The following is a 144,179-nucleotide window of genomic DNA, read 5'->3' as shown; positions in this document are numbered from 1 at the left end:
CTCCTGGTATTTCTGAATGCTTCACTTTCAGTTACATCCACTATGGAAGGTTTCCTCCACGAGAGCACATGAAACTGGTCCAGTTTAAATGCTGGTGAGGTCGACAGCACAAAGATTTGAAATTTATGAACTAACTTTTCCTTTCAGTCACCAAAGTAACCGAAATAGGGAAGGGAGTTACTCTGATCTCACCAACCTAACCATGAAGGGAGGGTAATATTTGGCTCTAGCTGAGAATGTTAAAACATTTTGATTGATCCTTGTGAGCTGTTAGGAAATGCCATCAGTACCTGCGTACTGACACAATTGTTGTTTTGGGTAAACTTCTGTTGTGTCCGGAACCAAGATTATACAAAACACAATAAGAAATGGAGAATGGGGCTCCAGCTTCCCATTCCTGTCCCACCACATGACACACATTTTTCCAAAGGGAATGTTTAAACATTCTCTGTCTAATGCTTAATCACAGATGTGCAGAAAAGGGGAAGGAAAAAAGAGAATTAATGATTGTATTACTAAAATTAGTTATAATCTCCTGCAAAATTATTCCCTTAATTTACAAAACTGAGAGCAGACATAGAGAAAGAGATGGGAACGATTCTTACTAGTTTTTGATAATTGTTAATAATAATCTCCATTATTATTGTTACAGTAAATCCCCTAAAACAGTGCTCATTTCATTAGTAATTCCTCCAGATTATCAGCAGAACACTGGATTTTATTTTTTTTATTTTTTTAGTTAGTGTAATACAAAGAACTTACAGTTTGTACGATTTTCACAATCCATAAACATCCTGCAAATGCCATCTACTCCACTGACTCTTTTCTAGTTCATTAGGAAATCTTCTCAGCCATTCAAACAGAATGTCTCTGGTTCATTTCCCATCACTTGGTATTACGAAAACCAGCCTGGCATTTAGTCAAACTAGGACAGCTTTACTGATAAAGCCACTGAGGGAAGCAAATAATTTGTCAAATCTCACTGCTCCTAAACATAAAGAGCACTGCAAATCAATACAAGGAAGTGTTCTCAGTTTGATTCTGACTGTAGAGAGGAAAGGGCAGCACCGTGTTCACTGTCTCCATGCTAACTGAGCAAGAGTGCATTCTCCAACATATCTACTTCTTACCAGAAAGGAAATGTGCAAGATACCATGTAAAAGTCAAGGGGCAGAAAGGAGAATTAAGAAAAGTTTTCTTGAACTGTACCTTTTTTAGGTGAACACCCCCATCCCTTCCTTATGTCAACATTGCTGACTGCATGTCATCTGACAGATTAAGAACTGAACAGCTTCTCACTTCAATGAATCTTGGTGAACTTAAATTTCATACCAAAATATAAATCTACTGTGAGATGCATTTGCCAGTATTCCATTTTATCAGATACAACTGTTGTTGATGTTTTGTAAAGAAATTCAAAGCATTCATGCAGTCCATTTGCCAAAATAACATTCCAGTCTCCAAACTGTTGCTTGTGTCATTCACCAAAATGTTTACATTTGTAAACAAATATTTGTATCTGTTACTATAGTATCTGAACTTTTGCCAACTCATACACTAATACTACAACCAAGAATGTTTACCAACCTCCTAAAGCAGAAGTAGTCTTTTCAAATATGCCTGAAGACCTTGCTGAGAGCTCTCCTGCTTCTGAAAGGACAGTGAAGGAGGTAAGTTTTGTGCCACTTAATCAGCAACGAATTGTCTCAACTTGTTTAGGTTTGTTGGCAGCTTGGTAGTTATGTCAAAGAGGTCAATTTGACATCTCCTATGAATACTAACTATGATAACATGATTGCAGTGTTGACAGTTCTATCTCCATCATCTAAAATTATGCAGTGAAGAAATCCAACTTTCCTGCACTTCTGCTTCCTTTTGATGTCTCAAGGCTGATACTTGCTATCAAAAAGGAATGCAAGTTCATTCATTCTTTTTTTGTGTGTGATGATAGCCTACAAAGAGTTCAACCAATTTATATGTTATGTTGGCTTCATGTTTTTCAGGAATACTCAAACCCACATACAGGGCATCTGAATGGCTAAAGATTAATTCCTCCTCTCTGTGTCTGCTAAACCTTTCTACCAAAGGCACATTTCTTAACAGCCTCTGTCCCCTTAAAGCCACTCAGTGCTACCCTACAGTCTGTTTTCAGATTGGGCTGATGGCCACCAGACTCTTGCTGGCCCAGTGTAGCTGAGGGCAGCATGTTCCATCTCCAGGACACCCCTGATCCAGCATGGGGGCTTCTACCATGATCTACTTTGGAAGGTAGCAACAGAATTAGGCCAGTTTGTGTTCCTTTGGCACAAGCTCACTGCCAGCAGCTGGTTCTGTGTGCAGGGTTATGAAACCAGCTGTGGGCAGCCTGCCTCAGCAAGACAGCTCTCATCCAGGAGGTGCAGGCTCCGTGCAATCTTTCAGCGCTGAGGATTAGCCAAATTAACATAAGCCCTTTAACTTTCCTGTTTGTGGGCTCTTCTGCTCCCCTAAAGCAGTATTAGATTTGTATGCTTTAGTAACGTTGACAACATTTACACAAGCTAAAAAACAATACGCATACGTAACAAACATTTCACTGGGTTGAGTGTTAAGAATACCATGCAAACCACCATTTATTTACCCCCAATCCTTGGTTGCAGCAGCATACAATATTTCAGAGCTCATTGTTTTTGACAAAATCTCCTAATGCCAGAACTCTCAGTTCACAACCAGCCAATTAATTCTAATTCTTCCATCAGAGCAAGTACTCCAGTTAACAACACACGAAGGAGCACATTCTTAAGGAAATTTTCCCCATCTGTCATGTTTATATTTGCATTGAGAGGAAAAATAGGAAAAAAAAACACTTTTTTTTTTTTTTTTTTGTAAAAGAGAGAGCGTGAAATGATTATGACAAGAATCAGATGTATGGTTTTGTTCTTAAACTGAACATTAGAAATGTGAACTAGAGTGATTCTTTAAGGAGTGTATGCTCTGCAGTAGCTGAATATCAGCTTCTGCCTAGGAGATGCAGAAGTACTGTAACATAGCACGATGACTGAGCTGTTAAGTCATCCATCCCTGTGCCCAAGGCAGCTGACTTTCAGTTTGTCTGAAGAACTGAGAAACAGCTGCCTGCAGGCTCCTAGGTATACTGTGAAAATTGAAGGCCTGTTCTGGATTTCACTTGTTTCTTATTGGTCATAACCAAGAACAAGGGGCAGCAGATGGGTCTCTCTGAGGCTAGCAACAACTCATCTAGGTGTAAAAGAGTTGAAAGTGGAGGTGGAAACACAGGTGGTTAAACCATTCACCCCAGCAGCAGTTCTGCTCCGTGCTCCTGTTCTCACTCCCAGTAACGTGTCCTAAGCACTACGTAGCAGCTTGACCCAGTGGTCGTGTTCACTTCCCTTCTGCTGGACCCAGGGCAAAATTCAAAAAGGCTTTTACTGAAACAGCACAGTAATGACTGCTGAGGTTAGAGTGCTTGCCTGCAAGGGAACAGTTCTGTGATCTGAACTCTGTTTCCAAGATTGCTGCTATATTTGGAACACAGTACATAGTGCTTTAAAAGGCAGAGAGCTAGTCCTGGGAGAAGGAAACCAAAGTCTTTCCTCCTAAATGACTCCCTGAGTCATGCTCGCTCTGTCCCCTCTATTTGGCCCAATAAAAATTATTTACTACAGAGTTCAGCAGGAGTTGGGAGGACTGCCTGTGCCCAAACTACTCTGCCGGTGTTGGCGTTCTCCTTCAAGGTGGGAACTGAGGATGTTAATACAACCAGACAGAGGAGGAAATTCTGTATATCTCACTTCCTGACAAATCCTTTAGGACATTGAATAGAAGATTGCAGAAAAACAATCTTTATTTGCTTATTTATTTTAAATAATACCAATCACTCTTTGCATTTCTGCAAAAAGCCTGATCCTATCTGTGCCTCAGAACACAAATTTTCCAGGTCACATTTCCCATTTAGGATGATATTTTCTTGAACCCAGTAATCATACTGGTAGTAGCATTGTAAATGATATTTTCTAGGACAGAAAAGGATTGTAAAAATCTTCTATCTGAAAATGATTTTTGGAACACAAAATCACTCAGTTCCCGCTTTGTGAGACTAACCTCCAAGACTGAATATTTTAAACCAAAATAGATGAATTGATAAAAAATGAAATACTGTATCACAGTATCAATTTAACCAATGTATAACATACTGCAATATGGCATCAAGGTATTTACATACCTTAGGCAAAACGTCTCCTTACTAAAGCCATAGATAATATAGCATTCCAAACAGAGACCTTACAAAGAAAAATGATGCCATTTACCTTGAGTCAGTGACATTATTCCCATGTTATATTTAGCTAACAGACAAAAGTTACAGGGCGTGAACAGTCTAGCAGGAACATCCTTTGGCAGCTGATTCACTGAGAGACGTTGGTTGTGGCCTTGGGAGGAGAAGGCTGCAAGATTAGCCTTTCCCTTCTGGCAGGAGGAATGCCCACTACCTTGTTGATTGCAACAGTCACAGTTAACAACGTTAGAAAAGGTTAGTGGAGGGGCATTAATATATGCTGGAAGGTTCATATTCATGTACTAGAAGCAAATTGGATAAGAGTAATAGATGGCTCATCATCTCTCTTCAGCACTATAAACTGTGTCCCTCCTCTTCAGCCACTTCTCTCAGACTTTGCATTCAAATACTAATGCACTTCCATGCCCAGTGTGCAAAATGTATGCAGAAAACAGCTTCTACAGCTTTGCTTTGGCAGCGCAATCCTCAGTGTGATTGTTAGCATAACCTGTGCCATGCACATCCATCTGGTCTGAGATATGCCAAGTAGAAAAAGGGAGGGGGGAAAGGTTAGATGTGAGATGTAAAGAAGTGTCAATGAATCAGCTGTCCTAATCACCTAACTGAAAGACACAATGTTTTCCTATGCAGTTGTAATAAAATAAAATAAATAAACAAACAAACAAAAAAAAACAGTATTGGTAGAGAAAAGATAGTTCAAGTTTGCTGTGTTTTTTTTTCCTGTTATTGTTTAAATAGAGAATTTAAAGGTCTTTCCAGTATCAGATTATTGCTGGATGAGCATAATCATATCCATTTGCATTCATCTCTGATAAAGTGAGATAATGTATCCACATCTCTATATTTCTTTTTCTGGAGTACTGTAATGCAGCCCTATATCTTAATCAATAGATCACAAAGACGTACAACAGTTCCAGAGTTACTGAAGAGTAACAGGTGATGTTTTCCATCTACAGTTTACGTATTCAAGAGAGAACTAAATGACGCACACAACAGGCAGACCGACTAGCTGCTGCATACACACAGATTGATGAGAGAACTGACTCATGGGCCTCTGCAGCACAGCCTTAAAGAACACTTGCCAAGCAGACAAATCCCTAAATGAAAAATAATCACTCGTGCAAACAGCATTTCATGAGTGCATGTGTGGCTGGATATATAAAGAGACATTGAATTAGGGAAATATAATTGTTGCTAAAAATAAAGGAATGTATCCATGCCTCTGCAAAGCTATGTTACAGTGGTAAAGTTCCACATCTGCAAGAAAACTCCCTTCCTGTCCTTTTGCAACCGGCTGACAGGGTTGGTTTGTTGCTCTTTCAGTTAGTGACAGTCATGGACAGAAGCACATAGAAGTCTTGGTGCTGTTGAAAAGAAAAGAATTTTGTTTGTTTTTTAATAACAAAAAGAAGCGTATATATTAATCTATCAAAAAAGGAGAAAAAACTCTATTCCCCGAGATCTCTGATCTCATGACATGTGCAGTTTCTCTCTTGGCTGTCAGGCTTAATGCTATAATGCAGAGCATTGCTACAAAACCAGATATTCATTCCCCCGGACAGGTATCTGAAGCCCTGAAAATGGCTGAGAGTTAAGTAAAAGAACTGGGCAACATCCCAGTATTCATGCCCAGCTTCCCAAGAGTGTTTGGTTTCCCATTGTTTCCTACTTGTATTACTTTTCATTTCCTTCCTCAGCATTTACATCTTTTGATATACCCAGTGGACTCTTCAGGATACCCAGTGAAGAATGCAGGAAGAATCGAACCATGGAGTGTTAGGAACTACAATGGTTTTGAGGTACACACCAGCTTAACATAGGCAGTGTTCAATCAAGATACTAAGTGTGTCCACTCTTGAGAACTCAAGCTGTAACTGCCTGAGAAGCGTCGCCAAGATGAGAAACCTTAAAGGAAGATTCTGGATGCAACTGCTGCAGGTTAACGAGCAGAGATGAACAGCTGGAAAAGGGCTCCTTCACCTCACATTAAGTTATCTTGGATTAACATAGAGCTAGCTGTTTCCTTGGCTGGTAGATATTTAGTTCTCAAGACAGAGATAAACAAAGTAGCTTAATATTTTCCCTTCTTCCAGTGCATCTGAGTAATTTATCAGAACACTAAGTTCTCTCAGAAAAGCCAGTAGCTTTAATAGGTAAATAATTTATAGCATTCTTTCTCATAAATACACGTAGGGTATGCCCTCCTTTCTACATTTATATCCAGCGGTAATATCTAGGAAATAATCTGAGATCTGAGTACACAGTCAAGAAAGGGAAGGATGAAGACAACTCTTAAAATGCTCTAAGAGATTCTGAAAAGGACAAATGACACCACCTGTTCTAGCCCTCAACGGTCTTTTGTACTTCTGCAAGCCTTCCCCAGGGAGGATATGGCTTCCCCTAGAAAACTGACAGAGAGAATTTGCAGCAGGAGCATGTGATAGCAGCTTCCATGGCCAGGAGAGCATATTCAGGGGTGACGGCCAGGACCTGGGCAGAGGAAGGAAGCACTGACAGCATAGCAGGTCTCCAAGAGTCTAGGAAGACTTAGAATCAGGGAAAGGTTTGGGCTGGAAAGGACACCTTAGAGATTATCTTGTTCCAGTCCTCACTGATCTTCACGATTCACCCAGGACAGGCAGTCAGGAAGTCAAATGCTACCTGCCTGTTGCTAAAGCTCTGAGTGCCCCAGATTTAGAAGTTACTCCAGCAGGGTTATGCATGCAGAAATGCACAGTGATCTGACTATACTGCCTACCAGCTCATGTTCAACACGTCTTATGTTGAATGAGCTGTAGAACAGAAAACCTTCATGAAGGAATAGATCTCTTAAAATTGACACCTGAAAATAGCACAGACTAAAGCACATAAAACAGTGTAACTCCACTGAGACAATGTGACAGTGGGCAAGCGCTATCTGTAGGGCAGGCTTTGGCAATAAGCCATTAACTGTTCTAATACTTGTAACAGAATGATCTGCAGTCTGATATTTCTACTGAGAGAAAACAGAAGGGGATCTTGGGGAGTGGTGAAGTAAAAACAATATATTATGATGAGAGAGCAAAAAATATAATGGAAATGCATGGCAAATAAAAATTAAATTACACAGTAATAAAGGAAATTGAATTAATTGTTTATAACCAGTTATAATTTATTTTTAGTGATTCAAAAGACAATGATATTTAATGGAACGTACAGTTCCATATATATCAATGTCCAAGTCCTTTTCACACCCTTTCCTATATTTATAATTAAGAAGGAAGTCTTCCGATGACGCGCCTCAGGAAGAATGAGAAATTACTTAGGTAAGTTAAATAGCAGTTTCAAGTCCTTCTGGAAAATAAATTATGACCAGAGGTCACATTCATCAGTAGGACTAAACAGAACGAGAGAAATTCTTTGGACATACAATTTGCTTATAAATAAGCCACTTCTATATTTGTCCAGTCTCCCCAAGTATGGCACAAATAAATATCTTCAAATGGTGAGCTTCCTATGAACTGCTTTTATGCAGATACCAAGAATTTGCTTTCAAAAATAATTTCAGGGCTGTTTCTTGGTGAGCAGAGATTCCACAGTAAAAATACAGTAGTACAAAATGGTGGCTTCAATTATGTTAGTGAAATAGGAGAGTCTTCAGGCATTGGATAGCATTTTCAAATATAAACCAAAAATTGGTACTCATCTGACACCTGACACTGGCCAGTGAAGTCAGCAAAATAGCTGGCTGAATGCTGTATGCAAGCAAAAAGCAAAACTCCTCCCGCCTAAGCACAACTACATTTACCTAGGAACATCCTCCAGCAGCTCACATCTCCTCATTAATAAGATCTGAATGTAAAGCGTGCACATAATGATCATGGCTGTGTACAAAGTGTAGGTAGGTAGAAGCCAAAGTTGCAAGTTAACTGAAACATTCTAAAGCAATTTAATGCTACCACAGTAGCATCCAAATTTCACTGTTTTTACTTCTGTTATAATGAGTCATTATAAACAAATACATTTGACTGTTTCCATCTCTGAACATCATAAAAATTCTTGCAGTGCAAACTCTTACAGTCTGTTTTCATTGTACTTATTGGATCCCGAATCTTATCTGGATAGAGAATTTTCTTTGATCCTCTTAATAGATTTTGTATTTGTAAATTTGTTAGTTTTGTAAACTTCCAAGGCCTCTCCTTTTCTGGATGAGAGCAAGCCTCTGAGGAAAGACTTTTTCAGCCTACAAGTATTTTAATTCTAAACTAATTTAAATTAGTCTCCTCTTGGAAAACCTGACAAAAGTAAATTGATGTTGAGAGTTCATTTTCCATAGCTTCTCTTTATCATCACTTCATTTTCTAACCTCCAAGATCTGCCTTCTTCCTCCAGTCACAAATTATATTTTGATACTATTTACCATTCTATATGGTATCCATATTATAAATTACAATTACTTTTACATATTATGCTGTATTTGTTCTATATTTGTCTAGAATTTTGTTTGTCTCACACTCAGCTTTAATATACCTATGAGATTACCATGTTCTTTACATAATGAGTCCTATAACTCTCACTATGATGAAAAACAAGTCAGTAATGTTTTTGACAAATCCAGAGAATGCAGGAGAGAACAAACTGCTTGTAACATGTTACTACAAACTTCTGATCTGCTGCCTTTTTTTTTTTTTTTTTTTTTTTTTTTGTTGCCTGCATTGTAAGGCAATTATAAGGTCCAACCTGAAATGGCCTGGGATTTATCCACCTGAGTTACTGTTTTTCATCTTTCAGCTTCTTGCCTCTGATTACAAATAAATAAATAAAAAGTAAAAAGTAAGGAATGGGTGTTCTTTGGGTGGATGCTGGAAATAGTTCTTTATCTTGGCCCACGCAACTGAATTTGTGGCCCTCACGGGCAAAATGGGAATAGAAAGGTCCAGAAAAAAAAAAATAATTTAATAGTCTTTAAGCTGTCATCGTTCACCCAGTCCAGCCCAGGCTTGATAATACCATTTCTCAAGATAAGTGCTAAGAGGAGAGGTTCATGCAGTAGGGCACTGGCATCTGGGAACAGTGCCCAGTACCTCTCCCAGGTCACTATGCTACTTGGGAGACTAGGACGGTAGGCATTAGAAAACAGAACGGCACCAAGGAGTTGCTGTTATTGTTCAAATGAATCCTGTATCTAAAGCCTGGAATAGCTTTGAACTTGTATGATTTTGAACAGGGGTATCTGGATGAGTAAAGCTTGCATAAACACTAAGGAAATCAGTTCTACTGGTGTCAGTGAGGCTGCAGCGTGCCTGGGTTTGCCCTTCTCAGAGCAACCTCTGGAGCCTCTGACGTGCCTAGATGTAATCTAGCTTGTTCTGGTGACGCATGCTCACAGGTCACATCTTGTGCGTAACACGAGGTGACAGATGTAAGGAAGTAGGGCACATCAGTTATCTTGAATCTGCAGATTTCATCTTTTAAAGTTTACAGTGAAAGTTTCCTTCAGAAATACCTCCTTTTCCCTATCACTATTTTTATTTGTTAATGAAAAAAAATGATGTGCCAGGGTCAGCAACGTACTTGGCACATGCCTTTCCCAAGGAAAGGGGCGACGCAGTGACACAGATGGCCCCACAGCACGGAAAGCTGCAGATCACAGCCTGGCTCTGGCATTTGTCTCTGTGGCCATATCCCTCTGTTTGCACTCTCCAGCCCTCCCGACACACAGCCCTGACCCCCCAGTTTTTTCTCTCCAACCCACCCATGTTTTGCCATTACCTCCTGTGCCCCTGGAGGAAGGCTGTCCTGTCACATCCCAACTTCCTGCAAAGCTCTCCACTGGCTCCATGCTGTCCCCTCTCCCAAGGGCATCTTACCCTGCACCAAGCAGGGAGTCTGTGCTGATCAGCTGCAGAGAGGCCTGTCCTGCACTGAGGGAATGCACCCCAGTGAGGGGGGGACACTGCCACACAGTGAGCTATGTCATGGGACATCTGCTGAGGGAACGCACTGTGCCCCTAAACCCAGCCCTTTCCTGCTCCATGCCAACTGCCCCTTTCCAGGTGGCTGCTGACCCCAGTGTATCTAGTGGGAAGGATACAATGCTGAACATCCCACCCCTCTGAGCACACCCCGCTCACTGGGCCTGCCTCATCCTTGCTCCTCCTTCTGTGTGGAGGCGCATGTCCAGCCTGGCCATGGCTGCCTCCTCTCATGCCTCTGCCATGTCTCAGTCCTAGTTCTGCAGCTCCTCAGATCCAGCCCTGCCGTAAGGGGAAAGTTTTACTTCACTTTCCCCACATAAGAAGGTTTAAAACATCCAGAAAAATCTCAATCTCCTTCTCCACATCCCCCTGCCCCTCCATCTCCTAAGAAACCCTATTACAGGAACAAACACCTTTTGAGGTTTTAAAATTGCTGGCTTAGGATAAATGTGATACTTTCTGTTCCTTCCTCTTAAAAGGAACAGAGAGAGGAAATTGCTGGGAAAACCCTGTAAGAACCTAATGACTTTGGTGGAAGGTACAGGAAAAATTACTGCCAGGCAATGCAGGAGTAGCAGAAGCCACTAGATGTCATCGTTGATGCATAAAAAGCAATGAACTATTAAAATTTGAGCTGAAAATGCCTTATGGCTTTCAGAAAAGTTACTACCTATACGTGACAACATTTTTAAAAACAGTTGGCATACCAAAGACATTTCTATATCCAAAAATCCCAAGCATACATGGGATGGTGGAGAGATTTTAACTTCTCTGCAACCCTTCCCAAGTTTTGGGAGTGAGGACAAAATGCTTTTGAGTAATTCTAGACAGTTTCAGCTACATGCATTCTGCCAAGACTGCAGCTGTCAAACTTCAGCTCGAGTTGGCCATCAGGTAAAAAAGAAATCTGCCTTCTTGGCAGGGCCCTCTGCTCCTTTTAAGACACTGATCTGCAATGCCTCCTAACCCTCTGTCTTGCAAACACCATTAATCTCTTTTAGTTTCTTTAAATGAGAGTAAGTTCATTTTCCCCAAGGATGCTGAGGCAGAGGACACTTGAAGAAGCAAGTTTTCAATGAGAGGCCAAAACTAAATGGACTACGTGCGTGAAGAGATGTCTGTTCCTCAAGCAGCAGAGTGAAAAAAATTGTATCAGGGATGAAATAGAGAGGTGGATACTGCTGCGCAGAAGAGGCAGGTAGAAGAGTGGAAGTAGACAAAGAAATATGTGCTAGTAGCCCCTCTGTTGTCTTGACATTGGAAGCAAGGATAAGGTGGTACTTTATGTACCTCATGATAACGAAATGAAGAAGTAAAAGAAGACTGACATCAAAAACCGTCTGTAAGATAAGAATTTACCATGTGGGAAAGAAACCTGCAAGAATTTTACATATGTATTCACACACGCATACACATATACATATATATATACATATCCATCCATCCATCCATCTATCTATATATCTCCATTTATACCAGTAAATCACATTACTGGGACTAAACTGATTTTAAAGAGAAAACTGCCCTTGCTTTTTTTTTTTCCCTCCCCTAAAGTTACCTAAATCATGAAAATCTCTAACTGTTCTGCTTCCTGATCTTCCCTGAAGAACCTTGTCTGCACATTAATTTGCTGAAAGCAAGTCTAGTAAAAACTAGAAATCTAGTAAAAATGTAAATTTTCCTCACTAACAGCTGGGAAACCAACATTAATTTCAGGAGCTTGCTGAGTAATGGAATTAGGGACTTAGGGTTGACAGATATGTCACACAGCTGAGTTGAAGGGCAGCACTAACACTTTTATTTAACTCCCTGATTCACGTACCCTTCAGACACAGCTCAGAAGGCATCACTTGGCATATCTCCTTAATCCGGAAGGATGTTTCTATGAAAAGATGATCACAGAAATATTGCTTTAAACTAAATTATGAGCTAAGACTGTAATACTTGCACATCAGCCACTTGCACAACTAACAAGTTCCCAGGAATAGGAAAACTTCACTGAGAGAAATAAGTTTTCTCACCAGCATCAGCTATTAACCCAGGAAGAAGTTAGTGAAACGTGTTTAAGGTCAATGCCAACATTTTTACCCAAATTCGTTTGGAACAAATTGGACAACCTGAATCATCATGAGTCATCATTTTATATATATATATATTAATTATTATGTATATATATATATATATTATATAATAATACACTACACACACACATATACATATATATATTCCTGGGGGTCCCTTTACAGATCTGACATCATCATCAATCCAGGCAGAAGTTAGTGGTCAGCTACACAATTACAGCATACTTCCATCCCTTTTCATTCTGGAAACTGCAACTCTAAAGTGAGGCTCCTCTCTAAGGCAAATGAATTGAGTGAAACAACTTTGATAGTCACCTTACAGCTAGCATTGAAGCATCCTGGTGCTGCTGACCTATCAAGCTCATGGTAAAGAAATACTGACTTTGCTACTCAGTAGTTCTCGGGCTGACCGATAACCTGGTTAAGGTTTTGTCCACAGTCATCCAGGGCAGTCAACACACAGAGGATGAGAATGCCTGCTGTCTAAAGACTGAATTGTCTACATCACTGACTAAAGAGCCATTTCTGAATAAAACAGACTCAAGTACTGCAGAGAGTAGATTATTGCAACTATCCAGTAGCAATGAAATCAATCATTCTGAAAGTAACAGAAGGCTGATATTTAAACGCGTGATTTCCAATTTGGAAAACTGCAAGCAGAGGCTCTTTCAAACATGTGGTCTAGAAAGTCAAGTATTTTTTTTTGATTCATCATATATTCCTTGTATGTGGTGTAATCCTTTCATTCAAAGGTCCTAAAGACTTTGCAATAAACTCAACAATACATCTCAGCTGTTTGATACATGAAGATACCTAACAAGCCTGGTGAGACCTCCAGGAGAGAGGATTGTGAAAGGAATCCAGAAATACTTCCAACTCGCATAGATACAAATGTGCTTTATGTTTCTCTATTAATATTTGACCTATTATTCATGAAGGCAAGAGAACATAGGATTAGAGCCCTGAAGAAGCCCTGAAACTACATTTTCTCCTCCTTTCTGAGGTTTCCCACTGCCCTTGGTGATGTCTCTGGCTCACAGATGGCCAGCTGAAGATCGACTTGAAGCATCAGCCACAAGCACAATTGAAATAAGAGCAGAAACACGTGCAGAACAAAGGCCTGGTCTTGGCTCACATGGGACAACTTAATGTCTTGAGAGTCTTTAAGGAAGTTTGTAGTTTTCAAGAATCATTCATTCTGGGTACTTCAGGCTTTGGCACCCAAGATATCCTGCCTCCAAATACCACTCCAGAAATCACATGTAAATTGTGCCTCCAGTAAAATGTGATAGTCTAGTTGGCAGACCTTGAGAAACAAGGAGGAAGGAGCTGATCTTTGTAATGGAATGAATTGGTTTAAACGCACAAAGAAACTCTGAAATACGATGACTTTAATTACTTTTATTCTTCTGGATTATAGTTCAAGGACAGACTTAGAAATTAGAAAATCTGATACTGAAAATTGGCTGATGAAAACATGGGTTTTTGGAGCAGATTTTGAGTTTGAACTGACTGCTTGATACAGCAGATTATTTACAACCAACATCCAAGAACTTCCTTTTGCGTTACCAATTAGCGTTGTTGATTAAATGCATACTGGGAAACATGCTCTTTGTGGATGAATGTGTTTATAGCTTATAAGAAATCCACCACTTTGCCAATGGACACTGGAACTGATGGGCAAAGCAGGGCATTTGATGTTGGCATGGTATTGCTCATTGAAATCCATAATGTTTATTTCCAATATACAGCTGGCAGGGATCCCAAGATCCCACTCTGTCAGCAGGTATAGTTTTCTGCTGGGTTAGACCTATGGGCCATCAACAGACTAAAACAAATCATCTTTCCTTGCAAATGAAAGGGAGGTAAGCAGTATCTTCAAACAAGGAGAAGAAATATTAAAAGATGTTGAACCTCCTCCTTACCTGCTGGCCAGCCTAGCTCTCTTGTGCTTCTTCTCAGAAATAAAGGCAAGGACAACAGTCAGTGATGGAAGTCACCTTACTGACACATCTGCATTTGAATTTCATGCAGGTCTTAACTGTATGTTACTTTCTCCCCTGCCACTTCTCTAATTCCTGCCTAAAGTACAGTTCTCCCCCTTCTGCAGAAGAAATCAATTTTTAAATCTTCTGAGCTCATCTTCTAGTGATAGTACACACCAGAGCAGTATGAGCTGCATGCTACTCAGAGTACTGCGCTCCACAGAGGCTCATTTTTCCCATAAAGATAACTTCAGACACAAAATACCTGAGGTTATTTAGCCAGGCACTGAGAGACTAGTCTGGAGTACTAACCATCTCCATGGTGAGTGCTACAAGGCAACACGAGGCAGAAAGCAATCAAGTTGGTATTTATGTAAGAAACTGCATGAAGTTCTATACAACCCACATATTCTTTCTAGAACAGACACGTATGACTCAACTGCATAGAGCTCCATGCTGCTGTGACTGCAAACTGCTCAGTTTGAAGCTGGCTCAGGATTAGATGCACATGTGGCAGTCACATTTTTGATTGCCATTTAAATCTAACTGAACTGTGTCTAACATAACATATGCCAAGTGTTTGAATTAGAAAAGTAATAGTCTATAAAGAAAAATTGAGTTCCCGCCCCCAAACACACACAAAACACTACCAACAGGAATTTGCTTTCACTGAAAGATGATGAACAGTTTATAAAGGAACTCCTGAAGATATTCACTGTCTCAGCCTCAGTTTATTCTACCCATTTCCAGTTTGGCTTCTTATGGCAACATTTTCACTCCTGCCACTATTTGTGGAAGAAGCATGCTGCATCAGCCTCCTGGATAAATGCCTCATGCTCTTCTTGGAGTTTGTCCTACTGTGGAGAATCCACCTGGCCAGTGTACCTGGCTTGGCCTCCCAAGGGAGAAAAACTAGGTTTTAAATGGAAAAAAAATAAAATAAATCAGGTGTTAATGTAATATAGAAAAACACAGAAAAGCACTTTAACCCTCCACTGAAAGCGAGGAACTTGGTGCAAAGCAAAATCCTAACTGAAAATCTCTGGCTTCAGTGAGAACATGGCTAAGCTTCTTTGAAGGTACTACAAAGTACCCCATAGAAGCATCAGAACAACCTCGCTGTGACAAAAGCTGCGATTCTTTCTCAGCCTCTGGGGTAATCAAAGAAACAGCAACGCACCACCAACCTGCACCAACATCTGAAACAGACAAATATTGTAGCAGACAGTAGGATTAATTACACAGATGAAACACTTCAGGGAAAAAACAAGGACAGAGTAGAAGCAAGCAATGAAGGCACAAGGAACACAAGTGTTAATGACTTTTGAAGGGGTAATGATGCACTCATATTACTTTCACAGTCGTAATACTGTGCTATTTATTTTTATGAATTTTTAAGTTTTTTTTTTTAATAGGCAAGAGCACAGTGTACAATCTGGGATATTTTCCCAGTCTAATCCAGTCCACCTCAGCATTTGTATTCTAAATGATTATTTTGGGATTGATGCATATATATGCAAAAATGTGTAGGTAGAAGCTTGCCACATAGGCTCTCAGACCAGGAGCTCTTAGAAAATATTTAAGAACAAGAATCTCTTGTCTCTGTACCTTATAAGAAAGTACAAGCACAAAAGTTGACAAATAAAAATGAAAATGAAGAAGCCTTTTCTTGGAATGTGTTTGTTTTTTTTTCCCTTCACAATAATGACTGAGCAAACAGAATGAAAGACTGGCAGCTCTGCATAGGGTACATGCACATCACCAATGAGCTATGCTCACTCTGGGCTCTGAACAAAGGTAGCTGATTTGCCAAATCAGGAAAACAAGCTTTGCCTACTGTATTGCTCTCCTCTTTCTTTCCCATACTTTTAGATATATACCCAGAAGTAAGCATCTAAGGAGGTAAAGGAGCAGCAAATTGGAACTCTTCAAGAGCATCTCAAGGCCTGTGAATAGCAAGGCAAGGAGGCAAAGCTGTGCTGCAGTTACTGAATATAACAGCTGACCTTACTCAGGCAAATGAAGTCGTTATTAAGCTGTCCCTCCTAAGGCCTGAATCTACCTCCTGCTCGTCAGTGCAGATTCTCCTGGAAGATACCTTTTAGCAAAGGGGCTTGTGAGAAGGTATGAAGTAGATTCCCTTCTCTGTAAATTCTCTTAGATTTGAATTAATGTGGAGGTGGAACTGCAGGAGACTTGCAGACCTTGTAAACAATGGATTTATGAGGCAAGTAGGTTGTAAATGAATGCTGTGTTTTGGTAAACATGAGCATTACATTCATTGTGATTTAAGCATACTTTAATATGCATATTTGAAATTTTTCCAAGAGGAAGTTGGATTTATATTTCTCCCTTTATGATCTTCTGTGCATCATTCACTCTAACAGCCACTGCTTGCCAAAATTTAATCTGCCTGGGATTTAAAAAAATAAATATTACATAAATAAGTAACTCAATAATCAGCGTGGTTGGCTAACATCCCAAGACATGATTAACCTGCCAAAGCCATGAAGCAGAGCTGAGCGCTGAGCTGCATTCTACATAGGCCTCATCTCTTTGGAGGTCGAAGGAAACCAAAAACCTTTCATAAAATATTTCAGTTATAACATAATTTATGTGGCTCTTTTTTAATGAGTTAGTATGATGTTTTTTGCCATCTAAACACAAAACTAAGCTTAACTGGCATCTCCTTGTATCTCAGGGGAGCATATATCCCAGCCCATCCTCACACTTAAACTGCACATTCAGGACAACTTCTCACTGGAAACAAGTGACCAGGCATGCACTTCTACAGTTCAGTTTCACCTGGTTCATGCATCCTTGAAGCACACTATGATCAGTAGATTTCAGGCTTGCAGAACTGGCTTCCATGTTTTGTTTTTGCTACTGATTCACTGGGACTCCATGCAAGTCATTTAATCTCTCTGGCATTCCATCTGACTCATCTAGACAGATCTGCATCTAGGATCAGGAGAGTCTTTAACCAGCTTTGCAGCATCTGGCCTAATCAACAAATTTTAGTTGAGAAGGGATCTGTAATCCTAATAAAAGGAAATGTCACAGTACACAAATATCCTTCCACTTGCTTCTAGGGAGGGGAAAAATGTCTTCCGAAGCTACTCTAAAATATTTTCACTCCAGCCTGATTTCAGAAGCCTTTCATATTGATTTGTCACAGTATTGCAGCAGTTGAACTCAATTCCGCTTTAGAAGTGATCTACAGCATATCGTAGCTCTTTTCACTTCCTTTTCTCATTTTTCAACGCTAACAATACCTGTAGGATTACTAGACAGATATTCCTTGCTAACTTGCTTCTGGTGTTAACATGCTGATTGAAGTCAAAAGCTATTCTCTGTGCCTGATTCTTCTGGGAGCTGTGGAAATGACTGCAGCATACCCCGACGTTCAGTGCTAAATGCAGCCACTCTAGAAGAAACCTCTACTCTCTGTGTGAAAATGTCAGATTGTCAAGCACAGTGCTCAGGGTTATCTCTATTTAGGGCAAGTGTTTGTCTAGGTTTCCCCTGGTCTCACAGTGGTCTTGTTGTCAGTGTGCATCACTGCAGCATAGTTTTGGTTTCCGTTGTGAGGAGTGAGTCCAAAAATATTTGAAACAATGTAATGCCCTTCTATGGGCCACACAGGTGATCATTTTCTGGCATGAATATAAGCATACGTACTGTTTGCACTGAAATGCTTGAAGGTTCGAGCCAGCCTGGGATGCAAGGAGGAAGGATAGCAGGTAATTCCTGCAGCAGGGCACCCCCAGGACTGCACAGAACCCATCTGTGAAAGAGCAGAATGGTTCATAGCACAGGCAGCATCCAAAAGATGACATGAGTGAACAGACAGGGACCTCAGAACAAACCAGAATTGCATTGACAATCCCCATTTTCCACACTGATAAGCCTCTGCTGCAGGTTACCACTCACTGTTTTTGTGCCACCTATATGTGAACAAATGAAGGTCAGAAACAAACAAGCAAAAATTCCCACATCCGTGGGCAAAAAAAAAAAAAAAAAAAAAAAAAGGTTGTGATGTAAGTATTAATTAGAGCACATTTCTACAGAGATTAAAAGATTTACTGACACCTCATGAAAAATCCTAGTGTGTGCTTGCCCTCACACTTCTTAGTTATCCTGCAAGGCTGCTGCTGCTGCACAGAGAGCTAAGTATTTCTTCTTGGCCATTCATCACAACCTTACACAGCAAATCAAAGAATTCTTCCCTACCAAGCAAGAATGCTGAGCAGAGCACTAGGTGGTAGCCGTGAGCCGCTGCAGAGAGCAGGGCTGGCTTCACACTGAGACCCACAGCACAGTGAAGAGAAAAATGTGAAATATGTGAAGTAATAACGTATCACTGATGTGCATAGACGTTTTGGTTTGGAACAGCCCTCTGGGTCAGGGAAGGTACGTCCCATAGGTAGGGGCAGGCAGCAGCCCAGGTCTCTGTGGCTGAGGGAGTCCCAGGCACAGCCACAGTGGTGGGCATCTCCCCAGGTACCTCAGGGCATTGCCCCAGCAATGGTGGTGATGGACTCAGGGAAGAGATCACCTTCACCAAATCATGGTTTGGAATCTACTAGACACAATGATGAAAGAAATACCAGTAGAGTCTACAGCTGAAAGGGGTGAAAACCATCCATCTCCTATAGCACCCTTACATAAACTGTGAATTCTTTTCCTAGAGGCCCTAGTTTAGGAGAGAATAAGCTTGGATTTTCATTGCTACTTGGAATGAAATAAATCCAAACTCTGCTTCTCTGTCAGGTAGAAAATGATTTTCCCATCTCTCTTTTTTTTTTTTTTTTTTTTTTTTTTTTTGCACTTGATCTGTGTTCTTTTCAAGACTGCCATACAAAACTTCAAACCTTCAAAGAAATACTTCACAGCAAATCTCTAAACTCCTTTCTCATCTTCCTATTTCTAGAATATATCTTGTATTAACATACATACATATATATATATATATATATATATATATAAATGGATACACCCCTTATTCATCTGAGCTATCAGTCCAAAATGAAAAAAATGAAGGTAGAAGTTGGAGCAATGTAGTGAGACTGCAGCATAAAGTTAAGTGGAAGAAAAGAAAAAAGCAATCTATTTGGCTTGATTTATGTTTCAGTACCACATTAAAGGCAACAATAAACTGAAGGTCAAGAGCTGATATGCATTGTTGACAGGCAACACATCCCCTGCCTGCTGTACACTGGCTGGGTTAGAACAGCAAGTTGATTGAGCTGCTGTACCAGCCTGCTTTGGTAACTGCATAATACCAGAACAGGAGATTCCAGCACTATTCTGAATCACCCACAGTTATTTATTCTCGCCCACTTCTTTTCTGGTAGTTTCCCCCCCACACTCCTTCACATAGCTGATGCATTGCCTTTCAGCCCTATTGATTGCGCTCTGCTCTACAGAAATGTACTCTTCCCAGCCACTTGACTACTGAAGCCAGCTGAGAAGCCAGCAGGAATCTAGATGTCTCAAAGCCCAACAAATATTTTCAGCAAAACAGTCTTCTGATCAACAGAATTCTGCAGCAGAGCTGCTTAGCAGCAGGAGTAGCAATGGGAGTAATAGGGTAGCACAGTGCTAACTGTGGCACATACTGACTGTGGCTCTACCTGACACTGATTGATTAAGAGACCGAAACTTTGACTGTGGCACAAGGCTGCTAAGAATAAAACAAACTTTCGCTTCTCATTTGCACACATCCATCATGAGCAGACAAGTGTTAGCTTCAGTAGCAACAACTGCAGGATTTTTGGTTTTACTTTTTGGGATACGTGTAAATGATATTACTGAATTTTCTTTGTTTCCTGAAGGTTTTTTTTTTTTTTTTTTTAATTCATCAATATTTTTTTCAAGGATCCTTAAAGAAGAAATGTAGGACTTGGTAACACAACTCAGCTATCAAGGACTCATCACCTAGTTGAGAACTTGGCTAGAGATCTGGAAGGGAGTGGCTGTCATTCCCTTGGGGATGCAGTAGTCAGTCCCCACCCCAGGACAGCTGTCAGCACTTACCGATGTGCCAGAGTCTTGTTTGCATCACGAGACCCTGAAGCCCTGCCCTAAATGGACCACATATATGAATTCTATGAAGGGCATTTCTATGGGATCAGCCTGTGTGTTTCAGGATGCTGCCAACTGTAGCCACTGCCCAGTGCATACACTTCCAACTGTGTTAGCTTTGAGATTCAGTGGTTGTAGCTATTGTAGCTTGGCTATTGAGCATGTTAGCAAGAAAAATCTGTATTTTAGACAATGACAGATTATAACAGAAAAAAAAAAAAACAACATAGGAGGTTCCACCTTACTTTGGCCTCTGCTTTTGTCATTGAACATAATGCAAGCACTTCATTCAGTGACTATGAGCAGTTGTGGAAACATGACTTAGAACTTCATCAAGACAGCAAACCACAAAAACTGAATCAATAAAAATCAAGCAAAGTTTCTACAGTGTAAGGATTATCTTCAGGAATAACCACAATGCTACAGATTTCTGAAGAGGTAATGGCTCTCAGCAGAGGCTCAGGAATTCAATATTAAAAAGCATTTAATACTACAATTTTAAAGCATCATCATAAGTAGAGACTGAGTATGAAAACAAGAACAACTCAGCTAAACATTTAAGCAAGTAAATTATTATCAGTTGAATTATATCCTATCCTACACGTGGCTCACTAAACCCAAGTGGCTTGCTAAACCCAAGCTCTCAGGACCACTGACATTACCATTTAAGTACCAGATCACAATTCCAGTGTAATCAGATCATGAAGAGAACCTGTGGGTTTTTGAGAATTGAACACTTTCCTCAGTTATATTTGGATCCAGTCTACTTTTCCTCCTCCTTTCCTAACCTTCATTCATCTTTGGAAACAATATGGATTCCCATTATGATCAAATTGAAGTCCACTCAGAAGCTTTCCATTTTGAGATATGGCCTATACCTTTCCAAAAACATCAAAAAACTTCTACAAAAGTTTCAGGAGAACTTCACCTACCCGGGATATTTCAGTTATTTGAAACATGGCACTCATCCAAAGTCTTCACCATTCTTACAGCGGTGCTGCAGCACCAGTGTAAGGAGATGGCTACTGGAAACTCTCAGACTTCATCCAACAGCAGCACCTCTTGCTTTGTTCACTGCTTCACCCTGCCCCGTTTCTCTTTCAACCTATCTCACCCACTTACTGTATCTTGTCATAATCCTGCTGCTTGGCAAACGGACAGCCTCTTTTATCACATCATTGTGCATCTTTCAACATTACGATGATCCAAAATGCTGCAGCTTTACACAGGAGCACATAATTTCCACTGCAAATGAGAAATGGAAGCTCCCAAAGGTTAAACATTGTTTTGTTTACACCTTTATTGACCTCAGACAAAATACTATGTGAATTTAGGTATCAGTTAACAGCATTTAAATAATAAATTTAATTGCCATTGTACTGATGAGCTACCCAAATAAGTAACAGCAGCTTTGATTATTTTCAGGGCTTGTGAATTGTTGCAGTTCCCTAGCAGCATAAACATAAAGTGTTACATTCTTGACTAAAAAGACCTCAAAAGTAAGACTAAAAGTCATCACTTGCTGGTGTCTGCGCTTCCAAGTTAAAATTAGCCTGCCGCAAGCATTCTCTTTGCAAAAAAAGGAGGAAAAAGAAAAAGCCTATATGTTCATGCAAGGGAAAAATACAAAAGAGTGCGAATGTAGCCAAAGCTAATCCATTCACGAAGTCGAGCAGCTATCTGCAGAATGCTTTTTTGGAGTACTCAATCAGCTCAGACAGCTAGGATGCTTTCCTCTTCAAAGCACGCCAGCCTTTCATCTACGATGGCTTTGTGCATAAGTAAAGTATTTTTAGCAATGCATTGACTGATTTGACATTGAGAGAACTGAAGACTTTGTCAAACTGGGAAAACTTGGATTGCTAGTACTTGCCCTGTACCAAAGACTTTCTGGGCCTGGTTTCTCCTCTGAGAGCAGCCTGGAAGCACTCATAGGCCCTATAATTATTTACATTTTTAGATCATGCATTAAAAGCAAACAACAGAAACCCAGAAAGAACAGGCTCTTTTATCCTTCCTTGCCCTGTTCTCCTAGAGAATGCTAAAGCAGTCGTGCGTGGATCTCTCTTCCTATTGCAAACTCAGGAGTTTGACAGAGAAAAGTCTAAAGATACTGCAACAGGAAAGCTGCCTGGTACTTGAGGTGATATAAAAAAACAAAAAGAGCAAAAATCTGTCTACCAATATAACCCAGCTGTCCAGTGAACACAGAACATTGGAGCAGATGCATCCTAGCAGCACTTGCAATAGCAAAGGTGGTTTTCACAGAAAATTTCTGATTTCTTGACTATTCCTACTGCAGAAAACAGCCCTTTGGAACCATAGCACTCAGACAGCTTGGCCAAGCCTGGGCAAGAAATTGCCTCAACCCAGCAGTCTTGTGATGTGTAATTCAGGAAAGTGGCTGGATGGTATCCTTCTCTCACTGTCCTTGCTAAGCATAACTTCCCTGTACCAGAGATACTTTATCAGTGCTTTGAACAAAGCTGATATAGCAAAGATACACTGCATACTGATATTGCACTCTACAAGAAATACCAGGATCAACATCCACAGTTACAAAGTGCTATTTTCATCTTCATAACCAAGGGAAGTAAGAGCTAGTCTTTAAGATATCATATTAGTATTCTGCAACTGCAAATCCTGAATTCAGTACCTAGCTAATTAGATGTTGAATATTATCTACATCACATAGAAAAGATCTGCACTTTTTTTGCTATTAAGAACTGTAGGTTTTCATCATGCAAAGTACTATTGAAAGCATGACATTCTTAATTTCTAGCTGAGAAATGAGAGCGCGCTAATCAATATGCACAGCCTTTAGTGAACCAGAAATCTTAAATTATGACTGTTATTAATTACATATAATTGAAACAAACTCCCTGAGATAAATCGTATGTCAGTTGTAAATCTTACAAACATATTTTCCTAACATTTATAAATAAGCTCTCATTCATAGGCATTTACAGATTAATGGAGAGCTATGGCTATAACTTCTTTGTAAGTAAACTATGTCAATGTCATGGTTATTCATAAATCTCTAGGCTGCACTTTTTTTTTTTAATCAAGAGGAGCAGGTTATGAATCAAGGCAATTTTTATTGTTTGTTGTATAGCTTTTAAGAATCAGAAACAGGCTCTGTAATCTCAATTTCCCAAAGATTACATAACAAAAGTGATAGAATTGCAGTTACTCCAGCAATGTTTTTGATTGCTACATTTTTCCTCCAGAAGAAAGTAATTTGAATTTAGATTCCGACCTTGTTATAACTTGCCTTATTAACTGTTGGATTAAGTTTCCTGACTCCTCTGTGTGAAAGTCTGCATGAAACAAAATACAGAAATTAAAAATGTAGGAAGAGCATAATCGTTTCACTGACCTTTACATTAGTTACGCATTTGAATTTTAATATATCTATGATGCATACTTCAATTAAAGTGTAAACCAGAACTCTGAATTCACATTCATGATCTGCATCTCACTGAAGCTTCGGTCTAAACCAATTCTGCCAACAGGCTCCTTTGTGGTAGGAACACCATGGCTGCACAGCCCATAGTAGAAAACAGCTTCTAAGTTAAAGGAGAGAACTTCCATTCAACTTTTCAATTAAAAATAAAACCTTAACATTTTCCTCTGCTCATTCAAGCAGAAAATCTAGCTGGCTTTGTAAATTGATACAGAATTCTCTTTTGCCTATACCTAATGTTTTTGTGGTATAGTTTCTCTGCAGTTCCCATCAAGTACAGGATAATACACACGTGCTCATCTTTTTGATGCAGAGATTTTATACAGTTCTTAGTGCTTGACTGAACTATATGGAGATCAGGGGTATTTTCCCAATTTCTTTGCTGCCACAAAAGACAAAGGCTATATTTCTCCAACCCTCAACATTTCATAGGAGGCTATTCAGTAAATTAAAAAAATCCCTCTGCACACGTTACTGTGGGGTACATAAGGCTCAGAAACCAGTCTAAATACTTTCTTCCATATAAAAATGGAAAGCAAAGAGTATAATTTTAACAAATAATCACTCTAAGGGATGTTAGAAATAAAGAGGCAATCTGAGGAATCTATTATTACCTTTCCTCCTAAGTCTTTAAGAACTGTATATTTATAGTGACTGAAATACATTCATCAAAATAACCATTACTGAAATGTTTCCAACATGTTCCTTTTTTTTTTTTTTCCCCTTCCACCTTTTCCTCTACTGCAAAGCTACTCAATTCCAAAAGATGCTAGAAATCACCTGTTTGAGGAGATTTCACTGTGGATTTCCATTGACTTTGATTAGATTACTCGTAAGAATAGATGAATTAAAGAACAAATTGGTTTCTTGGTTGCCCTGCACCTCTTGAGAGGCCAGACCACACTTGGAACTAAGCTTCTCCTGGAGAACATGATGCATGGCCTACACAGTCCTCAGGAATGAAGTAATCCAACTTGAAAAGCCTGCCTGTATCTGTATTTCATCAAAAAAGCATAATCATGACAGGAATCTCTGGTTTGCAATTTTCTGGAAGTTTGTTTAGTTCTGAACAAAAACCCTGAGGTAGAGTATTGATATTACACTTCTCTTAGGTGTAGTGGCAGTACCCATCACGTTTCTGATTATTTTGGCTGAGGAATGTGATGCACTACCTTGCTTTGGATTAGTGGATACTCCTCTTTTTAAAGAAGCCTTCATCCTCTGAAGACGAGCAAGAGTTCTGGCAACAATTTATCATGAATGACAAAAGATTTTAAAAATACTGTTCTCATTCTGGCATACCTATAATGCTTAGGTATTGTTTTCACTCAGAATGTTGTCTCAGAAGAGCTGAATTATTTGGCTTTAGTGATGTAAACACAACCATAGAAACCAAGCCTTGCAGCCTGACTGCTCACGCTTCAGGATCACCAGATCAGCACAGGGAAGCAAAGCTCCAGAAAGCAGAACTTTGAGAACGAGGGCCTACCTGTAACACCAGAGCTAGGCATTAGCTAGCAATCTGCATTGTCCATCACCTCTGAACGGTGTTCATTGCAATTTTTGCATATTCTATTTAAAATAAATAGTGTTGGCTCAGCACATCCCCTAACTTGCACTTTGCTCCACCTCAGCAGTTTCATGCCTTTTTTTTTTTTCTTCTTTTTTTTGCAGCCGGGCTACATTAGTTACATAAATTTATGTCATAACTGAAGGTAGTGGCCACCAGCCATAAATTTACTGGGACTTGTAAAAACAAAAACATTTGCACAGCTAGAAAGAATTATGGGGCCAGAAGGGGAAATGACAGCTGTAATATCACCTTTCTGCAATACTGTGCAGTACACAAGCATGTTGTGAGAACACAGAATCATAGAGTGGTTTGGGTTGGAAGGGACCTTTAAGATCATCTAGTTCCAACTCCCCTGCTATAGGCAGGGACACCTCGCTCCAGACCGGGTTACTCACAGCCCCATCCAGCCTCGCCTGGAACTCTTCCAGGGAAGGGGCATCCTTGTTGGACAACCCGTTCATGTCTCACCACCCTCACAATAAAGAATTTCTTCTTGATACCTCTTCTAGTTTAAAACCTTTTCCCCTCCTCCTGTTGTTACATACCATTATAGAAAACCCCTCTCCAGCTTTTCTGTAGGCTGTCCTTCAGGTATGGAAAGTCATTATAAGGTCCACCCCAGAGCCTTCTCTTCTCCAGGCTGAAGAGTGGTAGCTCTCTCAGCCTGTCCTTGTAGGGGAGGTGTTCCAGCCCTCTGGTCACCTTTGTAGCCATCCTCTGGACCCCCTCCCACAAGTCCATGTTCTTCTTGTGTAGGAGGCCCCAGAACTGGACACAGTACTCCAGGTGGGGTCTCACAAGAACAGAACAGAGGGGCAGAATCACCTTCCTCGACCTGCTGGTCACACTTTTCTTGATGCAACCTTCCTGGTTGCAAGCACACATTGCTGGCTCATGTTAAATCTTTCATCAAATGACACTCCCAAATCCTCCTGAGGGCTGCTCTCAAGCCATTATCTACCCAACTTGTATCTATGCTTGGAATTGCCCTGACCCACATGCAGGACCTTGCACATCACTAACTGCCCACTGAGAACAAAGAGTTCTACCTCAGATTTCAACACAGCACCAGTCAAATTTCTCAACCTGACGCACTGCCAATTTACACAAAGCAGACAGCTAATTAAGCAAGGTCATTGTGGATATAACTCTAAACACAGTGGATTCCATAGAATGACTTGGAATCAGTACAGGTTGTGCTAGCACATTCCAAGCCTGGCAACGTGACTGAGGCTGCAGCTGAGTGAGGTGGAGGGTGCAGGTGTGGGATGCAATTCCTGTGAAGGCACTGCAGTAAGAAAACTGCTAATTAATTCAGTACCAAAATACTTGCTAAGGTAAAAGGCTGCTTCTGTGATCTGTGCAGATTTAAACAGCCAAATTGCAGCTTCGACATTGCTCTGTTTGCATTATTTTTCTGAAAGACTCTAAGACTTTCATCTTTATGAAGAAATAACTGTAAATCATCTCAGTTCAGACATATGCGGTGGTACCCCCATGAAGCCCACACAGCAGAGTTCCCACTCCTGTCCTCAAAGCTCACATATATCTAGAAACTCTTCTACCACCCCTTTCCCTCTCATTCGTGAGAGCCCCTCCAGATCCACCATTTCAAGGAAATGGAGAGCAAAAACCAAGAATTTCCCTTTGTGTATCTGTGGGATAAGGAGCGTGTCCCTAACACTACTTGGTGGTAGGCACCCACTAAAATACAAAATGCAATTTATTCCATTTCAAACAGAAAGAGAGGAAACTACAGCACAGTAGCCTTTTGGGGTACCTTGCTGCAGGAACAAGGAGCAGTAGCCGGGGGCCAGATCAGAGTTAGTGCTTCAGGGGACCGGTGTGATGGGCCGAGAGTTACTACAGAATCAGCTTTAAGAGCTGCAGTCCAGAAAAAGCAAAGGACTTTTGTTGGTTTTCCACTTCACTATCTATTGTTTCACACAGCGATGGACGGTTGAGAAGTTAAGGGAAAAAAAAAAAATCCAATGAGCACCAAATTTTTCCTATGAAATTTCGAAGAAAGTCTGACTTAGAGGATCCTCAAGACTGTCCCTTCAATCAATTAGCCAAGATATGCATTTCTATTCCTTATTACTATTAATTTCTATTTATAGAAGTTGGATAAAATAAGATATGATTTGATTATGATCATACAGTTTTCTAGCTTAACGCACAGCACGTACACATATTTTCATGGCACTTGTATGAGACAGAAGAACATTGCATTTCACCACATACCTGAAAAAGCAAGGTCGATGGACCTCACAGGCAACAAATACTTTTCAGGCTGAATGCTTTGACTAATTTAGGGGAAAGAAGAAAAAGAAACAAACTTCTTGAAGATATTCTAAATCATAAGCTGGTTGTCTAAGGTTACATGGAAACATGGAATGTTTCCACAATAAACCCTGGTCTTCTAAACCTTGTGTGCACCTTATACCATATCTATCTGGCTCAACAATCTTCTATAGAAAGGGTAACTAAGTACACCTAGTGTATTAAGCTTCTGCCTCAACTATAGGACAACATTTAAAGAAGAAAAAGAATAAAATAAAAGAAAGGAACTTTGTTTTTTTTTTTCCCTGTACTTATTCCTTGAATGAAAAATGCAGCATATCATTCACAGTCTTCTCACCCATCTGTTCCGGTATCCCCCTGAAAGCTGCAAATGGTCCTTGACAGCAAGTGAGTTTGGTTTTTTTGTTTGTTTTAGCTTATGTCAGTCCATAGTTTACAGAACAAGATCAGTGGCTGCTCTAGCTTTGTATGGTTTGCATTTATTCTTTGTAGCAAGTTCTTTCTGAAGATGCTGTATGTTTCTTATAGAACACATTGAAGCAAAACTGGGGAGATGGTCATCTCCAAGATAATCTGCAGATTTCCTGCATTTCTCATGACCAGCACCTGGGGAGATCATTAGGATAAACACTGCATTCATTTGATGTGGGGAGAGGCAGCAAACAACCGTCCTGGAGCACCAGAAGTTATTCTGACCCACTCCTCTTCTAAATGAGACTCATGTTTTCCATCAGGAGGCTGGTAAAGGGAAACCTAAGCATTTTATTCACTGAACATATTAGGTTATTCTGCACTACAATACAGACGTGATAAAGTGCAGCCCCTAAACCAGTTCTGCCTACAGATGTGGTAAGACAAGATGAGAAAAGCATTAGGAGGAAGCCTGAGCAATGAACTTCTGCATGGCTAACAGTTACTTCAGCAAGCTTGACAGGACTCGTAGGAGTATTTTTCAAATTACATTTTTATTAAGATATTTAGGTTAATATTCAGCTGCAACTTCTGTTTTTTTCCTCCAGCTATTCAGCAACATTTCCGCATACAGTCTACATTAAAGGCATCTATTTTAGTTGGGGCTTGAATGTTTTTCAATTCCGCTTGAAATAAATCACTTGATCAGTTTCCATCACTTACTACCTTATCGCTGCCTGTCCTAATAAGTAACACATTGAATTTATCACCACCTTCTGCCACCATTTATCATAATGTCAACCGCTATCATACTTTAACAAACCTCACCTCAGCACTGAGGATACACAGGATTTTGCCCATGTGAACTTAATAAGAGACATAATTTCTGAAGCCCTTCTGTTATTAGTAACTCAGATGGCCTGTATTTTGGTTGGTTCCCTCCCACTTCTTTTTCCAGGGGAGTTAAGTGTGGCTTTACTGCCACAATAAGTAAATTTATACATATATTGGACTTTTTTTTAACTCCCGTCTGTTACTTAAAACCTAGTAACAAACAATGAAGTTATTACTCAGTACATAGGATACCCCTTAATCTAAATTAAGATCCAGTACAAATGACTGCTTATTGAAGCTTGTTAGGTGAATAAATATTCAGCAACAGAATCCAGGAGGGTAGCAAAATAAACTCTTCCTCTCACATCCTTTGCTTAACCTCCCCAAGGCATCCAGGAAAAAAACATATATGCCTTAAAGGTGAGTAAATGCAGACAATCTTATCAAGCATGGGAAAACAAGTCTACAAGTCAAAACCTACTAGTGTAATTTTGGTCACGGAGATCTTGGGATACAAGAGAGATAAGATTTGAAAGGGAAGAGATCGTATTTTTGTTGCACATAAGGATGCAGTGTTAAAAAGAGCAAGTTATGGGCTCAAGAATGCTTTTTCAGCTTGTATTTTTAAGCTTGTCTGGTGCTTTTTTTTTTTCCCCAGGTTCATCTCAAAAGTGATGCTATCTCTCCCTGCAGGCTTATAGTGCTCAAGATGTCAACTCTTCTTCAAGGTGTCTGCTTTGCACCTGCTGTCTGTTTGCACAGAAGAAGCTGCCTCCTGTCACTGCTTCTCATCCCTCCCACACTCCTGTAGATAATAGTTTCCAATTAATTGATTATTTTTACAAGAACATTAACCTCATTTCCGTACTCAAAACTAGTGGCAGAGACCACAGAGCATGCCACATGAAATCCTGTTTATAGGACCCAGCACTCTAAGTAGGCAGAAGAAAACTTGCCAGTAAGCTCAGTGCAATAAATGCACGATAAAATTAGTTAAAAATCCTGAAGAAAAATCTAGAAAAGGATTTAAGGGTAAGATTTGCGGTGTAGTAAAATTGGCTTCAGTTCTTCCCAAAATAAGTAAGACAGACTAAAGCAAGTTGGAAACATTCTAAACTTGTATTTCATGTGCTTAGATAGAATTTATTTTTGTTGTATCTGAGAAAAAAAGTCTGTCACATGTCCATGCAGTGCACGTTAATGGACTGCATGTATCCCATTCTAGAGGAAAGCAAGGTGAATGGAGCTTAGCAGATTTGCTCACTTACTGAACTCCGTAGCAGTGCAAGGAATTAAGGTCTGGTCTCTTCCTAAGGAGGTGCCCACAGCACAGCTGCTCTCTGTCCTTCGAAAAGATCATTCCCACAAACAGCCAAAGCCAAAACAGCTCTCTTGGGTGAAGTCTCACCATGGTTTTGCAGAGGGCGGAAGGGAGACCAGGCCTTTTGGCAAGCAAAGCCATACAACATGCCCAAGGCCCTTGGCCTCACCCTGCCAGTGTCAAGTGACCTGAATACAGATACAGATTTTACCCACTGAAATTCATTTACACACTGCTAAGATGCATGGTGACCTCAGCAGTAAAGAAAACGAAGCCCAAGAAATTAATTGCCATGTTCTGGGCTAGCCTCCATCTCAGCAGCATACAGGCAGTGCCATCTTCCAAGAGCAAGAGGACAAAGCCACAGATCAGGGCAATGATGCCTGCATCTCTAATGAAGATCACAATTTTCTCCCAGGCACAAATGGAAAAGATGCATTCTCTTGGCCACAGCTGCTACCTGAGGCAGCCCAATCTTTAACAACCCGCTCTCAATGTGCAGTCACATTACAAATGCCAGCCATGCTTGCGTATTCATCGCTAGCAAGAAATCCACCCACTCTTCTGGCTCCTTTCTTCAACATTATGTCAGTCTGCTATAAGCCAGTGAAGCCGGCTAGCTCTCTGCTCAAAGCCCTACACTCATATAATCTAAAATACTCCTTCCTTCTGTTCTTGCCAGCTTTCAGCAAGGGGGAAATCTTGCTTTATACCATTTTTTTTAAGCCAGCCACATGTCACACTGCAATGACTTCATCAAAGTCTACACACTAATCTTGCCAAAAAACCAGAACTGAAGTGCATCTGCTGAACCATGGTAAGCCTCAGCACTTACAATTTGATGGATTTGATTCCTTGCAGCAATGTCTCAAAATGGTGCTTTCCAATTCCTGATAGTGGAAAGTCTCCAAGAGCACATCTCGCCTAGCTTTCAGCATCCAGCACGCAGACCAAGGACACAGAGACGGGCCTCACTGTGCAGATCAGATGGTCATGGCAGAACAAATGGACTGGCCTGGAGGTGGGCTACTTCCCCAACTGCTACTCATTAAAAGTAGGTAATGAACCATACAGTTTATTGTTTTAGAGTCCTTAAAATGTTATAGCATTAAAGCTAGTTTAAAATGTTTATTGTGCCTGTTAGCTAATCATTAGCTGACAACATGACTAGGATATCTGCAACTGGTTCAGTCATGGCTTTTACCAATTGCACTTAGAAGAAAGACTTCATTTTGCAGAACTTTATTTTTTTTTTTTGTGGGTGATTCCCTATTTATTTTTCTTTTTAAGTAGTTCTTCCACTTATTCCCTCCCTCTGACCAACTGATTATAGGTTCTTGGCCTTTTCTTCTGAGTTGAGTAGTTTGTTGTTTGCTGGAACAAGAAGGGAGGACAGTAGGACTTTTCTTAGGGAGCTCAAAAATCCTCTTTTAATTTAGTCTAGCAAATAAAGATCAAATCAGAGCATCTCCAATATTTCTGGGAGTCTTTACACGTACTACACATCTTAAGATGACTAAATACTGTTCAAGCAAACTGAGGTGTCTACAAAAAAATGTAAATTTTGTTTAACGTAGGAAATCCTTTCATCTCAGCATTGAATTGAAATGTGAGAATTATTGAAGATATCAGCATTTCTGCAGTAACTGTGATTGTGAATCATCAGGGAAGAGGACTCAGAACTGCACATAGCCTATCCAACACCTTCAGACACAGGCTGTACTTCTGAGCCAACTGCCCCAGCCCAAGCTTCCTCTGGGAACCTCAAACCTCCAAGCATTGTGGTGAGCTCCTGGACCTCTGCCACAAAGCACAAAATATTCTTGGCAACAGCGATAAGGGCACTGGTTCCAAATAAGGAAAAATCTAGAAACTGGTTTGTCTCAGCACCCTTGGAGCCAAGCAAACCTAGTCAAAACTCATGGAGACGGACATGGGAAGGAAAAAAGAAAAAACAGAAAGGCCCATATGAAGCAATAGACTGAACTTATGACTGTCTGTCTAGCCAGTACCCACAGATCTCTTTAAGGAGCAACAATGATGAAAATCAGTGACACTAAGCACAAAAATTTGATGAAAGACCTTGAAATGTTTACGCTAATACAACGTTTCAGTTTCACATTCCACACAAAATTTTAAAATAATAGCAGTGCCAGAAAACAGAAGAATGATCTTAAAGTTTTGACTTGAAAGAAAAAATAATCCTGGCTGCCCAGTTTTCCAGTAAAGCCTGTTTTGCAGGACAGGTTTAAGAAGTGGTTCAACTTGTTTGCAAGACAAACCAGAGATGGAGCTACACACTTCATCAGGCTGCAGCATGGCCAAAACCTTGACTTAGAGTTTGGAGAAACAAGGTCCAGGGGAGCCCCTGGCAGCCAGCAGCAGAGCTGCACAGGTGGATGTGGCACAGCCTCATTTTACACCATGGAGAAACCACCCCACCACATTCACAGTTCCTACACAAGATTCACCAACAAGATACCGATGTGCAGAGAAAGAACAATTTAACATCTTGAAAACAAGAACTAAAAAAAAAAAAATACACACGGGGAGCTCACGTGCAGTTTCAACTCCAAACAATTATTACTGAATCTGACTCCCCCATTCTATTTCCTCTCTGCTTTGAACAACTAATGGTCCAAGAAAAGCAATCAGCAGAAGAAAAATATATTCTCTTTATCTTTGAACTGCTGTGACAAGTTTAAATGCATCATTTTTCTGTTCTCATAAAAACATATTTCTTCAGTGGCTAAGATAAGAAACAAGGAGATAAACAGTAGGAGAAGGTAGGGGGGAAACTATTATTTTATTAAGTAACTAGATCAATGTTAGAAGAAAGTGAGCCTGCCCACAAATCTTTACATTATTGATTTTGAAGAGAAAGCTGCAGTACAATTGGGATAATAAAATACCTTGATTTGCATTTGAAAATGGCAATCCCTGCCTGCAATATAGCAATTTACAAAATAATCCAGTTAGTGTAATGGCAAAAACCACTGACAAGTGGCAGGTTTAGGAAAACAGTGGCTTCAGGTAACAACTAGTCTTGGACTTTCTTTTCCTCAAAGTCTTCCAGTGACAACAGTAAAGAAAAGAAGGTAAAGAAAAGAAATTTTCCCGTCAACCCTTCACTTTCTATGACCAGTTCAATCATTACCATGCAATTACTTTCCCTGAAACATGTCTCCACTTCAGCTGTTCAAGTCTGTCAGCTATATCACCACTAAAACAAGAAGCAAAAATGAGAATAAAAATAACCAGGTCTATATCCACAACATGCCCCAAACCGAGCGAAGGGCCTGAACACCATACCAGACACTACCATGGCGATGCCCACTGCTCTTCCTCAAGTTAACTGATAGAAGAGGTGATGCTTAGGGACACAAGCTGAAGAATTCAAAACCATCAAAAACTTTTACATGGAAAACATATAAGAACAAGTATATAACATTAAACACCACATTTATCTTCCACAAATGCACTAAAAAAAAATTTTAAAAAAAAAGGGAAAATAAGTCATTATTTATTAATGATTTCCCAGGGCACTCATTCAACAACACGCTCTCTGGTAATTCCCAGCAGCATCCAGAACAGCTGCCTTCAAACCTGCCACATTGCAGAGTTTAAAACTATAGCGTAATTTAAATTACTGTTCTTCAGATTCTGGACTAGCAGATCAATAGCACTGCCGTGAAACTAGCAAGCTGCTAACAACGGTGCAGTCTCTAAGCAATCAACGAAGAAAAGGTTGATGGGTTTTTGAACGATTGTGGTTTTGAACTTTTTATAGGGACAGATAGAGGAAAAATGCCTCCTGCCAATAGGGGGAAAACAAGAAAACTATAGGATGCAACTGCAGAAGGGAAGAGAGGCTACAAGTGGAATTCATAAATGAAAGAGATGAAGATTGTTGCTGATTTAGAAGCACCAAATACAGTGTGGAAGTCCAGAGATCTCTACGAACAGGCAGATTGTGGGGCACTGCTAAATAGGGACTTCTGCAGTCCTGGGTGGGTAAGTTTCATTTGTGCAAAGCAACTCAAGCCTCTCTTCACTGCACACTGAAGACTTGGGCTCTGTTTAAGTGACATGCACATTTCCAGCACAACATACCTGCAGCAGAGATGGGGAACACTTTGTAGCTCCTTTTCTCTAAACACTTATAAATCAAAACCACTAAACAACAATAACAAATCCAAACCAGTAGCCCACACTCTTCATACAGAATAAAGGACTAATGGAAAGGTTGGACAAGTCTTGTACTGTGTAATTAATACTAGTTGTCAGTTTGTTTTTTTTTTTAAGCATCTTTCCACCTCTTCCCAACTTACAAGTCAAAAAAAAGTCTTTAAAAAGTCGTATGGAGTAACCATAATCAAATACAGTAATCACTACCGCATGTGTCAGAATCACTCAGATGTAATTCATGCAACACAACAGGCATCTGTCATATACGTACCTCCCTTCCTCTCCTCAGAGAGAAAATTAAGTTACGGTTAAAGCTGTGACTTCACTTAACTTTCATTTCAGTGGAGCTCTGCATCACCAGCTACTAAGACTATTGGTCATTATATACTTTTTTTTTTTTTTTTTTTAAATCAAGAACTTTTCTTATGATGTCCTCACTTTCAAGGTAACTGAATTTTTCCATTGTTGTTTTAAATTTATTAGTGCTACCCAAATTAGCAGAAGATGGCTAGTGGTACGTGGCACAGCGCACAAGAACTCTATGCTTGTGACCCCTTAGGACCCACTTGATCTCACTCCTTCCACCTCTGGCATCTGCTACGCAAGACTTTCTGATCACCAGGAAGGAGGAGTCAGCAGAATTTATGCCAGTCTCTAACCTTGAAATAGTATTTATGTGACCACAGTATACACAGCTGATACTACTCTTACAGAGTAAAGCAAGAGGATTTACTTTATAACTCTTGTATTGAATGCAAGAACTTCTGGAGGCTGTAACTAAGTGTAATAGATTTGCACCCAGTTACCCACAGAGCCCAGAACAGATTCTGGATTTTCTGAGTCCCAGTCAAGTACTCAAGCCTTTCCAGTTAAGGGGATCACTTGCATCAGTAACTGCTGATTTTGTATAAATAAGAATGCAGACTCTTGCATGTGCAAGTCCAGTGTGGAGAACCATCATCTAATATATGGGAAGATACAGGAGAATGTATGCTATAGAAAAACTCACTCTACAAATACAACTCCTCTTATAGACTCCCCTGAACTGCAAATTCAATCTAAGTGCTATGCTGATTTTGGAAATCCTTGAAGATCACGACTGAGTTCCACACTTGTGCCCTCCCAACTCCAGTGATACCAAGTATGAGTCACTACAGAATTACATTTTGCTCTCATCAATACTACAGCACGTTCACATTAATTTACATTAGGCAATACAATATATTGGTATAATACTGCATAGTTGGCCTAATTAGAAAAACGTCTGAAATGTAGAACATAGTTAGTGTGACACATAGCTGATGATTACACTGATGGCCACTCACAGCCCCTCTCCCTCCCCACAGTAGGTATTTGAGACAGTGTTGTATATTTACTCCAGAATTATACTCTTCTACATTAGACAGTCTGAAGCTGTACGAAATACTGCTGGTCAATGTGAAAGCTATTTCTCAAAGGTACACCTGAAAGATAATAAGATTAATTGTAACAGTTCTCTGCAGCAGCTAAGATTATCTGGGATTATTCTTGTATAAGCCTGTGAAGGACATCGGTAAGAAGAGAGTCAACTTCACATTCACTGCAGCAGCTCAACATTCTATCTTAACTGCAGGACACAGTTTCCTATGGCAGCAAAGGAAGGTATGTTTTCATCTACCCTGAAATGCATCTGGGAGTTGAGCTTTGCCATCCCAACCTAATGAGGGAACATCTTCGCTTTCAAGGTGCAGTGACCAGCATCTATTGGGTATTACAGCTACAGTCAGATGTGGCCTGTTCTGTATCATAGTTACAACAAGGACCTCTCACTTTTATGACCTTTATCCTTTGCTTAGAGAATTTACTTTGTTATTGCTAACAAAAGCAAACTTTTCATTATGATGCATTGCCTAGAAAGATGTGTGCTTGTCAACCCCATATCACTCTTTACATATTTATTCAAATTCCCAAAATGGCAGCACTCTACTTCAAGCATACTTCATTCTAAGATCATCAGCCTTTTTCCCAAGCTGAAAGCATTCCATGTACAACTCCTTGCCATCAATGCTGGGAAGAATCTGTCCTCTTCTAAGGAGTATGTGTCTGCAACCTGTAGTTCTGTAAACACAATGAGCCAAAACTCCTCTTTAGAGCATAGCTCATTGGTGCCCACAATAACCAAAATGGCATCTCTACTCTTCCATTCTCTCAGAGCCTTAATATTTCCATTTTGCACATCTTCTCCTTAACTTAAGTGGAATCAGTTGTTGTTAATGTTTTCCACAATTACTTTCTAAAAATGGTGACGCAGAGAGTTCACCACTTTGCGCGTTTTGCTATTATTCCAAAATAGAATGAGACTTCTAATTTATTGTGGGGAATTTTTGCAGTTAGCACAATTCTTGGCTACGTCTCAGAAGACTTGCTGATGCACAAAAGGATCTCCTCTCCTCCCTCCCTTCTCAGTACATAGGGCACCACACTGACATCCTTTCCTCTCCATTCACAGCTAAAAACAGAAAATCCATAACACATGCTAGAATTTATAACCCTACTCTATCAGGAGCTTTTGCTCATGGGAAGCTAGTGTTGCCACCTTTCCTGAGGAGCCTCCTGAGCCAGGTAGGCTGAAAGATACCATTCCTCCCACACACCTCCACACTGTGGGCAGCAATGAGCCCACAGAGCTCCGGGGCAAGGAGAGGCACCAACCCGCCATCTCTGGCAGTCTGTGTCAGGGTACATTGAACAAGAGCCCTTAAGGAACAAAAGCTGAAGGGCTCCTAAGCTCTGGAATGGTCCTACCCATAGATTACTATTTATAAAGCACAGACAAATGAGAAAAAAGAGTTTCAGAAGACAAAAAGCTCAAGTTTGTGACTTTCATTTCACATCATGGAAACTGGATATAATTAAATCCTAGCTTTCAATAGCCATTTCAAAATGAACATCTCTATCACGCAGAGAACCCTAAAAGTGGGAAGATATTTTTATTTAACCTCAGCATCTATTTTTACTCCAGCATCTTAATTCCCCCCAGCTGGAACTTTCTCTTCCTCATAACACCAGTGGGAATAATGGAAATATGAAAAATAGAAAACAAATATAAAGAATAGGGAAGGAGAAGCTGCAGCAGCTTCCCCTGTCCTGCAAACCAGATGAAAACAACTTCTTGCCCTTCAAAGGTCTAAAGGAAAAAAACTTACCTTCCTATAAAGGACATTGGTTTTAATCACATGCACAAGCCTTTACCTAGAACCACATAGAAATCCAGATTCATCACCATAAACGTCACCAAATAACCATAAAATCTTACTTTTTTCTTTCTTGCTCTTCTTTGCTTTCCGTCTCATTCAAGCAGCTTTCAGCACTCTCCTGTTTCTAGACACACTCTGAAAAGCAATACTTTTCAGAACACCACCGCCTCTGATACCATACAAGCAAATAATGGCACAAGCACACACAGACCCAGCAGCAAAGGGGAAATAGCCCTCGTCCAGTGCCCAGCTCCACCCAGAAGCTGATTGTAGGCAGGTGCTGGTACCAGCAAAGCACTACCAGCTGGGGACACAGAGGCAATTTGTTAGTTTCACAATGAGCCCAGGCTCCCAGTGCTGAAGCAGTCTACAGGTGATCAGTGGCCCAGGTAATACCCATTAAGAAGGAGCAGCTGTACTTTTTCCAGAGAACCGTGTGTGCAGTGGAGCTACGTCCTCCTTGAATGACTGCTTCTCACAGCAAAGGAATGAGGAGAAGGCTCAGGATTTCCCCTTCTCCCTGAAATACCCCCACCTTGTACTGCTAGTGTTTCAAATGGGACCTTTGCAGGAGAGCCCATCACGTGCCACAGTATTAAAACCATTATTGCTGTTTATCCTTTACTACAGTATCAAACTCAAAAGATGATTCAAAATATAAAATCTCTAAGTTTGGAATCTTTTTCTGTCCCAACTTGCAAGAATAAGAGATACAAAGATGTAAAGAAATAAAAGTGGATAAAGTTTTGTTCGTGTGATCTTGGAGCTAATAGCAGAATTTGAGTCCACTAAAACTTACAGCTTACTCTTCAGTGATGTGCAACCATACTCCTACCCATCAATATGAACAGAATGAGAAAGGCACAAGAAGAGCACTCTGATACCTGTTTTCTATATTAAACTCACAAAGGAATACTAACACCAACTCATCAGTACCTGGAGTAATCCATATGTGTGTCTTTTTACATACAAAGAGATAGGAAAATACTTCCTCACTGGTCCAAAAAGGAAGCCATTCAAAATTCTAGCTAAAAGCAGCTTTCTCACCCAGGTACTGCTACTTACAGCATTCCAAGTACATGTTAAGAAAATTCCAGTCAAAAACACCCCTCATGTTTCAAACTGTAATTGACCCGCTCAAGCCTCCAGCACACACACAGGTTTTCATTTCTTCTTCCTTAAGTCCTCAGGACTGCTGGATCTCCCAAGAAATACAATCACCAAATACAAAGAGGTCGTTTCATAGAGGCAGGGAGTAAATAATCTGAAAAATTATACAGAACACCCACTGTTCAAAAAAGTCACGTAAAGCTCATTTCCAATCTTCCATTCTACCACCAGCCTTTTCTTTGCTTGGACCAGTTGCAACAAGCAGCCATTTCTATATGTATCAAATGCCTGTTGTACACAGTGCTAATGATGACGTTTTAATAACACAGCATTTTTCTTATAATCGTATGCAAAGCCTTTCCTAAAACTTTCTTCATCAACTACCTGTCTATAAAATGAAAAGTCTGTGCTACAAACTGCCAGATCCTTAATATGATTGACTACAGTTGTTTTTAGTCAGCAGAAGGTCTCCGAGTAACAAATGCCTTGTCTATTTGTTCTCTGACAAGAAAGGCTGTTGGTGCATGAATATCATTTACGCACAATCACATACTAATGCTGATGGAAAATTCTGGGTTTCAGTGACTCCTATGTATCCCACTGGGGCATGGAGAAACATATCACCACTTAACATGTATGCAGCATAATGAATCTGGAAGGCTCTCCTACTCCTTCTTGCGGTTGCCTCTTCATCTTTCCAGGTCTGTAGCTGTAAGATATGGATTAATTGAAATGACAAATTGCATAAACGTGTTTCTCTGTTGGCATTTCTTTGCTAAAAGCTTATGAAACTGGTAGCTATGGAAAACAAAAGATAGATGGAAGATCGCTTTTACAAAATTACTTTTATAGACCAAAAAAAAAAAAAAAACCAACAAAAAAACAAAAACAAACCAAGAAACTTAATGTATGCAAGCTTTCAGATATCCCATATTTTACAACCGAGGAATAGCAATATTTCTTCTCTAGCAGTAAGTCTTTATGATGTGAAGCACAGAAAGATTTCTGCTTTATCATCAATAAGGGAGTCTGAATTAAAGAAGTAATTTACCCGGAGTGGTAGAAGTTGGCCTTGGGACATAATGAACACAGTACATCTCCCCTCTCACCCTGTTGGTGGTGGTTATAAGATTTTAAGATGTATTTCAAACAACTATTTTTACAATATAATAGAAGTATTGATTACGGCATAAAAAGCCATAAGATTTAATTTCTCTTTCTTTCTCTCTTTTTTAAAAAATTATAAGTACATACCGGTCAAAATAAGAATGACTGTAGAAAAGAACAGATTATCAAAATGTAGTGTAAAAAACATCAATACATCATAGCTATGTTTTTCCATCAAAACATTTTACGGAGTAATTATAGCCAGAACAAAGGAAGTTCAGTGAGTTTCAACACTGGAGCTTTCTCTTTTCCCTCAGAAAAAGAGACTCTCTGATGTTCATTTCTAAATTCTAACAAACACTTTGATTATACTAAGCTTTACCACATCTGGCCTTCAGCTCTGGACCTCTTCCAGTTTCCTGTAGAACTAGAGGAAATCCAACTCAAAACTTAAGTTGTGCTGTTTCTAAATGGCACAATACAAACCACCAATTTAACTAGCATTTTCCTCTGCGTCATTTGGTAATACAATTGAAGTAATTTTCCTGAAGAACAGAAGCAACTCCCCTTCTGTTTATTTAAAATTGCAAATGATTCCTCAGCAGAACACACAGGACTTAAAATAAAGGGCAGCAGTTGATTATTTCCACATTTCCTCTTTGACTTTCCTTTAAGAATTATAATACATCTAGTCTACACATATGGCTACCTAAATACAACGCCTTTGTGCAGAGAAGAATTCAAGAACCTATAGCAAACTATTAAAAATGTCAGTGCGAGCTTTTCCCCTGAAGCACAATATCCTCTAAAGGCCAAGGTCTTGCCAAAGTCTATCAAAGGAGCAGTCCTACTAAAGCAAGGCTCAGTCATAGGCTTGTTCACTGGTGGAGTTTTCTTTTATTTATATATATTTTAAGGCAACATATTATAAAAGATGGCAGGAGGAAAACAAACCTGTAATATGAGGTGAGTCAACTGTCAATGTATATGCACAGCCCTTGACACAGTATCTCAACAAAGAAAAACTTCAGCGGCCAAACCATAAGTTTGTGTAGTAAAGAGAAACTGCTCAAGCCTTTTTTCTCCTAATGCAAAAAGCAATGCTCCCAAGTGAACATCTCTCCTCTCTAGTGCAATACCTTGCAAATGAGACTAAACCTAGAAGTAATTTCTAAGAAAAGATTCCTGCATGTAACACAGTGTATGTACTGCCTTTCTAACCCTTCTTTTGCTCATTGTCAAATGATGATGTGAAGAATTACATAAGAAAGCAAAACAACAAAGAAAAAAATTAACTTAATTTACACAACCAATAAAAAAAGTTTAAAGCAATGACAGAAAAATAATATAAAGGCTAGATACGTTAAATGCCAGTTCAACAATATTAAGCTTTGGTAGAACAGGTAAAGAGCATAGCACCAATAAATTCCAACGTCAATACATGCTTCAGTATGCATGAGCTGTGATGAAAATGTAAATTTTGGCAAGAAAAGTAGTGTATGTTCCCTGACGCCACAGTTTCATTTCAACATCTAACAAAAAGTCTTTAGGCTCTTTGACCTGTCGCTGAAGATAGACAATGCCCGTGTATGAATTCAGCCTTCGAGTGCTGAAGTAGTTTTCTTCGTTTCCTTTGTTGATAGTAAGGATGATGTTGTCTCCAGCATAGGCAGGTGATGGTCCAATACGGAAGATGTGCGCTGGGACCATGATGTTGGTTTGGAAGTTCAGCTGGTAATAGGTGATGCGCACCGGGGTATTTTGGCAGTTCAGATAATTAAAGCAACTGATTCGTTCGCACCTCCTATGAGAAGCAAAATGAAGAACTGTCAGTGTCCATGTCATGGGTAAATCATATATGCATTTCAGAGAACTACAAAGTCAAGGAAGTCTTGAGCCTGTGCTAGGCAAACAAGAGTCCCATCCTTCACCTGTGTAATCACCAGCTGCTTACTCTGCTTTTATAGCATCCGTAAAGAAATGATAGATGATAAAATTATCAGAGTACAACAGAGGAAGAAAACAATCATGGAAAAGCACAGAGGTTGGAGGGAGTCTGATTCATCATCGACAGCATGAACTTGGGACAGTGCTCCAAGAAGATCAAAACAAGGGAAAACCAAGTCCTCAGCTTGAAAAGCTGCTAATTCTATTAGGCTGGAAAAGAATGTTTTAAGTGATAAGCAACTAAGATTTCCTACAGCAAATGCAGTTTTGCATTTCTGACGGAAAGAGATTCTCTTCAAGTTCCTCAATATTTCTGCTTCTCTTGCAACTCAACTGTTTCCCACTCTGCAACACAGGAGTTTTTTAAACTTTCCTCTGGCTTTCCAAAGTGCTGGCAGGAAATGATCAGGGAGATGCTGGGGCTCCCAAGTCTTCTTAGTGGCTTAGGAACTGGGTGCTATGGAGTCCAACAGTTCCTGAACCTGCCAGCCTTCTTATCCTACTGCCCTTCATCATTTCAAGCATCTCTGAGGAGCTGCAACATGAATATTAACCAACGAGCCCTAAAACCACTCTAAGAGCTGCAGCAGTAGATTTTTTAAAACTTAGATACAAACAGAGTCCTTTTAGAGCTTTGGTAAGCATGCGAAAGTAAGACTGAAGCTCTGGTGACTGCTGTTACAGCAGCTGGAGATAAATGTAATCTCTGGGGTCTGGAAGAAGGAAAAGAGAAAAACTGACAATTCTGCACATGAAAACTGTATGTGCTCCAGGGACCAAAGCAGTTTATTACAGCTCTGAGTGCTTAGAACCACTCCCACACCAAAGCACTACAGAACTCCAACATGGGTACTATTGCAGTGGCCATACTTACATGTCAGACACCTTTCTGTAGTTTGAGGGGCACTCAAAGGACAGGCAGCGGAAACTGCCCTGGATGTTATAGCAAGACTCTGCAGCTGAACAGTTGTGGGTTCCTATAGCACATTCATCAATATCTGAGGAGAAGAAATCAAAGGGAAAAAGACATGGTAAGTAATCACAATTTACCAGCTGTAATGTGCTTACAAGGTGGACTGTGTGTGCATGAGAAGCAAGTCAGGGTTTGGTTCTGTGAGCTGAGGTCTCCCACTTCAGCTGCTTGGTGCACTGAGTCCTCAGTGACTCAGCCCACTGCCCACAGATTGGCTCTGTGAGAGCCCCAGAAGAAACACAGGATGTGAAATGCACAACAGGTAGGCTGTGTCAGGTTCACCATGTCACTTTTTGGCTTTTGTTGTGACAACTGAAGCACGTAGATTCCAATCCTGTTATAATTCATGTCTTCTGTGAAAAAAAAAAAAAAAAATTGCTTCTTTGACATTATCAGTTAATAAAAGTAGTCAATACCACTGCACATCACACAATAAACAAGGGGCCCACCATTCCCTGGTACTTTTTCCAGCTCCTCCCTCTGCATACCGAAGGCCATGGCCAGACACGGCCAGGGCTGACTTCTGCAATGGCTTTGCAAACATTTTCACACTCCTGTGAACCTCGCTAATCTCATTCCAAACATATCCGTTGCAACATGGGGTTTAACTTCCAGTGGAGAATAACCATGAGAAAGAAAAGAGTTTTAAAACCCAACATCTTCCTGTCTTGCCAATTCCCACTGCAACAAAACAAAACATGGAAGGTTCAAATTGAACAAGAACATCTAGACAGAACCGTCTGCGTTGTCATTTTGTCTCTTGGTCCTAATGTGTTAGAAACTGCATTAAGTATAGTTATAAGCTAGGCTGAAAGAAACAGAACAATATAATCAGACAGTGGTAGGCTAAGGCAGCAGAAACCTTTTCAGAGCAGGTAATCTGTCCATCCCCGCAGCTCCTCTGTAGGATCTCTGCAGCCATGCACACTGAAGATAGCTTTTAAACAGTTTCACGAGTAGTTCCATGCTCAGAGCTAGCCTATGCCTTGCAAGATGTTTCTAAATGAGTGAGATGGTCATATGGTTTGGTGTGTGAGCACAGCAATGAGCTGAATAGCTGGGAAACGTCTAACTAACTAGCATATATATAGTTTAAGTTAAGATTAATGCAATTAAATTAAATATGAGGATCCCCTTTTTATAAGAAATAATGTCACAGAAGACAACAAAGAACAGTTAAAGCTCAAAGACAATGGCCCAGAGCATAAATGTTGGTCCCTAAATAACACATATACCCAAGCCATGGACCTCAAAACACTGAAAACCAGACGCAATAACAGGAATCTAGCTTAAACAGAAAATACTGGCAAGGACCTCACAGTCACATTGTGTACTCCCAAATGTCTAGACAACGCACGGAGGCTTTAAAATGAAATAAATGCTAACAGATGAACCACGTGAACTGTGCAGGACTCTGCAGTTCTGCCAGTTGTCACAGAGGAGACAGACTTTTTGAAGGGAACCTATCACCTCTCTCCCCACATCGCCCTGGTATGAGAACTGATCTCATACACTGTGCTAACTAGTTTGAAAGTCTTGCAAAGAAAAGTATACAATAGGAAGTAAGAGAGAATCAAAGTAAATTAAATCCCTCGCTGATTCTCCAAAGTGCCCCTAGGTGAAAAGAAAATTTCTTCCATATTGCAATCATTGTCATGAAAACACTCATTTCACCAGTTTGGCTACGCTGCAAAATACCATACACAGTTTCTCCAAAAAGATCCATATGTCGAGATGCTTTTACATGAGACACGACTCATTTGTCTGAAAAAACAGGGCACAAAGAATGTACACCAGTAACTCCTAGGAACTGGTCAGATGACAGGTAAGTGAGGCCAAATCCTCACCTGATGGAAGCCAACATGACCTTTTTGATTATAATCCAGCTGACATCAATTCAGACTGTTTTTCTGACCATATTTTCAGGAGGCCTCAATACCTAACCCTGCCCAGACTTGTAACTACACACTTGCAGACCTCAGAAGTCTGTGCTGTGTGTTTATTTGTGCAAAAAAAATGGCAAATATCCAAGTGTTCTTTCCAATGCCTGACGAAGTGCCAGCTTACCCAGCCATCCGCAGAGCTGCTGCACATCTGCAGAGTTCTGCAAGTAGACCAACTTCATGCTCTAAGGAAGCTGCATGTGCCAGATGGTATAGGTTCTTTGGAAAGGTTTTTTGTATGTTACCATTTAACTCAGCAGGGCTGCTCTGTGTAAAAGGAGCCCTTTTCACCAAGGGTGAATGTGCAGTGAGGATTCACATGATAGACAATACAAGTGCAATCTATATGTGCATGTGCCAAATGTTCTTCTTCCACCTCTAGCGCCAGGAGCACACTGGGTACCTCCGGCTCAGGAGAGCTGTGCTGGCAGATTAAGGCAATGACTCACACCATTAGCTCTGGAACACATCCTCGTCTCCAATCTCAGTGCTGGCTGAGGTGGCAACAAGCAGGCCAGCACTCAAAATTAATGGCAAACACAAAAGCCTGAGGAAAGTGACAGCTGCAGGTTTTCTGGAATGTGACTTTTACATACGAATATAAATGCAGGTGGATATAACTGGAGGTGGATTCTGAAGTCTTACTCAAAATCAGATTAAAAACAATAACAGCTTGGGAAAATTCTTATTGTCATTCAGTTCATTTCTCTGGTCCAAGGCAGGTTCAAGTATGCTCATGCCATTTGTGATTTACACAGTGTAAATTCACTGCAGTTACCACCAAGAAAAGAATTTAAGCATAGGGAATACGTAACCAAATGCTATATGAAGCGTTCCTGAGAAAGTAAGAGAAGGAAATGCCTGGTAGTGAGTGTAACCGAGTGCAGGAATGCGTGTAGAGTACATAGAGGTAATCAGATCTTCAATCTTCATTACAGAGTCAGTGCATCCTCTGGAAACAGGGTATTTTTGCTTCAAAAACAGACAGCTGCACACCAGATGAAAAAAACGAGGCACTCAGCATACATTTCTATGAATCTGGAGACAAGGGGTGTTGCAGGGGAGGACACGTTTCGGTTACACTAATACTGAGAAACACCAACATAGTTAAGATTAGGTGGCAAACTTCAGGATGTCTACATCCCCATTACAGCTCCTACATCAACTTTCCTAGTTTTCTGGGGCAGGAAACCACAACTTACAATGAAGCCACAGATTTGGACACCTCCAAAAAAACAGATCTGATGAACCATGGTGCCCATGGAAGCAACCAGATGCCTCAATTCAGGTGATGATGTGAATTCCCTTAGGAAATAATTAGCTCACATCTACAGTTAAATAGCCTCACCATTCTTCTCTAAAATAGAGGAAAAATGACATTGTTGATACCAATATCTGGCAATTTTGTCAAATACTGGCATTTTAACAATGGCTAACATCCAAAATAGAGACTTGATTAAATAATCTTATGTCTTAGATCATTCTGAGGATTAAACCTTTATGACATACTCCTTTCAGCTCCTCCTTACCTCGACAGGTCCTTCCATTTGCTGCCATGGTATATCCCTGCTCAGGACAAGCACACTGGTAACTGCCAGGAACATTCACACAGCGGAAAGTGCAAAGAATGCCCGCACTCTGCGTGCACTCATCGATATCTGGGGAAAACAAACAAGCAAACAACAACAAAATGCAATTATAAATATGAAAAGAAAAAAAAAAAAAGAGCATTAGAAATCTCAAAGGAAAGGCAGTAGAATGCAAGGAAATTTGTACATTATTCATTTCTAAAGTATTCTTAAAGAAGAATGTAACCATGAAGATTTGACATTGCTCTAGTATGGCCGATGGTGCTTTCTGAAACATCAAACACTGAACTGCTCCATGAACTCATGGAAAGGAACAGTGAGCCGAGGACATCTGGGTTTGAAAATGCCACCCCAGTACCTCAGCAATTCATCCTCCAGGATTGTTTTTGGAGCTCTCTTGTGCTTGGAAGACTGTGGGTTTCTTCACCATTTCTTAAACAGAGACTTTCTAAAGTACGTGTTAGTATTGCTAACGTTAAGAGGAAAAGCTAAAACACTTCCTCACTACATTCTGATCACTGCTGCTCATTCACTCCTCACCTCAAGCAGAAGTCAGAGAAAGCCTCCATCCAGCCTTGGCTGAGTCGTAGTTACTGCTGATGATGCATAAATAAATCCCTCTTATGTCCCAAGTTTTTCAGCTGTAAGCTGTAGCCCCATGAAACAATAACATCACTGGTTGTATGGTCACACAGGTACCTTCCTGCCCCAAGTGGACATGAAAATGACTTGCATTTTCCAACAGCTGGAGTTACTGTTTGCAGTTTCTGCAGCAGGGTGTAACTCACAATTATCCTCGGGCATCACCTGCAGCATTGGGTGCTGGTGAAATTCAGACAGCACTTACTGTGAAGGAGTGATACGTACTTCTCTTGACCCGACAAAGCGGCAGCCTTACCTTTACAAGAATGGCCATCTTCTGCTAGCTGGAAGCCTTGCCTGCAGTAACACTGATAGGAACCATAAACATTGGCACACTCCTGGCTGCAGGGACTTGTATCACATTCATTCACATCTGCACCCAAAAATAAAGGTACAGACATTGCCTTATTGGTTCAGAACACAATCCATAATCTCTCATTATTTCTTGCTTCTAAAATCAGCTAGCAGATTCTTCTGACAGAGTGGATAAAGATAAGCTAATTTGTCCCGAGAAGATGTGTCTGCTCCCTGTGCAGAAAACCAGGAGCGTGAGGATGTACAATGCACCTGAATTTCATTTATGTATATGCCAATGTAAACATTGGTATCACTGGTATATGTATATACCAATGTAAGCATGCCAACATTTGTTTTGAACTTTAGATGCTACTAATTAAAAATAGGTTAAAAATAAACAAATCTTTTCATTCTATTTTTTTTTTAAAGTTTTGTCACTACTAAGTTTCATTTATATTAAATTTTAAATGAAATCTCTCCTATTTTAATACTACCATTTTTTTCCTTTTTCTCTCCTCTGGAAGGAAAGGAAAAGGTATGTGAGGGAAAAGAAGAAATTGCAGAAACAAAAATGAAACAATCAAAGCTTTGTGTTAGCTGAAATATTCTAAATGGGATCCAAAAGCTTCTACAGAATTTTTGGGTGCTTTTTAAGTCACGGCAAAAGTGACTGTGGGCAAAAGATATTCCACTATAACATTTCAATTGCAGCACTCCTATCCATTGCAACAACAGAAATTTACAATAGTTCCAGATTTTTGATAAAAGAAAATAAATATTAAGAGAAGTTTTACTCATAGTGAGCACCAGTGAATTTGTAAAAGTAATGCATCCAAATCACATATACTGGAAGGTTTGTCGTAAGAGATGTTCTTTAGTTGGAGAAGAGTATCTTGGTATGCATTAAAACCACAATCCCCTCTGCTTCGATACGCCATTGTTTTCCAAAGCCTAAATGCCTAAACTATGTGACATAGCTTCTAAATGGTAGTTGTGTTGCATAAGGCAGAGATGTCCAAAGCCAAGGTTGAACAATGGCCAATCACTTAGCACTCTATTGAAAAAAAAAAAAAAAAGAAAAAGAAAAAAAAGGAAGCTTAAGAGATTATAACTGTACAATGAGTTATTAGTAAATAGAAGATGGTGTGGGAAAAGGTGCCCAGAATGCTTTGTGTGTCTTAATCTTGTAAGGATATGTTGGGAATCAGTTTTGCAAATCTGGCAGCTTTGCCCAGCTCCTGGGGATCACAGCTTGTGTGGGAGCTATGGGGAAGACTTTCAGGTGCATTGCTGACTGGGTAAGTACAAGGCACTAGGATATGTCTGCTCCAATCTGAGTTTGAATGTTTAATTCAGTACCTAAAATTTCAGCGTGCATACATCATAGGCTTTCTGTATTTACACTTCATCTCAACTTCTCTAGAGTTCCTTAATTCACATTGCAAATTCATCCTCGTGGAGAATGCATCTCATACCTTCACAATGCTTTCCATCATAAGACAAGTGGAAACCAGAAGAACAAGTGCAATGGTAGGAGCCGGGGGTGTTCTCACATGTGTGCTGACACAAGCGTCCAGGGTAATTCCAGCATTCATTTATATCTGACAAGATAACAAGCAAATATACAATTGACTTAGAAACAAAAGCATTAAAAGAGATGCAGGATACTTTTTTAAGTGTCAGAGATTGATTTGCAGAGCAGGAAATGCTGCAACCTCAGATTTTTTTCTGTTTGCCTTTGTGCTCTAATTGGTGTATAGCAGTGATAAAATACAAAATGCTCTATCATGGTCTCTAACGAAGGAAGTTGTGAAGACTTTAGAAGGACAGATTTCCTCAGCAGGAGAAGCATAACCTGCAGGAAAATACTCTGCAGATGACTTTAACTGATAACCTGCAGCCAAACTAAACCAAGGACACCTGGTCCACACCCATTGCAGAGGGGCAGAGCTCTAAATAGCTGGTCGACTGAGCGGCGGCTGCTTTGGAGTTGAATCCATTATCTTCTGAGGCACTGCATTGCAGAACTAATAACTGCACACTACAATGGTGCTAAATACTGCCTTGAGGTCCAAGGCTCAATCAATCAGTTTTTTCATCTCAGCTTGCACCTTACATACCAATGCAGCTCCTGCTGAATGCATCATACTGATAGCCCATCTTGCAGTCACAGCGATAAGCCCCAGGAAGGTTATGACAAATCTGTCCTTCGCCACAGCGGTGTACGCCAGTCTGACATTCATCCACATCTGCAGAACCAGAGAAAGCAATTAGTTTAAATAAAGTTTGCTGAACGTCACAATTTATGGAAAGAAAATAAAAACAGAAGTAAATAACAAGGACAGAAAGTATACGATTCGTCTAATTGACAGAGCAGAGAGAGTATTGTTTTGTCCACTCGGTTCTTCTCATTGTCAGACTCACATTTCTCTAAGCCAAACTTTTGAAAAGCAATAAGTTATTTTAAAAGTGAAAGTGGCAACTTTCAACGCAATGGAGCTTTTCAGCATTTTCTGCATTTCAGTGTAAACACATTTTAATTCTGATCACACCATACCACTTAAACACCCTGTTCTGATGCTCTGCCATTGTGTGAGCCACTGTGAGCCTTTTAAAGCAAACCAAGAACCAGCCAGAAATTCTGCTCATTCCTTAAACAGAAGCAATTGCTGCTTTCAACTCCAGTTGTCTTTTCAATCCTGCTTCTGTTGTGTACCTTTTGCTCTTTCCCACTGTTGATCTTTTGTACTTATCCCAGTCAACTCACATTTTTATATTCCTCCTGGTTTCTCATCTGAAATCCTACACCAACAAATTAGCTGCTTCTGCACTCACATGCACTACTTCCAATCTCATTTTAAAAACTCGCAGATGGAGATGAGAGTTTTCAATACAGGCTGATTTACAAGACTCGCAACATGGCTAAATAGCTCATCAGTATTTAACAATTCTCTGTAACCATCTGTGACAAGAAGCATCAGAAAGCGTGATTAACCCACAGAAACTTGTATTTCTTCAAGTATTCTGAGTACTGCCATTTCCTAAGCCATCAGATTCTGCTTCCTTTCTATTATCCACATCTTCAGTTACTTTGACAATCCAAGTCACTGTTCATGTAAAATTAATTAGGATGTCAGTCTAAGGCAGGAGGATCTCCTTACTGCAGAGCTTTCAGTTGCTGCCCTATTTCAACTCACAAATTCAAGCACTATTTCATTTCAAAGGGTTCCTGGACAGTTCTTCACCACGCAACAGCCTTCAGCTCTGGAAAGCAGACACTTTCTGTAAAATGATAGGGAAATGGGAGCAAGCTCCTTATAACAGAATCTTAGATCTGGAGAAGCAGAAGCTGTTCCAACCATGGTGAGAGGTGCAAATACTTCAGCAGAGATTCCTACCAATGCAGTCCCTGCCTGCACTGGGGCTGGAGATGCCAGTCACCCAGGAAAGGATTCCTGATAGGCTTATTTCTGCTGAAATGCTGTCTTCTCATTTTTTTGCTAAGATCAAAGGTAGCTTTACCACAAAGAAGTTTTAATTGTGGATAAACATTTGCAAATCAGCAGTTTTATTTGCAATGAATTTGTAAGTGCAATCACTTCATTAGTTTGTCCAAACTATATCTCCTGCTGCATTCAGCCTTTAACTAGTGCTCATATATCATCCCACCAGAACTATGATGCACTTCATGATAGTTACAGTGGTTTTCAGTTAAATCTAAGAGGTCGCCTTTAATAATTCATTTACTGGATCAGAAGAACAATCATTTTGAAGAGAGGAGAATCCTCTAAACAGAGATGACCACAGAAGCTTAGTTCTGCTGGAGAGCCATGTCCAGATGGTGAATTTACTACAGTGAGTAAATCTGAACCGGGAACCTAGTTAACCATTGTAATGCCTTGATGAAAAGAAAGCTTTTAGCATAGAGAGGGGAAGCTAGGGTCACATGTTCTTCATTTTCATCTCCATGCTTTCCACCTCCCCAAAGGAAGTCACACCAATAAATACGGAAAGACTGCAGACAGAACTCACACAGCAGAAATCACTAGTCAACATCAATCATTAGTTTTCCCAAACTAGAGCAGCACCCTTATATAACCTCCTTAAAAACACTGTCAGTCATGTAAATTAAAGACAAAAGTATCATCAGTAATTAGAGTGGTAGCCCCAAAACCCTTGGATTCACGCTTCAAGTGGAGCAAATGTACCTAATCTTATTGTCTTTGCTGAAACAGGACTAATAAATATCAGAGGAAGAACTCTTTTTCCACAACAGCTGGGACAGATGCGGCTATTGGGTCTTCCTTTCATAACGCTCAGAATATTTCAGGCTACTGTATAACAAGACAGCAGATGAGACCACACTGCTGTCCTAAGTTTAGGAAGCAACTCCCTAAAGGAAAGGAAGCTTTCTCAGTTTCCTCAGGTACATGTTAACTGTCCCTGTCTTCCCCTGCTTAATTTTTTCCCATTTTCTCACTGGCAAAGGAGAGCTTGGATGGCCCTGGGAGAAAAATCATGAAGGATAATGAAAAGAAAAAAAGAGAAAGAGGATTTTTTTTTGCCTGGGGTCTTCTATCCACTCCACCAGTTTTCACTGCAGGCCATTAGACATGGCTGAGTTAACAGACAGCCTCAAACATGGCTACTACACACCTGCAGAATCACAAAAAACAAATTTTATTTGCCATCCTTCCTTTTATTCAGAGGGGACTTAAGTAGAAATCATTAAGATTTCATCACTCTCAAGTGATCACAACAAATGACATTACAAGTGTTAATTTGCCATTTATGTTTCCAGCTCTTGTTTTACGATTTCCAACCCCATGCAGCACAGGGCACAGGGATTCAGACATACAAAGCCAAGGATCAAGCTTTCAGCCCTCTTGTTTCTAATAGGCTAATTTGTGGAACAAATGCTAGTAAGATAGGACATATGATATTCTGAGTCAGTAACTCCATACACCCTTTAGAACAAATACAAGACAGTATTGAGCTGCATGCCAGCATATGGGAATGTTCCAATATCCTCTTCATAAGAAAATTAGAATTTATCCTAAATGTACACAACTGGGTGTGAATGGGGAACACCTGTAGTGCCACAAAGAACATGCACTTGATACTACCCTCCTGAGTCCACAAAGTCATTATTTCCAATATGCTGCATTGCACAGATTCAGGTCATACTGCTTACACTGAGATACTGTGCAAAACAGCGAAGGATCATGATTCGAGCAGCAGGATGAGATTAAAAAGCAAATAAATCATGTTCACTCCAGAAAGGAAGTCAGTAAATCTCATCAGCAGCTGAAAGCAACGTCACGCATGGTACCCAGAACTCCCTGCAGCACTGAAGCATCCTGGAGTGCAAACAAACCATTGAGCCACTTGGACTGCAAATGCATGTAACAAATTCCCATTGTTGGAAGTAACTCAAGGCAGTTATTTTAGACCTGAAATGTACTTCTTCCTCTGAGAAGGCACCTTGGCAGAGACTGGAGCTTGGTCTTACCAACACATCGAGTTCCATCCTCATTGGAGTGGTAACCTCTGCTGCATGTCAACATGTTCCTCTGGCAGGTGTAAGACCCAACAGTATTGATGCAGTTGAATCCTGGCTTACATGGCTCAGGAAGAGATGTGCATTCATTAATATCTAATGGGGAAAAAAAAAAAGAAAAAAAATTTAGAATAGTGAGACAAGCTATTTAACCTTTCAGGTCTGTTTTCTTCCAGCTCTCACTTCTTCTTCATTTCAATTTATTATTCTCTGAAGATAAAAGCTGAAGGAGGCCTGCTACGATAGTAGTTTCAAATTCAATATGCAAGTGTGCATATCTCTAAAAGAGCAGCAGTGTTTAAGTTCACAGCAGGATGTAAAGAAAAATACATGCAGTCAATGCACATCCCTTGAACAGGCTAAAAGGGAGAGAAGTTTGGCAGCGCTGCTTTACGTGTGATTGGTCAAACTTACCAACGCAGTTTCCTTCAGGATCTTGTAAAAACCCATCCATGCAACGTTGCTTTGACTCACAGTAGAATGATCCCTCTGTATTCTGACAAACAAAGTTTACTTTGCAGCTGTGAGTTCCTCTCTCGCACTCATCAATATCTGTTAAGCAGACCAATAACAACACCAAATTGTAACTAGTCATTTTCAATAGACTTCCTGGCTAGTTTATAACTTTACTCAGAAAGGAAGTTAGGAGGCATCATTTAAATAAAACATCCAAGACTGCCTTTGGGAGAATTTAGGGTTTGCTGTGTCTGCTCCTCAATAGCCACTTCAGCGCAAGCTTCAGAACTTGGTAGGTTGTGCCATGGTTTGGTGCAGACCCCTGCTGCTGTGTTCACAGCATCTGTTGCAAACCACAGATTCTGAAATATCTGCAGATTTCAATCCTGAAGGCTCAAATTAAATCTGATTGTGAATAAAACGTATACAACACTATTTCAAAAGCAAAATAGTCTCATATAATTTGCATACCTCAAGAATTCTAGGTACAAGCAAGCTTCCACTTATTTTGATAATAAAAGAGAACCTCACTTGAACAGGGTTAGGATTTCATTTTGAGTACAGGCACACATTAGGAACTCCTCATCCTCCAAGCAAACAAGGGGAGAACCACTGGCCCCCTCTCTTTCCATTCCAACTCTTCAGTCAAATGTTACGGTTACAAGAGAACATCACCAGCCTCCCAGAAAATAATTACATTAATAACTCTTTCCACTATATGTATAGACTGAGATAAAGTAAAATGTGGAATTCATGATTTCATAAAACTGCAAAACAGTTACATGTGGGCAGTTTTACACTGAGTAGATCTGAAATTGCAGTCTTTCCCGTAAGTTATTAATTTTAAGGCTACTTATAATAACAAATTTTAAATTTTGTAACTTGCTGCAACCTAACTTCTTAGAGAACAATTTTGAATGGTAATAAATGTTAGATAAGCCATATTGGTAATAAATGTTTGATATGTCAGAGACTCTAATGGAATATAACTGACAGCCTGAAATCCAAAGTTTACTTATGAGTGCTATATATAAAGCAAGAGTTCAGATTATTTCTATTTTACAATGTTGAGCTACATGCCAGGAGCTAAGTTCTTTCCTTAGGTACCTCCTATTCCAGCTGGCAGGAAGCTCTTGTGTAAAAATAATTAAAACTCTGATTTTGTCCTGGAAAGCAGGGCGCACGTGTCTTATGCACACTCATATACTGCAGAGCAACATCTGCTAGGCTATTGCTGCTGAGCTTAGCTCCTCCATTAGATCCACATACAGACCAAGAAGGGGGGTGAGGGAAGGGGGGTAAAGAATAACTTCTTAACCCCACGACCATTCACAATGTAAATAAATGCAGACAGACATCCTAAACACAGGAAGGCCCGCACTGAGCCAGCCAGCCCCATGATCTGTTCAGGCTGTGTGTGATTCAGTCCGACAGCAAACAGCATCAGCCCCTTCAGAGAAGAGCAGAGCTTCCCAGAGTAGCACAGTATGAATTCCTCCATTACTGAGATCCCACTCTAACCCCCTGAAAACAGTGCAAATCCTACTTCACAAGGTTTCCTATATTTTCCAAATTATTTATAGTTATTGTTGGAAATTGCTTCAAATAAGTGAAGGTACTAAACAGACTTAAAGAGCCAAACATTTCCATGAAGTTCAGCCTTTTTTTAGTTCAATCCTGATATCATAGACCAGCAACAATAAAATGCTTTGTAATCCTTTTCCGTCCCTTCCTGATAAAAGCAATTGCTTCAGTGGAAAAACACTTGTCTTACCAACACATTCTCCATCCTTAAGTTCATAACCTGGCTGACAGCTCAGTTCCTGGAGACATTTAAATGATCCCATCGTGTTGACGCAGTGTTCTCTCCGCTGGCAGGTGTGTGTATCCGTTACACATTCGTTGATGTCTACAAGAAATGGTTAAACAATTCAGTGCCTCTTGTTTATGAAGAAGTTTGCCTCTTCCTGCTCTTGTTTGGAAGGAGTCAAAAGCTCAAGTCAAATCATTTATTGCAGAAGATATTCAGTGCACATTGCCGCAGTGTTCTGATGAAGGACCTTCTGCTAATACAGAGTAACATTAAGAGATACAATGGCAGAGAGATTTCTTTCTTCTCCCTCCTTCCTAAATATTCAGGGAATAGTGCAGGACAAGGCATAGAGAAGAGGGAATGGCTTTAAACTGAAAGAGGAGAGATTTAGGCTAGGAAGAATTTTTTACTCAGAGGGTGGTGAAGTGCTGGCACTGCTGCCCAGAGACGTTGCTGGTGCCCCATCACTGGAGGATCCAGGGCCACGTTGGATGGGGCCTTGGGCAGCCTGAGCTGGTGGAGGCAGTCAGCCCATGGCCGGTGGTTGGGGCTGGATGAGCTTTAAAGCTCCTTCAACCTAAGCCATTCTAAAATTCTATGACAGAAATGATGAAATACTGTGATGGGCAGAGGACTTCCAAATTAACTGGATAGAAATCTCCTGGATAACTGAGAGTGAAAGCACTGATTGCTCATTACCACGTTTTCATAGCTCAGACTATGTATCAGTCCTGCTGCTTCTTGCCACATCGAGGAGCTGCTGGTGTGGAACTGCTGTGAGAGATGGGTACTGAAACCTCCTGCCTTGCTGCAGATGGAGTCATGGAATGGATTTACTTCCCAAGGAAGAATGTAATTGTAACTGGATAAACATGAAAATATGGAAGGAGGAACCCCAAAGGCTAAATCAACTTCATAATTAAGGAGGTATTTACCTCCTTTAAAAGATCTGATTTCACCAGGTAGAGCACTGGAAAAGTTATTTAAAGAATCACTTAAATACTAGATTGTGGAATGTAGGATACAGTTTGGAAAAAATATGCCACATGTTGTGATAGCTCTGATAAAATAATTTCCAATTCAGGTTTTGCTTGTTTTAATAGTGAAAGTGAGGGATGTCAAGACAAGCAAATAAAAGCAACAAGGAGAAGTAGAATTTGGGAAAAGAAACTTTCTTCTCATCCCGCACACAATCAGACACTTTCAGAGATCTCCATACAGCTACGATGCATTTCTAGAACAAAGAGATGCCAAACACAACCAAAGCTACCACCAGTCATCTGACTGCCCTGCACACAGAGCTGTTTACACACCACAAAATAAAGCAAGCATTGTTTAAATAAGATTTTTGCTTTGGCTGTAGAACATCATTCCCAGATAAGTACAACATCAGAGATATTGCTTCCCCTTGAGGAGAATGAAAACAGGAAAAGTCCTGTTAGAGGCTTTTGTGTTCAAAAATTTGTCAGCTTGTTCTCTGCCAAACAAATGAAGAGCAGCACCACGATGTTTCTGTTCCTGCTGACGTCAGCTAACGGGTGATGTGCACTAAGATTTGTAAAACCAGTATGTTAACTTGGTGTCAATCCACTTTTCACTTATTTAGGGGGTTGTTTTTCAGTTTTGTTTTGTTGATGGGTATTCTATTTGTTGGTGTTTTTGTGTGTGTGTGTATTTGTTTTGTTGTAGTTAGCTATTGCTATTCACATGCTGTTCACTTGCTTTCCAAAGTCAACTTCTGCAGCAAGGTCACTGCTGTTGGCTGGATATCTTTCCGCCTGTCCCACATGACGGTTCTTCATTCATTGGCAGGTAGTATTCCAAAGCCTTTGCAAGGCTATGTCTGCCTTGCAGTTTCCCAGTTTTTACCTATTACCATGAAGAGTAGACATCAGTATTCTCAAAAGTGATCTTGGGGAAAAAATCAAAATAAAAGAAGCTCAGGTACTGAGAGAAGAACATCAGCTGTGTGGACCTAACTAGACTTAGTTCTTGAATAAACTTGAAATTAAAAAAGAGGACAAAAATATCAATGAAGAGCCACTCAACACCATGTATTGGAGCAAGTCTTGACACTGATTTAAAAGGCTTTACTAGTGACCTTTTTTTGCCAGCCACAAAAAGTCCCATATAAATATACTGCACTGCATTTTACAAACTTATATCACTTCAGTACGAAAACTGCAGCAAGGAGGAAAGCATGTTTGAAATACAACTTGAATCTATAAGAAGTCTTCTACCTGAGCAGTGCATGCAGACAGGTAAAAAGAGGGTTAAGATTTCATGGAAAAAAAAAGAAAGAAAAAAAAGCTAATAAAATGTCATGTTTTGCCTGTGATTTCTGATTTAATTTCCAAAATCCTGAGTACTTGAGAAAACAAGCAGAGCTGTGGTCAGAATGCAACTTAGGAAATCAAAATCACAGAAACATACAAGACTGTACGCAGAATCTTTGCTTTCAATGAAAGTTTTGTGCACAAGTCATACCCTGCCAATATCTGAAACCTAATGATTGTGACATGGGCTGAGATGCAAAGACTAAATTAGGAGCCTTGCCACAGAAGGGGAGTACAGAAGAACTTTCTCATGCATTTCTGTCAATCCATGCTGTTGCTATCACCATCAAAGCCTATCACAAAACAGTGTCCCTTCACGTGAGGGTGGGAAAAGGCATCTTTGGTTAATGGTGGTCCCAGTTTGTGTTGGGCAGGCACGCAAGCTTCTGAAGTAGCTTTTTTCAACCCAGGCTGGACCTAGTATTGTTCTGCTCCATCCTTATGGAACAAGGTAGAGGGAAGTAAGGTCTGAATATGTTTAGTTACACTCTTTTGTCTTCCCTATCGATTACCCATAAAATCAAAAGTGCCCATAACTGATCTGTCTCCAGTACCAGAAACAACTCAACAAGTCTATAAGATGTTTGGCAGAACACTGGGAAAAAAAATATATATTTTCAGTTTCAAACAAATTTAATGGCTAACACTGAACAAGCACAGCCTTCCAGCATGATTAAGACTGTTAGTTAGGACAACGTTTTATATATAAAAATGGGAAAGAAGAAAAAGTAATTTAGTAAAATATTAAAAACAAGTTATACAGTTAATTTTTGAGAAGTATTAGCTCTACGTGTGTGGCAACATTCCTCACCTTATGTCAGTAAAAGCCAGAATGAAATTTAATCATATAATACTTCTCTTTCTCCTGGAACTGTTGTTGAGCACCGGGACATATAAAATAGATATACTCAGCTTTCATGCATCTAAGAAACTGACATTTTTGCAAAGGAGTATCAGCATTTACCTACTGCTGTGTTGGTTTTTTTTCAGCACTTCCTTCCACACTAGAGTAACATTTTTGCACCTTTTTTTTTTTTCCTTGCATCTCCTGCTTCTCATGAATTCTTTCTCTTCAAATACCATCAGCTCAGTTTGTTTTATGGAACACATCTGTTTTATTTAGATCTGTCATTATTTTGCCACCATTTCTTAGTTGCTTTGCTGAGGTACAGTCCCTACGGGTCAGCAAAAAAATGACCACTCACTGCTCACTCTGGTGGGAGGAAAAGTTTGCATGGGAATAGCACAGGAAATACAACAGCAGTCTCTCATCAGTGTATCTGGGTGGTGGTAACGACTTTGCCTGAAAGTCACCAGGAAAAGTAATCCTTGTTAAAAACCCCCAGCCTGGCTCTGAGGAACGTGGAGCTTTTATCCCTAAAGATATTTTAATGTCATTTCACAGCGTCACACAAAGCTGGTGTGAGTGACTCAAGCAGCTGGTGGCTCTTCATTGCGCATGACTGGCTTTAGGGAATTCTGCCTGCTCCTGAGCGCACCTGGAATTATCAGCTTACAGAGTTTGACTAAAGGAAACTCACCAAAGAAAAGGTTATCAGCTGTTTTGTTCCTGTGCAAGGGCTGTTCCTCCCATCCCTCAAGTATGCAGTTACATAATGGTAACAACAACAATTTGCAAACAAATGAACAAATCTTTCCTCCCGATGTTTGAGACAGTTCAAGATGGAGCACAGATCAGCTAAGCTGGAAAAGGATCCCATGGGGAAATATAGCTGCAAATGAAGCAGTTGAACAAATCAGGAGGCACAATGTGCTTGTGGCATTCCTCTTTGACCAGAAAAGCAGGAAAAGTGTCAAATACAGCAAGCGCTCTCCAGGCAACACTTACAGAGCAGAGCTGCATGGGAGCAGGGAGAATATGGAGTGAATCTAGCCAACAGAAAGAGGAACATCAACATTTCCTAGGTTGTTTAACAAGGAAACCTCTTAAAGAACTGACCTGCATCAAAGAAGCACACAGCTTTGCTATTTAGTGAGGCAGAAGAGGATCTTTAGCTTTACAAATGGGAGCTGTAGCTTTTGTTTTATTAGCAATGCCTGAGGTGTGCCTTGCATTAGTCACAATAAAACTCGATAATAATGTCATGAGATAGAGGACAGGAAAGGAAGAAAGTGAGTGAAAGGAAGCACTTGGCATCTTCTGCAGCACCTTCTGCTTAAGTTGCTGACAAGGGTGAATCAACTTAGCTTCAAAACACTGCTGACAGATATAGAAAAGGACAGATACATCACTAATGAATAGGCCAGGAAAAACACAGGGGGATTAATGGCAAGATCTTCAAAAGCAGAACACAAGGTGAGGCAGCTCCTTCAGCTGCTCACTTGCCAGACCTTATGCTCAGAAGCGTGGTACCTGCAGCAGGCTCTGTGAAGCCATGAAGACACCGTGCAGATGAGCCAACTGCAAGTACCACAGTCCATCTCACAAGCCAGTATTTTATTACAAAACGTATCCTTCCTTCCAGTGGCATTCTCTCAGCCATTTATTCTAAACAAAACAATTTCATTAATTTTGCATGCTTATCAGTGTGCCTTATTTTAAAAATCAAATTAATCCACTTTTGACAGCTTAAGGAAACTCAGAAGTTAGTAAGTCAAATTTCTACTCTAACTATGAATCTGCATAAACTTCCCCCTCACATCCTCATGCCATATGATGCTCATTACTACACTGAGATCGCAGAGCTTTGAAGGATAGGAAAGAAACTGAAGCTGTGACACTATGAGAGTGTGATGGTGATAAAAAGAATGTTAAAAACATTGGGAGAAGGACACAGATAGAAGAAGGTGAACGCATTCACCCATGACATTGTAGCTATAGGCACCACTGCTTTCATTAGTGATAGGTCTCCAAGTGCTCTGTTTTTCCAGGCGTTACCATATAATACTACAGCAGCTCAGGCCTGTGGAAAAGTACTTCAAACAGAAATTCTTTCATAAGATCAGGTCCTGCCCTCTTAAAGAAAATGAAAATCTCCCAAACACGCTTTTAAAAATAGATTAGTTCCCTACAAGAACATTAAGAGCAGGGATGATATAGCAAAAGTATGATGCATCTTTGACTTTTATACAAGAAATTTGTGCCAGAATTATCAGAGGACTAATCCGAATTTTAGAATTCCAACATACTTGAACAGATCTTTTCCACTGCCTGGGCCTACGCAGACTTCTTTAGCTTTATTTATGAAGTTTTGCTGTTTCCTACGCCTGGGAATTTGGCAGCATGGACACTGTGCAGGGAGATCAACTGCTATGCAGTCAGTCCACTTTAACAGTCTCCAGTACAGCCCTATTCATCAAGGTTATGAACTTTTATGATTTTCAAGCAAAGTTATTTGTATCCTGAGGATGTATTGCTAAGGAAAAAGCTGAACAGCATACAACTCATGATGTTAAGTGGCTGAGCAAGCAGTGCACATGTGTTTTTACTAACTCATATTGAAATGTCATATGCAAAGATGGCTAGAGAAAATTTTAGCACAAATGGTTTAAATGCATTGCAGAGCATGGAGAATTATGATGCTGTGGTGAACCGTTTATACCTATCATCTTACCAACACATTCTCTATGCCTGTTGAGTATAAAGCCCTCTGAACAGATCACTCTGTGGTTGACACAGTAGAATGATCCCAATGTGTTCACACATAATTGTCCTCTGGAGCACCTGTGAGGCACTCATCCAAATCGGTATCAACATGTTGCAACCAAAAGGGAGAAATAGAATTCTATTAGAAAAGTTTCTGAAATGAAACAACATTACTTTCACACTGGAGATCTCTAAATGAAGTGTTTTGGAGCTACCACATCAGCACTTGCTATAAAAAACACAGTGTTACGCTGAACATACAGCTGGAATAAACCATCAGAGATCATCTAGTGCTTGCTCATGCCTCTGCACCCTTGTCATCCCAGAAGGAGCCCTTCTTAAAACAGGTTGCCCAAGGAGGCTGTGGATGCCCCAACCCTGGAGGCATTCAAGGCCAGGCTGGATGTGGCTCTGGGCAGCGTGGGCTGCTGGTTGGCGACCCTGCACATAGCAGGGGGTTGGAACTGGATGAGCATTGTGGTCCTTTTCAACTCAGCCCATTGTATGATTCTATGATTAAAAGTTGGCAGTGACACAGATGTAACACACACACACTTCCCAAGTAACCTATTCCAGTGCATTATCACCCTTACCATCAAATATTTTTTTAAATGTAGATTATAAATGCCTCCTGCTAAAATTTAAACTCATTACTTCCAGTGACATTCCAGAATTTCTTCACCTCCTGCAGGAAAGTGACTGCCTTGAAATGTCCCTTTTGATTCTGACATTAATTAATCAAATTAGCTTCCACCACACTTGAGAAAGCAATGCACAGTGAATATTTATCTGGCAATATTAAATTCCCATTTTCTTCACAGGCTATCTGGAATTCCATCAAAATGATTTGTTATTCAATAAGATATGAGATTAAGAGAGATGTGGATCACTTGTGAGCACTTGTGAGTTCAGAAACTTCTACTTGCATTTCACTGCTGGCTGTTACTGTTCTCGTGCTTACAGATTTATAATAAAGCTATGTCACAGGGCATTGCTTTTGACTCCAAAATCTTTCTGGTGCAAAGACATCCTTTGTGACTACACAAACATGTCAATTTAAAATTTATACAATGTGAATTATAATGATGCAGCCTTGAAATTCACTGTTTATCATGTGGATGCCTGAATTTCAGTGTCAAGTGAAACCTGGGGAGCTGCACCAGCTCACAACAGCACATTCATCCTACCAGTGAAGCCTCAAATTTTCAAGGTAAGCAAAAAAAACCACCACCAACAAAAAAACCAACAGTCAAAACAGATAACTCAGCAGATCTGTAGTGCTGGGAGGGTTCCTCAAGGAAGCAAACATGCCTACATTTTGCCAGCTACTATTCTCGGGAAGAGAAGCTGCACATCTTTAGCTGAACAGACATAGCCTGGGGAGAAGAGGCAGTGGGAAGAGACACCTAAGAGGGCTCAGAAGAAGTTTGAGACATCAGGGGAAGAGAGCACAAAACCAGGCTTGTCTTCATCTGATAATAGGCAGACTGCATAGACATGCTTCAGAAGTTAGTTGAGAAGCAGTTCTGGTATTCCTTCTGCCAAATGCTCTCAAAGGATGTATTTTTCTCTGTACTGCAATTCACAACACTGAAAATAAAGACTCCTTAAGGAAATACTTTGAGGTTAGAGAACATTGGGATCTATTGACAGCATTGGTGGACAAATTAAGGGCAACTAGTGTCATCTAGCTGGCCTTGTGTAAGGCTTCTGACATGGTCCCAGACCACATCCCTATCTATAAATTGGAGATGGATAGATATGAAGGATGGAATTCAGGGTTGTGGTCAATGGATCTATGTCCAGCCCTATCAAAGGTGGTGTCCCCCCGAGGTCCATGTTGGAACTGGTGCTCTCCAACATATTTATCAAGTACACAGACCGTGGAAATGGATTTAAACTGAAAAAAAGGAGATTTGGGTTGGATGGTAGGTGGAAATTCTCTATTCAGGGTGGTGAGGCACTGGCAAAGGTTGCCCACAGAAGCTGTGGATGCCTCATCCCTGGAAATTTTCAAGACCAAGACAGATGGGTCCCTAGGCAGCCTAATCTGCTGGGGGGCAACTCTGCCCATGGCAGGGGTTGGAACTAGATGATCTTTAAGGTCTCTTCCAACCTAAGCCATTCTATGATTCTATGATTTGAAAATGTTTTAGCTATGTCTCTGTGTTGGACCTCAACCACTTACCTTCACAAGAAATCCCATCAGCCATGATAGTATATCCAGACAAACATGAACATACAACATTTCCTTCCACAACACTGCAGATGTGCTTGCAGGGGCCGTTATCTATACAAAACAAAATTGCAAAATACATTAGTATTCACAATGCAGATCAGCTGAAGTTACAAACATTTGGGTCATCAGAATATACTCCCATCTTAGACAATGGGGAGTGCAGTTTGTAAACAACCTGTCCAGGAATCCCTAATCACTACTTACAATCCTCCTATTACACAGAAACACACCTGTGCCACCTCTATTGTTTAAGTTTCGCTGCACAGCTGAGGTGGTTACTTTAAACTAAATAGCAGGTGTGTAATAACCCTGAAATCAGAGTACAGCCTCCAATTACCGCCTCAGGTTTCCCTTGATAATTCCTCAGGCTTATACCAGAGGTAAATAACTGAGGATGTGCACTGAAATCAGATCGGTGAAGGGATGTGCGGAATTTTATTCTGGCTCTTCAAACATTCCTCATCCATTTGCATCTGCAATTTATACTTCTGACATACCTTTACACTTATCCTGCTCTTCTTGTAAGGACACAATGAGAAGAGGCTGAGAAGGAGAGGCTGCTGGGGGGATAGTGGCTTCTACTTCCAGCCTTGTCACCTGTCCTCGCTCAGGATCTGTAAAGAAGGGAGGCAGATGTGGGTTAGAGGGTGGCATCATGTCCTCCAGGAACCCCACGGCAAGGGTATCAGTTGCATTCATCCCATTTCATCATGGTTTGTAGGAGAAAACATTTTGATGATATGGACAACTGTCTATGAATGGAGCTGAACAGTTTGTTTTGCAGGATGCCAAGTGTTTGATGTGAACAAGTGTAACATTGCATGCACGCAGAGTGCTGCGAGTTAATGGAGCCGCTCACAAACACCACGGATACGGACTAGGGAGTTTGGTTGGTCATCAACATCTAATGAATCAAAATGTTAACTTTTTCAAATAATGATTTATTTTAAGGATAGTAGCTGTTTTTCATTTGGAGTAAGAGGGAAAAAAAGCAGAACCCAAAACAAGTTCAAACTTTTTCTGTATTTCAATAAAAATGAAAAGCAGATGCTCACCTTTAAAAGGATACCCTGCAATGGCTTTTACAGAGCCAAGTGGGAAACACGACAGCTGCTGTCATCAAGATTTCTAGCAAACAGTAACTTCAAAGGTATCAGAATGGGATTTTGGTTTGTTGGTTCATTTTTTTTAATTATTATTTTAAGGAAGCTCTGTTACATTGCTAAGAGTAATCCAGTTTCTAAATATCATCAAAATGTAAACTTAAATCCATATTTCTCATCGCCCAGAGAAAAACATGACCCAAAAAACAATGACAACAGTAAACAAATAAGTGCAAATGCTATACAAGATTTAGGTGGGGAAGAGTGATTTTATCACAAATAAAACAAACCACAGGCAATGGGCCACAGTGCAAGAAAGACCAATGAAAGGCACACGATTATGGCATATCCAAATGCCACAAGGCACTGGGGCAGGTAGAAACACAAAATATAATATCTACCCACAGGACAGCAGTGTGAGATTTAAAGATGTCTGATGAAGGCCTCCACACTCAGAACACAACAGATGGGCACATACACAGGGTAATGATGAGGAGCAAAAGGCCAGAATGCCACCACCAGGAAGAGCACGTACGCTTTAGACATGGATAGTGAGGGAAGTGCCCTGCCATCTCCCTTGCCCAGCCTTTAACTGGACTCAACACGACGTGATGACAGTCGCAACCCTTCTACACTTTACTCTTCCTATGCATCTCAGCTGTGCCATTCACAGTCCTCCACACTTGTGTCTCAACTCTCTGTCTCAGCTGAGGTCTTCAAACCCCTCTGCACCTCTTGGCACAGCCATAAGCACTGCAGTCTTGCAGGTCTGCCAAGAATACTGACTCCTTAGATACAAGATTAACCCAAATCCGCATTTCAACAGAGTTAGTAATAAGAGAAGCAAAGCAAAGCAAAACAAAAAACACAGATATGCTCCAGGTGGATGATCAAGCCAAATTTTGCAGAACTAAAATAAGAACCACTTTCTTAACTTCTTTTGGATCAGGCTCTTTCCCCAGAATTTTAATACACATAACAGAGCAGACTGCTGCTGCAAAAATGCAGTCAAACGCATTATTGATGTAAGTACTGTAACATCATGTTGAGAAGAATGACATAATGAATGCTCATTATTTGGCTTGAGCAGAAAGAATCTGAAGTCTGAGGAATTTTGTCATGGGATAGCAACACTTCTTTTGCTTGTTAAGTAATTGAAAACACTGGTAACTAATCTAAGGTTTCAACTTTTTGGGTTATCTGATTTGAAATCTTGCCATTGGAGAAATCCAGACATCAATACAATTACTACGCTATAAATGCTTTTTTCATGACTTCCTCTACAATTGACATATTTGGATTTTAATGATTTAAGATAAAAACTGAAGTTTGGGAAGTAATGCTGTGTGTCTGAAGCGAATAAAGTTTGTCTAAAGGAAAGCTAACTGTGAAATGGAAAATGACTCTAAGGAGAAAAGATACTCTATTAACAATCTTCACAATTCCTTGTCTGAAAAGTGGAAACAGTCTTGCTTTGAACACATTAAATGCGCACCCTGATATTATGCCATAGAGAATATAAACACAAAAAATGAAACACAATCTGTTTCCTAGGGTGTTGTTTTTCTTGACATCTTTAACCAGCACAATTTCCAGGGAAAATATCCCTGTTAAAAACTTCACCGTCTACAAAGAAGATAAAAAAAAAACAACCCTTGGTAGATCAGTAAAGGCAGCAGAAGGCCACCATTATTCACAGTGTTTCCTGCTCACATTCCTCACCTGGAGAGCAGCTGGTCCCATCTTCTTGCAAAGTAAATTCTGGGAAACATGAACACTTGTAGGACCCCACAGTGTTTATACACAAATGCTGACAGAGCTCCCCACCATACAGAAGACATTCATCCAGGTCATCTCCAGGCAGGTTATTTGACAGTTCGGCTTCGTTACTAATGGACAGAGCTTCGTTGTGATCTTCCATCTCTGAAACTAACACAGAACAAAACATGCTGGTTCTCTGCCAAGTGCGCTGGCATTAGGTCTGTACAGTATGGAGCATTTGTTTATGCAAATTCCAGATACAGTAAAATCTACCCAAAATAGTTAGTTACTTCATGGATGGGAGAAAATGCATCCATCCTGAAGATAAGCCCAGTGTTGAATGTCCGCTGTGTTTTTCAGTAGAGATGTACGGGCAGACATTTCACAGGAGTCACAGAGAAAAAGACTGATGTTGGGAGGTCACAAGCTCCCCTTTTACCCTAACAAACACCACTATCACCATTTGTAATACTGTATCACACTTGAAGCCCCATCTGAACTGCCTCCTCTGCAGAACCACACTGATATTTTTTAATTTCAGGAGCAAAGGTTAATCAGTTAGTCTGGAAACTTTTCAACACCACTACCTACTGATTTATTAGCTAATTCTGCAGCTAGCATTACAAATATTCAGGGGCCCACTTAAAAATGACATCTTATCTATTGTTTTTGATTGCTGGCAAAAGCACTCGCCATCTTTCATCTCTTGACCAAGTTTGGGGAGAGTTTGTGATATTAAAATTAATTCTTCAGTGAGTTTCACAGTCAGCTTGTCTTAAACATGTACACATGAATTTCATTTTCATTGCTCAGTGAAATCTCTGCTAAGTTGAAATAAATCATTACTTATTTTGACAAGAGAAAAAAAAAAAAGAACAGCACCATTTATCTCATGAGAAGAGAATGGACAAAATGTGAACCCTAGCCTATCCAGGAGGTTACAAAACAATTCATGCATGACAGGTGGCTGGAGAGTGATGCTGGAAGGAGCGTGATCTTGGGCTCAGGGAGAAAGCATAGCTGTTTCAGCTCCACGTTTGTCATGCTTCCTTTGTCACACTTCATTTACTGCAGGGATTTGACTTAGTTCTTCAGCACTGCTAACTTCCTATGTTGAAAGAACAAACTAAACTTTCAGTGCTTTGGGACTTCCCCAGTGTGTGCACCAGGACAGCTCCTGTAACGTTCAGTAGCACAGTAGGAAATCTGTTCCCTGGAGGTTTCATTGCTATCATAATGGATGGGACTACTTTGTCTGGAAAAAAATTCATAGTTCATTTCACCCAAAAGATTTCTGGACAGCTTCTGCAAAAAGGCAATGACAAACTTCAGCTTTGCTTCTTACAAAGGATTGGTGGCTTCCTGTCCACCAATGGTTGAAAAAGATCTTTGAGATTAACAAAGAAAAGGAAAAAAAAAGAAAAAAAAAAAAGAAAAAGCTACCATACAGGTTGCACTCAGCTGGTCTTCATGTTACACTCTGCATATCACCCAGAAGAAGCAGCACTTCTGCTTGATGTGCAGCAGATCTCTGTACTGAGCAGTTCAGGGGGAATAAATCACTAAAGGAGGATTAGAACCACCTACGTATATGTTTTTCTACTTCAAAACAATTTTTAAGAACAAGTCACTCTATACTTGGTCTGAAAGGAAAGGCAACTGTGCTGCTACAGCATTACTATTTCCAGCACCTCTCCATGTGGCAGCATGAGATGGAGCCTGCATTTGCAATGTCTTCAAATTAAAAATGGACACTTACTCTTCTCAGGTGTTGCAGTTGGCGAAGGTTCAGGATGCTTTTTTATTTCTGGATGGATGAAGTGATCTCCCCCTTCACAGCAGGACAGCATCACGTGGCTGCAGGGGTAGCCCAGATTTATGTTGGACTCACAAGTTTTCCCCTCACTCCTTAATCGCAGGCCCAGATTGCAGCAATCACAGCATTGCTGAAAAAGAAAGAGATCATTAGTAATGAGAGTTTCATAAAGTCTGCTTCAGGGAAGAGCCCCCCCACACACCTGGAACTGATCTTCACTTTCTTTAACAGTGGAACATCTGGAAAAGCACTTAGGTTGCAAACATCAAAGCTTTACTTGTGCTTGTTTTTGCCGTTCTTGCACAAGTGGATCAGTCATAATTAAGATACCCACAGTCTTGCTGTTACACCAATTTCAGCCATTCCACATGGAAGGATTTAGCTACAGATTGCCTTTTTCCAGCTCTTACATGTTGCTTTGTTTACAGTATGTTAGTAGCAAAATAATACAGATCCATACATCTTTGCATTAGATCTTGAAAGATGGCCTGTTGCTTGAAGCAATGTGGAAGAACTGTAAACACCTTCCACAGACACAAGGAGCAGCACCCTGAGCTCTGTCAGTGACACTATTTCCCCTACAGCACACTGCTCTGCAGACCCACTGTGACCTTTACTTACCTGACTGTCGTGGACCCCATCCCACCAAAGCAATACCCAGAGAAAGGCCAGGAAGTATTTTATGACCTATTTGCCTTCTGTTTCTTCCCTGAGTGAATCCAAAGCAGCAGCTTCACTGCTAGGCTGATGCAATGAGGCACCCCTTAATTGCAGTCTCTCCTGCAGCTTCTGCTGCTGCAAGCTGCAGACAAAAACAGCCTTGTGCTTTACTCCAGCATGTATAAGCCTACTGCACATTTAGGCCAGAAATGTGTTAGACAAATTATATCAAACCCCATATACACTTCAAAAAGTCCATACTGTATGCAAAGTAGATCCTTAAGCAAGCAAGGAAGCTGAGGAATTGTCTGGTATAGAGATGTACAGAGGTCATAAGTGAATTGAAAATGTTTGTCTGGATTTAAATAGAAGCATCCTGACATTCCTAGCACAGAGATTTAAGATGCCTTCACTCTGATTGAATAGTTAGAAAATCCAGGCTCCTTCCCTCTGCAGCACTTCTGCTAATCAACACATCCAGCTCAGCAGCGCTCATTTAGAGTTTGCAGCTAAACTCCAAGCACCTCTCTGAACCAAGAGAAGTGATTTCAGCCTATTCAAACATTCAGTCTCTGAGCAGGCGTCAGACACATAAAATGAAGGCCATAACTCAAACTGGCACCAGTTAGCTATGTCAACGGAAAGTCCAAGGGCTGAACAGAAGAAACTGAACTAATCTCTTCCTTCCCAAGAGAGAGATCTCTGACTTGAGGAGAGCAAGTAAGAAAAGCACTGTTGTAAGGGTTGGGCACGGTATGGGAATGGAAAAGCATCATGTTTCATGATTAACAATCCTAGATTGGCATTCACATTAAAACCAACTCTGTCTCTCCACCAAGGAGACAGGAAAACTTGCTTGCCAGCAGCGTGATCTGCAGAAACTCTTCTGCTGAGTCACTTTCTTCAAGAGTCAAACACTGCAGCTTTAGAGTTTCTTGAGCATTTCACTGTGTGTCCCTTGAAAACAGCTTATGCTTTATGTCCATGATTTTTATTCTGAAAGCTCCCCAAACATCGCTGATAGTAGAAGTTATTCACTGTTTACGTTTGCAGACTTGCGCTCCCCTGAAGATTTGGCATTTTTCCCCAAGATCAGACTGACATCTGCACTCAAATGTGTTTGTGAGAAGTTTACAGCACAACTCTCGAAGATGCTAAATTACTTTTTGACACTAAAGGGAGTAAACCATATGTCCAAATTAATCATTTAAAAAAAAATCTATCATAAGCTATGGTCATGCTAGAAATTAAGAAAAACCCTGTTTTCATCCAGAATCTTCACATTCAACTCAACTCAAAATTCTATTTTCTGTAAATATATTTAGTTTTCATATATGCATTTCAACTTCCACATTCAAAATAAAAGGAGTTACATATAGTATATATTTCACCAAAGTGCTGTAAAATGTTGTAATTTTTGCCATGAAAAATGTGTTTTTTTTTTCAGACAGTTTTGATTCACAGTTATCCCATGTGCAGGCATCACAGAGGGTACTAAATCAGTCATACACTTTTGGGTTCACATATTTTCCAGATGAATACAAATGTCTCATTTTCCAGTAGAAAAATATATGCACCAAAAAGTTTCTTCCAAAAAGCGAAAAGAGCAGATTTGACTTTCTGTTATCCAACTTAGGGATTTCACCAGAATTCTACAACTCATTTAACAACAGATACAACTATTTGTTCATTGACATCATATCTTGAGAACCGTTGTGTCATTCACAACTTGCTCTGCTCCCACACGTTTATTACCTGGATGTAAAAAACCTGAGAACATTACACTGGACTGGCACAAGGGATTGTTCTATAAGAATATTTTGTGACTTGCTTCAGCTAAAACAGGAACGATGAAGTTTTCCCTCTCCACTTACTCCTAGGAATGGCACGTGCAATAAGACTTACTGCATGCCCTACGCTCTGCCTGGCATGCAAAAAACCCTTGGTGAAAACCTAATAATCCTATCACACTTCAGAATTCTTTTGTCTGCTCCCAAATGCAGAAATTCTCTTTGTATGCTAATGGTAAACTCCAGGCTTAAGTAGACAGTAGTTCTGAAAATGACAAATTGGCAAAACTAATTAAACTTTAAACTCTGGAGTAGATGCTCATGCATTTTGCTTTTCCAGTGAACAGTCATCCACAAGAATCACCAGCATATAAGAACAGACAGAACTAATGAGTTTCCTGCTGAGACAACAGAAGCTGCACTTAAACTTAGATATAGCTATGTAAATTATTATCAGAGTGAAATTAATTCTGAAATGTAGCCTTCTGGTAAAAACAAGACAAGCAAGATGCTGAATCTTCAAACTGGTTTAAATTGGTTTGGCTCCAGTGATTCTCATAAAGCAAATTTCATTTATAGAAGCTGAGGCTGTGGCTTGTGATTTGTGATTTGAATCGCTGGTTAATGGTCTGCCATTGCTTATGAACAAAGGCTTCCATCATCATCTAAAACACTTGTTCATCCAGTCCATTGTTTTATTTAAATGAGAAATGAGGCTGCAATTCAATATTGTACCCAAGCAAACTGTTCAATAATGGGTTTTCCCATTATATCTTCGATTGAGTTTTGCCCTGTCATTTTCTAAAGTCTTGCACCACCATAAAAATCAAAATGGTCTTTTCAGTTATTTGCAAAGAAGGGAGGCACAAGTAATACAGCAAGTTAAACCTTAAAAGCAGAGATGAATGTAGTTCATATCAACATTACTGCAAAGTTCTAAAAGGGGCTGCATCATCAGGCAATTGAAATCTCAACACTAACAGCCAAAAACCTGCTGTTCTGCATAATTCCCTTGTCCCACCCTGCAACTTTATAGGTTACTGAGCTCCATAATAATGCATGAAGAAATTACTGCTAAATGCATGAAACGAAGTCTACTCATATTCAGAAGAAAGCTCCAGAAGCAACACTGCAGCTCACCTTATATGATGATCCTCCACAGGTATCACTTTCGTCTGGTCCACATGCATCTCCCTCCTTTGCAGCAATCATGCCAGCCAGGCAGCTGTTCTCCTTGACAGTGGAGATGCAACACTGCTTCTGAGCGATTCTGCAAAGGATCACAGAGGGCAGATGTTCACTGACATTCAGAGGACATCAGGATGAGATGCAAAAAAAGCTACTGGATTCACAATACATTTCACACACTCAATGTCTCTTTGACATAAATGTCAATATTAATATAGAACAGTTTATGCCATTGAGCTTTGCAAGATATTTCTCCTTCTCCTTTCTAATAAAAAGATGCACTGATAAAGGTTCGTAAGGTCAAGTGCTGAGGTCACTGTCTCTCAATGTCTGGCCATCAGCATACCTTACATCTCATACTTGTGCAACAGTCCCTCACTCCCTTCTCAGGGGCCTTCAGAAGGTTTCAGAAAAGAAAACCTTTTTCTCTAAAAATCAGGGAAAGGAAAATGTACCCGCATACACCTCTTCAACAGCCACAAGACAGCAGCTCTGGACAGTACTAAGGACTGAGAACCTAAATTTCCTATGCATACAGCTCTTCAATCAAACATGTAACAAGATTCATTGAAGGTCAAAATGAAACAGATTTGAATCACAAGCAACAAAATTCCCAAATGAAATTTAATTAAATTCAGTTCATTACCTACTGACTTTGCTAGAGCCTATTTTAAAATCTACAGTGGATTTTCCACCCCCCATCAGAGAGATACCTGATTTTTTTCCCATTCACATACAAAAGGCAGACAAAATGATCACTCTTTTCCTTTGGCTTTGCTCTCTGGATCAGCCCATTGACCCAGGCACCATGCAGACTGGCACACCTCAGGAGAGATGCCTGGTCCCATGATAGCAAAGGGCTTTATGATGGGAAAAGTGAGAACTGGGAGCTGCCAGCTACAGGGAGTCTCCTTGATAGGTTATATTGAGAAGATGAGCTGTACGTTGGGCATCTGTGAGAGTGAAATCATCAAACCTCAAATGAAATCCTGTATTTTCTTAAAAGTAAGAGTAGACTCTTGTTTTGGGGCAGATTTTGTGGTGTGAAGGAATTGGGTGGTTTTTCTTTTCTCAAGAACAACATGGATGTCTGTTTGTTGCTGATGCACAGTAACAGGGCACAATGCCTCATGGGGTCCCTCATAGTGGTGAATGAAAGGTTTACAAATTCCAACAACCAGTCCCTCAAAGCACAGCAACTGCCCTGCAAGAGAAATATTTGCAAGCAAACAATTTTTGTCAGTCAGATACTATTATCACTGCTACAAAATACTGTTGTCCTTGGAAACAAAAGCTATTCTTTTCTAAGCATTTCCAATTCAGAGCTTTCAATCTAATGGTTCAAAAAAAATAATAAAAAAAATAAAAGAGAAAGCCATATCTTTTATTCCAGTTGGAACCAACTGGTGACAGCCACTTGGCCACTTTCAGAATGCCAGTGGTTGGTTTGCCTGCTTTACATCCATATGTTTATTCTGGATTCCATAAGAGAAGCGTAACCAGGCAGTGGTGGTTTGAGTTTGACTACAGGAAGGGGATTACCACCCTTTCTAATCTGGTATTAATGGCCAGCTAGAGAAATATATGTATTTTTTTGAGCTATGAATGGTTATTATCCAAATACATTCAAGAACAAGTAACTTACCTATCACAGCTTACTGGTGCAGCAGTGCCACTGTCCTAAACTGATACGTGTGGCTAACTGCAATGAAGGGGTCAGCAAAATACGACCCGTACAGCTGATGCTGGTACCACACAAACAAACATTGCTCTGCTCTGCTAACACACTGCAGTCACGAGATAAAAACAACTAAGTGGGGTCAGATGACATTTCATCCAGACTGACAGTCTGTCCTTAATACAGCCAGTGGTGCACGCTCTGCGAGTAATTTTAGATCTGGCTACCAGTGTCCCAGGGATTCCTGTAACTTGCCCTTTTTAAGTTCATTCATCTAGATGAATTTCTACTCTTTCAACTTTTTCCTGGTAATCTCAGTTACAAGAAACATCTCCTACATTCCTACGTAAAGACTTCCCACTGTTTAACAGTACCAACGTTGTCTGTATCGTCAATGAAAACAGACAAATCACATTAAATAAAGATTTCAGATAAGAAATGTTTGTTTTACTGCATGACATTTAAGAGTTCTGGATAAAATGGAAAGATCATAAAATTCACACCACTGTGCAATGGGGTTTTGTATAAAACCTTTGTGCAGATCAAAAAATATCAGCGTGTCCATGACTGAGAAACATCACATTCTTCTGCTCAAAGGAAGTGGAGCATTGCACTTTACACATCACTTGCCCCTACCTGCCTGCTTTCAAGCTCTTTGCTAACCCCAGACTGAACACTTCCAAAGGCTCACCTTCGTCAATTCCAATTAACACATTTCCCACTCTGCAGTTAGTGTTCACTACACAAAGATAGGCTAAGTCAGGATGTGAATAGAAAATGTTCAGAGCCATTGAGATACATCAACAAGTAGCTTCAACATTTATATTTTTGCCATATGAAGACTCCACATGGAAAAATTCATCTTTCAGTGCACTGAGGTCACCTTTAAAACGCAGATTTAGATATCAACTATCCTGGAAGAACAGTGACTAATTCTTGCAATTAGTATCTGTTGTCTGCTTCTTAAACTGTAGGCACTAAACTGAATTAGCAGCAGCTCAGGAGCTTGTGCTACCTGCAGGGATTCTGGCACACAAGATGGAATGCTGGGCGTACAGATATGTGAATGGTGAGCAGCTCCGCGCGCTGGCACAGCTTCTAATGAAAGCAGCAAGATTCTTCTCTGTTTTGAAGTTTTTCAAATACTTCTCTACATTAAATGTACCTTTAAACAGGATATTTAGAGGTGTTTCTTAAATCTTTAAAACTGGGACAGAACAGAAATTCTGAAGTAAAACAAATGAACTTCTGCTAGGATTCTTTTAAATCCTAGGGATTCACAGGGACTGAAACATTTAGGATCTGACTTTTTCATCTAAGCTCGGCTTCAGATGTGCAGGTGCAACTCATTAATGTATTGGATTTGCACTTACTTTTGCTGAGGCTGGAATTTTTTAATCTATCTTTACTTTGTGGACAGTTGGTGTGTATGGGTTATGTCATGTCAGCTCCCGGTGGGGGCGGATTTTGATCTCCCAGTAACTTCACAAAGGTGCAATGATACAAACTTTGATTAAAAAAAAAAAAAAAAAAAAAAAAAAAGATTTTGCCAAACTTCTTTAATGCTGAGAACACTGGGATCACTCTTAGAGGAATCCACCTGCTTACGCTGGATCATTGGAGTCTTAGGTAGCTTTGCAGTCAGCTCTCCCTGAAGCATGTTTCAGTGGCAGGGGGAAGAACAAGAGATGGATGAACTGCAGCTAGTGTAATACATTGTTCACGTTACTTTGTACCCATCCTCCTTTTCTTAATGAGTTCAAACCTGGCACCATTGCTCAGACCAGGTGCTACTGATAGCAGCAGTGTTATCAATGGCTGAAGTAGCAACCATTCAAACTGGAAAGTAAACACACCATTTAAAGATACAGATAATCGCTGCCTTTAGCACTTGCCAAATGGAATACAAACACATTTAGATACTTTGCTCTTCTATTTATCTGCAACTCCACAGATGTGCATAGAACTTGGAAACAAAAATATGTGCTCTGCTTGCATGAGAGGAAGAAGAAACCTTATTAAAAGGCTTTTCCTCTGATTGGATTTTGAGGAAAGGAAGGAAGAAATCCTCCTATCTATTTTACCATGGTATGTTGCAGTCTATCAATAACTTACATCAAAAAAATAAAACAGTTCCCAGACTCTTGGACATTCCATTAACCAGACAACCATCTAATTTATTCCAAAAGGCTGCTCCCTATATCAGTACTACATGATTGGTTTTGACTTACGTACCTGCAAATATCACCATCTGCTCCACTGATAGGAGTTTCTGTGCACTCCCCGTTGTCTATCGCCCACTGCTGTCCAGCTCCACAGCAGCTCTCAATCAGTTCCTTTGTAGAACCTGTACAAAACATACACAGTGAATATTTGGTGTAGAATATATCGTGTTTGGCTCTGTTTTAAATAACAACTGGTCAGGATTTTTATACATTTTATTTGATCATACGCAAAATAATTTCTTTTTAAAATACCAAAGAATTATATGATATTAGCAAGGAAAGGAAACAGAGAGTTCTCAACAAGTGGCTGTCTGCTCACTGACTCCGTTTGAATCAACAGAATTTGGCCTTAATCAACCTTGGAGTATCCATGCTCAAGCCAAACTGTACTCAGCTGCGTTCTTAGAAGACAGAAATCCAAGTTATTTAAAATAGAAACTTGCATTCATTCTCAAGTGGAAGTGTATCATTAATACTACTTACACTAAAATCCACTGGACTGGATTTTAATCTTCAGTTTTACAACAGTGTAAGCTCCTCACTGCAGAAGTATAACTTGGCCAATGGCCCCTATCATAACGTAATTCTTAACATGCTGGAATTGTATGTATACTACTGCAAGAGATATTTTAGTAGTACGTGTTGTACTTAGTTATATATCATAGCTTGTAAATTCATTCTACTAGTGGCAGATATGGAATCACAGCCCTCTGCCCCAGAAACACGACGGATGACCAGAAGACAACATTGATACTAGCGGTACCTTGGTGGAATGATCACCTGCTCATGTCTTTCAGTGTAGCATTAGAGAAACAAGACAGAGTTTTAAATAGAAGAAAAGACATAACTGCCCTGTAGACAAGCCAATCTGATGCACTGAAAAATGTTGTTTGGCCAGCTCCAATCCAGAGCACATGGCCCTGCTTCCACCTACCAGATCCCAAACCTTGGGAGCAGTTATACACTGTTGGGTAAGAATACAGTTAAGTGATTCCTTTCAGAGACAGGAGCCGTGCTATAAATGCTTCAGGGCTGTGATTTCACAGTATTGATATGTGTCAGCACACATAATAAAGACAGTGCTTCAGACTAAGAGGCAGTGACACTGTGCTGACGAGTTGGAGCAGTGCCTGCTCCCTTCCATCTGAAGTGCTCCAATTCCCTTAAAATCCATTTATATGGAGATAAGGAACAATTTGTGCATGTTATTAATCCTCCCAGGCCTGTCTACAGCATGGATTGTTACCATGAAGAGGAATCAAGACAAAAGCACCCTGAAGCTGTGCCTCAAGTTGAGATGTAGATGTGTGGAACAACGTAATTCCAAGGTCGTCCCTCAGCCTCTTTTTAAGTAAACCTCTCCCAAATCAGTTCTGCCTACAGCGGTAGGGCAGGCCTCTTTCTCTACAAGGGTTTGTGGAAAAATGCCCCTGTTACAGACTGGCACTGCTGAAGATAATCTGCTCCCTGATCTACACCATCTACACTGATTTTTACACCAACAAAACTAAAGATTTGGAAAACAGTCTCAACTAGACTGTCCTTGCACTATGTTGATCTTATTAGGGAATTAGTGAACTGCATTCAGGCTCACAGAACACCTCTGCTGCTATCCATCCTAATAGAGAACTCTCTCCTCCCGCATTTATGTTAGATGGCAACCTCTTCAATAGGCCAGATTTCTTGAAGTTGAATCCTCTAGCTGAATCCTCTCTTTTGTCTGCATTTGGTATGTTGTATCAAACCATAAAAATATTTATATATATTTAAATGTAACACAACTATAAATGTTTGCTGAACGGTTACAATTCAAAACATCTGAGTATCCGTGATGCTCAGTTCAGAAAGAACAGACAGTCTACACTACCAGAACATTTCTGCTATCACATTCATAGAAGTTATTCCGTTTCAGACAACAACAGAACTTTATGTATAATCTTATAGAGTTAAATGGCCACTGGATATCAAGATCAAGGAGTTTAAATGATGTGTAGTGCTATCTTAAACGTTAAGAAATTTGGTACATCTGCAAATAATAGAAAATTCCTCAATGATAAACTATTCCTTTGTACTTGTTGCAGATAATTTAGGACACAGTATTACATTTTGGAAACTGTAAAGTTCTCAACACCAGCATGGCTTGCTTTAGAAGAAGCAACTAGAAAAATTAAATATATATTCAAAATATGATGCTTGCTATCACAACACATCTGTTCATGAGAAAACCATTTTAGAAAACTGTATCTAAAGGAAAAAAAAAAAAGCACAGAAAAAAGAAAGAATGCCTGTTGTATTAGAGACTGAGATCTTGTGGGATAAAAATGAGCAAGTTGCATTTCCTTTGGCATGCTTTGATGCTCATGGCGTTCATTTTGCACACACTGTAGCTGTGCCATAACAGTCCTGAGCACAGTGGAGTGGAGCAGCTCTGAGCACTCCAGCTGCCAGATGGAGCTCGCTTGGGGATGGTCTTGCCATATGCCTGTGCCACAGCACAAAGGATGGGCAGGATGAGAGGAGTTCAGGGCTGAACCTGAGCTGCCTTGGAGGTGAGGGGGCTCTGCATGGCTGCTGCCTGGTGTTCTGCTTCTGCTGAGCAGTGGGGACCCAGAAACTCACTTCCAATAAGGAGCCCACTTGGGCTACCCACTTGGGGTAAAAATACTTCCATTTTTTAATTACAGTTTCCAGTGAGAAGGGAAGATAGTCCGTGGAAAATAACTTTTTGTCACTAACTCCAAAGGATGGAACAGCAGTAATCTCATGGCCCATAGCATCAAACACTGTGCCACCTATCGCCCAAACCTTCAGTGCCTTCGGTATGATTTGGCAGTGAATCAACCAACAGAGACTCCAGAAAAGCAGTTAATCAATTTTAACAATGGACAGAGGCAGGGCTGTGTTTCCAGAAAAAAGAAACCATGCTTTCTGTGCCCACGAAATCCAATTTTGACATTCCATGTGTTTAAAAGGAGAAGTGAGGAGGCACAAAAAAATTCCTGTGCACAGATCCTGAGTCTTGAAGGGGAAATGAGGCTGCACCTCACATTTTTGTAAGTTTTACCTTGTTTTCTTGAAGTTTTAGGGGGAGAGGCAACCCAAAGCAGACTCAATGCTGTCCTTAAGAGTCTTGAAAGCTGTGTTACATGTAAGAGTTGCTATATGACACGAGAAGAATGATATCTGCATTCAGAGTAAGCAGAAAATACAGCTGGTACCAGATAATTACAGAACTTTATTACAGAACAGTTTTTCAACACAGTTTTAATTCAATCCTTGGTAGAAACACCATTAATTTTACCAAGTGTTGAAACACATTCATAGCTACAGTGTTGCTAGTTTAAGAACACAACAGAATTACTAATCTATATTGCACTATTCCACTTGATTTATAATTCAAATAAAAATGAGCTACTAATTCCTCATTTAAGATTCAATATCAGATTGCCTCATTGAAGTGCCATAATATTAAGCAGTCATATTTACAAAATATATTGCCTTTTGTTATGATCTTGTGAATAATTAAATCTAGAATGCAGTTACAGTAAAATGAACAAGCTATTGCATTTCATCTCAATCAAGAATTTAAAAAACTGAATAATTCATAAGAGGTCTTGCAGTCATTAGCATGGATTTATGAGATTTTGATTGTACATTAGAGAGAACAAATATACACAACTAGATACTCGCACAAGACTGAAGATCACAAACACTGGTTGGAAACTTTAAGCTGTGTGTATAACAGACTTTAAAATACCTAGAATTTTGATGGGATCTTTGTTTATTTGGGGCTTTCATGATTTAGAAGTAAATTTGCGTCTCTCATGGAAAGCAAACTCATTTGAGAAAACCATAATCCTAAATATTTGCTATACTGTGTGCATTTTCAGTACTTCATGAAGTCATTTAAGAAGATACCTCGTAACAGATAATTTACTATTTATGAATTTCTTCACTGGAAAAAAAAAAGAAAGTAATTTATTTCAGGCTGTACTGCAAGATGGCATCATGTCTCCTCGCTTGTTTTCAATTTACTAACTTATCTTCTACAATTATCATTCTACATCACTCTAAAGATATGAAACTAAAGCACATTTTGGCCTAATCTCAAAACACTGTGTATTGCCTTTTAGAGACATTTATAATTTAATGCAAATATTTACAGAAACGTTTCTCCCTCCAAAGAATTTTAACTCATCCATCTCTGTGCCTTAAAATGTCATGCTGTCCCAGCCCCAAGCCCCAACCTGATAAGCAGTGGGATGGCTTCCTACTGACCTGGGGTCACATTAAGGTTTTCCATACCCACGCAGCTTTTATGTGCTGCTTCCAAGGAAGCACATCTTCAATTCAGAAAAATCTGACATATGTACTTTTTTAAGAACTGAAGCTCAAACATTACACTGAGGAAAACACACAGTTAAAGGTAACTAGATTATATTTTCCCCACACAGTGAACCATAAATTTGTTAGAATAGTAAAGCAGACAAAAGAGATTTTCAAGAGACATTCCACACCAAATTTTATTCCCCAGTATTCACAAACTACGCTCCATGAATTGTGAAACATCAGCCAGCTGTATGGCTGATCAAGCAGGAAAAGAATATTTCAGCTTTTTTTTTTTTTTCCCAGAGCTTTTTGACATTAAATCAAAGTTTCACTGATTTCAGCTTCACCTGAATTTCCACTCAGAGCATTAACACAATTTAACACCTCTGATTTCTTCCATTCTCAGTGGGGTTTTGCAGAACATTTGCACCAATGAATAACTGCAGTCATGCAGATACCCATTCTTTCAGTAAATGCACAGACTCACTGACTGAGCTATTACTATATTCTTGTCCACCATTCCCCTGCTCAAAATGGTGCATTTTTTGTCTACCCAGCACAAGGCAGATGAACCTTAGGTCTTCTGCTTTTCCTCAGGGCAGATGAACCTTCATAGCTTTTCCTCACAATCACACCAACCAACTCATCCACCTCTCCACTCAAGAGCAGCACACACATTACATTTTGGCTATTAGCTTTAACATTACACAGATTTCATTCATTTAAAATAAGCAATGATTTCCTTCCCTATTAAAAATAACTATAGGAACCACAACACATTAAAGAGCTTTAAATGATAATTTTTGTCAACAGAGAGACCCAGATAAACATACATACTGCAGGAGCTTGGGTACATCCATTTGATCTAAGACACAGCTCAAGTTCAATGATAACATTTCACAAATAAAGATTTCCATTACATAAAGTCACTGCACTATGTTCCATGTGAAGCACAAATCACTGAGATGAGCAGCATTACAGAGGCTGAGCAACGTGTTGGGCCCTGACCCCAAGCAGCTCTCTCCCTAACACTGGCTTTAATTTATGCTGTTAATTGCTGGACTCAGGTACTCATGTGTGAAAGAGGCAACAATCACAACTGAGCTGAGCGCTTGTTCTTTTAATGAAGCATGCTGTTCAGCCGCTATAGCAGAGGAAAACAATATTCCTTAAAATTATAGTATTCACTTTTTTGGGAAAAATAAAAACAACAACAAAAAAGTAATCAGAAAACAAACAAGAAACAAATGAAATAAGGAAATTAGTTTGTGCACTAGGATTAATAACTAGGATGTAGAGCCTTCCAGAAAATAAGACACTCAAATTAGAACACATCTTCATTTTGAAGGACCTCATTGCTCATGCAGACGGGAAGCTGACAGCCGCAGCCTTAAGATGGAAAGAAACGTTGAAAAAGCAACTGTACAAGCTGCCCATCTGCAGACAGGGCATAAACCAGCCACAGCCACATCACCTGCAGCAGCCCAAAGGAACAGCCCAGCTGCTGGGTGCAGGCAGTCAGTGGGTCTGTCCAGTGATACCCATGACTTCCCCAGTGGCATGGCACAAAGGCTGGCTCCCGATTCACTGGAGTACAGCACCAGCATTTATTAACATCTTATTTGGTGTCAAAGCTCATCTGCTGGGATACATTGCCCCTAATCATTGTCACTCACCAGAAATGAGTGCAAAAGAACCAAAATGTCATTAGCTCAGAACAGGAGTGGTTTCCACCACCTTTACATCAGCACACGTGGCTGAGGAGGGGATCAAAGCACAGTGCTGCTTTTCCTGCCTAGCCAATGCTCAGGACTTGCTTCCCTCTTTGTTATTAACATTAAAAAGTGCTAAGACTTTTATAGCTTTATGTCTATCTTCCCTTTTAAAGGAGAGGATATCTATAGACCTGTATACACATATCACAAGAATTATTTGCTTGCACAGGAGAAATAAGGCATTGTATTTCCTTATCAAATAGTTTTCTGAGAACATAAAATCATATATTACAGCAAATAAAGAAGAACTTCAGACAATGATTAACTTCAAGCAGTTTTTGAAATACTGAAAAATACATGTTTGTAGTGGGTCTTTTATCCGCTCCAACTTCTTCCTCATTTAAAGGTTTAATAAATAAAAAAACATACTCTAGCTTTACCTCCTAATAGGTTGTCATTTCTTATCTTATCAATAGTTTGAGAGACTTTATTAAATTCCCTCATTGAATTTCACCATTTGGTTGTGTAGTTTAACATGTTTTTCTCTTGATTTATCTGAGACAGCTAAGAAGACATTTTAATGAGGAAAGGTAAAGTGGAGAAGAATATTTATCTTGGCAAAAATAGGGGAGGGAGGGAAGGGTGACAACACAGCCCTAAATCCAGCTGCTTTCACTTGAAACAGAACTACCACTTACATCATAAGGACTGGTTAAGCTTTCTTCAGGACCCATTCCCAGATACATTAGCATATGGGTCATTCTGTGCAGGTTACTGCAGGCTCCTCAAAGTAACTCAGTGTTCAGGAGCATACTTGACCCTAAATCTTACTGAAATGAAAGTTGCTCCTGAGTGTTTCCATGACCAAACCCTCAGTTAGCTCACTGCTGAGGAAGAGGTTTAACCCACCTGTGCTCATTAGGCTTTTAGGCTCCTCTCATTGCAAATAACGAATAAAGCAGATTGCAAGAAAAATATAGGCTGAGCTGAGTTCAACACACATCTCATGGCTTCAGTCCAGTTCCTAATCCTTCTCTCCTCTTTTCCATCATCCTCTTCCATTCCTACTGGGCTCAATTCGCCATGCCATCACCACAGTAATGTAAGGGTTGCCCACCACACTTGCTGCAACCTGCCTTCATTTTGAACTTCATGCAGCAAAGCATTTTTTCTGCCTTTTCCTACTTCCTTTTCAGTCACCTGTGTCTCTTTAGAAATCCTTCCCACCATCCACCCATGTTCCTGTTATATTGCCTTTACTCCTTGGGAGGCATCTGCTTTCCATTTCAATACGAAAATGCTCTGTTTCCTACATTATTCTTTTTTCATAAATTCCTTATGCTGGCTTGCTTGGCAAAATATGAAGAGTTGTGTCTGCCCAAAGGCACAATGAAAAACTGCATAAAACAAACTAAATGTTCTCATTTTACTATGCACTGTGCAATACAGACATACATCAACATAACCTCAGCCAGGATTGTTTGGCAGATTTTGTTCAAAGTGTGAATGAATAGCAACCTTATATTCCCTCTGGCTTTAGTTCTGGATAATCCTAGTAAGTCAAAACTTGCATTACCTGTGCCAGAGGTCAGATAATTTAGACTATGTTTGGTCTTTAATGTTTCCATGACAGCACCCTTTATTAGCTCCAGGTTGAAAGGAGGGAGGGGTCCCAAAAAACCTAGCTAAATACATTATTTAACCTTTCCTCATCAGCTAAAAACTTAAACAATTTCTTTCTGCCTTTAAAAATGTGACTTATTTGGATTTATCCTTCTGTCATTGAATTTAAAGTGCAGCAGCTCATACACAATCATCCTTCAATTAGCTACTAGAGTAACTCAAAGGAGGTATAATGTTTCTTGCCCTTCAGCATAGCCTTGGCTGTATTTACCTCCTCAACGTTTATTCCCCAGATATTGCACAGAGTGTATTTGTGCTGTCTGTTAGCTTTCAAAAGAGCTGGGGTTATGGAAAGCCTGGTTCTGATTATTCTTGCAATTCCTGTGTAGAGAATTTTATCTTGGGTAAAGAATGCTCTTTGCGTGCTCCTTTTTGTGGCTAGGTAGGCTCCTTCCTTCAAAGCTGCCATTTCCACCAGTCCTGCTTAAATTTAAAGTTAAAATTAAGAGGTGTAGGACTAATGATGTAGTCAGGGACAGACTGCCAGAGCACTTGGGAAACTTGGGTAGGATCACTCAATCTGCTGCAACTCAAGCATTAAGTAATGAAAGCACTTTCAAACGTGTTCTTAGTTACAGATTGACCTGAGGTTGTAATGGTAAATAAATTACAGAAAAAAAATGCCCCCTTATTATTTCAAATTAAAAAAAAATTAAAAAGCAAACAAAAATAAAGAAGCAAATGGATGTGTATGTTAGGTTTTAATTTCAGGTTATGCACTCTCCTACTTGTGTGTTAAAATCATTTATTTCACCAAGCAACTGTTAAAACCCCCACACTGTGCTAGTAGGGACAGCCACCCATCAAGACACACTGATGTGTGAGAACGTAACAGTGAAAAAGGTCTGGGGCCTATGGACTGGGAACACTGGTCAAGGACAAACCAAACTACTTTGCTATTCTGGAGTTCTGCTCCCTAAAAGTGCCAGCAAAGCTTAATTGCGAAGAGCCAAGGCATAAGGGAACTCATTACGAAGAGTCACATGAGGCCAAACTTACAGTCACTCATCTTTCGTGATGCAGTTGTAGGCTGTCAGGTAGTTGTATACTGGAAAACAAATAAACACCACAAGCAGATAACCACTGCTCTATCTGCTTTGGTCAGTACACCTGCACACAGCACGGACTCTGAATACGCACTGAGCTGCATTGTAGGAGACCCTGTGCAGAAATTGTTCACCATAAGCACTCTTAGATTATTTTGTGGAAAAAAGGCCAGAATTTTCTCTCTTCACAACCAACTCACACGAAGAAGAAAAAAAAGTGAAGTCTATCATAGAAGCCATTCACTGTGAATTGAATGCTCATCTCTATTAAGAACCACACTGAAACAAACCGGAGAGATGCATTCACTGACTCATCACCAGCTGCTGGTGTCAGCTCATTTTCTCCGCTACATTTTTCAATACAACTTTGAAAGTAACTTAATAAAGTACATTAACAGCAGACACAGCAGGCCCAGCCAAGCAGCTTTGCACACCTTGAGAAGGTTAGAAATGGTGAGATTACATGCTTCAGGAGCCTGCCTGCTACCCGTGAAGCACATGCCCTCCATTTCTCTTTGAACATGGCTGAGGACTGCTCACCAAAAAATTCAGAACGTAGGAGTAAGGAAACCATTGAGTTTCTAATTAGTCCATAGGGATCCTTAGACTGAGCAGAAGAGTCGTAGGACTCCAGCCTTCCTTATTTGGGTATCCTACTGTACTCCTTGCTAGTCCTTCTCAGGTTTATAATTATAAATTAGATTGTTTATTTATTTTATGGTGTTCTGAAGAGCTCTCTCATTTCCTTTGGCTTTTCTTTATGAAGTTCTGCAATCAGTGTTTGTGCAAGAATTTCAGCAATAATGATGGCAGCCCAGGGCATTTCCTGGATTAATGATGGGCTGGAAGAGCTGATGGCCCATGGTTCTGCCTTGATCCATTAACCCCAAGGAGGTTTAAATTCTCCAGGAAGCACTCTGTGCCAGAGCGGTTATTGCAATGGAAATTCAGCAGGATATTTTAGTCAACAACATAACAAACTTCCTTTTATCCACCACAAATGTAGGAGGAAATACTAATTTGGATGGGAGAATAATGATGTTTGGAATCTTTTAGGGGAATTCAGCAGCCACCAGCAGGAAGTGCATTGGTTAATTTCTCTTTTGCCATGCCATATGCATCAGATTTTTAGAAAATAAAGATTTGAAATTTTCAGATTGTAAATGAAGGACCTTGTTTGATATTGCTACTATGGTTTTACAGGGGAGGTACCACGTGACTCACTTTGCTCATCTCCAGGCTAAGCGATCTGCTCACCCTGTTGCAGAACTGTGTGTCCCCACTGGAGCCTTTGGCCACCACATACTGAAAGAAATGCAATGACACAGAGAGTTTAATTCTCTCTTGTCAAAAAGTAATGCCTCCCAGATCACACACAAAACTCACATTTTTTGTTTCACCTCCATTTTGCTGATTAAAATGAGCAAGTCGTGCTTCTTTCTGCTCAGCAAGAAAAAAGATACCACTGTACATTTGCAAGGACTGTTCCTGAAGTCACCTTGAAATAAGATCACTATTACTGCAAGCTATGGCAAAGGTGGATGTTTTCACTTAACTCTATAGGGTTTTGACCAGCACCCAAGGCAGCCTACAAGACATATCTGATCTTTATTAAAAGGAGAGCACAAAGCCCTTCAATATGCAGAATAACTTATAAGCATGCCTATTTTATAGCAAGTCCTTAGTTCCATGGCACTGATAAAGCTTACCCACATGGTGAATGAAGCCCTTTGCTGACTCAAGTCCTGTACAAGGCACAGTGGGAACAAGTATGACAGAGCTTCCTACAGGGAACATTCAACAAGTTAACATCTGTCTCCTTCAAAGCATGAAATAAACATAAGAATGCTGTGAATTGATTAGCATTTCATTAGCTGACAGCTTCTATCTGTCTCTCCAGAAACTATTTCTTCAACAGATTCAGCATTTTATGGATTCTGTGAGCTGTAGAGATAGCTGCCATGCTTTTCGTTCTCAAGATTTTACATGCACATGGATTTAAACAAGCACAAACACAGCTGGAAAGGCTCTAGCTTGGCCACACAGTCAGTACAGAGATAAGATCCCGGCCAGCCCAGCAGGGCTGGGTGCTGCAGCAGCACTGAGGCAGGCTCAGCACCCTGCACACAGCACCTGAGATGGCTGCAAGTTAACTCTCAGCTGGAACTGCATCTCCTGCAATGGACTCTGGCTACACTTCCTACTTGGAAACTACAGACTGCAGCCAATTTTAAAGGAATTTACATTCCTGAACATACTTTACTTTGGAACCAGAGATGAAGAGAGAGAAAAGGGACTGACTTGTGAAGAGCTCTGTGATTTGAATGTTTTGGAACATTTAGGAAAAGATGGCAAATTCTAATGAAGGGTGGAGGAGCCTCCTCACTTCTCCCACAAAGACTCTTCACAGTTACTGTGAGAGACACCCAAAACAGAGAGAGAAAGAGAATATTAAAGAGGCAGAACTTCATATACTGCTTCAGCTATATATTTCCAAAATACCAGGTTTGTTGCTTGTACACACAAAAGTAAAGAGTCAAGTGTTCATTTTCTTTCCTTTCTGATATTCAAACATGAGCTGGGAAAGCAACATCCATGTACGGACAGCAATAGTTCAGGGTGACAAAACAGAAGCTAGATAAGGGAGGAGATGATGGAGAACAGAAGTAGCTGAAAATCAGAGCAGGGGAGTAGTCTTAATGATCTGTTCAAATATCAAATTATAGCTGAATTATAACATTAGGATGGTTCAATTTTGAAAATTATTGTCCGTGTTTCTCATTCCAGTCAGCCTACTAATAGGTAGTAATTGTGTAGAGTCTTAGTTCTGTACCAGAGGCTGTTGGCTATACAATCTATACAAAGCACTTCTTGGTGATAGAAACCTCTTGGGGGAGCACGTAAGAAAGGAACTAAGTGTCTATATATTGAAAGCCAGAAAAGTCTGGATGTAGCTGCAAATGGAAAATAACTTGCTGAGTCATAAAGCAAGAAACTGGGATCTGGGAAGGAGTTAAAACATCAGGCTCTTGGTGGCTGAGAGATAGTGGAGTACTACCAAATCATGCAAATCCACGTAGACAAGCACAATGCTGAGGAAGATAAGGATCTCTTATAATATTCTTTGAATTCTGGTTGTTGTTAGCTTAACAACTGTGATCCATTAGCTGAATTAGCCAACAGTTCCAAATGGGACATTGCTCATTTATAGACTCAGGCTGCAAGATGTTGATGCAGAGTCAAGCTTTGTAATGCTTGCACGTGTTTAAAATAAAAGATTTTCTCTCACCTCTCTAGAGTTCTCAGTGGCCAAATAATTTCTAAGGAAAATGAGTACAATCCTTACATCTTCACTTAGAAGCCTATTTTTTTCTGGATGAAGGAAAAATATACTCACAGCCCAATAAAACATAAGTAATATCTTCATGTAATCCCAGTAATTACTTCATACAAAGCTTCTTGTATGCTCAAGAGCTACAAGCACAATCACAGTAACCACTGACATCATTAAAAGCAAGTTACATAGACTGCCTTCACTCTAAAAGTGGCTCTGCAGTTTGAGCTTGGTCTCAAGTGTATGGTTACCACCTTGACTGTGTTTCAGTCATCCAGCTGCATTACCACCCTTGGAATCAAAGGGATGTATTTATAACCCGCACAGAGACCAAAAAGCACTGGGCAGGTATTTTCTTCAGTGCTTTTAGTTCCTGCATCAATACACTTCCTGAGAAACAGATTCTCTAGGCAAGGTCAGAGCACCAGAAGACAAGTGAAAGATAAACTCACCCCCTCCCATTCTTTTAATAGAACCAGGACAAGAAGAGAAACATCTTAGTGCCGAGTTCTCATATGCTGTCTAGGCACACTGGCTGTACTACTTATACACACTGACATCATTCTGTGTAAGGCACTATAACGCAGATTTTTAATTCTGTAGCTGACAACCTGATTTATTTTGTTAGTTATGTACATGAAGGTACTCAGCAAAAAATAGCTCTTTTACAAACTACCCCATAGAAGCAGTGCTCTACACATAATAGCAGGCTTCTCAGACACTTTTAAATGATGACTTCTCTCTGAGGTCTAATCTGCTTTTCCTTGCATTTGCCAATTACACCTTTATATGCTGTGTCTGCAGTCTCAAATGGATGTGAAATAAAGCTTAAAAGCCAAATACAACACTACAGAGCATCGAAAGGAAATCCATAGCACTCAGGAAGGTACCAGCAGCATCCCCTCATGTTCTCTCCCTAATTTTCCTCAGCAAATGCAACTTCACTCCAACTTCTCATCCTCAGAAAGGCCTATGAGGATCCAAGCAGCACACCCTGCACATCCCAGAGGGGATCCTGGTGGCGGGAAAGGAGGTGAGGTCCTGTGGCAAGAACTCTCCTCACCTTCAGAAGGCCCCAACTCACATTAAAACCAAGTAAATCAGTAAGCCCAATACCTGACTAACTTGTGTAAGCAGAAATCCTCTCATACAGAGCTCAGCAGGGAGCACAGTGGGAGCAACGTGGCACAGAGCAGGATGGGACAGCACGTTCTTGTCAGTGGCTGGGCACCAGCCAGATCCCTCCCCTAGCAAGGAATGTATCTTTCTTCATCAAGGGAGAGGTTCAGCTTTGAACCTGCTGCTTCTCCCAGCCAACAAGCGCTCTTTGTTAGCTGCCAGCTGTTTTCTAATCACTGGGAGACATTGGCTTGCACGTATTACAAGCACCAAGCAGGGCTGAGAGATGGTGAATTATACCCCCAACCATGCAGTTGGAAAATTCAGACTTCTGGTGTGGATTTGCCATTGTGGGTAAACCTGCCACAAAGAGGTGTGGAAGGAAGATGGGGTATATATGCCTACAGCAGAGCATTAGCACACATCTTTACAGTGCATGCAAACCAGGAAAAAGAAATAAATAAAAACCAGAAGTCATTATTACATCAGAGACGTGAAGCTTATAAAAAACTGAAGACAAGTGTACCTGTATCTGTTTCCAACAAAGGAGCACTCTGGGAGGTCATGACCCAACTAGCCCAAGCTGCATTCTGTTTCAAAGCATTCTCCAGTCCTTTCCTCAGACGAGACAAAAAGCTTTCTGAGGCCTAACACCGTCCTTGTGACTGATGTGCAGTCTGAGAGCACAGTTGAAGGGCATTCTGTAGGGACAGCACAGCCAAAGGCAGGAGCTGCCATGCTGGGGGGAGCCCCGAAGCTCCAGGACAAGCACCCGCACTGAGCCACACACCCTTCAGCAAGGTTAGGACCACCAGCAGAGTTTATTGGCAAGGCTGCTTTCAGGGAGGCGTTGTTTGTTTTAAAATTCAAGTGAAATGCATTGCAACTACATTGTAATGAAAGATGGGCTATAGGGCAAAAGGCAGGAAGAAAGCTCTTGGGAACGTCAGTTTTCTAGGCAGTTTGTTACAAATTCAGCTTTTGTCAACAGAAGAGCACCATCCACATGTTGCAGGTTAGGTGTGCTCTCTCCAACCTTCTTGCCTCATCCACATTATACTTGCAAAGCAGTGATGTGCAGGCAGCTGTGACCAGGAGCTGAGTGCCACTTCCATGGCACGGTACCAAGCAGATAAGAGCACTGGCAGCCCAGCTGCAGAAGCAGACACAAGTAACTACAGCACCAGTCCCCTACAACACTAAGTGATGCCATCTGAGCCCAGCTGGTTTCCTTTGGCGCTTACCCTGGAAGGTTTCTACCTTTCACTACTGGTATTCATCTCTGAGTTCCTCAGTCTTCTCCCTTTGCTGACTGCACACATACTTCCTATTTCCTCTTTCCTTATTTCCCTGAAAATGCTATCACTTTTCCTGTGTCTTTTTGGAAACACTACAACAACAGAAAATAAAATAAAATCGCCCCCCTTCTATGTCAGGACCCCAAAGAAATAACCACCTAGCAAACCCTCAGTTACTGACATTATGTTGATGGTGCACCACGCTGCTTACAGGATCCATCTGCTCCCCTCAGCTCTTAGTCACTCTTAAACCTTTTTGCACATTCACTCCCTGACTCAGCAAAGCTGCCGATTGCAGTCAGGGCTTCCAGTGCTTGGAGTGGTCAAAGTGCTCTCAGCCCTGAGCTCATTTCCAGCAGGCAAGGAGAGCCTGGGAAGAGGCAATCCATCACACTGCAGGCAGTACCAGCATGCCCTGTGTCCCTCTGCACCAACCAATGGATGAAATGAAAGCGATATGATGCTTACATTGAATTCATACAATTGGAAAAGATTATATTCAGGTGCAGCAGTTCACTGATTTAATACGACTTTTAATCTCCACAGTGTGCACATGAACTGACTGGCACTATAACTGACTGAATAACATTTCAAGAAGCTGAAAGAACATGGAAAAGTGAGTTAACAGCTTTCATGCATTCATAACGATTTTAAGATTACTTACATTTGCAGCATATGAAGTATAAAGCAAAACCATCTGACATGGCATGACAATTTGTTATTTAAGGCTAATTACTTTCCCACACCATCATCTGTTAAACTAATAATTAGTGCAACTCTATGCACTCAATTTGCAGATTATAGTTATCCAGAGGAAGCAATCTTCAACACTGAAAGAAGTGAAAAGAAGCCTTCTGAATACAATTTTGCTTTCTACCTTCTCTTCCTCTGTAAAATCTCTCCCATGTTACAGTTGCTGAATTGCCTAGAATTAGGGAAACTTTTGTCTCACAGCTTCCCAAGGCTTTGTGTCAATTTGCATCTAAGACAAAAAGTTGGATGACATCAGCTGTCACTGAGAATCAGTGATTAAAAAAAGATTTACAAACATCTGTACAATGAGATTGGCACATAAAGCAAGCAAGCAAGCAAACAAACAAAAAACAAAAACCGCAAACGAGAACAATGCATTGGCACGTAAACCCAAAAGATTACATTAATCCCCAACATCTGGCTTCAAACAGTCTCAGCCCAAGAGCAGCAAGAGCCCAAATTGCCCAATTCTCTGCCAACAACTTACAGATACAACTCGAACAGTAACACTGCCGGCAGGTAAGACTTTCTAAATGTTATTTCCATGGAATAGTTCCAAAACACTTCATGTTTAAGAAGTCAATTAAATTTGATATGTTTTCTTGACATCCAGTGATATTTGCTAAAAAGAAAGACTTAACATTTTTAACTCTTGAGGTAATATTTTCACAATCCAGGCCAACGTAAGAAAAGAAGTTATAAGCTGAGTTTGTGAACCATATTGCCAGCACCATCCACTCAACTGTTGCAGGAATGCAAGTGACCCAAAACCTGACAAGGCTATACCTGCAATCAGCAATTTAAAAAGTGATTCCTGATTATAACTACAATCATAACCCAGCAAATGTTCCTACTGCAACATGTCCACGTCCTCAGCAACTATTTGTATTTAACTTCTAAGGTCGGCCTGACCTGACACCAACTAGAATGACTTCCAGCTGAGGATGCTTTCCCTTCAATAAAGCCATAAATTTGAATCCTATCAGTCTAACTCACAATAACCTCTCTTTCTCCATAATCTTGAAAATCTTCCCAATGCCTTAAGAATGGCTTTGCTTGCTAAAATGAGGCATTGCTCCCATTCATGAAGTTGTTTGTAGCATGGTTGAGATAATCTTCATTTTATCTTCATTGCTCACGACTCTTTTCTTCCTTTGTTACCTCAGTGAAACAAATAGGTCCATCACACATCACCTTTACAGAATGTTCTTGGGTTTTTTTAGGTGTAGAATTCCAGCTAACATGCAGTTTTATTTTTGTTTTGTTTTTACCATTTTAAGAAGATATTTTTCTCTTAATAGTGGCAGTCTCCACTTTCCAATGCAAATCCCCCTCCTACCGTCCCTCTCTCATAAAGAAAAGATTATCTAACTTTTTTTTTTTTTAATGAAAAAACCACATTCATTTTCTTTTTATAACTGGCAGAGTTTAAGGAAACTACATTAGAGGAATCATGATAAAAGATAACGCAGTGAGCGAGGTTAATATCTCCCAGTTCTCCTGGCAACAGCTCCTCTAAAAAGACTCCTCTAACAAGAAGGCAAAACATTTAAACCAAGCTCCTGCTCCATGTCACTTTCCCAAGTGAAGGCTGCCAGCTCTCATGCCAAAGCTTTCACTGGTGCCAAGTCATTTTGACTGCCAAACCAATGGGAGAGGAGGTGCAGCATGGCTGCTACCTGCAAGGTGCCAGCAAATTCCCTCAAGTCAGATGAACGGTCAAAACACCTGGGTGCTGGGATGACCCCACGGCAGTGAGGGGAGCTCCAGGCACTGCTCATGTGAGCCAGGGCCCACTGCTGGTGCCTAGTGGCAGCCCCAGTGGTAGAGCCCAGGGCTGCAGCTCTGCCTGGAGCAGCCTACATCACTTCTTCCTCTGGGAAGAAGCCAGTAGATCGTCCTCTCCAGGCAAAATTTATCCTTTGAGTAATCCCCACCTCTGCTAACACTGAGAAGTTCATGCAAACTGTGTGCATTGTTCACTTGATTTACTATATCTATGCAATGTGCTCCCAACTCCTCCAGGCAGACTTGGCTCGACTAGCTCTGGCTCACAGGTATGGCATTATAGTAGTAATGATTTACTTACATAGAAGAGAAACAAGTTGCATAGTTGCGATTTTATTTCAGCTGGCAAAGAAAACCCAAACAAAACAACAAGACCAGCCATATGTCTCATTAGATCTCGTGTATGGCACTTTCTACAGCTTAATCTGATAGCTTAAAAAAAATCAGAGGGGCGTAGATCTGCAGTGTCTTATAGTACATAGCTTTTGAATAACACTGCCAACATTTGTATTTGTGAATAAGCCATGGACTATAGACTAAGCTGAAAATCATCTCTGGAAGACTTCTTTTGAAATATCTACCCTCCCAAAACTCTGCTTGCACAACCAGTACTTTGGACAACTAAGACTATATTTAAGTGAAGGAATAAATGTTGATATTTTTTAAAAGGGTAGACCTACATCTTCTTACACAAATAGTTCTCAGTGCAGAAACTGCAAGAGAAAAACGCCTGTAAGATTCTTCCTCCAACAGAGGCGTCTCAGAGCTCTGGAGGAAGATGTGTTTGGGCTGAGCTGGTTGGGCTGACGGAATGGGGCCATCCTCTCACTGGTTCTGCAGAACCCACAGGTGTCTGGTGCTGATTTCCTGCTTAGGGAGCTCAGGTACCCCATCCCCAGGTGTTGCCTCTACCTCACTTCTCTTTCTTCCTTCCTTCTTCCCTCCCTCCATCCCTCCCTTTATTCCTTCCTTCCAGAAAACTTGAGCTGAAATATGAACTGTGGGAGCATTATGTAAGTCTATTAGTTAACTAAAACTATTTTTATTCCCCCCTCGCACACACAGAGTTTTGCTCATCCTGTTCCAATCACAGCAATCCTGATCACATAGGATCATAAGGCACAAAAATAATGTAAATTCAGAGTGGGGAACCACTCACAGTTCATTCTAGCAATTCTGCTTCCTTACAGTATCAAATCTACAGTAAAAGAAATGCCTCTAAAACAAACAAGAAAGTTTCTTCCTCTTCTGTTAGCTAATAGGGATATTTAAAATTAACTCCTTTAAAATCGAAGAAGCTGCCACAGCTGCCTGCTACCTTGCCTAGAGATAACAAACCCATTACATCTATAAAAACACAGACATGAAGTGACAGACTGAAGTTTTGGAGCGATACAGAAATGCACTCATCTGCTCATTAAAAGACAATTCAGAAATAAATTTCTCATCTTGTTGAATCAAATTACTAGCAAACAGTCGTTAATGCCACTAAATAAATCTTGCAGCTTCAGACTCTTTAATTTCTTGATTGCATATGTAATACATACCAGGAGCTTGAGGTAATGCAATAAGCAAGAGGACTGAATCATTTTTTGGCTATATAAAGAGGAGATAATTTAAAAACGTACGTAATTTTAACAGACTGACAGCTGAGGTAACCACCTCAAGTGACAGATATATCTCAGAACTGTCTGAGGCATGGCACTATGCCATGGCTCCTCATTCACGGAGGGAGTGCTGTTATCAGCATGCAACTTTACTACTCGGACTTCTCCTCAGTACGGAAATAAAACCTTTACCCAAACACAACGTATGAAGCTTAAATACCTGCCAACAATATGAGGAGTGGGAAAGACAATTAAAACTAAAAATCTTCCATAGAGAATCACACAAATATGCAGCCCAGGAGTCACGTTGCCATACAACTAATCACAGCACAACTCTAAGGAGCTGTGGACCAATTCGGAGTGCTTAGCTCAAACAGTGAGGGCTCTACAAACCAAAATATTCATGGCACTGCACTGTGTTAGACATCAAATTCCATCAGAGGCTGAGAGTGATGAGCTACCAACAGGACTCCTGGCAAAAAATCTGTTGGCATTTCACAATCAAACATTAATCATAGCATTAAACCTCAAGAAGAGCACCCTTCCAGCTAACTCTCACATGTATTGTGCCCTTAAGACACCTGTGCATCATGCCTTCAGCCCCAGGGGCACGTGAGGGTTACATGAGGCTGTGCTGCACAACAGATTCAAGATGTGAAAACACAAAATGTGAATTTTTAACTCACAACCTTTCTTAAAACTTGATTTAAATTTGAAAGTGCAGCCAGAGCTGCCAGTCACTTGTATGCTAGAAGGAGAATGAAGTCTTTAGCAAGGCATACATTCTCACAGCACAATAGTTTTGAGAGAGAAGATAATGATAAAGAAGCTGACTCAGATTGGGAACAGACATCTTGAGAGCATCTGCAAAGGAGAATGGTCGAGATCTCCGCTGTGATGAGTCACCAGAGAGATGCAGGAAATAAGGATCACTCAAAACAGGAACAATTATCACAGCAACATAATGTTGCTTAATGGGAAATTAATGTTTTATTCAAGTGATGTTTGCTAGATGCAATTCCTTGTATCCAGGCACGTATAGAACTCCAGCTCCACCTTTTAAGCTTTGATCTGAGTTTCTGCTCCATTTTGGTCTCCCAGAATTGCACAGACAACAGACTGGAGGAAAGCTGCACAAAATAAATTGAATGTATCATACACAATGTATATAGTTTGGCTGAGGGTTTGTTGTTTTCTGTTCTGTTTTGCTTTTTTAAAATACATAAATAAAAGCTCTTTAGAAGCAAACATGTATGTTATAAATGATAAAAAAGAAGTGCTATAAAGTCTTCCATAGAGTTTGAGAAAGACCAACCCACAAAGAACACTCAGCTCCAGCCTTACCCACAAATGTAAACAGTTCAAGGGGGTTGGTTGTTGCCCACAGCCTGCAAGTAATTAAGCACTAATTCTCTACCACCTACTAAGCAAGAAATTTGAGAGGAAATATGACACAATGTTAAGCATGCACTTTTCAGGCCAGGCTCAGCTGATGTCTTCTGTACATCTCCAGCTTCTTCACTGGAATGGTACTGCTTTGCCCTCCCATCTGAAAATGAACAGATGGAACTAGAAATTTCCAAAAGCAGAACCACAGACTTTTATCTCAAAGTGAGAGATTTCCAGTGCAAACTGTGCGAAGTTGTCCTGGTAATTCCAGTGCCACCCACAGAGCAGAAGGATAGGAGGAAACACTTCCATTCCCTCGAGCGGGACTCATTTGCAATAGCCAAATCCTTGAAAAGACCTTCATCTCATTTCACCAAAACACGTTTGTGTTTCCACTTTACTTGCAGATTCTTTTTCACTGAAAGAAGATAAAAGGCTTAGAGGCCTTATCTGTAATTAGACACACATTTGCCACACATTCCTGGGACAAATACACTGAATTTACCTTAATGGGATGCTTTTATCTATCTGAACTACTTTAAATTTGCTGCTGCTTTGTTGCACAGTAACATCTGCAAAATAAAAATCATTCACAGCAGAGCAGCATTATGGCATTTTTTCTGAGCTTTCCAGACCTCCTGGGGCAAGAAAAAAAGAGGAAAACGTTTGAAGCTTGAAGGATCTTTCCCTTTGCAACGACTCCAGGCCCCATGTGAACCCATGCTGGAGCTGCTCGGTGACGTCAAGCACACCCGCGTGCTCTGAATCACCGACTGCAGCAGCGCGAGCTTCGGCGTGACTCCTCAAACCCACTCAGGTTTCATCACTCAGGTCCAAGTTTTGCTTTGGCGGACAGACTATAAGCTTAGTCCAGACCTCTATTTTCAATTTAGACTGGTAACCATGGCAACTATGATACTATTTTAAACCATTCCTATTTAGCCGCCTCTGGGTTGAATGTAAAATAGAAAAACGACCAAGCCCACCCTGTCACCCACCCCCCTCTGACAGCTCATTGTGTGTGACAACATAGGACACACCTGCCTGCTGATTTACTTACTTCAAATTTCGACAGCACTCTGTTTACCCTCTTTTGTGGATCTGAGCAAAAGAAATGCCTTAATTTGGCTTTCACGCTCCCATTTGCCTGGCTCCTCTGCAGGTGTTCTTTGCCACAGCAAAGAACGTGCTCCTCAGCTTGAGGATAACCAGGTGCACCACTGAGGTCCCTCACAAAGGCAGTTTCCCTCCACTCCCAGCCACCACACCATGCCTGGGACACCCCAGGTGTGCAGCTTTATGCTGGAGTAGAGGATGGTGTTAATTTGTCTCCTCTACATGTAGGGCACAATGCTTGATAAGCAACTCAGTCATATGCTAGAGTTTCACTTTGTCCTTGTTCTATGCAATACTTGCTACGAAAGGCAGAAGTTTGTTAAATCCATCAGTTTGCGTAACTGGCAGTTAGGGAAGAAAAATCCAGGCAAGAACAAGCTGTGAGCAATGGTGCCCTGAAACACAGTGCCAGGTGAAGCCTGTTTACATAGTCACTGCTGTTAGCAAGCTGCAGTTAGAAACGCAGAGCCCCACACATGTTGATTTTGCAAACCAGGACCTATTTTGCATTACTGTGAGGATTTTCTGAATCTCTGGGCTCAAAAGTTACAGAACGAACAGCTTCCTGCATCCCTAGGGATGCCTCATGCTATGGCCCAACCTCCAGTTGCCAAACCTATGGGGACCTCAGCAACACTACACTTTTTCGGAGCAAGACTGGATTTTCCATGTGTTTATATCTTAAGTCTTTTCCTTCAGCTGGCAAGCATTCCTGCGGCACCGTGCAAACCCATGGGTAACGTTGCCAGTTAAACACTGCTGCTTACAAAACGCTGACTCTCAGTTACATAAATGGTGGCAGTGGCCACCACCACCACAGAGCTGACCTCTCCATTTGGGACAGCCTGACACAGGCAACATGCTTGGAAGTGCTTCAGTGTCAGGAAGAGAGGGATTTGGTTTTGGTTTGTTTTTTGTTTTCTAAAGCGTGTACAAGGGACTAAAAGTTGCTCAGTGGTTTGAAAGTCAGTAACTAAGACTTTCTACCCGGGAATAAGAAAAGAAGGCAAGCAAAACAAGGACATTTTCCAGCCTTATCTAAAGCTCCCCAACACACAGCTGGAAGTCACAGCACCATTCTAAAAGCATTTGACACCCAACATGTGCCATCCATACACCAGCACTGGCTGCATTTGCACATTCATCCCACATGTTGTGTAACTTCTGGAATGAACACCAGTTTGAAATTCTAGGCTCCAGCTCAGCCTGCATCCCTCTGCATGCAGGTACAGCTGTGACTCCTCTCTTACTGGTTGCACACACAGTACCAGCCCAGAGCTGCTTGCAGGAGCCTGCATGCTGTATCTTCTCCTAATTAGATCAAGATACAGCACAGATAAAGCCTCAACTTCACCCTTTCAGTCCCATGTGAGACAATGCTGATAAACCTGCTCTGTGTCACTAGCTCTGCCAGAAGGAAGGGCATGAGAGCAGATAATCTGCTTTCCATTCTTGGGAGAATGGCAACATGTACCCACAGCACTGAGCATACCACAGGCTACAATGCCAGAGATATCAGTGCTCTTTACTCCATGGCTAACTGGCATTTTCCTTGCACTGCAGCTACACTCTATCCCTTGTATTCATCATCAGCTTTGGCAGTTTCCAGGTTCTGATGACTCTGGAGCAGATTCAAGCAGCCAAAGAAAACCTCAGCAAGGTGGCAGCAAACAGCCAGCCAAAACAAACAAGTTAGGTCTAGAAAGCCTCTCCACTTCATCTCTGAGAATAGATTCAAGCACCACTTCAGCACAGTGGCCCTCTGGCCTTCCAGGATATGGGCTAATTCCTTTATTTTGCAGCATATATATTTTTTTCTTTCTTGGCATTAAAGGATATAAAATATGAAAGTGCTGTGAAGGTATCTGCACTAGTACAAATGCCTACTTGTGTTGCAATTGCACCAAAGTAGGGCAAGATCTGCTCCAGGAACAACAGTATTCCGACTTAGTATGAAGGCAGTACACAAGGATGCTAATATATTTATGAGATAACACAAGTACTCTAGGCTTACCGAGTATAATAATGAATTAGTCTCTCTCTGAATGGAAAAACAGAGCTACAGTCATCTGAAAAACTGACTTTAATCCATATGCTTGTGGTCAGGCGCATGATTAACTCCATGGGGGAACATGGGCTTTTCCACACCAGACATAAAACAAAGCAGTGTGAACATCAGTTCTGTTGCACCAGCATGGATGGGAGAAGTCTATTCATCCATCAACACCAGCACGTTTTTTCCTAAAGGAACTGGGTTTGCAGTGCCAGATGAGAGGCACTGAACCCCTCCTGCCTGCCATACATAAGGTGGCTCGCTCGTGACCTCGGTGCCACGTTGTGCTGTGTGCTCTCAATGCTATTGACTGCATCTCCATAAACATCCATTACCCAGACATTCAATTTGGGGAATTTACAAACAAAAAGACAAATGGCTCTAATAATGTATTTGTATAATGATCATACATTTCACGAGGTATTTGCTTGCTATAAATTAACTGTAAGATCTGGGAGAGGAATTTGAGCCTGACAGGAAATATAACAGACAGAAACAAATAAGGGTTTTTTCCTGCAAAGAAAGCCTTGTGAAGTGAGAGCAGCTCACTTCACCAATGCACACTGTGAAATGTAAGGAGGTCTTCTTTAAAGCGGGTACTTTGTTTCTAGGATTTCTAATGGTTAATAGTTGCCCTTTACTATTTCACAGTATTATAGGAAGAAGTAATACAGCTGAAATAAGTATCTACCTTACTGGAAGTAATGGGGTTAATATGGCACTGACAGAACAGGATTTGACCTTCAAAGTCTTATTTCAAGAAATGTTACTGACTCCATTTAGAAGCTGAATGGATAAACTCCCTGAAATAGCAGGGTCAGATTTCAAGACTGCATAAAGCTGCTTCACCATACTACAAAGGGACTTCAGTGTTACCTAATAAAGGTCAGATCTCATAGCCTGTAGTGGTGCAGACAAGCAGCAGTGCAGGTGAAGCATCCCACCATCCTGCTGCAGATGAGCAGCGTGCCCCGCCAGGCTGTGCTGGCATGCAGGGAGGTCGGCACTCACCCAAGTGAGAACAGCAACACAGTGCTGAAGGTTAAAGGTGGATCAGTTTCTGCACCAAAGTGTTTAGTTCATTTAACCTTCATATTTGAGTGTGAGAATAAATAGTAAACTTAACCTAGCATCTGCTGCACCATACCAGAATTTTTCAGGATACCAAACTATTCACACTGAAAGGCAAATATTGGTTGACTCTAAAAGCTTCCACTGACTTGAACTGGTTAGTTATATCCATCAGAAACAACAAAGAAACAAGTTGTGTAACTCTTTTTCATCTAGATTGGTCAACTTTCACCTAATGCCAATGTGTGGGAGCTTCTGCCTGTCCCACAGTGGATTCCAGGCACGCTGCAGCACAAGCCCTCTCCTGTTGTGCCTGGGGCCAAGCACAAAGGAGAAGGGGTACAGGCAGTCCTGAGAGCAGTGCTGCCCAGTGCCATATCTGGGCAAGGCACAACTCTGTATTTGAAGAATATATTTAAAGCATGTTAATTAGTTTACTGCAACAACCCAAAGTTCTGAGACGTGTACACAAGATTTTGGAAAGCCTACACATTTATCTCCAATCCCACTTAAAGATAAAAGCAAAACCACAACTTGCTTGTGACTACATTCAAGACAAACCAATTGAAATTAAACATTTATGTAGCCTGGTAATGTAAAACAGACTTTGTACCAAACTCTCTTTTGATTTCAATGCCATAAGTTAAGACAATGCTTATCAACTTTGACTGAGAACAGTAAAAGCTTTATCATTAATACACGAGACGTTACTTAAGTGTGTGTTATCTTCAACAAAAACAGTTACTCAGAGTAAATATCTTACAAAATCCCTTGGCTAGAATACTGTAGTTTTGAACCTGGAAATGACAACTACTGGTAGTTTCATGAAACAAGCAATTCCAACAAAGAAAACTTAATGCAAATTGCAGATGAAAATTCTTGGATAAGGGAAAATTATACTAATCCAGAGCAGCTTATAGGCCATAAACAAGATGTTTTATAGAGGTATGTGAAGAATTGCAATTGCGCCTACTTGTGCGTTGCAGAGAAATAGCCACCAACTTGCTAGTTTCTTGAGGATGTACCAAGTAAGGCTTTCCGTGCCACCAGATAATTAATTGACTTTATATTCTTATCTACAAGTCTTCCTGCTAGTGATTTCTCAGAATCATTATTTAAAGACTTTTTAAATATCTTTTAAACCAATTCAAAAGTTTCTCATTTTGCTTTCAATGCAAACCACCACTTTAACCTTAAGAAAAGAGTTGTAACAAATGACTTTTTTTATATAGCAATCTCTGCTTTCATTAAAAAGACACTTTTTCAGTAAGGAACTATACTTTCTGGAATTCCCTTTGCATGTGTCATGCACTTATTGACTCGCAGGAGGTTTGGTATTATGTATAACACATTCTGTTACAAATCCCTGGCAATGAAAAATAATTGTTTTTTAAGACTCTTTAGGATGATGTCTCAATCGGAACACGAATACAAGAAATATTTTTGATTCTTCACTTCATACAAGATGTATAACCTCATAATGTTAACCCATTTAATCTCCGTTCAGAAAAGCATTCAGTAAGTAACACGCACAGCACATTTTAAAACTCCAACAGGAAGTAACATACATATAGTGAGACGTACAACAAAGAACCTGAAGTATCCCCAGAAGTTTTGCTGCAAGAGCTGATTTTTCTCCTCAGTTCTGTTCTCTGCAGATAAGCCAGCTCTCTGGCAGGTGACTAACACAGGTGAAAGGATGCTTCCTTAACCACAAGTCCACAAAAGTTGGCTCTTCCAAGCCTATCAGAAGGGAAGGGAAGGAACTGACAGGCAGCAAAAGTGGAGGGGATAAATCCACTATGATGTTCTGTGATAACCAAGAAAAGTATGAAAGGTAAAGATGCAGCGCAGCTGATCACCAATATAAGGGAGAAGATGCACATTTTTCTTAAAATTAAATTTTCACATAGTGACCTCATTCAAAATAAAGTTCATCCTAAAAACTTATTTATCCATGAGACACATTCACATGCTCAACTTAAATTACCTTAGTGGAAAGGTATATAACACTCTAAACAAACCTAACTCTTTTGCAATATAGGCTGCCCGAGACGCAAGCAGTAGCTTGCCATAAGGTTGGTAACAGCAAAAGGGGAGATTTAGGTAAGATGCTGGGAGGATGGTTTTTTTTTACTCAGAAGTCAGTAAGGCCGCCCAGAGAGGTTGTGGATGCCCCATCTCTGGAGGCATTCAGGGCCAGATTGGATGGAGCCCTGGGCACCCTGATCTAGTGTGTGACAACCCTGCCCAAGGCAGGGGGATTGAAACTGGATGGGCTTTATAGTCCCCTCCAACATAAGCCATTCTGTGATTTTGTTAACAGTTTTTAAACCCAGAGCTGCTGGAACCATAGACATGTATTTTAATATTGAGTAATTCAAAACTACAAATATCTCTGAGCCCTTGTAAATGCAGCATGCTTACAGCTCACGAAAGTAAGACAAAAGCAGCTAGCACTTGCGACAAGGAAGGAGAAGGAATTATAGTTCCACGTTTTTATTTTTTTCCTTTTTCGTGTCAGAACTGCACCCAGCATGACCAGTCTGCTATGGGCGGCTGGACACATCTAACCTCAGCTACGTGCACCTACCTGTGCACCTCATTTGCCTCTTGGTTTCCAGATAGATTGCAGTGAGCAGCTGCCTCCCTGTTAATACTCAGAGCTCCCATGTTAGCCACTGTCTGCCACCTAATGAAGTACATCACTATCAGCAGGGTCCATTGATGGAGTAAATCCCAAAGCTCCATCAGGCAGTGAGCAATTGCAGACCCTCAGGCTCTATAAATCACTACTTGCAGACCTGTTCCCTACAGTGTGCTTGTAGCAGCAGGGCAAAGGGCTCTAGGGTGCAACACAGCTCCCCTGCCCCAAGTACAGGCAGGGCAACATGCAGCAGGGTGTGCTGATCCAAATGATAGCATGGCTGCTTTTTCCCTGTCCTTCTCTCAGACTTGGGCTTGGTGTCTGCAACACCAGTGCTTAGGGGTAGGAGTTTTGGTCTTTCTGGTGGATTTGGAAGACAATCAGTCATCTCAGACACAGCACAGACAGATTGGGAATAGTCAATAAAACATAAAACCCACTCACACATAAGGAGATCTTTATAAAATCCCAATTACTTCTGGCTTGTTACCTAAGAATCCCTGAGAGGTAAGAGATATGGCTTGCTGAGAGGCCTGGGGTAATGAAATTACAAATCCTTTCATGAGTAAGCATATGCTGCGTTCCTCTGGCCCACATATTTGAAACTGTTCAAAAGGTTATTGTCTGACAAAATTTGGAACAGAAATTACTACTTATATTTGCTTCCCTCTAACAAGCTATACTCTGTGTCAATACCTCAGTGATTGATTATAACACCACAAACACTACTCCAAATAAGTCTCATTTTAATTCTGTTTCTTAATAGACGTACTCTCACATACATACTATAAAGAGCAGGTGCCATCATCTGAGATACCCAAGAGCCCAGGGGTCTTGTGTTTTCAAGAGCTTAATTGTGGCTAAAAGTGGCACAAGACGACCCCTATCTCAATTCCACAGTTTGTCTCCAGCACATTTTAATTTCATAATTGAGATCAAATGTTCTTGCAAACCACAGATGAAACTGACTTTTCACAAAAGATAGACGATGTTTACCTCTACAAAATAGGTACAGAGAGTGGGTTTCCAAAGATATTTTGATGCCCGGGGATTTTAGGTGATAACATGTCATAATAAGTTAGATGCTCAACTTCATTCACATTTATTATTTCAACATATTGGATTTAAACTGTCCTGGTACCCAAATCCCATGAAGTTAAAGGATGTATGAGAATACCTGCCTGTGTCCCCTGTCACTGTGGAAAACCTGTCCCAGGCAAACACTGCCTTTTGAGTTTAACCAGGGCCAGCAGTGAGGCATGCACTTCCTGCTGGAAGCCAAAGTTTCATCCCATTCCACTCTTTCTTCGAACAGTCTTTGCAGTTGCCCTTGGTGCCAGCACTTAGCACAGTGCATTCCCTTGTAAGAAAAAGTGCTCCAGCCAGCTGAATGAGTAATAAATAGTAGTTGTGCTTCAGGGAGAAAAGCACAGTGTATAAAACTTGTGTCAGTGGATGAAAATCTGACCAATCCACATCATTGCACCAAGTTCTGAGAAAAACATTCTGCTCTTCAGGCAAGATTAGCAAGACCTGAAGGAACGTACAAGTTCATCCCACCTTGTATCACACATTGTAGCTGCCAGCCATTGCCCCCAGGAGTTCGGAATCTTACTCATAAGATCACACTGAAGTGAGCAGCTGCTCTGTTCAACTTTGTGGAGAACAGAAGAAAACAGAGACCCATCTTCTCCAACAGCTCGACTTGCAAGGAGCTCGTGACCTTTGATAGGTATCTCCATTCTATTAAAGGGACACATGCTGACTGGAACAAGGTCTGTGGTGACAAAGGCTTGGGCTGAGGCTCACAAAGGGGATTCTTGCGGGGAAAAAAAAAAGCAAAAAAAGCAAAAAGAAGAATGCACTAAACTCAGAGCTTTGTGGATCATGTGGAACCTTGCCAGTTGGAAAGCCAGCAACAGCCTGACCTGCAGCAGCTCCCAAAACACACACAGGCGAGCAGCAGTCATGCAGCAACTTGTCCAGGGAAATCAACTAGGCACAAACACAAAAACATCAACACTGACCTAGAAAGTGCGCCCCTGGCTAGGGCAAGTCTGGATACTCACAATTCAGCTGCTGCTGACATGCCCAGGCTGGTACGTTAGGTCAGCTCCTGGTTTGTGCTCAAATTCCTCAAGAGGAACCGTTCAGAGCACTTCACATGAGCTCAGTGGTGCATCCACTGAAAGCAGGAGCTCAGTCACATGTGGCAGAGCAGCACCTGGAGATTTGATACCTTTGGCTACTGCTTATTTCAAAGTCTGCAAACAAATAGTGTGAATGCTCTCCTTTACGTGGCTGGGGCAGGGTTTGGTTTCCCCTCGTGTGCTGCATTCACAGCCCTGTGCCATAAGCAGTGTCCAGTGCACACCAGCCTGAAGTTACTGCTCTCATTAACATAGGAAGTAGCAAGAGATAAGCAAGGGGAGAGGACTAAGAAGAGAAGCCCCTGATACACAGTAGCATCCAGATACCACCTGGTAAGGTAGGAATGACATTTTGGGCAGAACATCATCATCTATTTTGTGGTTCTCTCTTCAAATGCTTCTCTATTTTATTGTATTTTCATCCCTCTCTTTCTGTAAGTACTCTCGCCTGCCTTACACTCATTCAAGCCATCTTCTTCCATTATCCCTCTCAAAGCTGTGCCTACCCAAGAGACAGCTGAACACTCGCCTGGGGCTGTAGCTCAGCCCAATTCATACTGCTGGCCTGAAGGCTTTTTCTCCCTACATCCCACTCTCCCCAGGTTTATTTTTATTCTGCAGTTATCTTAGTTTGAGGTCTCAGAGCTGATTTCTTCCTGCTGCAGAGAGAGCTGGGACCAAGTATATAATACAGATTTAAGCCTGAGGTAAAAAACAACTAAACATGAATGAACACATCACCTAATATTTAAAAAACACAAAGTAATTGCAGTTTGAGATTGTGTTTCCAAAGCTTCACTCTCAGCATTTCCCACCCTCTGTGCCTTTTACAGCAGCAGCAGGATGAAGGGCTGAAGAGTTGGTGTGCTCAGGGAAGCCCTCAGTGCAGGCGTGCTCCACGGATCTCGTTTCCCAAATGTCCTCAGTTACTAAAGGCGAGGTCTTTCTTCATAAGCCTCAGTCCCTGAGCAAACACACAGTAGATGCGATGGCTGAAAACCTGCCTACGTCCTCAGGTGTTGCACAAGAGCCTCCCACTGCCTCCTTCTGATAAGGATTCACTTGCAATGAGTGCTATTTTCCAATCCACTGATCTTGTCTCACGAATTTACTTCAGTTGGAGAGCAATTATCCTTATCTCTGAAAATGACCATGATAAACTCATCCACAACTGGTGATTTTTTTTAAGTGGAAAAATACCTCTATTCTGAAACACAATAGTTCCAGCTAGACACAAATTGTTATTCAGGCTGCCAAAAGCAGAACGCAAATCGTAAAACATTCACAACGAGGCTGCTCGCTACCTGAGCTACATTTATCCAAGGAACAGCACTGCTCTGGCAGTGCATGGGGAAATGGAAACAAGTAGGAAAAAAATAATAAAAACTTGACAGTAAGATCTTTAAATATGTTTTATTAAGCCCTTCCCTGTTCAGGGCATTTTTATTATGAGGAAATAGGAAATACAGAAATTAAAATTCCCTCTGTTGCTCCTGCAGTAAATGACAGGATAAGATCAATGTTTGGGAAGAGACTGTATAAAGACTATAGTCTCAATCAATCTCATCCTTTCCCTTGGTAACAGTATTTAATTTACACTTTCTCAGCTGAGTAATTACCTCTACTTTACGCTTACTATTCCTTTAGGAGTGGATTAATTAGCATTTGCCACAGCAGCTTCAATAGGTCTGCATGTGGCTGGAGAACTCTTCAGCGTACAAATGGGATCTACGACAAGTGCACTCAGTTTGAAGACAGAAGTGTTTCCACAGCAGAGTGGTGCGAGCTGGCACAGAGCACAGGATGGTGAACCCCTGTGCAGCAACAGCCACCAGCCCTGCTGGGGCAGGTATCATCTGCTGGGCTCAGCTCCCCAGAGCCACCAGAGTCCCATTGGGCCTTCTGCAGGGCCACTGGGGGTGACCACAGCAGTGCCCACTCCCTCCCTTGGGGCTGTGAGTGCTGGGCTGCCGTAGGGAGCCATGGGGCCCAACCCCATGTAGCACCCAGGTAATCAGCAAAACTGCTGCACAAGGAAAGCTCAGAGCAGCTTTCCAGTATCTAGAGGGGGGCTGTAAGAAAGATGGGGACGGACTCTTTAGCAGGGTTTGCTGTGACAGGGCAAGGGGAAATGGTTTCAAACTAAAGGAGGGGAGATTTAGATTGGATATAGGGAAGAAGCTTTTTTACACTAAGGGTGGTAAGGCATTGGCACAGATTGCTCAGAGAGGCAATGGTGCCCCGACCCTGGAGACATTCAAGGTCAGGATGGAGCAGGTTCTGAGCACCTGATGGGACTGTAGGTGTCCCTGTTCAGTGCAGTGGACTAGATGGCCTTTAAGAGTCCCTTCCAACTCAAACGATTCTATGATTCTAAAACAGTAGTGAGGAAGAAATCCTGAAAGAAACGGCAGTTTGCTGGAGAACATGAGTGAAAATGCTAAATAGATAGCTTTGGCTGGAGGTTGTGAAACACAGTGCTATAGCACATCTCATTGTACACACCTGTGTCTGACAGCAGCATGCAGACAGATTTGGCCCAGCCCAGACCTCACAGCCTCCAGCTGACATACAAATGGACAGTGAAGCACAAAAGGAGAATGTGGATCAAAAGGCAAAATTAATCCAAGCACCTACTCCATGTTGTTTCTATCATAAGATTGCATAAGATGCAGCAGAGACTTGGGAGATGAAAGCTCAGCTACATATAATATTGGAGTGAGATACATAAAATATTAGTCACAAAGCCAAGTGATTAACCAGAGGCACCAGGGATTCAACCACTGAGATCTGATGCCAGGACACAGCTAATAGGAAGGGAAAAAAAATGCAATAGCCATCTACCCTAGGATGAATTTTTAGTGGCAGCAAATGTTTCTGTGAAGACCCTTATACTTCTCTAAGCTCCAGGGAGAAAGAAATACTAAAATAAATTACACAGTATGTAGAAAGTCCCCAGAGACACAAAAAATATGTATCACTTGGGGACTTGGGAACCCAAATAAACACAAGGGAAAAAAAGCAATTAAGATGAAATTTTAATAAGTGTACTGAAGATTTCAAGGAAGGACAACCTAAAATAAAGCAAGTCCACCCCCACACACAGACTGATGAGAAAAGCAGGAGAAGTCAGTTAAGTGCAAAAAGAACCCAAGCAATCTCCTAGACCAGCCTGCTTTTCAGGGCAGCCAATGCTGGGCACACACAACCTGGGGGCTCCCACATCCCCATGCAGCCATGCTGGAGAAGATCCTCCCCAGAGCTACAGGCAGTGGGGCTGGCTCACATTGCAGCCCAGAGAGCTGGGCCTACCCACATGCCTTGTAGGGCTGCCTGTGTGCAGCCTCCAGGGGGAAGCTGAATGCAGCTGGAGGTGTGGCAACACTTTGTTATGACAGCAGCAGCCCTGCTGGGGAACAGCAACATGGCCATGCAGGTTTTAAAGATGAAAGGAAAAGGTATTTGGCAATTCGAGCAGATTACACCACTTCGTAGTTAGAAATAACATGCTCAGAATTTATGCTTTCATTCTACGTCTGCAGGCAGAATTAATCTTCCTTTCAAGGCTGACTAATGTCTTCACTTGCCCTCTATCACCAGCTCAGGAATCACCAAAGAGACAGAAGATGTATGTGTTTTATTACATGGAACATATGGATCTGCTCACATGAGTCACAACCACATCAATTAAAAGAACACCGCCACCACAAGTGAAAATCCAGCAGTCCCTAGGCATGAGCACTGCAACTAGTCAGGTTCAGAGAGACTTCTGGTTTTGGGAAACGTTCTGCAGCTCCCTCACAGCACACGGGCATCACTTTTTGTTGCTATCCAGCAAGAACCTCAGCTAGTCCTGTGCCAGCCAAGCAGTTCCCATGGATGACAGATTGAAAGCATCCTAAGGAGACTCCAGACTGTGGCAGCTAGTTCTATAGAAGAGCTCTTTCACCCCAAAAGCCTTTCTTAAACTCTATTACTGAACATTTAGGAATGTTTCACCAATGTCTCATTTTTGAGAGCGGAAAAAAAACAAAACAAAACAAAACAATTTAAGTAGACTGGATTAAAATATCATGATAAGATAGGTTCTTGTTCACTGTTACTAACTCAGACCTATGTGTAACACAGCCTTGATGCACAACTCAGAAGAGATGTTGCAGTAGGCTGCAAGAAATGAGGGAAGAGCTGTAAGCATAGCCTAGCAGTGTAAACCTGAGCACAGGTGAACTCAGTGCACAATCTAGGCACCTACTTTTCACCACTCACATTTCACAGAGCAGACACAGGTGTTATTCTCTTATTCAGGTTAGACAAACTGGAAGGTTGGAACCAGTTTACCCCTTGGATCATCAGTCAGCCAGGCCTAGGAGATTCATCTTTCACAGAACAAATGTATCTAGATGTGAAATGAAATAGGCATCTATGAAGAGAAGGTAGCACAGAGGTAAGGCTTGAAGCACATAAACTATCCATCACATCACATTTGACAGCCTCCATCTGTTAATGACATCCCTCTGCATGGTATGTGTGTTCAGCCAATGTTTTCTCATTTCAAGGCACTGGGTTCAAGCTGCCTCCTTGGAAGCTGCCTGGCTTACAGCTGTAATGCAGTAAAGTTCTGCAGGTAGAACTGATTTGTAGAGCATTGTTCTGGTGAAGTCAAGACATCAAGGTCTGACTCGGATTATGGCTGCTATCACGACTATGAAGTCAACATTTACAATAAAAACACACGTGAAAGAGAAAGAAGGGGCTATCACCTCCATGCATGGACCTCATACCCCTTTTATTCAGTAAACAAGGCAAGCTGCTTACAGGGGGACCTAGAGCCTCGGTTCTTTCTCAAACCTACCACCTCCTATCTCCCTTAAACTTCTTGAGTAGATGGACTAACATGTAGAAGGGCTACCTAGGTAACCCAGGAAGAAATATCACAGCCTAGGGAGTAATCAGTATTCTCAACTCAGACTGCAAGTATTATACATTTGAGTTCTCATGAGAACATTTTGTGCCACATCTTGAAAATGGAGATATTACTCTTGATTTGATGAAAAATGAATTGAAAATATGAGCTGTATACGTGCTAATTTATAGCGATGAAGTTTGCATTCATTACTGTAATGAGCACTGCATAAAGCATATAATCAACATTCACTGAAGATGTCAAGAGGAATCCAGAGGCAGAGAGGAAATGCATACACTTGCCACAGTTGATCATAAACATCATCAACTTCCAGCCCCCAAAAAAACCCAAAGCATGAGGCAGTCCTTTCTCTGTACTAGTCCTCAGTGGTGTTCGAATGTATCTACCAAGTTCTTCTACTAATGAGCTTAGACAGCCTTTCAGCCATAGGATAAATATTACAACAAGTGCTGTAAATGTTTGTCTAGGATGCACAGTGTCCTAGAAGCATAACCATCTCACTCCTTCCTCTAGTAAAAGATGAAAGCTACAAATTCGATTATATTCAGCTGGTAACTGGAGAATCCAAACAGATAAATAATTAAATCCAATTTCTTTCCTGTACAGTAAAACATTTCTCTGACCTTGCATTAGAAATGAAGAAGAGAAAATAATAAAAGGAAAAATCATTATCTGAAATAAAGTTAAAACACAAGAAAAAACCATCCACAGTCTGCGAAATCAAAATAAGGCAAGCAACAATGAAACGGTAGCTGTGGAGTCATATGAAAGACAAACCACCTTTGGAAAGAGCTAAAAGAAGGTAACTGGAGATTTGCTTGACTTCCTATTTGTGTGGAGTGAAAATAAGGAAAGAGAAATGCCACTGCAAGTAAATGTTACATAGACATCTACACTGGAAATAGTTCTTACCTTCTGGTAATCTGGGGTTAGCGTGAATAGAGTTGGGGTCCCCATCTTCCTCAGGATGGTAACGATAAAGTGTCTGTGACTGCTTTTGGGATGACTGACTACGGTCTTCCTTTAGAGCAACAGGGGGAGAGGTTGTTGCACTGAACTTTACCTTGGGAAAGGCATTTTCCTCATGTGTTTCGTGGGAAGATTTTGCTGAACTTGGCTCTGTTAAATTCACCTCTTTCAAGTCTAGATGAATACTGTTCCCCGGGTCTTCTTTTCTGGCGTGCTTTTTCATTTTAGAATGGGGTGCTCTTTCGTGCTCATTCCTTTCCTTGTCCCCCTGCTTCCCCTTTTGTCTCCTGTCCAGTTTCCCCAGCTGTTTGGGTGTCTCAGTTGTGGCTGTGGTGTGCTCTAGAGGAGCAATGGTTGTTACTGGGGCTTCCTTATGCGTTGTTTGCTGGGGGGGTGCTGCAGTGGTGCTGGGCACCCTCTTTTGCTCAGTTCTTTCTGTGGCACTGCGAAATTCAGAGAGGAGCTTCGGTGCTGCTGTGGTGAGCGGAGTGGTTGTTTCCTCAGCATATGTATCAGCCACAGCTGAACTTGAAGGAGCAATGCTGGCTGGTAGGTAGTCGTAATCCTCGCTTTGCTCCTGGCTGATGCTCTCTTGCTCAAAATGGGAAGAATAGCTCCTGTATTTTTTTGGAGATTCCACCTGGGTGTTGTCTCCTTCCGGTGCCTCCTGGTCGTAGCTGTACGGATCGTCGTAGTGCCTCTCTGGTTCATTGTCTTCAGTATCCATGGGACTCACGGTGTTTAAGGCGAACGTGTTACAATCAGGAAGCTGGTAGCACATCAGCTCACCGCCAGCATTTGGACAATGGCAGACCTTGCACGGGGGCATGTGAAAGGTGTGTCCTGCTACGTATTTCTGCCCCTCGTGGAGGCAGCCTATTCTTCCACACTGAGGGCACCCGTCCGCTGGCACCACTGCATCAATGCAGTTTGGGGGCAACTCTGGGCACAGCATGAACTGGCAGCTGATCTTACCCCCTCCCTTGGGGCACGAACATTCAGTGCTTCCAAAGTCCACGAAGTAAGACTGCCCTTCAGGTACTTTGCCATTGACGAAGCCCACGTTGACACAGTCATAGTACTGGTAGCCTTCACACGTGCAGCCGTGCTGCAGACACGTGGCACAGCACTCACCGGGCTCCAGCACATCGTCGATGCAGTTGTCCAGGGGCTGGCACTCCACACCCGTGCAGTCCCTCTGTGCGTGGGAAACGCCGCTCCACAGCAGCATGAAGAAGGCAGCATTCAGACAGCTCCGCTGCCAGCTCTGGTGCCTATCCATAGTCTTCCCAAAAACACAGCTCCAGTCCAAAGGTACACTTTTAAGCGTTGCTGGTTTCTTTTCTAGAAGGCTGTATATTCAGCTCCAATTCTGCAGCGTTTTCCCGAGTTACCTTTCCTCATAGACCCTAGAATTATGAAAGAAAACTCTGTTAAAGACTACACTCAGCACATATCCTGTTAAACATTAGAGGTCTTTAAAAGTTGGGACGAAATCCAACATCTGGAAATCTAAGTATGAAATTAATCATGAAGTCTTCCAAGCATTGTAGGCACTGAGTTTGGAGTTACAAGCTCTTCTCCCTCCCCTCCCCCCCGCTGCTCCAATGCCTATTTCTAAAAAGAAAAAAGGCTTTTACTATTCTATTTTTATTCTGCTCAGAATATATATGCATATTAAAATAAAAATAAGGTCTGTATACTTCCTGTCCTTTTGTTAAATTATTCTTTCTAGGAAAAAAAAAAAAAGATTTTTTTTGGCAGATAATAAACAAATAGACAGTTGCTCCTCTGTAGATGCAAATATAAGATATTTAATCTTTCTGTTTTAATTACAAAGATCCAAATCTTAAGGATCTTTCATGGCCAAAACTCAGCCTGATAATTTGTCTGTTAACACATGTGAACTCGAAATAACAGGAGTTTTGTTCTGCCTCTTTCCTCCATTTAGCAATCATTTGCACTTCAGTTGTCAGCATTAACAGTTATTTTCTTGCCCCAGCGGTGCTAAAATAGAACTTTGTACACTGCTGTTACCGAGTGGTTAAACATCATATTAGCTATCCTGTAATACACAGTAGAGGCCGGATCCTCAGCTCAGAAGTTGGCTCAGCTCCACAGCAGGCCTGCAGTGCATGGGGGATTGATTGCATACACTGGAGTTACAACCAATGCACAACCAACAGGCGTTCACTCCAGTTCAGGATACGCCACCAGTGGGAACCGCTTTTCTTTTTGACAGCACGACTGTTCCTTTATACAGAACTACTACACTGTGAATAGAATGGCTATTTAAAAATCAAATGAATTGGCATGATAAAACTTTGCTAAAATGGGTTGAGGAAAAGAAAGTTGTTGTTATTTAATCATTCAATCCTTTGACCATGGAAAAGTCCAAGGAAATAATCTGTTGGCCTTTACATCAAAAGCATGCTCAAAATGCTATACTACTAGCATGGAAAAGTAGATAAAACAGAAAAAAAAGTTTGTGTATAAGATTCTATAGAATTTACAATCTGATTATTTTTCCAGAACCCCTCCCAAAAAAAAAGAAGAAAAAAAAAGACCCTAGAACTTTTATCTAGCGGGTTAAATGTAGACACATCACCAAGAACAATAAACCACACACGCAACAGGAATCCTGCCAGAAAATCCATTCAGAAAGATTACTTCTCCCATTCAAACCAGGCTTCCAACAAGTCTGCTTAGGCACTGCTGGAAAGCAGCCAGGCCGTGGGAAAAGCGTGCCTGTTCTGATAAGATATGGACAAACTGTGCTGAGAATTTCCACAGCTCCGTCCTGGAATCTGAATTACTTCAGTACATCATACAGAGATACAGTTCTTATAAATGAAAGGTTTTTACTACTATTTGAATCTATTAGTTCAGCATGCTAACAGACACCAACAATGAGAAATAAAAGCTTCAGAATGTATGCTAATGGCTTGGAAGAAGCTCACTTTTTCAGAACTGCTCCCAGAAGTAGGATATGTTGTCCAAGGGAGAATTTTGCAATAGGTGGTGCTAAAATTAATTTTTCAGGATGCAGTGTGGGAATTAATAATTTATCCTACTTCCAGCAGCTTCTGCGGGTAATCCAAGTGTGCAATTATTACCTTGCTTTAGCCAGGGAACAAAGAATGGAAGGACAGTTAAAAATAAGCTCCCTCAGTAAGGTCCCCACAGCAGCATTTTGTCATCGTTCCCTCCCATCAATACCTCCTGGTGTTAACGTTTGGTACATGGAAGTCAGTTCTGTTCCTGTGGGATCACTGCTGGCACAGCTGTGCCCAGCCCTGCCTGCTGCTCCTCTCCCATCCCAGTTCTTCCCAGGTGCTTTGGGTGTCACAGCCCCGCATTTGGCTATGCATGCAGGCAGGGCACTGGTTGCCCACAGCTTGTATGCAACATCCACTTTTTACATCCGAACAGCAACTGTTCACACTCTGAAAAAGAAACTCCAAACAAGAAACCCCCAAATTAGCTCCTGTCTTGAGGTAAGAAGCACAAAGCCATTGATCCAGCCTGCCCAGAAGCTCAAGCACTGCTGAAGATTTACCAAGATAAACCTAGGAATAGTAGATTGTTTCCCCTCTGCATTCTTCCCATCACCTCACAAATACAGTCCCATTTTCCTGAAGGATGTCCCTGACTGCCCTACCTGGTCCAGCTTTTCTTCTGTTATTTCCTTGCTCCCTTTCCTCTCACTCGCGCAGAGGGCTGGAATGCTCAGGGCCATGACGAGCACCATCTCTGCTCCCTACCTTCCATACTTGCTGCTCAATGCCTTGCTCAGTTCCTGAGATACCCTGTATCCTTTCTTGTTTGATACCCTGAATATTCAGTTTTCAAGCTACCAACCTCAAACTGATAAGGTCCAAATCCTTACAAAGCCTTTTTCTGTTGATAACATCACAATTTTCCTTATCCTCAAGCTCATTTTCTTTCATCAGAGACTTCTTGTTTCTGACTCCAACAAAAGCATCTCTTTTTATTCCTTTAAAGCACTGCATTTTCCCTGTACTTTCTCCATCTGTTCCCCACACCCATGGCTCCCCTCCGTGAACCCATAAACTTGCATATCATAGAAACAGCCTCAATGTCAGGCACAGAGAAGAAAAATTGGAGTGAAGCAGGCAGACACAGCTGTTGAGCACCACTGAGAAAATGCTCCCACCTGAGCTAGAGAGCCCTGCCCAACCCACACAGCAGATGTGGGACAGCCTCGTGATCCTTGCTGCTGGAAGGGGCTCTGGGGACAGCAGCTAATTACTAGCTAACAGCATCAAAAGCTAGAGCTGTGAAATTGTAGTATCATACAATGATTCCTCAGCTTCTTTCCACACGATACCTAGGAAAGGCAAAGCAATACACTTCATAGCAGCTTTAAAGAAGTGAGATTTCAGATGAACATGAAGGACAAGCACATGTCTTCATGGAAAAGGAAATGAGAATGCCTCACGCTGCAGATGAAACCAATACCTGTGCACCATGACCTCAAAGGCTAACATCAGAACTGCAACTAGTACTTTTATTCAATCTGGGGACAGAAAGTTACAAGTGCTGAGATTTCTGCAAAACAATATACTCAGAAAGTGATTTTCTTGAATCAAAGTCATAACATAAAGTCAAAATGAAGAATGTTAGCTTGATTAAAACTGTTTGGTATTACTTGAAAACATTGATGAAACCAATGTGTTCCACACAACATCCAGACATTTCAAATGTGCAACATCTTTAAATTATGAGGAGTACTTTACTGGGAGATTTTTTTCCAGATGGTTTCAGTTCAGTGCTAAACCATAAGGCTTATTGGAGGTAAGCAGAGGTGACAAGAGGTGCTTTGCTTCAAAGCCTTCACAGGAACACGATCTTTCCTTGTGAAGGTTGTTCCTGAGACAGCAGGCCAATTGCAGAAGGTGTGCATGTGTGAAAGAGATACTGCAGGATCAAGAGCATTCTTTCAAACGTTCATGGGGAAAAAAAAAAAAAAAAAAAAAAAAGACAGAAGTTTATAAACAAAAAGCAATGAGAAGAATAAATCCAGCCCACTGCAGAGAACACCTGCATGAGATCCCACTGATGTCCAGCTTTGAAGAAGCATCTGTGACTTAGCCAGTCATAGAGCTATGCAAACAGTGTACGCGGAATTATTGTTCTCTCTATCCTACCTCTGTGTTCCTCACTAAATGGCTCTTTGCTGGAATAGTAAAACCAGCTGTAATGTTCTGCTATGTATTTTCTCCTTTTGAGCATGGAGATGCAACCAAATGAGGGCAGAAAGTGGCAGACAACTGAACGACCTGTCCTGCGCTGTGCCAGGGAGCACAGACCCTGCAGGGAAGAGCTGTGAGTGAGCTGCTCTGTTTGTCTGTCCATCTATACAGCCAGGTCTCATCATATAAAGAAGGAAGCCCACATGTGTGCTAATATGGTTAGATAGCAAGAAGGGAATGCAGTGGCACTCATCACCTGTGCACAAATCAAGACAGCAATGCTATCAAGGATTCTCCTGGTCTCCTGGTGCTACCCAGTACAATTTGGCTCAAGTTGCACAAAGCCGTGACCAAAGAACCCCATTGTCTGATGCTGAATCTTGTCTATCACATTGGTAAGAGCATTGCAATAGGTACAGTAGAGGCTGAAGCACAAATGCACACCCATATCGTACATACAACAAGGCATTTTCTTGTGTATTTAGCACCTCTCCCCAGCCAGACCTCGCTGCTCTGCTGCAGCTGCCAGCAGCTCTTAAATGGCTGCAGTCATAGCTTAGACTATGAGTGGAAGAAGGGAGGGGATGGAAGGAAGTATCAATTTTAAAACAATCCCTTTAAAATGCAGGAGAAAAATGGAAATTTGTGAGAGGTTTTTCTTTTATGAAAAACAGAAAAATGCTAAGCCCAGTAACTCCTGGCTGGGCTCTGCCAGCCCATGGATTAAACCTTCCTTTCACACCCTTTCAATCCGGAAACTTGTGATCTCACCAGGCACTGGAAGTGATTGCTGCTGGCTGCTCCCAGCCCATCTTGCTAGCAGAGGTAACTACAGTGCTATTCACCACATGGATGAATGAAAAGCAAAGATTTCCTTTACTGCTCTTATGCAACATACAGTGTGCAGAGCCATTCCCTTCTGCCTAATTAATGAAACCTGAGATGAGCTGGAGCCAACCTCCTCATTTGGGGCAGCTGGGCTGGGTGAAAAGACAAGTATGATAAACCTCAGTGAAAATTCAATTTGAAGGAGCTGCCCTTTTCTTATTGAAAGTAAAGCACAAGATACTTAGTCACTTCAGAGTTGTCAAGGCTCCAGTTCTTGGCAAAAATCAGACAGTTTTCAAGAGTCATAGCTTTTGCAGGTGGTTTTCCTTAGCTTTATTTTCAATAAGAAATAAGTTACTGTAAACCTCCTTTTCATGGAAAAGCTTAAAAAATGGACATTTGGGAGCCCAGAGGATCGTTACTTAGTTCAACAGAGAACTCAAGTGTGGGACAAACAGGGAGTGAGCAGCACAAAATCATAACTCACGTGGATTCCTGAGAGCGGTTCCGACAAGACCTCCCTGCCCAGCACAGGCGCCCTGCAGAGATGCTCCTGATGCTCTCCAGGACGTTGCCCGTGCTCAAATCCAAACAGGAACCCAACACGCCAGAGTAATGGAAAAGTATCGCCCAAGGTATTTCAGCTGAAGCAGCCAAGCGTTAGGAATAGTGACCAGGCAGCTCTGGGACATATTCCTCCAGAATGTGTAGCTTTCAAATCCATTTTTGAAGAACTGGAGACTAAAGGCAGCCCTTGTTCCAAGTGAATGACGGGACAAAGCTGTGGAAGGGAGAGTCATGTCTTGGGTGTAGCGCTTCAATGCTCCCCCTTGCTCCAGCCCAGCCCAAAACAACAGGGCAGGTATTTGGCTCACTGAACAGCAAAATTCTATGTCATTGGGAGTCGCCACTGCAGTAGATCCAAAGTGACTCAGTGGGAGGATGGCAGCTGCATGAAGTGATAGAGAAACGACTCACATGGGGGAAAGGAGGGGAACGGCAACAGCATCCCGCCCAGCACACGTGGAGGAGCTGGTCCTCGTCCCAGCTCTGACACACTGGCAATGGATTGCTCAGCAAAGGGGCTGTGTGTGGACGGGGGGCTGGAGCAGCCAAAACACATGGAGTGTGCTGCTATGGCTGCAGAGAGCCTGCGCCACATGGAGGAGAGGATCATGGGTCCTGGAGCGGCCAGACAGGCAGAGACACGCAGGCTCTTAAGCCAGCCCTATCCACCATGTTTTTTAAACCTATTTCTCCACTGTGGGGCTGCAGGGCTTCCTAAAGCACGAGAGATCGAGTCTCTGTCAGACCAGTGAAGATTTGGTTTCCTTCAGGACAATGTAAATGCCATGTCTGTGCACAGGAGGCTCAGCATGCACTTGCAGCCAGACCAGGGCCATGCAGCTCTGCAGCAAAAGGAGCCTAAGTATTTATTTTTAGTGAAAATAAACGTGTTTAATATCAATATACTTTTTTTTTTTTTTAATTATTATAACATCACCAGGTCTCAGGTGACTGTATATGAACCCCCAGAACACAATTAAATAATCCATCTATTTCCATAGCAGCCAAAAAAGTCTGGGAACAGATTAAAGCAAAGCCAACAACAGCCATTCAAAAACATTTCCCAAGGCACAGCCAACAAAAACGTGTCAAAGCTCATAAGTTATGAACTAATTAGCACAGGGAGAGCTCTTCTGGCAGCGCTCAGGCAGAGTGTGTCCCTGGGTTCCCCAGCACCAGGAGCAGCCACACATGGAGACACAGCTCTGCCACTGGAGCATTACCAGCACTGCCTCAGTGCTCCAGGTTCAAGTTAGCATTGTAACTACTTTGTAGCTGCTTTGATGAAAGGAGGAAAGAAATTTTTAACATTTACCTAACAAGTGACACTCCTCAGTTTCCATTCATGAGAAAAAGTCCCTAGTTTTCACAGTACTCCCCATTATGGAGGACATTTTGGTGGAAGCCATAAGTAACCAAAGCAGAACTTGTGCCTGTGTTTGGTCTCATAACCTGGCTCCTCAAAAATAATCCTTTCAGGTCCTGAGATACACTTCTTCATTTCCCTGACCTTCTCCAGGTTAATCTAGCCCTCTTCTCTCTGCTTCCCAGCACTCACACATTTTCAGGGCTGCTGCTCATTATTACTAAAGAATCATTGATACATTATGGCTGGAAATGGACCACCAAGATCATCAAGTCCAACTGCCAACCCATCTCCACCATGCCCCTGTCACTCAGTGCCACATCTACACATTTTTTTTTAACACCTGTGGGGATGGTGCCTCTACCACCTCCCTGGGCAGCCCTTTCCATATCCTGGGAAAACCCAACTGCAATCTCAATAGCAGTAACATGCAAAATCTGAGCACCTTGTTTTCACACACATCTCCATCCCCTCTCACCATATCCAACAGCAGCATGTGATGCAACTTAGAACTTTCTTTAAGAGACAGATTCAAACTTTGGGTTTGTTTCCTTAATCCAGTCTTCTGCTCTGTGGGAGCCCAGCCAGCACTTTGAACGTCACAAGCCTTTGCAGTGAGAGTACAGACCTTTTATCTGGAACAGCCAAAATGTTTCCCCACCCTAAAACATAAATTAGTCAAAAGAAAACCTACTATTTAACCAACAGCAGTGTTTTTTCCACATGTACCAATTTGGAAATAATTAACAACTGTTTTCATTGAGGGAAGAGTGAAGGGAATGGCAACAATATTTTCTGCACTCTATCTGTAAGGCAGGACCTCTCACCAGCCTGAACTTTATCTTCAGAACTGAAGAATCTGGTTTGAAGCTCTCCAGAGTAACACAGAGGGGTTTACTTCATCTGCAAATTAATTTCAAATGAATGTCAAAACAAAATGTTAATACTATAATTTTGTAGTGTCTGTAGCGTAGCGTCGGTATGTGTTTTGGCCTTGTCATTGACATGATTAATAGTGAAACCCTATCTGCTGAGTTGAAAATAACCCTGATTGTAGAGTGAACATTTCACAGTCTCCTACTATTTGGGGTTCACAGTTTCTCCACATCTTCTATACAGAGTTCTGTCAACATACATCTTTTGGTCCGTAACACACACAGTTGCTGTCTGCAATCAGGATTTTTCTAGGAGAAGGCCATGCATGACATCTTCCAGACAAAATGCACAATGATTTTTTACATTGTACTGCAGTCCCCCAGAAGGGCCTGAAATCAAACCTTTTCCCTTTGTGACTCAACGGGATCCAAATCTGTCCCTCAAAGGAGCAAACAGGCTTTCAGTAACAACTGTAGCAACAAACCAACTCCTTTCATTAGCTACATTCTGCTCCACAGCTGAGAAAATACTCCTGCTCTCCCAGCTGCAAAACGCACCTAGCTGAGCCTCACAGCACACAAGGTGAACTTCTGCACACCCACTGTTCTGCCTGTGCTCCAGCTCTTAAATTAATAACGCTTAAGGACAGCACAGGAGGCCATCACTGGCTTTGTTCCATACAGAGAGGGCAATATCTGCCCTCTTACTCCGGATAAATGCTGTGGGAGAAAAACTGGGATAGGGAGTGGATGAAAAGCTAGCTCAAATTTACTCATTGAAAGCACACAGTTCGAGATCTTTGTCAGGTTTTGGAGGCATTACTCTTGAAGACTGCTGTCCTCTTCACCTTACATTTCAAGGAAATGTCTTTGTCTCGAGTCATTGAGATTACAGTAAATTTTCCCAGAATTCTTCATTTCCCACATCTTCACAACCCTGGAACAGCCCCGAGCACATTCTTACAGCTGGAATCACCCCAGATTTGCTAGTTCTGCTCCTGACGTTGATCCTGAGAGTTTGCTGCACTCTATTCTGAACAGAGAAGGGACAAGAATAAACAACACGAGAAAAAACAATTGTCCTCACCATCACTTCTATGTCTAAGGCTTACCAGGAGCGAGCCCAGGATGAACCACAAGCTCCACGACACAGCACATTGCACATATCCTTTGGTATGACAAAGATAAATGGGGTTTATTTCAGCACTCACAAACATACCATCTCTCCACCCACATATGAGACGATGGACTGCAGACAGAGCACATCTGTGGTGAATGCATGTACCACGAGCCATATTGCCTATCATAAAATTAATGAAGTCCAGAAAAAGAAACAACAATCAATCCTTCAGCAACAGTTTCCTATCATATGGTGACAAAATAAATCCCAAATCAGTTATTATATATGCACCAATTACATTCTTTTGCTAGAGAAAAAAAAAAATCATTGTAATGTAGGAAAAACTAGAACATTTGGTTAAAATGTTCTCACAGAAATGTTAATTACCACAGGCATTAAGCAAACGGAAATCAAAGTCTACCATTTGTTGAGTACTTTTCAAAGTTTTAATGCAAAAAATGTGCTTGAAAGAAACCTTCAATTTTTCCTCATGAATGAAAGCAAATCCCTGTAAATGAAGCCTACATCTATCATGCTGCTAATCAGTCAGCAGCCACAGATGTAATCCATCAAACTGTTCCTGTGCAAACTTTCCATAGAAGATAATGGAATTAATTTGTTTTGTTGGATATCAGGATGTGAAAAGATGCTCACTCTGTTCTATCATCTTGGAGTCCCTCATTCAGAGACAACAATAAAGCCATGCATAATTAACAGAAATTACTCTCACAATATCACCCATCTTCAACCCTGTGTTTATTCTTTGCTGATCCTCTAAGACCGTGAAGAGTTGCGTAAGAGAACTTGAAGACTGCTGTGTGACTCCTGGTTTTGGAAAGTAAACCACAGATACATGGGCTGAGCAAGAGGGAGGGGAAGTTTTGCTTCTCAGAGGGCAACAAATCCTCGAGGTGACACGACAAGCAGGTTTGGGGCCCAGGCACCCAACTCACATACAATGCTCGAGACCTCTTATGATATCTTCTGCAGCACACAGTGATGGGAAACAAACTGGATGTTGATGGATGTAGATGTCTACTTTCTACAGACACAGCAAACCAGCACCCTGCCAGAGGGGACTTGGGTGGGCAATGCCCTGAGCCTAATCCTCTGGTAGGTATCAAGGCCAGTAATACTGCCTCATTCACTGAAGATTAAGATCTAGAGAAGTGTTCTGGATGAAATAGCCTCATTAAAACTCGCTTACAACCAACCTGACAAAGAGTTAAAGCTTTTCAGGGGCTGCCATAAAATAAAAGCAAGGTACTTTGAAACTCGTGTAAGTAGAATATCAAGTATTATTTCAGCCTAAAAGGTGTCAACATGTAAACACATACACAAATAAATACACATATTTCTTGTACTCCCCTCACATGTGAGGATACTTTCCTGGAGAGATGAGCAGTGTTTTTTCAGCAAACTGTACAGAATTTCATGCAGACATACTCAGTCATCACAGATAATTTGTTCCGCATCTAAACACGTTTAGTCAATTTCTGCCCCTGGATACACATATTCAGTTCTTGTGTTCACAATGATTTGTGGTTCTGTACATTATTTATCCTACAGACCAGAACGACATTAGAAGAACAAGTGTTGTTTACTTTGTAAGTTATGAATTACATTTTCCATTACCACAGGAAGTTAGTATAGTTTGGTGTGCAAGTAAGCAACCCATAGACCTGAATATTTATCATCAACAAATACAAGTAAGCCCATTGTAACTTGCAACTAAGGGTAGGGTATTCAAAACTAAAAATTTTGGCAATCCAGAAATGCTGACACTGCAAAGCCTGGTTTTGTTCCAGTGAGGAACATGAGATATTTTAAAAGATATGTAACAACAAGGAGATTGGGCTTCGACTGCCACCCACAAGAAAACAGGTCTTATCACTGAAAAAACCAAGCAGACTCACTATAATATTTATGCAAGAAAATCAAATACTTCTACATAAAATAAGAAGTAGCATATACCCATCTTGATTTGGTTCTCATGTCAGACAGCATCCAGGTATTCCTCTTAAGATGGAGAGAGAATCCAGAGCAATCTACTGCTTAGAGTTCTATTTTTGCATTAAATCACGTGCGTTCAGCTAACTCTCACTAACACAAAATGCAAACTGATTATTTTTTTCATATATTACTTGGTAGATGTGCATATGATTTAAATAACAGGAATATTTCTTTTCCTTTGATAACATTTTTGTTGCCATTGTTGTTCTTGGTACATTAAGATACGTACACGTACTTTGGTCAGTGTCTCTCCTGTGATGGGAGGAAAGTATTTTATTTTCCAACTGAAGAAAGACTGCAACTCTAACATGATTTATGTATGGGGAAAGAAACTATTAACACAAGAGAAGAAGAATGAGAAGATAATCACTCCCTTCTCCATGCTCATTATGCACAGGCCAGAACAAGACTGGCAAGAAGAATTAAGATAGAAAAGTCACTAGTATATACAAGACAAAATAAAGTCTCCCAAAATCACAGGACACTTGGTTAAAAGAAAAAAAAAAAAAAAAAAAAGTTAACCCAAGTGATTAGGATTCTTCACAGTGCGAGGAGAGGTATTCCAGCTGTTCAGCCTTCCCTCAAATTCCTCTGCTCGTGTTCCACGAACGCCGGCTCTGAGCCTGCGGTAACGTGCAGCCATCCGGCAGAAAAGGCACCTGCAGAGAGCCTTCCTGCGGCACGACCCCGCCGCTCCCCACAACGATTTTAAATGCTTTGGCAGCCCAGTCAGACGTTCACAACCATCTGACTGCCTGGGGAGGCTGGGAGAGGGAGGATTTTTATCTGATAGCCAATCGTTGTAAGAGTGCTACAACTTTGGCAGAATCATTTTTAAACACAAGTTGATGATACCGTCTTAGGTACAAAAAGCACAAAGACCAGATGGGTCCATGAATCTAAAGTCTCTGCAGATCAATGCTTTAGTTTAACTTCAGTTTTATAGAAGTTACTTCACTAGCTTCTTCTAGTCTGTAGAGACACGATTAGAACTTTAGAGAGCAATTAATATTACTGATTATCCATTTTAGAATGGTATTGATCCCCCCCAAATGTGAGCTTGTCTTTACGCGCCTTATGGGGGCATTTGGTGATTAATTCCCTCATGTTCAGGTAGATAAAGCTGAACAGCATATGATTTTTCAATCTGTAAAGGAAAACTTTACAAAGAATATGACCAAATTTTACATAATTGTTAGAAGGAGAAATTCTCACCAAACCTGAACAGCAGAAGTATGTAGGCCAACAAAGAGAAAGCAATAATTCCCCCAAATGCTAGCTGGTAGAATTGCACTCAAGCTCTGAAAAAATGATGGCGGTTCATCATCCTAACAGATTCTGGTCACTTAGGAGAATAGCAAATGAAACTTCTTGCAGTGTTAGCATTCCACTGTTTGGCTTTAGGACACACTTTTGCGGGAGGTGCAGGATGTGAATCACAATGGAGATGTTCTACTCAGTTCTACTGGGATAGCTACATTATACACCAATATGATAAAGACTGAAAGGATTCCATTTTTTCATCACTTCAACAGTATTCTCAGAGAGCAGCCAAAGTTCTATAAATCAAATAAGACAGAACTTTATTGCATGGAGACAAGATGAGAAGACATAGCCAATCTGTCTGATTGCAAGCGTAATGTTCTTTTTATAAAGAGACTACTGTCAGTATATATTGCCCATGTTCCATTCTTACCACTGCCTTCCAATCCTCATATATATGATTTCCCAGTTGGGATATTTAAGTGAAGAAAATGTTCACCTTTAAACTAACATTAAGCAGTAGTTTTCCATGTTACCTCCCAGTGCATACTACCACTTTAGATTACACGCACTTTTTTTTCATTCATCAGAGAATTTCAAGATGTTTGACTGTACCCTGTTTATTTTACACAAATGTTATTTCTTTCTTACAGATGGATACAATCCGTTGAAGACCTGAAACATTTTATCCCATAGCAAAACTCATTCAGTGTACCATCTGTTCTTCCTGCAGGGGCACAGAAATGCCAGAAACTGTTTAACATTCCATAAATTAAGACTATATAATGGATAGCTCATTGTTAAAGTGAAGCAAGGAATCATTTAGGACGTGATGACAGATATTTATTTATCTGGGATTTTGCCTTAAAAATAATATCCAATGTATTGCTTTGTGTTTGGTTCTGTAAAAATATTGCACACAACATCAAGCAGCAAAAGCATGTCACAGCCTAGACCACCTTAATTCTTGACTTTATCTCCACTTTCATCAGGGTCAGCAGGGTCCTTTCTAATGACTCCAGGGGGTTTGTGCTGGTCCAATGGGTTAGAACAACTTCACTGAAAATCCACATTCTGTTCTCATTTACCCTGGAATATGTCTGTTCCATGTGCAAGATGAACTCCCCAAGAGAACAGAATTCAATCCTTGAGTGTAAGGGTTTGTAAACTATGTCTTATTTTATAGGTGTTCCACTAATATGAAACACTTACAAGCACATACATACATCTTTTCACTTATTTGTAAGAAACACCACTCAGAAATGAACCATTACTTCTTATTCCTATCTACATCCAAATGCTAAGAGATGCAGAATTTTAATCAATAGAAGGGTTGGACATAAAATTCTGTTATGCATATGCATCATTTTGCCATCCATACAGAGAAATGGCAGATTAAATAGAAGTCAATAACCAAGAAAATAAAACACGCAAAAGAAATCAGTAGTGTCTAATTGGAAAAAAATGGCCCTACGAGGTCCTCTGCCCAAGAGGGGCTCAGTGGCACTCTGCCCAGTGCTGCGGGTTCCTGGGGACACGGCATCCTCCTGAGCATGCAACCCTCGTCTCACGCCAGGAGCTGTGTGCCAGCTGTGCTCCCCCAGCTCAAGGCACAAGTTGCCCTTTTTAAACTACAAAGCTACGATCTATCAGTGTGTTTCAAAACTTGTTAGCGAAACGGAGAAATCAGTGACCCTTACACACTCTAAGTGGTAAAAGTTAGCAGCTAAAGCTTGAGCTGTTCGCCTGCAGAGTCATTAGTTAAGACTATGTAAGTAAGCGTATAGAATTATTGCCATCCCTTTGTGAAGCTCTCACTGTGCTATAATCAAATTCACAGAAAGAAAGCACTTTTAACCCAAGCCTCACCATTTCCAGAGACAATGCATATATATTTCTATCCCATCAGATCTCTGACGGCGGGGGAAGGGCAGAAGTGGTGGGAAGGGGGAAATGCAACTTGAGTAGTGGTAAGTGTGTCAAAAATTTGAATTACTTGGAGATATTTTGCAGCACAATCATCCTTTATGCTTGTGCAGCTCAGCTCATATGGCTCACATTCAGCCTGTCACACCGAATCACTGCTACTTCTTGACTTACATTAACAAAAACAAACCGAACTTTCGCTTCAGTATGTGAGGTAAAATGCTCTCTGAATTCACAGTCAAAAGGCCAGAAGCAACATTAAAAATAACTGTTTTTGTAAGAAGCTCCCTTCTGAGGAGAGGCAAGGAAAGCCTGTGAAGATGTGACTAACAGCACTAACACACATGTGGTGCTTATGGAGAATTTTGCAGAAAAACGTACTGTAAAAAGCTTTGTCCCTGAGCAGAGTAGGCACAGCTTTAGCAGCCTTAACTAACAAAGCAAACCCGCCTCTACCTACTTAAGTCTTTAAACTCAGTTAAACAGAAGGTATTAATCAAGAGTTTTAGAGACTCATGAGCAGACAGAAAGTAAATCTGGAAAACAAAGTATGAAATCAGAGAGTAAACAGCCAGACACAATCTTTGCAACTAGCAGAACATAAGGCATAAAGTAAAGCCAGCACCCAGACAAAGTTATCTCATGCTTCTCCCAACAAATCTGCAACAAATATCCAGTTAGGAAAAATTTCTGCTGACCTGTGGATGTGCAGCACTGTAGATGCAGAGAGTTTTCCTATCACCTTTTGTTCCCAGCCATGTCAGCTGTGCTCTGCTCCAAGTGCTGCTCACACTCCCAAATCCCCTTTTCCAGCTCTATCTTAGGAACTGCCCAGATTTTGTAGTGTAATCTGAGCAGGGAAGTACCATGTGCCTATGATATGGTCAATTCAACGTTTTACCCCCTGCAATGCTAAGGAAGCTGCTTCGCATTTCAAAGCCGTGTGACCGCCTGACCCAGGTATGGCCGGAGCACACCAGGGCTGCCTCCTCCACCCAGATGGGGCTGATAAGCAGCTCGATTCCAAACACCAGACCCTGGGACAGGGACTTGCCCGGCTGCCGAGAACCACGGCCCCCTTTCCCCAGGGTGCAGTGCGCAGTGGTGGCACAGCTCCTACCTGAAGGAGCCAGCCCCCTGCCCAAGACCACCACCGCAGTGCCAACACAAAGCGCTGCACTGAGAGCCCGGTGAGGTCCAGCCAGCCCCAGCGAAGCTCAGGTCTGGGACCTCTGGCAATGAGGACATTAAATGGGGCATACTGCAAGACCCCAACCACTTCACTCCAGCATGGCCACGAACTAAATGAGAAGCCATGTCAGTTTCTTCTGTTAACAGAGGAAAGCTTTCCACCACAACCACACACACAAAAATAAAACCACCCTCAAAACTTTCTTCTACTAATTCTCTCATCAATGTTCTTCTATTTTTATTAATCTACTTTTGTTTCCTATTCGCAGTCATCATCACCATCTAACCTGCACTGCAAAGGATGAAACGTCTCTTCTTCCCAAATTCTGCACTGGGAAGAGTTAAACTAGTGGTGAAACTGACAACACATACAGTAGTGTGGTTCAGAGGAGGTAGAGTACTCTTTGAGTCTCATCACTCCCGCTCGTCCATACCCAACCACATTGTCAGGTCCTAAAACCCAGGTGGTTTACAAAGACACCAATCTGGTGTAGATTTTTCTTCAGTGTTTAGATCTTGAAAAGAATGAAGCACAAGCAGTCAATGGCTGTGCTAATCCCCAACTTTCTTGAAAGCAAATTCTATGTAATCCCAATGTCAACACTGTCAAAGTTTCAAACATTTCTAAATCAGATTACACTGGGAGGTTGAAAGAGCATCCAGCCTCACTAGGCAAGGGCTTGCCAAAGAAATGAGAGGTTTCTACTGACTTTCTTGGCCAACCCTCGGCAGATGGAGGGAGAAGCTATAGCTGCGTTCAAACAGGTGAGAAAGAGCCCTTAGAAAACATTAAAGGGAAGCAACAGTCGGGGATCTTGGAAGAGGAAGGATTTGAGACAGAAAGATGGCTCAAAGGAAGAAAAGCTCTCAGGGAACTTTAACTTTTGGCTAGAAGAATGTCAAACAATATCAGGCAAGGAATCTGCTTTTTAAATGCTCGGCCTTATGACTAACACCTGCAAATACCTTGTGTGGGATTTTCAATGCTCCTATAATGAATCTGCAGCTTTCCTTTCTTCAAACCCAAGACTATTAGATAAACCACTTTATTCCATAGCAAAGGTGCAAATTCCATCTTCCCTGTTGAATAACATATCTAAAATCAGTTATATTTAAAATCAGAATGTATATAAGTTAGAAATAACATACTATATTGGACTTTTTAGAGAAAAACACACAGTCTTCAATGACGTATCCAAGATCTCAATCAGCTTGGAAATTTGATCTTAATCAGTTGCAATGACTATTGCTTACAGAAAAAAAACCAACAACAACAACAAAAAGGAAATGATCTCAAAGGTTAGGAATTAGGGCCAACACACTCTCCTTTGCCATCTGTCTGCATTTGTGTTCACATGTACCTCTGCCAAGCACTGTAATCTCCACTGTGCCATGGGCAGCACTCTGTTCATGGTCCTCACCCCATGAACAGTCTGGACTGATGCCAGTGACCCCTCCAGTTCCCATATAGGCCAAGGACCCAGGATCAGTGATGGGTGGTGAGCGCTGTGCAGGTAGGGCAGGACACAGCTAGCTGCCGAAAGCCAGCTCTTTGCTGCTTCATTCTGTTAGTCTGTACAACAGGCTCTAATTTGCTGAAATGACAATTAATCAAATCTTATTTTTGTCTGAGGCAGTTAATGAACAGGCAATTAAGTGTCTCAGTAATTCTGAAATAACAGAAGGATGCTCTCCAAGTGACAACTAGCAGCTACTTTACCACGATGCTATCTTGTGTTATTAGCCATGTCTGGCTGAAGAGGCTGTAGACACATCACTGGAAGGCCCTTGCACCCACACTATCACCAGGCCATCATTTTTCTTCTGCCTCAGAGAGTGCCTTCGAGCCCAGACGCCTGTTCCGAGCAATGTGCAGACACTAAGTGCCACGTGTGGGTCACCCCGTGCCCCTGCTGCTTCCCAGGGCTTCACTCTTCCTGCACCCCAGACTGCAGACATCCCCTTCCAGCTGCAACTCCAGCCGCCTACTCACACCAGTCCTTGTGCCCATCACTGCTCCTCATGTCTGTAGGTGGAGGGCAGGGTCAGGGAAAGGGTATGGGCCAGGGAAAAGGGTAACACAGCCCTGAGCAGCACAGCACACCCACAGCCTGCAAACCCGTAGGGTATCACTGGCATCTGGTGGCCCAGCTCCTATCTTTTCAGACTCCAGACAAATCCAAGAAAGCTTAGTTCTGATCATATAAATCAGGACAAGACTAAGACATGTAAACATAACTTAATGCAGTAGTAAAGACAGAAGGAAAGACATTTTTAAAACAAGCCGTAATTTTTTTTTCTTTTCTTTTTTTTTTTTTTTTAAAGCATTTCTTCAGTGGGAATTGTGCTGGAGCAAAGAATGCAAAACGTAGAAGCTTCCAAGAGGGGGTCATGTGAAATTACTGTATTTCAAGATTTTTCCAAATCACTAACATTTTGATTCTGAGTGCATTTATAAGAACCTGCCAACAAGCAATTTTTCATCATCACACCAGGCAACTTTCTGGACAGATTGTAAATGACCTTCTCTGTTTCAGGTACCAAAAAAACAAACAAACAAACAACAAAACAAAATCACCACAACATTGTGGAGAACTTGTGCCATTTCTGTAGAAACCCCAATGATCCACAATGACACTGCAGATTTTTTTCAAATAAAACCCATTCCCTCCCCCTCTCCCCCCCCCCCCATTCAGATAAGAACAAAGAACATCCTTTGTTTCAGACAAAGAATTTCAGGAGAAACCACAAAATGTTCAAGCAAAACATTTAACGTTTGATTTTCCACCCATTTTGCCAGCACTGTAAGTTTTCCCATAGTTCTAATATCAGTGTCAGTAAGGAGGGGAGGGGAAGCAGGTCAGAAGGACTACAGCCACTCTGCAACTTAAAATCCATGCTCATTAAAGGGTAAGAACAGGACACGATTTGGGAGAAAAAAAAAAAAAAAAAAGCATTTTAAATTAGCTTTTACTTGTTTGAAAAAACAAGAAGACATACCTCATTTGCACAACAGGAAATATCTCAATGAAAACCAGCTAGAAAAAGTTAGTAAGCATTGTTACACAAACGCTGCCACCCACCCAGGTGCTTGTCAGGAACACCCAACCCTGCACCCCGTCCTGATGGCCAACCCAAATGTCACAGGCTTTGTGCTCTGAGGGCGTGGGCCCAAGGATGTCACTGATGGCAGATGTTATTTAGTCTCTGTAAATGAGTTTTAGAAAAGCAGGCTTAAAAAGAAATGGAAACATTTCATTTTAAACCCAGCAGAGACTGCTTTATTTAAAACACATCATGCTTGCCTGACACAAAATTTGTTGCCTGTTTGAGTGGTTTTTTCCAATGCAGAGATGTATCCCACTTAGCAGCACCTGGAACCTTAGCTGCACATTAGGGCATCACAGTCGCCAGTAGTGCTCAAGCAAGGAACAAAAAGGCATTTCCAGCCTCAGAGACAGGCAACCTTAGACCACAGCAGCCAAACCAGGAATTATAATTCACTGTGATACTGTCTAGTCTAGAGGTATGCTTCAGCTTCATGATCAACTGCTAACTTATTTTTTCTACTGTTTACATGAGGATAGCTTTTTGTAAACATAAATCTACCAGTAAATATCCTTTTTGATTACTAGCATCTTAGCTCACCTTGTTTGAATGTAAGAATAAAAGCAATGCTCTAAAGGTTACCTGCTTGCCCAGACTGAGGAGATGTTATTGCAGAGTCGTGTCCTTTTACACATCCTAAATACTCAGACACTTGCAGTACCCCAGGGCATAGTGTACTAAATTGACACTTCAAAAAGAATGCAAAAATCTTAATAAAAAGGAAGAGAGATCACTTTTTGTGCACTCCTGCTATTCTTGCTCGTGTTCTACAAAAGCCCACAGATTATTTCAGACACTTTCCACAGAGCAAATCCTTCTGACTGAGAGCAAGCAACCATGCCAAAAAACCAAACAGCGTGTCAGAGAGCAGAGTGCAGTGTTGGTTTTCTCTAAAGGCAAGCTGCAATGCTTCAGAGCACACTGCAATTCCTCTGAGCACATGGACCCATCTATGCTATTCCCCCAAATCAATCTGCTCTCTACAATATCAGATTATATCTTTCCAAGTGGTCATCCAATTTTAATACATTAATCATACTCAGTCTTTCAAGATAATCAGTGCATTATATTGATTATTCAACAGAGCTCCACGCTTGAGTTAGATTAGTTTAGGAAACTAAAAAGGGAAATAGGAAGAAGATGACATACTGCCAGATGTAAATATTCCAGTAACAAGAATTGAATAAGACGGAAAAAAGCCTCAGTAGACCTGTTGGAACCAGTGGGTGAGCTTTGGCAGATGAGGAAGAAATATCTCTGTAGATGAATGACTTCCTGAAGCCTCAGCTGAGCCCATGGTGCCCGCTGTCCCTCTGCTGCAGCTGTGCTGGTGCGGAGCCCTGCACTGCCCAGCTCCCTTCTCACATGGTCACTGAGCAGCTCTCACCATCCTCCCCACCGCACTTCAGGAAGAAAAAGACAAGCCCAAAAGCCAGCAGGATTACCTTCAATAGTCTAATTAGTGGCTTGAGATAATCCACTTGATTTTGCCTAAAGCAAATTAGGCAGCGTTCACTGGAAGAACGCAGCCAGTAGATAGAAGGCTGCTGCCTCCTGCCAAGAGGCAGTGACAGCAATGGGAGGCAGTGAGCAGGCACAGCTGCTGCCAGGGGAGATGTGGCTGTACTCAGAGGGGACAGGTAAGATCACCGCTCAAATGTCCATACTTGTTCTCGGCTTCAAACCCTTCCAGATGTGGAAACCAGGCCCGCCTCAGCGCAAGAAGAGTAGCCAGCATCTTCTCTACCAACTCCATTAAAGGCCAGCAGTTTATTCTGCAAAGCAAAATTGTTTTAAAACTGAAACAAAATTGGGCTTTGGTATCAAGACTAAAATCTGGCAGCCTGTTCTCACGCAAAATCCATCACGAGCAGTGGTGGAGTGTGTGGAGGACAGCTGGAACAAATCCATGACATCTAGTGACATAGTAAAAGCAAACCCTGAACAAACAACTTTAAATCATTTGAAATACTACTGTGAATGGATGAAACCTTACCGTGCTCACATGCTACAATAATTAATCATTTCTAAACAGTTGTTTTTAATTCTTAAAAAAAATCATCATCATTGGAAGAAACATTTGGGTTTTTTGTTGTTGTCATTGTCAGGGTTTTGTTTTGTTTTTGTTTTTTTCCCCCTTTTCAATGATATATTTAAGGCAGCATTCATCTGGGAAAAGATCTCAGGTTCTAAATGTATTCTGTCTCCTTCGTATTTCAAGTGTTTGTGATACTAGCAAAACTTCTTTACTGGCTCCCATCTTTATATTAGTAACTTGGAATCCAAAGTCCAAAGCCTTAAGGAAGAGCAGAACTCCTAGAAGTTGCTTCTATAAAATGCTTAGAATGGGATTGTCACAGAAACATACACACCAAATTGCCTTTAATTTGAACAGCAATTCAAATCTCATAGGCATCCTTTAAATCACTCTATGCATGCATATCCAGTATCATCTTAAATGATTCACAGATCATCAGGTAACTAAGCAGGCCTGTCCTTCCAGGGGTAAATCAGCAAATTAAACACCAAACTATACAATCTGCACCATGCAGACACTCTTAAGGAGCGATCCCACTCCTGCTGACTGCCACAGAGCTCTGGTGATCTGTGAAATTTCCCAGAAAGGACTGTTAATGAGACCTGAACTAGGACCAGGGGATATATGCTGAGCTGAAGGTGAAGGACAGCATGAATGTGAGCGTATAGGGCACATCTTAAGCTAATTCTGCCTGACAAATGTTTTAAACTGATGCTGGGCAAATGGCTCAGCTCTGATTTAAGTGAAGCCAGGGGACACAGACGGCTTCTCCTGGACGTGGCTGCAGCAGGAGTTGGCTGAGGACCAGCAGCTGGCTGGTAGTCCCCCACCACACGTCTGGCAGGAGGGACAGAGGGAACATTCACAGCACTACTGCAGACTCAGCTAATTTAAGTCAAAACAAAGGTGGTTTGAGCTAACCTGGCTGACTTTGCAGCAAGGTAGATTAAGAACACCCAGAAGATCCCTCCCGCCAGCTCTTTCGGGGATATAACTTTTGCTGGTTATATTTTCTGTTTCCAAAAAGTCATGTATCCATGCCCCAGGAATTGTTTTTTCATTTCTCCTTCCATCACCAGTCTAGACAAAATCAGGCTAAGACCCTTCTTTCACCAGACGTGTACAGGTGTAAGGGGTTAGCAGTTACTAAAAAGTTTCGCTGATGCAGGAAAAAATGAGCTCCTTGTCTCCAAGGCTTGTTCACCGAATTGCATCAAGAGTAAAAACCAGAACTGAACTGAAGAAAGTGAGGATCCAAGAAAATAAAATACTACCAAAGTCAGCAGGGAAGAAGTCTCTGAAATGAGAAGGTACAATTTCTAAACCTTCACTTTGCTGAAGAATGTGACTTACACTTCTCCATGGCTTTCTCTCCCCAGCGTCCCCTGAGCCCAGCCCAGCCCACAGCAGCAGCGCAGCCACACACAGCCATCCCATGGTGGGACCAGGGACTGCCTCCAACAGTGCCTCCACCCTGTCCCCACAACACCAGGCTCCTGGCACCAGTCTGGACAGCTCGGCAGTCATTGCCTGCCTTCATTCATAAAAATGAGACCACACTGAGGAAAGCCACAGGATGCAGTGCACTCAGCAATAAAAGTCAGTGACATCTCCTGGCCGCTGGAGGATGCCTGGAGGTCACATCTGGACAAGGACATGAGAGTGAGCTGCATGCATGGATTGTGACAGTGCTTTAACTTCTGTCTGGGTTTGGATTCAGTCCACAATGTTCATTAGCAAGCAAGTCAGACAGGAATGTATGTCTCACATAAAGCGGAACGGGAGATGTAATTAGCACAACTTAATTTTCATGAATAATACAGTAGGTTTGTAAGAAGAATTGAAAGGTAAGTCAAAAGGTCTGATCTTGCTCTAAGCATGTTCAAAGGAAGGAGCACAAATGAGCCTCGAATGAACTGCAATCGCACGGACCAATTTCAAATTTAAGTGGGATATACGTTTGTTTCAAGAGTTTGATTTCTTAAAGGAAAACCACAGTAATGTAAGCAGGAGAAAACAAACCAGTCTTTGGAAAGCCCCTCTCATAAAACTCTTTCAGCTCCTAATCAATGTGAACATAGAACTGGAAAGGACCCCTGGGACATTAAATCCAGGCCTCTGTTATTGAAAGCAACATGTCACGTCCAGCAAAAAGAAAGGTTAATATTGTGCCAATGAGCTGGCAGGAAATCCAAATTTCTAATGCAAGAGAATGAGGGGAAAAGCTAAACAAAAGTGAATACGTGAAACCATAAAACTATATCAGAGCCTTATTCTAAACATATGGGCTGCTGGTACCTCTAAGAAGAGATAAGAAGTAGAATAATTAAGAATAAAGGTTCTTTCTGCCACTAGGGATCTGCATACAACTTAAGAAAGAAACTCTTAGGTACAGTTCAGCCCTGGGACAGGAGAGGAAGGAGAGATCCCAGCAAGCAGGGCCTTCTTCCTGGGTAGCTTAAGGCACCTGTGACCATGGCCACCTCCAGAAAAGATGGGAGCATTCTCCAAGGCTGCTGACTCAGAAAGGAGTCAAGCAATCCCAAAACACTCTAGAGCCAGCTAGCCACACTCTGGTTCCCTCAGGATATGATGCTGAAAAGCCAGAAGGCAGCTGTAGGAAAGCTTATGCCCAGTGAAGTCTCAACAACCACAAGAATCTCTGGATAACATAAGGAACTTTTCTGGTTTTGCCAGAAGCAGTTAAATTGCAGCTTTTTCCCACAGACCAGGTGAAGAAACTCCAAAGCATGGGAAAATTCCCAAACAGCAGTTTGAAAGAAACCAACATTGTAAATATTTGTCATGCCCCAGAATAAAAGAAAGAAAGCAGCTGTGAAGGGCAAGGCTCAGTTTGATTCACAAAAGATACAAAATCTAAGGGCATGAGGATGACAATCAGGTTACTCTCCATACCCAAGAGCCTCCATGTAGGCTTTGAGAACTGTGAGCAGATACCAAACACTACAACAATGAGAACTATAGAAACCCTCAGAGGTAAAGCGCAAAAAGCAGTATTTCCAACACAGAAAAAGCAGATCACAGCATGGATTTGGCATGGAGCTACTTAATGCTTTTGCAGATCTTGAGGAATGGGCATCCCCAGGACTAGAGCAGTTCTGGCCACGTGGAAGTGCCCCAGCACCTCCCTTTCCATTGTTGAGGAACTGTCCAGTAAAACAAAATATTTTAAAAACTAACAAACAAACCATAATAACAGGGTTGAATACCAACCATAGCCACAGCAGGTGGGAAGATGTCATCTCCTTGCACTGCTGCTCCAGAGCTATCTGCCACTAGAGCCAAAAGCCAGACTGAAGTGCCTGGAGGGCTTTGTGTTGCCCACATACAGCATAAAACCATGCCCACGAACACTCCAGTGCAGACTCCTGCACAGTCATGGGTCTTTTCCAGTGGGTCCACAGGTTCCCAGCTATGCACACCCAACCGGCCCTCACATACACAAGTTACTGTTGCTCTCCAGTGCTGCAGGTGTGACCAGGACAGAAGATACAGATGACACTGGAATGTAATTCCTGGTGCTGTTAGGTACCATGAGACTTGATGTCCATCATCACCCTTGTAAGGCTACCTACTACTCAGTGCACAAATTCAAATAAACACAGCTTCTGTCAGTTTTATGTAGATCAGATACATCTATAAGACTATAATTTGATGTATAACCACCTCATGCAACTGGAAAGATGTTAAAGTGAGCGGAGAGGTGGACGGTCAGAAGGAAGGAAAAACATGAAGGAACTCTATATTCAAGGAAACACTTGAATTTAAAGAAAAAAACATTTTTCCTACTATTTAAATACACTAAGAGGCTAATGTTTGCCTACTCATTATCTCAGTGCAGCCTGCAAAGCAGCTTACTGCAGTGATCCCAGACCAGGAGTCCCACGAGAGTGGAATCACTGAGATATTACCAAGACTGAAGGCCTCAGCTCCTTTGCCATTGGCTTCTTGTCTTCACTGGAGAAGGTGAAAGGGGAGTTCAAACCAGTGGATGTTTAACGTCTCTTCCAACCCAAACCACTCTGTGATTCTACAATTCCAGTCATCACATTGAGCTCAACAAATCCTGCCCAGAGCCTTTGCCCATGAGACACAACACATGATACAGTTACAATAATATGGCTGTTGAAGGGTAAGGCATCGCTGGAAAAAGTTCACCAACACACTAAATGCCAATTAAAGGTGTGATTTTTGGATGGTATTTTTATGTCAACACCAGCTCTATTGATGCTAGAGGAGCTGTGTCTTCAAAGCGATTTCACAGGTCCAATTGATAACCCTTGAGAAAATAAGCAGTTTAAGAAGTAGGTAAGCTTTCTTTGGCCTCCATAGGCCTCATCCTGCCACTCCAGGAAAAATCTTTTGTATTGAAATTAGTTTCACCCACCCGAATAACAAAGGTGATTTACTACTATAAAGTTGTATCTTTCTCAAATATTTTTATACCTGTTAATTATATTGCCATAATCTATAGCTTCTACTGTTAAATCACAGCTGAGCCAAGCTAAAACTAAAGTCGTATCCATCACCTGTGCCCAGAGCCTCCCACCCAGCTCAGGGCAAGGATGCCTTTGTTTTAGCAAAGTCTTCCATGAGAAGGAGGTGTTATTCAGGTGCCGATGATCCTTTACAAAGCCAGAGGCACAGACACGCCCTCCATCACCACCTCTCTGCTCATCACCCGCGGGCGCGAAAAAACAAGAACTCATCTGTAATAACATCTTTTCCTTTGGTACCAGAGGAAGAAGCCGGTCCCGCTACGGCACCAGCGAGCTCAAGGGACCTTCCTGCAGGCAGCACAAACCACGCACCCAGCCCTACCTCCTCGGCCCCGCTCACAGCGGACAGCGGGCTCCAGCACAAGGCTTCGTGCAACAGGAGAGCGATAAGGTGAGGGGGGGCATGGGGCAGCGAGCAGGCTGGCTCTCGCTCAGGTTTCAAGACTACCGCCTGCGGCTTGATTGCTCCACCAGTGCTTCAAGGCTGCTCCCCAAATTTTGACACGGACCCACGCTCTGCTCTCCTTAGGAGGCAGCAAGTGAGTGCTCGCACCCAGCGCTGCTCGCTTCAGGAATCAAAAAACACCAGCAAAACCCGGCAGCGAGCACTTAGTCATCCCATGTATTTTCTCCTCTTCCTTGCAAACTTCCCGTTGGTTTTCGTTAAGCTCACATGAGGCGAGCGAGCCTGCACGACTTGGAGACCGCGTTCACAGGGTAATTTTGCCAGATTTCCCCTACCTCCAAGTGACATCTGATTTGCAAACACTCCCACCGAACCGCAAACTGCTCTCGCCTCCACCCAGGGAGTTGTTTTCCATAAAGCAACAGCTCCGAAACATCTACAGCAACTTTTTTGTTATTGTTGTTTGACAATTTGCCTCTTTCAGAACAAGAAGAAGAAAGAGAGAGACGGAGAGAAACGAAACAGCATAAGGAAATATTTGCATATTTGTCCCGGTAGCCAGGAAACGGCTTTTGGATCGCGTTCCCCGTTCCGAGGGGCTGCAGCCGGCTCCGCTCCGCCCGGCACCGTCGGGCGCCCTGGACGGCAACGCGCCTCACTTACCGTGCTGCTCCGCTCCGCTCCGCTGGGGAAGGGGCGAGGGGACCCCGGGAGGCGGAGGGAGGGGCCGGAAAGCTGCGGCGGGGCTGCCCCTCTCGCCCGGGAGCGGAGCGGCTCCGCAGCGCGGCCAGCCGCAGCCCGAGGAGCCCGCGGAGCGGGGCTGGGCAGCCCGTAACAAGGAGGGAGGCTGTTTGTAACGCTCACGTGAGGAGAAAGGTCTGCATCCCATTTCCTGGGTTTCCATTAAGAGAAATTAAAAATGAGCTGGGAGTGAAAGCCGAGCCCTGCGCCTGCCGAGGGGACAGAGGTGCTTTGCCGCCCGGGTTTGCCCACTTTAAGCCCGCTCAGTCAATCAAAGTCGGCTTCGAAATCGTGCCAAGGAGGGCTTTTCACTTCCTTTCTGCCCCACTGCTGCTGACTGAGATCTAAGCCACCCCTCACCCGCTGCAACCTGTCACGGGAGCGTTTTGGTCATTTTGAGCCAAATTTTTCCATCAGGAGGCCTCAGTTGTCATATTTTATGATGATAGAGACTAAACGTAGAGACCTGACCTGGTACAAATCAGAGACTAGACTTTGGGAAGAACCAAGTCACTGCAGCACTATGCATCGAGAAAACATCCCTCAGAGGGTCAAAAGAATAACTCTGGTATCTTTCCCTCACAGGCAGCAGGGCTGTGCTTGCAGGACTCCCAGAAGCACCATGGTTCAGCCACAGACAGCCTGTCCCATCCTGCATGGCACAATGGGCTCAGTCCCCCTGACCTTCTGCTTGTGCAACACAAGCCACTGCCAGCTCTTGGTCCGGCTCTAGGGCTGAGCTCAAGCTCCTACGTGATGCAGCAGAGGGACACCCAGACAGGCTGGTATAATAGTAAAGAGCTCGTCCATCTCCTCCAGCACTTAGTTATGGAAACAAGGGACTGCCCAAATACCCCAGACGTCCAGACCTCACTACTCATCCTGCCTGAGGCCTGCTGGAGAGGTTGGCAGCCCACTGCTCTGCCCAATCCTGCACAGGCAGGGCCAGAGAAACCCAGCACTCGGTGCCCCACCAAGACTGACAGTTCAGCCTCAGTGAAAGGGCTCTGTCCCAGCAGCCTGGCCCCAGCACAGGTAACAGATACAGCTATCTGCAGATGGATGTAGCTGAGCATCCACAGCCTGGCTGCTGGCTTTGGCTTTCCAGGTGACCAAGAGATAGAGCAGCAGTTTTGCTGGCTCCTAGCAGTCCTGGCTTGCTTCCCCCCCATCTCTGCCACAGCAGGGAAAATGCCTCAGCATGCCCTCTCCTCTCCTTCTAGCAAACATAGCCCAGCCCACTCTCACTGACAGTAAAAACAGAACTTTACCTAGCGACTGGAGAAACTTGGGCTGCCTCTGGCCCTCAACAGCTCCCATTCACAGGCAAGTTTGAGATTTGCACTGACAAAATGTGTGTACAATTATGGAAAAGTAGCAGGGTAAGAATTTCCATTTCTGAATAATGTGGTATCCTGTCTCTGACACGGCCAAAGCTTGGGAAAGTCGGACTGCCTTATTGTGCAATGCAGCAATGTGTATGGGGAGAGGGGTTGCTGCCAGTCACTGCTGGACACCCTCAAGGCATGCACAACTGTACGAAACTGTTGTGCAATTTTAGCTAAGGAGAAAAATGCTATTTACTTTGTGAGGAAACAGTCAACACTCCAAAAATGATCCTACACAGTCTTGAATTTCATCTGACTGAAGAAGGAAGCAGAGAACGAACAGATGAATAACTTGCTGGAGGACTTGCATTTCTCTCCACCTCATCAAAAAAGCACCGTCAGCACTGCTGCTCTGAAGGTGGCATTTACAGCCTCCTTAAATCTTCTGGTGATAGTCTATGAGTGCCACTTGCTACCACCCTGCTGTGCCACAAGCAGATGGGAGGCAGCAAAGTCAGCCGTTTCATCTGTACTTTGCACCATAGGTTTGTGGCTGAGGTGGGAGAAGCCCACATCTGCTGGCGCTGTATGCCAGGGTTCAAGTCACAGTGGTTTGGGAAAGCCCATAAAAGTCCACCTTGTGGCTATGATAGTCTAGAACAGCAATTAAGGGTACTCCTGGATTCACTCCAGCAGCTCTCACTGTTAAGGCTGTGATGGTTTCAGCAAGACATAGTCTAGGACTGACATGTATCATGAGACTGATTCATAACTACGGAAAAAACTCAGCAAGCTTTCAGGCACAATGATTCTTCTTCAGATCCAAGAGGGGATCTGAACCATACCCCTGGCTCCATCAGATCTTCAGCATGAAATTTCCTCACTCTGAAAACGTCCACTGACTTACCACCACCTCTGTTCTATCAACAGTCAGAGGCAGCAGGAGATCCTGCTAGCCAGACCCATTAAAGACAAAAGTTAAATGTCTTTCTCACCACTTGTGCAACAGCATTCCCAGTGCCCTTGCTGTACCCAGAGGTGAACATACTGTAGTGAGGGACACCAGGAGGAAACAAACATGGATGCAGCATTAGTTGGTGCAACTTCGGGTCGGAGAAGATGCAGGGAATTTGTGCTCAGGGTCTCAGGCTGAAGCCTTAACTGGAAGATGGAGTCCTATGCTGTGGTCTGTCCTTAGGCATTGCCATCACTCCATCTTTCTGAGTAAAAATATGACTCAGAAATAGAGTAATTATTTTTTCAAAGATCTTCAGATCTTTTCAAATATTCTGCTTTGTATTCAAGTGACACTGAAGAACTAATACATCCAGGACTTAATAAAATGAAGCTGAAAGGAAATATTCATCATCTCTGAATGAAAGAAAGCTGACGAAAGACAATGTTCAGGGACCTAAAGGGTAAGGCAGGCCATGTGAATCCATGCAGGATACAGAGTGGCCTTCACCATGGGTGGGATTAGCACATATCCACTTAGGGAGTAGCTTTGGAAAGCCGAGCTAGCTCTTTGGAAGTCTGACTCAGGGAGGAAAAATGTTCTTTTGGACTTCCATTTGTCCATTTTTCACATCCTCAGCAATCCTGCAGCTCTCTCTGCATGGGGCACCAAACAAGAGAGAGCTGGTGTTGCATTTTCCTTCCGTGAAACAGTCAGGAAAGGTGGACACAGAAGCCTCTATATGTGGCATAGTTGGGCCTAGTGAACTTGACCCAATAACAAGCAAATGGAGCTTTTCTACATGAAAGCCCCAAAGTCTCTCCTCTGACATAAGGTGCTATATTTCAGAATCCCAGACCTTACATGCACACAAAAAAAGCCATAAGTAATGATTTCCTAATTGCAGACCAGTGGGGACTCCAACAGCAGCATCCACTACCCCTTTTTTCCTGCCTCTGTACATTGTAGGAGCTATTTTGCCATACCTACTCCATGACTATCTCTTCCACATGCCTACAGCATTCCCACTGCAAAGCAGTGCTACTCTGAATAACCACAGATCAGGGCTGAAAAAACTGTCAAATGTGGGCAGACTCAGACTGAAATATTTTCTCACATGTTCTCATCCAACCACAAGTTGTTTTTTTTTTTAGAGTTCGGAAAGATGTCATAAAGCAACAGAAAAACAATGCCTACTTGGCCTAAGAGCCATTCAGCAGCTTGCCTTTTATCGCAACATGGAGTTGGGAAACACAAGAAATGTATAGATCACATAGGAACAGCTTTAAGCAGATGCTGCTGCTTTGAAATATCAGCATTCTAACGCATTTCAAATCAGAAGAAAACAGTGCCATTTTAAGACCAGCCCAATCCAAACAAATCCAATGTACTTCTGCTCTGAACATCCCGGTGGAGAAAGTCTCATATTGCTCTGGAAATTTTTATCACCGAGGCTTGCCAAGTCTTGCCATGACCTGCATGGTTGAACTCTTACAGTGGAAAACTAAAGAAATGGCTTACAAGAGGATTCCCACTGTACTGGGTGACCACGGTGTGAGAATTATTTACTCTAACAGTTTATCATAAACTGTTTTTCCTGCAGCTGGTTGGCCAAACCCTTCACTCTCTTACACTCATTCAGTGCTCTTGGAGGAAGCTGCACATGTGAAATGGAGCAATGAAGCATAATTCTTTGAGTGAGGAGCAAATGTGCCCTACTGTGATGTGCTGTTAATTTAATGAACTGATAAACTAAAGCACTCACTAGCAGCATTCAGGAAGGCATTCATTCAGATTAATGCAAGTATCTGAAAGTTGAACACAAACCAAACAAGAAATGGCTCTTCAGGAAAAATGGGAGGAAAACAATCTTTGTCTTGGAACTTGACTCGAAGCTATTCTTTGTTCTTGGGCTTCTGCACCATCAACTAATCCACAAAAGAAGCCATGGCTCTCATGGTAGACATGACTACAGACACCACTAACAGATTTTCAGAAGAAAACATGTCTGCAGCTACTGTGCCAGCATGCAGAGCCCCTTTCTGAAGAAGACCTGCAAACATCAGCTGGTCTGTGAACTTTTGGACTATGAATGCTACAGAGACAAACCCTCTGCCGAGATCAGCCTCTTCCTTTGCCCTCTGATCATAGGCAGGTATGGCATGCTCTCTTCCAGGGCTCATTGCTTTCATTTTCATAATGTAAAGTTCCCAAGAAACTTTGGCTGAGTGCATCAGATACGCTTCAGTTTGGACTGATTTCTCATTATACAGTAGTGGCTTAAATCTGACAATAGAGTCATGCGGAGAGCAGGCAGATTTGCATTTTCCCCAGTTACCCTCATTGGCCTCTCCTGTTTCCTTCTGGCAATCTTCATTCCTCTCAGAGGATCTCCTGAACATTTTGACAGTGAAGAAATTGAGGATAAAATTGAAACAATGAGCTCCTGCTTTCTTTTCTGAAAGTGTTTCAGTATTGACCTTGAAAGTCATGGGAAAGAAAAAAAAAAAAGATGAAGCTTTATCTCCTTTGGTGGTGGATGAGATGATTAATGTCCATTGTTTAAATCCTCTTCAGATTTGCTGCATTGAATTATGTGCAGGTAAACCAAACAAAGCAAATATCCAAGATAAGAATGACCGCCAACATGCTGCATCATGTGCAGTTACCCTCCAAGTGGTGTTTCACGTCTGGATTCTAAAAAACACTCTTAAATTAAGAAGGGATAACAGTACTGAAATGTCAGCAGAACATTACAAATATTGAAGGTTCCCTGCTAGGACCCAGAGCCCACGGGCTCCTCCTGTGTGGGCTCTTTTGATGTGGGTTTCTGCACCCACATCCAGCCCTGCAAATGTCAGTGGGACTCTCTGTGGGTGCAGAGATCTGTCAACACGGCACCCAGCCTTGCTGGATATAGCAGTAGGTAGGATGCAGGAGAGCAGTCAGTGCGAAAAACAAGATGGCTGCAGGTTGCAAGAGGAAAGTAAATGAGCAGAAGCCTGGCAGCTGAACCGTGAGTGGGGCTGAAATGCCCAGTGAAGCTGCATACACACTGCACTGTGTGACAATAGATGGCACAGTACAGAATAATTCAGAGATCAGGAGGAATTAAAGTGTCTTTCAAAGAGCATAGACTGAGCAACCGACAGGCAGTAAAATCAGCGGAGGGACTGACAGCAATGGAAACACAGGCAGCAAAGTGCCCCCGTTGGGCTACACCAGACCACTGTCTCCTGATCCTGTTAACATCTGAGCACAGGGTAGGGATATGGGGCTCCCCTGAAGCTCTGAGTCCAAGCAGCAGCCCTGCAGCAAGGGGACGGGCAGCAGCCAGGGCTGAGGGGGGATGCACTGCCCACCAGTCAGGGATGAAACTGGAGATGCTGCAGGGGCAGGCGTGCAGCCAGCCCCAGGCAGGCAGTGTGACTAACTTTTAAGCTTTCTCTCAAGTTTGTGTGGGTCTTTTTTTTTTTTTTTTTAATAAATTCCCTGCCCTTTCAGTGCAAGTGAGGACTTGCCAAGTTTTTAACCCAAAGTAAATTGTATCTTCTGTCATTCCTTTACTCGCATACTTAGTTTACATACTTGCCAACTACTGAATTTTACCTTTTCAACTTCAGCAGCCAGGAGCTTTTCTCTTCGTGACAGCATTTCTGCTCTCATCAGCGTGAGGACTCATATTTGTATATCCACCTTCAAATAAATATTTCTTCCATTTGCTTCCAAGATGAGCACACATGCACCTCCTGCTGCAGTACCCTCTAACTACTCGAAGGAGCTGTCGTTGCTAGAGGCAGTGTCTTTGCCCATGTGTGCAGTGCTCACACCACAAAACTTTCCAAAAATAGAGTATGTGTGCTTGCCACGGCACAGACTGACCTGCAGACAGATCACAATACATTCATATTTCTGCTCTTGAAAAACCTGTGGTTAACACCCATGTATGCAATGCTTGTTATTTGTGGGCTTTTCACATGCTGCAGCCTCTGTAAGATTCCCTTATTTCCTAAGAATAAATTATTTTTTTCAATGTTTAATTGTGGTCCTAAATATTCCCAATCACAAGCTCTTTTCCTCCCCCCCACTCACACGCTTCATTAATGGTACAGGGAAGATTGTAGCCTCATCCCTGAGACAAAGCAATATT

The 144,179-nt window shown here is 41.5% G+C and overlaps 1 protein-coding gene and 1 long non-coding RNA gene across 4 annotated transcripts; one reads left to right on the top strand and one right to left on the bottom strand.

The window, feature by feature from the left end:
• Window positions 1-40,828: 40,828 nt before the first annotated feature.
• Window positions 40,829-137,840, bottom strand: FBLN2 (fibulin 2). 3 transcript variants are annotated; one of them, XM_085235724.1, is made up of 17 exons: window positions 137,669-137,840; window positions 110,512-111,977; window positions 75,588-75,699; window positions 71,627-71,756; window positions 67,980-68,166; window positions 66,182-66,388; window positions 63,854-63,970; window positions 63,306-63,407; window positions 55,136-55,270; window positions 53,320-53,457; window positions 52,858-53,001; window positions 49,466-49,594; window positions 48,821-48,946; window positions 47,305-47,421; window positions 46,347-46,475; window positions 42,776-42,899; window positions 40,829-41,758 (listed from the first exon to the last, which is right to left on the bottom strand). In XM_085235724.1, exons 2-17 carry the CDS (start codon window positions 111,848-111,850, stop codon window positions 41,401-41,403), a joined length of 3,594 nt encoding a protein of 1,197 aa, XP_085091850.1. In that variant the 5' UTR covers window positions 111,851-111,977; window positions 137,669-137,840; the 3' UTR covers window positions 40,829-41,400. The 3 variants fall into 3 exon arrangements, with proteins under 3 accessions (XP_085091850.1, XP_010716756.1, XP_010716757.1); XM_010718454.4 differs by lacking the exon at window positions 137,669-137,840 and adding an exon at window positions 126,441-126,598; XM_010718455.4 differs by lacking the exon at window positions 137,669-137,840 and adding an exon at window positions 117,100-117,409.
• On the top strand, window positions 104,696-110,842 carry LOC146543401 (uncharacterized). The gene is made up of 2 exons (XR_014886346.1): window positions 104,696-105,013; window positions 108,276-110,842. It is a non-coding gene; the product is annotated as an uncharacterized LOC146543401 (long non-coding RNA).
• Window positions 137,841-144,179: the final 6,339 nt, after the last annotated feature.

This window comes from Meleagris gallopavo, chromosome 14, assembly GCF_905368555.1.
Source record: "Meleagris gallopavo chromosome 14, MGAL_WU_HG_1.1, whole genome shotgun sequence".
Lineage (NCBI taxonomy): Eukaryota > Metazoa > Chordata > Aves > Galliformes > Phasianidae > Meleagris > Meleagris gallopavo.
The sequence above is the reverse complement of the archived record's forward strand: the minus strand, read 5'-3'. Positions and strand labels throughout refer to the sequence as shown.

Excerpts from the sequence above, each read along its gene's own strand:
- FBLN2 (XM_085235724.1), bottom strand. The coding sequence starts at position 111,850 with ATGGATAGGCACCAGAGCTGGCAGCGGAGCTGTCTGAATGCTGCCTTC. Across the intron at positions 55,271-63,305 it reads TGATGGGATTTCTTGTGAAG|ACATCAACGAATGTGTAACG; the intron begins GTAAGTGGTTGA and ends CATTTCTTGTAG. Across the intron at positions 47,422-48,820 it reads TGATGGAAAGCATTGTGAAG|ATGTGAATGAATGTGATACA; the intron begins GTATGAGATGCA and ends TTTTGGGTGCAG.